At 44.9% G+C, this 144,179-nt stretch overlaps 2 protein-coding genes across 5 annotated transcripts; one reads left to right on the forward strand and one right to left on the reverse strand.

Moving 5' to 3' along the window:
• Nucleotides 1-34,990: 34,990 nt before the first annotated feature.
• On the forward strand, nucleotides 34,991-104,427 carry Uxs1 (UDP-glucuronate decarboxylase 1). 3 transcript variants are annotated; one of them, XM_041656253.1, is made up of 15 exons: nucleotides 34,991-35,178; nucleotides 53,140-53,167; nucleotides 54,895-54,958; nucleotides 55,238-55,281; nucleotides 61,142-61,202; nucleotides 65,935-66,115; nucleotides 76,174-76,278; nucleotides 78,104-78,163; nucleotides 80,935-81,056; nucleotides 88,799-88,918; nucleotides 93,770-93,813; nucleotides 97,197-97,257; nucleotides 98,482-98,539; nucleotides 100,173-100,276; nucleotides 103,612-104,427. In XM_041656253.1, exons 1-15 carry the CDS (start codon nucleotides 35,085-35,087, stop codon nucleotides 103,741-103,743), a joined length of 1,278 nt encoding a protein of 425 aa, XP_041512187.1. In that variant the 5' UTR covers nucleotides 34,991-35,084; the 3' UTR covers nucleotides 103,744-104,427. The 3 variants fall into 3 exon arrangements, with proteins under 3 accessions (XP_041512187.1, XP_041512188.1, XP_041512189.1); XM_041656254.1 differs by having other exon boundaries at nucleotides 54,910-54,958; XM_041656255.1 differs by lacking the exons at nucleotides 34,991-35,178; nucleotides 53,140-53,167; nucleotides 54,895-54,958; nucleotides 61,142-61,202.
• A 16,436-nt stretch (nucleotides 104,428-120,863) lies between these two features.
• Ecrg4 (ECRG4 augurin precursor) lies at nucleotides 120,864-133,908 on the reverse strand. Of its 2 annotated transcripts, XM_041656534.1 has the most exons (4): nucleotides 133,646-133,908; nucleotides 127,438-127,485; nucleotides 125,970-126,127; nucleotides 120,864-121,183 (listed from the first exon to the last, which is right to left on the reverse strand). In XM_041656534.1, exons 1-4 carry the CDS (start codon nucleotides 133,722-133,724, stop codon nucleotides 121,022-121,024), a joined length of 447 nt encoding a protein of 148 aa, XP_041512468.1. In that variant the 5' UTR covers nucleotides 133,725-133,908; the 3' UTR covers nucleotides 120,864-121,021. The 2 variants fall into 2 exon arrangements, with proteins under 2 accessions (XP_041512468.1, XP_041512469.1); XM_041656535.1 differs by lacking the exon at nucleotides 127,438-127,485.
• Between the last annotated feature and the right edge of the window lie 10,271 nt (nucleotides 133,909-144,179).

Consider the following 144,179-nt stretch of genomic DNA (forward strand, 5'->3'; position numbering starts at 1 on the left):
AAGAAGTTTAGTGTTCTTGAAGTAAGCAGAATAGTGACAAAGATCTACCAGCATGTTATTAACCTGTTTGTGGGATGGGTGAAAGTTCTATATGTAATGGCAAGTTACAAACAGCATTTCTTAAAAATGACGTTCAGAGTTGCTTCTCTAACATCCGCTGAGCTGGGTTTGCAAACCTCTTGCTTTCCCCTAAGGAGGTGCGTCGGCATGCCTACGTTCCCAACTAGAAAAGCGTGTACGCCTTTCAGCCTAATTTGAGTCACTATATTAAGAAAACAGGCATTCAGCCAGTGTTCCTGGAGTCTGTGCTAAGAATCTGGGGACAGCGACAAAGAACTGTTCACGTCCTTCATTAGCAATCTGACAGTAAGAGAAAATACAACAAACACTGAGGAAATGTCGGTGATGGAGTAAGGGAACCAGGGCCTGGAGAGTATTGCAAGTTAGTTCAGAAAAGAATACTTTTCTCTTTTCAGATGGGGCAGTCTTTCTCAGGACATGCCAGGCTTAGGGTCTGAATTCTCCTTCCCCAGGCGGGTCTCTCTCTGCTGCAAGAGACCTTTGCCAGCTCAGTTACTTCAGCAAACAGACCTCAAGCAAGCCCTAAGAATCAACTTCTCTTGAAACAAGCATTTCTTTTTCTTTTCCTTTTACTATAGCCAAAACCATCTTTTGAACCTGATTCCCACTTGGGATTTGTCAAATCAGGACCCCTTCGCTATCTTGACACATTTCACGCATTTATTTGCAATTTCACAAAAATAGTTATCCTAGGATTTTTATCAGCTGAGGTTAGAACACTGCCAAGGATGAGAGGGAGAGCAACAGATGGGCAGCCCTTCCCATGGTACCCCAGCTGCTCGGAGATTAGGGAGACTTGTGTAAAATAATAATAATAACTGGGGTTAGACAGGCTATCTTAGTTAGGGTTACTATTGCTGTGAAGAGACACCATGACCACCGCAACTCTTATAAAGAAAACATTTAATTGGGGTGGCTTGATTACAGTTTCAGAGGTTCAGTCCATTTTCATCAAGATGGGGAGTATGGCAGTGAGCAGGCAGACATGGTGATAGAGCTGAAGGTGTGACATCTTTCCCAGAAGGCAGCAGGAAAGTGACTGACAGTCACAAGGAGGTAATCTTCAGCAAAAGAGACCTCAAAGCCCACCCCCACGGTGACATACTTCCTCAACCAAGACAATACCTCCTAATAGTGTCACTCCCTTTGGGGATCGTTTTCTATCAAACCACCGCACAGGCCATTAGCAGGTGTCACTGCATGAGGCCAATTCAGGAAGTTTTGAACTGAAAAATTAATGAGTTCCTTTGTGAAGCCATCCACTGAGGAAGGGTAGGCTCCAGAAATGTTCAGAGATGATCTGATTGTGTTCCTACTTAGCCTCAGCCCTGAGAGAAAAATACTGCAAATATGCAGGCCTTGGGGACTTTGCTGAGAGATTGTTCCTCTGCCCTCCACCAGGAAATGGTCTGACTAGTCACTCCCTAAGGTTTTCACTCCTTGCAAAGGTTTGCAGGGCTAAGTACTGGGAAGTCACAAATATTTTATATTCAATTACATAAGAGAATTACATATCAAAAGGAGAAACAAGAAATGGTTTCTGTAGCATTTTTCATGCACGTCTTTCTTAAACGTTCTTGTTTTGAAACAGGAAAATTGGACTTAAAAAGAGGGAGGAGCTGTGTAATCTGACCATCATCTGATCATGCCATACCCCACATCAAAACTGACATGTGGGCAAACACAGTTTCCTGGGATGAATCTGTAAGCTTCATTGGTTACATCTAAGTGCAAAGTCTCATGGGTCTCAGCCTCTCTGTTTTCATGCTTTTCTTCTTAGTGTTCCCTTATTTCCCAGGGAATGCCAGTCAGCGTGAAGAGTAGTGCATGTTCAACTCGACTCAACTTGGAATTAAAACTTTCCAAGGCAAATTAGTAACTACAATCTCTTCAGGCATGTTCAACCTTGGGCCTGCAGGTTGCATTTACCCCAGGATAGCTGTGACTGTGGCCAAATACCAAACCTTCAACTTACTGAGATTGAGAACATTATGAGATTTCTGTAATTTAAAAAAAATGTATCTGGATTGAATGCTTTTGAGCAGAAATTTAGTAAATGACACATTACAATGTCAGAGGTCAGACTGGCTTGCAAGCCAACCTTTCAAAAACATAAGGACGAGGTCATGCCACAGGCCATCTCTGCATCCAGAGGACGTGGTTCATCTGCTGTCCAGCTGGACATAATGGAAGGTGGGGGTCGTGCTCAGGCTGATGCCCAGCTTTTTCCCAGAGCAGATGTAGGGTCATTAGTTCCACCTGCTTCTTGACTTCTGGAACACAGGGGTCCAAGGCAGCTTCCCTGAGCCAGAAACAGCCTCAATAGGGGCAGGTGGGGGAGCACAAACCCACGGGGCACTTTCATCTTTAGTCTATGTGATGCTATCTATAATCAGTAATTCACAGATGTCTTAACCTCAACCAGTTTCCTCCTTAAAACATGTTAAAAATGCCAAAGATCGTTGCATTTAAAATGCATCTGTGAGTATCTACCTTATTATAAATTAAAACTTACAGATTTCAAACCATGGGCTGTTAAGGTTTAGAGTAATAAGGCTGCTACATTGATTCACTGAAACACAATAGTACAGCCTCCAATTCCTTACGCCTCAGTGAGCTTCCATGCTAGTTTTCCTGAGAGTGGCTGCCTTGATCTGTGTGTTGTCGTTGTGAAATTGTGTGTCGCATTAAAAAAAATAAGAAAGAAAAACGTATAAACTGCATAAAACTGTAAAATCTGCATAAACTTTTTTAACTCAAAAAGTGAAATAAATATCTTACAAACGTAACTAATTTTTTCAAAAAAGAGTAATGTAGGGAGAATATAATAGTTTTACACTTTTTGAGTCTCTTCAATGGCTAGATTCCTATTTCTGTTTTGATATAAATGTTTACAATATTATCTTTTTTAGAACTCCATACGTGAGTATTTAAAATGCAGTTATAAATTACAGGATTTTAGGAAAATGGCAATAGTTTTCTTCTGGGGTCTCATGACCTCTCCAGCCATGGAGAATTGACTATATTTACAATTTTGGTTGAAGCTGATGAACTCAGCGCAAGCCTGTAGGCTTTACAAGATATGTTATTCAATATGGAGCAATAGTTTCATACTCTATTAAAGTATATGTGGCTATTCCATGATAGTGAGTAATGACTTTCATGTTCCATTACATGAAAACTCCTTGTCTCTTCTATATTGAGAGACTCTTCACCCACACAAGAAGCTGTAACCTTAGGCGTTGGTTGTGTGGAAAACGCTGCTTCACGGAGTTACTCAGGTCTCCCAAGTCACCAGTGATCTCACCAGAAAGATCTACAAGTACTGGGGAGCCATTCAAGTTTTCCAATTTTCCCAATTTTATTTAAGACTTTGGATATTGTTGTTGGCACCAATTGTAACTACTTGTTTTCCTTGAAGTGACACACTCTGCTTATTTTTGAAAAAAATCTCTGCCAGATAGTCATTTTTAAGTAGCCATGGTTTGTCCATTTCAAATAAAAATGGTGTTAAATACAGAAAATCAGAGTTTGACGGCTCAGTCATCCAGGGGCACTTCCCGAGGACATTGGCCATGGAGTGCTGATGTTGAGACTGTACTAATGTATCGGTAATTTCCCCTACCACTTCTGTTTAAATATGGTGTGTCCCTGGTGAAATTGATGTTGAAGCTTGGTTCCCAATGTAGCAACATCTAGAGGGGGTGGCATCTTTATGACCATGGGTCATGTGGGCTCTGCTATTGCAAAGAAGCGAGTGTAGTTCTCTTAAGATCAAACTGATGTGGCAACCAGAGGTTGTTGTAGAGAAAGTTTCTCTGACTTCTGCTGGCTTCCTCTATCGTCACGTGACCCTGTCCACACATCACCCTTCTTTCCTACTGTTCCCAGATCATGATGACTCTCACCAGAAGCAGAGCACACACTGGTTCTTTGCTTTGGCATTTCAAAACCCTCAGGCAAAAGAAATATTTTGACTTCATAAACTATGCTTTCTGGGGAACTCTTTTATAGCAACATAAAATAATCTAGAAGAGTCACTGGTACTTTTGCAAAAAAGACAAATAACGGCATTATTGTGAGAGTACGTTCTGTCCCTCAGACTTTCTGAAAGGTATGCATAGATTTCACCTATAAACAACTAGTCCATCAGGCTGGGGAGAGAGCCAGTGGCCAGAAAAGTAGAATTAGATTCTACAGTTCCTCCCACTTGGCTATTTGAGAGAGCATTTTTTTGCAAGCAAAGGTTATGAGAGTGAAATTCTATTTGCCAGGTAGAGCTAAGAGTATGTTCCTTTAAAACATGTTTGGTTTGTATTGAATAAAACTTCCTTTGATGTGCTTATGGTCAAAAGAAAGCTTATGCCCACCTCACCCAACTCACCAATATTGAATGTTCCTGGCACAGCACAAGAATAGGATCAAAATGTAAGATACATCCCAGGCCCATTCAGCACTCTCAATTTATCAGGATAAATAGACAAAAAAAAAAACACACACACACACAAGGCAGTTCTTGCTGTAAAAGCTACAACCACTTAAGGAAAAGAGCTATATGTTCACCTGAGTTTCTAGAATCTGCTGGGCAGCTAACACTTGTACTGGGTATGAGGGATTTGAGAAAAGGAGCTAAGAGCTTTACACCATGTATTGTGCCTTCCGGGGCAGGAAACCTATACCAAGTAAGCATGTAGATGTATCTTGGAATGACAGGTTTTGGTGATTTGAAAGAGGATGGCTCACATAGGCTCTTACGTTTGAAATCTTGGTTCCCAGTTGGTGGAATTGTTTGCTAAGGATTAGGAGGTGTGGCTTTGTTGGAGAAGGTGAGTCACTAGGTGTGGGCTTTGAGATTTCAAAAGAGTTTAGTATCAAAAGGAGTTTAGTATCAATCTACACCCCCAGGATAATTGCCTTGAATCATGCCTTAAAGAGATGGCAAGATAAGCCAGCTGGTGGTGGAGCGCACTTTTAATCGCAGCACTTGGGAGGCAGGGGCAGGTGGATCTTTGAGTTTGAGGCCAGCCTGGTCTACAGAGCGAGTTCCAGGATGGCCAGGACTACACAGAGAAACCCTGTCTCGAAAGCCAAAGAAGAGAGAGAGAGAGAGAGAGAGAGAGAGAGAGAGAGAGAGAGAGATTAGAATCCTTAGCTGCTGCTCTCGTCTGGGGAAAGCTAGGTGGGAAAATCGCATGAGTTGCACAGGATTTAATTTCCTTTCATTTCCCTACTAGACTCGGCTTCTAACTTACTCTAAGCATAGAGTGAGAAAGGAGAAGAAGAAAAGAGCCCTCAGCGGGAGTCAGGTGCAGGCTGTGAGTGAGTGTTACAGGGAGCAGTAGTTGAGTTCTTTCAGGGAAAAAAAATCAATAAGTAGCAAATAATAGCATGAAGATGACAGCTGGTGGCTCCCCCTCAGCAATTGAAGGAGGTCACTCACACTTGCCTAGCAGTCACTCTGCTCAGAACAGAATGCAGAGGCTTAACAGTCCTGACGAATTCCTGCTAACTCGTGCTGAGTCTCTCTGGAGGCTCAGGGCAGGGGGTGGGGGTGCGTGTCCCCTTCTCTCCATATCGAGAGCTTTACGCAGACTAGCATTTTAGAAGTATCAGAGAGATATAAGGCATTCAAACTAAACCTGGGGTCAGTAGAGTAACTCAAGGTATTTCACCATACATACACAGACACGTACACACATAAAGAGACTCATACATACATAGAGAGAACACACACATACACACATGTGCATATGCACACATCATACACACACAAAGAGAACACACACATATGCACACACACAATGGAATTTCCAACCTTTTACCATCTGCATGATTCATGCTCTAGTATCACACAATTGAGTGTTAAGAGAGCACAAAAATCTCACACTGTGTTAATGACATTTACGAATCTGTGTTGAGCCACATTTATTTGTGCTGCTACCATTGTATGCACATGGGCCAGAGGCTGTGCATGCTTAATTGAGAATAGATGTTATGTAAAGGAATAGGTGGATGAGAGAAATAGGTGGATAGACAGATGAACAAACTCCACCTATGTAGATGCTGTGATTCATGTAGATGTATCACCTGTCTTCAAAGTCCTCCATATAAGGATTTTCTTCATTTATTCTGTCTCTGATTATTGGATACTTTTCTCCCCTTTGTTGTATTGAATCTAAGTTTCACTCTAATAACTATTGAATGTTTAATCATACTCAACAACTAATAAAGAAGGTAAGACATTAAAGATTTCCATGATTAGTACCATTCCAAGCTTATGCCTAGCTGTATGCTCTAAGTTTTGTATGACATTGATGTCTGCATCAATATGTTACACAGACGAGGCCTTTTAAAAATGGGTGAGTTGCCTGAGCAATGGTGCACACCTTTAATCCCTGCACTTGGGAGGTAGAGGCAGGTGGATCCCTGTGAGTTCGAGGCCAGCCTGATCGACAGAGAAAGTTCCAGAACAGCCAGGGCTACACAGAGAAACCCTGTTTCAAAAAAAAAACAAAAAAACAAAAAGGTGAATTATTTTTAATAGATAACAATTTGCTAGGCTTTTATATCTGGGGCTCATTTTATACTTTAAAAAATAATCATATGTCTGCCTTTTCTGTTTCAGCTTAAAATAGAGAAATTGTGACAAATATACCAAGCTAGAAATATAATACAAGCCAGTGACAATCTCTCCATATGGTCCTCTGTGGGCTACTGATAGCTGTCAATGGGGAAGATGAAGTCATCTCAAAACTCTGCTCAACCTGTTCCTATCTATTTTACATCTGTGCCAAGTCCAGTGTAAATAACGGCACAGCCTCTGCTGCGAAAGCCCCTCCTTCAAGGAACCCAAAGTGCTTTGTGAATGTTCCGAGGGGTTTTGATGATTTTGCTGTGTGTTTTAAAGGCATCAGAAGCAAGTGGTGTAACCAAGGTCCAAGATGACCCAAGGTCTATGGAGACTCATTCGCCTCTCCTTGCTTAAGGGTGGGTCCTCCTTGTCTGTGATCTTGCTCTTGCTCTTGGAGACAAACAGTCTTAGCGAATGAGGACCTGAACCTCTACACAATGTAGGGTTTTTCATATCCCTCTGTCTGCTCATTTATAACACAAATTGTTAAACGGCTTCTGCTTCCTTTGATAAGTTCTTCTGATTAAACATTCTCTGCCTGGAAAGTCTCCACCATTCAGTCCTCATTCGTCATCTATATACAAATGTATATACAAATGTCAAACTCCATGAGCAAGTTTTGAAAAGGAAAATTAAGTAAGTTTTGTAGATAGCCTAAAGGAAATATTTCCTTTAGCTGTAGCAGGCTTCAAAAACACACACACACACACACACACACACACACACACACACCTTTAGAACAAGTCTAAAGGAGTTAAGTCTTACTGAAACTCAAACAGATTCTTGTGAGGCTTGCATGAGAGAGAGACAAAGACAGAGAGAGAGAGAGAGAGAGAGAGAGAGAAATCTTACAGCTCCCATATGTTCTGATAAGAAAATGACTATAATTCTTATTTTCATTTTCTATGTTAATGTGTCTATTATTCCTCTGGTTGCCTTCTCTTCTCAGAAATTTAAATATGGCACACCTATGTGTATAGACTTGTTACTTGGGTTACATATGTGGCTGGTTGGTTTCCTGACTTACGTGATTTTAGATTTTTTATTTGCAGATCTTTTTATCTTTTTAATATTCATGAATTTTTGAGTTGTGTATTTGGTATCAATCATTGGTTCTTAAGAAATTGAATGAGATAATAGGTAGATTAGTTTGAGCTTACTCACACTAATAATAATAATGAACAATAGAGTGAGTACTTGTGAGCTATTATTTATAGACAATTTACATTGGTATAGATTCTTGTATACTTATACAAATGCAAATTATATTTGTTATATTGAATATACTATTATTTCTGTGTACAATATTTGTACACCTATGCAAAATTATTTTGTCATAGTGTATGCATGCATATTTCTACCTCTGCTTAAGACATTTTGTATTTTGATACAATTTTAGGATATCTTTACTATATTGTACTATACATTTCAACCTCTGATCAAGATGCTTATACATTTTTTACATTTTGAGGTCATTATCCTCATTTGCTGCACAGTTGTTTAAAGATTTTCTAATATTCTAATATGAATACTTAATCTTTAAGATATATAGGTATTAAAAATTATAGGTCAATAGTCATCCAGGTTTGTCATACTTATAGTTAGACTAATCAGGTACTTTTAGATACATAGAAATTATATTCCACATAGAGAGGTAACCTTTAACCACTTCAAATAACTGTATAATGTGGCAATTAAATAACTTTAGGGTTCTGTTGATGTGAGGTGCTCTGATGTGTGGCAGCATCAATCTATTCCTGAGAGAATGTTGGGCACCAAAGATACTCTACTTGGAGCTTTTTTTCTTCTTGACAAAACTGGCCTTTGGACAAAGAACTGCCCATGCCTCAACCAATAACAAAATGCATGGTGTCCAGACTGGACAAGCAGAATACAAGAAAAAAGACTGTCAAACCTTGCCAAGACAGGGTAAGACAGTTTTGAAATTTTTCCTGCCTCTGAAAATGGTCTTTCAGTTACTCTAGGCCTTAGCCAAAGTTGGCTGCTCCAATGTTGCAGATGAGACTTTGGATAATTGCCCAGGTATCCAGTTGTCTCTGACATTTATTGCACATTTTGGAAGTTGCTTGATTGTACTTCCTGTTTACTCAAGCAATATTATTTCCCTTCTCAGGTCTTCAAAGGGGTTAAAGACTAGATAGTCATAGTTACTTTCCTCTCATGACTTAGCCAAGCCATTTCTAATACAAGACTTAGACTCCTTAGGATGGGATAATTGTTAAAACATTTAATATATGTTTCTTGCTTAATACTGTTTATGCTGGTTGTAATTTTAATTTTTATACTTGATATCTGTTCTTATGTATATAGTTTTGTATTGGGTTTGAAACTCCCTTGTTTAGACAAAAGGAGGTGGTGCTGGAAGAACTCCTTCAACCAATGGTCTTTGAGATGCTGGACCACTTTGGGCATGGTCTTGGGTACCATAAAAACAGATGTAGAAGTGTGTGTTCTCTCTCTTGGCTACTGGATTCAGTCCCTGTTCCCCGCTCATGCAGAGGACTATTGATCTGTGAGTCTACCCCTAAATAAAGAACTATTTATTATACTCCATTCTGAGCTGGTGTGGGACTACTTTATTGTCATCACCTACACTTGGGGAAACAAAAAAGGACAGACTGACCCTGGCCTTGGTGCTGCGGATCTGTGAGTATGGAAGCAGTTCAACTCCCAACAAGAGACCCAGGAAGCTAGTCATTTGCTCTCATTACCATGGATTCCTTATAGTTGATGATGTCTTTATAATATCCCAACATCAACGCTAATCCTACATGGAGCCTTGTGTGTACAATAACTATTCAATCAATGTAGACCAAGTCTCCGGTACTTTGGTATTAGCGTGAACCATACATTATTACATTATACATATTAAACCACTTTTAACACTCAAAAACGTTAATTGTATGTAGCTCAATATAACATTAAGTTACTAAAAATTATTTATAAATCCCTTCCTGAAAGCGTTCCAGGCTAAGAGCCAAGGATGATGAATTAGAAATGCTAAATTTAGTATTTAAGATTGGAAGTTAAGAAGTCAGATTTTCATTATCAATTTATTCTTCAGAAATGTTATCTGTCAAAATGTGTGTCAGGCTAGTTTTATGTTAACTTGACACAAGCTAGAGTCATCTCTGAGGAGGAAACCACAATTAAGAAAATGTTTCCATAAGATCCGGCTGTACACAAGCCTGTAAGGTATTTTCTTCATTAGTGATCATTGTGGGTGGGGCAGCTCCTGACCTAGTGGTGCTTGGTGCTAAAAGAAAGCAGGTTGAGCAATCCATGGTTAGCAGGTCAGTAAGCCACATCCCAATGTTACTGTTTAAGAGTCTTGTTGGCTTCCTTTTCTCTGCCAGTTAAAGAATCAAATAAATGGCAGGGAAAACGTCAAGCACAGCACGTGACAGTGGAAAAGTCTCCAACACCTCATGCAAGAGCAGACAGAACTAGCAGTTCAAGAAAGGCCTTTGCTGGGGTTAAGGAAACACAAGTACACAGCAGACGCACAGAGAAAAAGACCCTCTGCAGAGCAGAGCGGGGGATGATGATGACAACTAAGAAAGCCAAAACGCCCAGTCTCTTCTAGATGGCTGGGATTTTTTACATCCCTGAAGAGCTTGCTTCCCCTAATTCAGGGTTGCTCAGTTTGAAGAAAGATAAGAAGGTTGACCGGCCCACAACTGTTGGGTAAACACATCTTGATCCTGTCTTGAACTTGTTTGAGCCGTCCATCAGCAGCTGGCGTGCTGGTGGAAGGAAACAGTCTCCAAGACTTTGGTTTGGTTGCCAGGCTTTTGTCTCAGGTCAACAAATTAAAAGGGCAGAGGAAGTGGTTCAGCGGGTAAAGTGCTTTGTGTACAAGCATGAGGACCTGAGTTCAAATCCCAGAGCCCACCTAAAGACTAGGCGGGCTTGTGAAATGTCTGTAACCTCAGCATGGTGGAGAGAGAGTGAGTCATAGAGATCTTAGAGCTGACTGGACATTAGCCTCACAGAATCAGTTGTGTGAAGGTGTGAGTGTTTGTGTGTGTCTCTGTATGTGTGGGTGTGTGTGTGTGTGAAAGAGAGAATGTGTGTGTGTGATCTGTGTGTGTGTATATGTGTGTGTGAGAGAGAGTCTGTGTGTGTCTCTGTATGTGTTTGTGTGTGTGTGAGAGAGAGAGAATGTGTGTGTGTGAGTGTGTGTGTCTCTGTGTGTTTGTGTGTGAAAGAGAAAGAGTGTGTGTCTCTGTGTGTTTGTGTGTGAAAGATAAAGAGAGAGAGAGAGAGAGAGAGAGAGAGAGAGAGAGAGAGAGAGTGTGTGTGTGTGTGTGTGTGTGTGTGTGAAAGAGTTGGAAAGGAAAAATAATTGCATGTAGAAGACATCAAGAGCATGAGGGAGCCTCAAGTAACAGCAACCTGTTCGTGTGAGAACTAGCAGAGGTCTCACAAGAACTATAACCCCAATACTTTCCTAGGTCCCACTACCTCTCATAATTAGGGAGCAAAATTCCCTCATCTCAGACACTGCAGTTGGCTTTCGAACCTTTGTGACCAGAGTCGGGGGCTAGTTCTCTCAACAACAATACTTGATGACTTCCCAGATCTAGCAAAACAGCAAAACCTTGTAAACAACCATGACTTACAAAGCATCAAGAGCAAATGCAAACACAAGGCATTCCAGGTCCCTTTAGGAAGACATGGCAGAGGACAGAGCAGATGGAATTGGAGACTGACAAACGGGGACAGGCATGCCAGAACTCTGCTGAGAGAGCAGTAGACGCATGAGAGAGGGTGGGAGACTTCACAGGACATCGCAGGACCTGAAGGAGAGAGCAAGAGTCCAGATAAAGAAGAAAGAACAAGGGAGTGTGGGTGGCAGGGACCTGCAGGTTCCCTAACCTAGAGACAAGAGAGATGCCATTGCTACTACAGAAAAGCATTCGTTTAAATGAAAAGGTTGTCATACACGCATGTGGCGTGGCATGCTTCTATCCCTGGAGCTTAGGAAGCTTAAGCAGCAGAGTGGAGAGAGCATGGGGCCAGCCTGAGCTACCTATTGAGATCCTGTCTCAAAAAGAAAACAAGAAGAGCAGGAAAGAAAAAGAGGGAGTGGGGGCGGGGAGGGAAAGGAGAGAAAGGGACTGCTTTCAAGCAAGAGCAGCTCTCATAAATTAATGATTGCAAATCATTGTAAACAGTGCCAAAGCTTGCGGAAAGGCCAAGAACATGAAAGCGAAATGAAGGTTGGGTATTTGAAGGCAGAAAAGCGAAGAGGCTTGTGCCTGACCCCACTCACTTCTTGGAACAGGCTAGTTCTGCCCTATTTTACAAGTACCAGTAACTAGGGCTTGTAAAATACAGAATATGTTTGGGAAAGCCAAAGGCATTCCTTTAACACTTCAGACTCATGAAAGTAATTCTGGAGAACATATAATGTGACCGTTCTTTTAGCTGCTTGTGCATCGGATGGGGGGGGGCAGGGCTCTTTGTAATAAAAAGGCATTTGTCTCATGCTACTGTCTCATTTTTCTTTTTCTTTTTTTTTCTTTTTTGGGGGGTGGTGTTTTGAGACAGGGTTTCTCTGTTTAGCCTTTGGAGCCTGTCAGGAACAAGACCCGTAGACCAGGCTGGCCTTGAACTTGTAGAGACCCATCAGCCTCTGTCTTTCAAGTGCCGGGATTAAAGGCGTGAGCCACCACCACCTGGCTTTATTTTTCTTTTTGAGTTCAGAATATGTGGCTTGATTAGAACATTGAAGATAAAAGACATGGATGTGCTTTTGATTTAAAGAAAATAGTTGATGGAAGGTACTAGTCGCAGAAATGTAGTTACAGATAGAATTACAGAAAACTAGAGCCTTCCAATGTCAGAAGAGGGCTACTAGAATAAGTAGATCCAGAAAGAAGAAAGTGGGGACAAAGGACATTACACCTCTCCAGGACCATGTGGGCACTGGTCTTTGCTGGCTATCCAAAACGGGCTTTGTTCTCACGAAGCTGACATCCACATGTCCTTGCAGACTGCTCACAGATGACGCATGGTACATGTGCATTTCCACTTCAGGAATCCAACAGAGAGTGTCTGTCACTGTTACACAGTAATATAGATCGTGCAGCTCAGAAACCCTAAAATTCAGGAAGTCCAAAGTCAGGATGCCAGCTTAGGTGTCTGCTGAGGTCCACAGATGGTCACTTCCAGACTCACGGCAATCTTCTTGCGACGTCCCCACGGCACAGGGGATAACAGCGCTCTCTGGGTCTCTTCTCTGATGACAGAATCACACTTATGGGATCTCCGCAGGGGCTCTGTACTTGTGACTTGACAATCCTCCCAGGGCCACCCCTCGCCATCACATCACTCTGCGGCCCCAGTTTCCATGCACGATTTCAGAAGGACATAAACGTTCACTCTGCAGCACAAAATATCTAGGATTTCAGTGGCTCGATCTCAATGTAGAGAAAGAAATCTGAATGTTGAGGTCTTTGGAGAAGGCTGGCTCAGAGGTTCATGATGCCAATGTAGAAGCAACAGATGGGCCCTGCTCAAGGCACAGGCTGGGCAGATTGTTCTATGTTTATTACTAAAAATATAGATACTTCTAGGCTATGTGAGGGCAGGCAACACGGCTCACAGAGTAAAGGCACTTGCTGCATAAACCTATGGAATGCAGGTCAAACCCTAAAACTCATACAAAGGTGGAAGGAGAGAGCCAACTCCACAAAGTTGTCTTGACCTTCAAACATGTGCCATAATATGTATGTTCACTATACACACAATCAAAATTAGTAATTTTTGCCAAAAACTTAAAAAGAAAAGTTATATGAACACCACATCTTAGTACATTGGTTCTTATACAAAATGCACTACAGATAAGTAACATTTGTGCAGTGATCTCTTTGTGTGTTATTTAGATAAATGCACAGATCAGCCAACATGATGCTGTATACATGAGTAGAACAATCCTTTTTGTCTACAAGAGAAAAGTGACGCTCTCGGAAGATGGGTAGAGGACCGACATACCAGCATCAGAAAAGTCTACAGAGGAGACAGAATGCCTGCCTGTGGTCCAGAGAAGGAAGGGCTCTCAGCATGAGAAATGAGTAGCTGTGCTAGTTTGTAGCTACACACAATGGACAGAAAGCGGGGAGTGCAGGAGCCTAGAGAAGGGCAGAAGTGGGGCCAAGGTGAATGTGGACAGTAGCCCGAGCAGTATGGGTGGCCCTGGAAGGCTGTGTGAGATCTGAAATATGACTACCTGAAGAACAGAAAAGAACGTCGTGCTGTCTTTCTTGGCCTCACGTAAGATGGAAATCATCCCGTTGTCTTGTATCTAGACTGTATATGTTGTCCACGCATGGCTTGCTCCATTGCTATCTCTGTCTCAGGTCTACTGTCATAGTTAGCAGTTCTATGTTCAGACAAGCCTTTCATAGAAGCCTATTGCTAGCCCAGAGTTTGTCTGATCTAATCTACCTACTTTCAACACATTGTGGAGTGAGATTGCCGTCTCACATCACCACAGGAATAATAGTGCATGTAATACTTTAAGGGAGAAGCAGTCTGTGTGACGTTTACTGTAAGATATAAATATTGTTATTAACCTGTTACTGTGTCTAGTTTATAGGTAAAACTTTATTATCAACATTCATGTACAGAAAAATAGCACGCACAAGGTTTGATGCTGGCCCACTGGAGGAACTGATGCTCTTCAACTGGAGTCTCGTCATGCTTTTTCCATGGTCAAGGGACTACTAGTACCACTGTAGGATCCACCGGAGTACAAAAATACATACTGAACATACTAACCAAACTCTGTGTGTTTATGAAAAGGAGAACATGAAAGCCATCATTTAATCAAAGCCTCCTTAGTGAATGTTTTCCATATATGTACAATTTCTCAGCCAACTGAAGCTTAAGCACCAAAATATTTTTAGTTAAAGCCATTTTATATGGGAATATTTCTGCGATGAGATAATCCCTGTAAAGCATGAGGCACAAACCCTGGCACATAGAGTTTGGTAAGTGTTGGTGATTTTTAGTGTTAATTGAGTATATTATGTAAGCGCCTGCCTTAGATCAGAGTAAACAGAGTATAATTTGCTCCTCTTGATGGCTCAAGGTCATCGTAAACATTAATTGCTTTATGAAACTGTGAGTACAAGGACATCTTGGAAGTGACCGGAAACTTTGGGGTTGCTGGCCCCTGCATGAAACAACGCCACTAAGAGGGATGGCTAATGGTGGGGCTGACAGACAGCTCCCTGCTACTCACTCTGTCGAGCTGCCACTTCTGATGGCCCTCCATGTGCCTGCCCCGGCCATCTATCACCTCAGAATTTTCTACATTAGCCGTCTTTGAGTTGAGACATAGAGCCATTTGAATACTGAAAATACATTCTAACAAAGGCTGTTCTAGTTAGCCTTCCTCAGCCCATTTCCCATTTGCCCAGAAACCCTGAAGTTTCCAGAATGAAATCTGTGAGTCTAGCCTGGTGTGATGCTGCATACTTAAAAATACCAGCAATCAAAAGACTGAGGCTGGAGGATTGCAAGTTTGGGACCAGCCTGAGCTACATAGTCATACCCTATCTCAAAAAATAAATAAAATTATTAAATGGTTCACCAACACTGAAAATGAGAATCAGGCACCCCTAGTGATCTGGAGAGTGGCATTCTGATTTGTGGGATTGTTTTTGTATACTAGGGTACTGAAAATTGGCCCAAACTTTTGTCTATCAGAAACTTGACTTGGGCTGGAGAGATGGCTTAGGAGGTAAAGTTCTAGCTTCATAGGCATGAAAACCTGAGTCCATAGCTCTAGCACCACAACTGCATATAGTAGTAGACCTCTGCAACCCCAGAGCCCTGGAGTGAGGACAGATATATCTTGGGGCCTCCCTGGCCAGCCAAACCTACCCAAACTAGTGAGTTCAATATGTAAAATAAAGTTGAGAGTGATCAAAAAAGACCTCAGTGTTGACCTCTGGCCTCCACAAGTACAAGCAAACACACATGTACACCCACACCCACCCACTACCACCCCAACACACGCACGTTGTCCGTATTTGATCAGGCTTTCAAAGAAAAGAAAAGTGGAAGCAGAGGTGAGAGGTCGTGGGGCATGCCGTGGTAATGAGCACTGGTTTACAACCCACCTGGGGGGGGGGCACATAGAAAAAGACCAAGCACCCGCTGCAGAGCATGCGCAAAGGCCGAGGATTTGCAGCCACAGGGCCTAAGGTGGTCAGCTGGGTAATCTGAAGCTGGTCACATGACCACTCTACATGCAAATGCTTCTATGTGTACGTCTGAGAGCGCAGTGCTTGCCATGAATGACTGTGCTAAGGGCTAGCTCAAAGGGCATTTATCAGTAGTCTTCTGGGGCTGTCATAAGAAAGTTCTGAAGACTGGGGAGGGGGGCAAAATAACAGGCATCTCCTGCCTCACAGCTACAGAGAGGGAGGTTCAGGGTGATGGTGTAGGCATATATGGTCATTCCTGTGGCCTCTGTTTGACCTACAGATGGCCATCTTCTCACTGTGTCCTTGTTTGGCCTTTTTTTTTTTTTCTGTGTGAGCATCTCCTTGTGTGTTCCGACTTACTCTTTTTACAAGGACGTAGATTGGATTACATTCCAACCCTAATGTCAACATTTAGTTTAATCAAAAGCCCTATCTCCAAATACTGTCACCCTCCAAGTCCATGAAGATTAGGGCTCCAACATATTAATTCAAAGAGAACACAGCACAACCCATCCATAAAAGGAGGTATGCACAGAACTATCCCTAGTCCCAGGTAGGCAGCATGTGAAACAGATGTGTGCCCCCACACACACACTCCTCTCTCCCGTCCTATCCCTGGACCATCATTTCAGCCTTCCTGGGCCCTGACATTAATGCCCCAGTTTGAGCAAGAAGTAGTTATCGAAGATACTACTTCACACCTTACCATCAACAAAAAGCTGGGGAGTTAGATCTCAAACCCAGGACAGGCCTCACTCAGTACTCATGGCTCCTCCCAGGGTTTCTCATCCTGCCCCTGATCTATTGTGAATGGTATTCTATGCCATTTTATGTTGGAATTTGCTAGTTTACTTTATAGGTGTTTCCAATTGATAGTGTCTTGGGGTTTGAAACAGTGTGGAGACTAGGAAAGGCTATGAGGGCTTTTGTGTGATGATATGGCCACAGTCTAAGGGGCCCAGAGAGTGGAAAGTGGTGGTGGGAACAAGAATGGCTCTGATGGGGTCATATATCTGATGCTTGGTCGCTAGTGGGCGGAAAGAACTAGGAGGTATGTCTTTGGAGGTGTGTCAGTGGGGATGGACATTGAGGTTTCAGAAGCCAGTAAATCCTAGCCTTTCCTACCTGCTGCATGTATATAATATGTAAGTTCTCAGTTACTGCTCGCTCGGTGCCATTCCTGCTCACCTGCTGCCATGCTCCCTGCCTTAATACTCATAGACTCTCTCTCTGAAACTGTAAACAAGTCCCCAATGAAATGTCTTCTTTTATAAATCATCTTGACCATGGTGTCTCTTCACAGCAATAGAAAAGTAACTAACACACCCATATGTAACCTCATAATGAACTGATACCTTCATCCCACTCTGAACACACACACATGCATACACACACATTCCTCAATGCACAACCTCACCTCACACCGAACAAACTTTGAGCAACCGCACCTTGAACTGAACACATTCACCTGACCCCCGTGTTCAGCAAAGAACACCCTTGCTCCACACTGAACAAAACATCACTCAGCAATGAAAACCTGGAAGCAGGACTGAACACACGCACACAGAACTGATTGCCCTTCCTGAAGACTGAGCAACACACAATTGACCGAACACATTCTCCCCCAAAAGAACCCCCTAACCTGGCACACTCACCCAACACTGAGCACCTCACCAGAGACTGAACGACCTCACAATGGACCATACACTTTATCCTTATTGAACATGCCTCAGCCAGCACTAAACACTGCATCCAAGACTAACCGCTCACGTCCCTCACTGAACACCTTACTCAGCACTCAAACACTCAAACTACAGTGAACATGGTCAACCAAAAGTGACAAACCTTACCTCACCCTCCACTATACATGCTCACATGGCAATGAGCACTGTCGCCCTAGCTTAGAAGCCCTCCCCTCACTGAACACCCACAAATAAGATGAGGCAATGCTACAATGTAGTGTACACATTGCTCCCTCTGTGAACACCCTCACACCATGGTGAACATGTATAGCCAAGACTGAGCACCTTCGCGATACACACCTTCGCCAGGTACTGAATTCTCTCAGCCAGAAATCAACACTGTCACCCCCAAATAAACTGACTCTCCCATCATTGAAAACTATCACCCCAAACTGGATTCCACCACACCATAGTGAACTCACTCAGCCAAGCCTGAGAAAACTCACAATGGACTAAACATATTTACGCGAAGGTGAGCACCCCCAAGTCACAAAGAACATTCTCACTCAGTGCCAAACGCTATCATCTGAGACTGAGAAACTTCCCAAAGGACTGGCGACGCTTAGAGGGCAATGAACACTCACATTCCACAATGAAAGCAACTCTCAACGAAAAGAGAACCTCCTAGTTTGCTTTCCTTGGCTGTGATAACCACCACAGGCAAAAGCAAATAGAGAAAGAATTTCTTTTACTTTATTGCTTAGAGTCCATCATGAAGGAAAGCCAGGGCAGGAACAGAATGCAGATGCCGTAGACTGTTGGTGGGTGACGTGTGTGAGCATCCACTGCTTCCTGTCTCTGTCAGGATCCCTGTTTCTGTTTTACTTCCACAGTGCTCCTTATCCAAGATGGTTCCAGCTGAGCACCCTCAGGTTGACGAACACCTCATCCATACTGCTTCATTTCCTCCTTATTAAAGTTGATACTTTTTCCCGATGAACTTGTCTAAGAAGGTGCAGAAATCCTGGAGAAGTCACCTCCTGTCCAGGACACCTTAAGTAGAACACTACTGGGAGACAAGGCTGATTGTCTCCCCTGGGGTCTCCATTGAGCTGATTTAACATTATGAGATAACAATGAAAGACTAATCCTGAGAAAGGTATTACACTGTAACAGTAAATTCCTTTAAACAAATGTTCATCTGTGGTGTTTATTTTATTTGAAATTTTTATAATAAAGTTTTAAAAAAATCATTTGAAATTTTAATTTAATATTTATAATATACAAATAAAATACTTTAAAGTAAAAATTAGACTTTTCAATGACTTTGATTTTAAAAGGAAAATCGTTTCCAGGTGAGCGACTCTCCAGAGCACCATCTCTGTAGCCTGTTCCTGATGTGATCAATTCTTTAGCTGAAGGACTGGAGGTGTGAGCGTGCTCGCCCACATGGATTTTACACGACCGTCCTCCCACATGAAGGGGAATATTCCGATCTGCAGTCTGGGTGTTAATGAAAGCCTCTGGGTAGCATACCATCCTCTCCAACGAGCTGTAGAACCATGACCAGCTCAGATAACTTCCACCTGCCTTCCTAGGGAAGGTGATGAGAGCTCCCAAGATGGGATATTAGCACTTTTTTTTTGGTAAGGGTGATGAGGTTTCACTCTTAATACAATTGTCCAGTATCACCGCTGGGCCCGTGATTTAATTAATGTGCTTAAAATGAGTTGGGTTCTGGTCAATCAAGATGACTGGGAGAAAGAACTGCGCTTGACGACGGTTTTCAGAAGCAGACTGTGGAGAGTGAACATGTGCATCTAAAGCTGCTCTCCTAATTTGCTGATGCCAAATTAATCGCTGGGCACGCTCCAGAGAAATCACACTCTTTAATTTAACGTTTGCTAGTGCAAACTTCACGAAGTAACAAATTGAAAAGTTGCTGTCCCTGTATAAGGTGCTTCCTGGGAGTCAGATGGCCAATAATTAATACTGAGCATCTGCAGCAGCTGTGGGAATGAACCTTAACCGGAGTTCATTACCTACTCGTCAGACAACAGCCTACCCCTGAGAGACAGCGCGAGATCTCAGAGACAGATCACAGCTCGCGTTTGGCATGATGCAGAAGACCACGGGAGGAAAGCTCTCAGGAAAACACGAAGGAAGCTGACAAGGGTATGTTCAGAATCTAGGGGATGATTCATCAATATCCGGTAGTCTGGTCCATGTACGGTCAGACAGGGTCAGTGTGGGGAAGGTGGCACAGAGTCAAACAGTGGTCACCAAGAGCCTTCCCCATCTTGTCTTTGATCTGGCCTCTACTCTTACAAAAGTTGTCCAGAAAAAGAAAGAAGACAAAACCCAGAGACAATGACTTTCATTGCTGTCTGTTTTTTTACTTCTTCCTGAAGACATCTCCTGGAAGGGCCACCTGCAGCAGGTACACTAAACAGCATCTAATTTGACCATAAACCTGACCATTTCCTCACCTTCTGTGCACAGTAAGTAACCGCTACTCACAGGCACAATACTCCTTTTCAGGGGAGGAGCAGGAAAGAAGCTGGAATCCAGTTCTGCTTTTTCAAGTCCAGGTTATGTGTGGTCCTGAGGGAGCAAGGTTTCTTCCAGCCAAAGCAAGAAAACATATATTGCTGTATACTAGGAAGCAGAGCTTTTGCTCAGTGTGTCCAATAGGCGCCCAGTAACTGAGTTTAGATGTGCTCATGAGTAGAATCTCCATGATGGCACAAGTGGCTGTCCAAGTAGAGAAACCTTAGCTAGCACATTTGCTCTGTCTCACTGTGTGATGCCCTCTTCATGTTAGAATGTAGCAAGAGGGCTCTCATCAGATACTGTTGCTATGTTCTTGAACTTCCCAGCCTCCACTGCCATGAACCAATCAGATCTATCTTCTTTAAAATGTACCCGGTCTCTGGCATGTTGTTATCATTAGAAAAAAAAAATGAACCAAGCTATTCATTATCCTTGTTTTGTTTTTTAGGCAACTTGAGTATAGGAAGTTTGAGGAATATAAGTATAGATTTAAACAATTCATTTAGGGCCAGTGAGTTGGTTCAGGGGGTTGATGACCTGAGTTCTAGCTCTGGAATACATACTGTGGAAGAAGAAAACTGATTTCTGCATGTTGTCCGCTTACCTCTTCATGTGCACTCTGATCCACATACATGTGTGTCTAAGTAGACAAATCCACCCACACGAGCACATAAATATTTTAAAGTTATTTGATTTTTAATGTTTAAGTCAATAATATTAATAAGTGTATGTATTGACTCGCCACACGGCATCATAAAGTGCATTCAATATTATATTCATTCGATAATATTAATTTTCCACTTTTGTTTCCAGTTTTACATAACTCTTATGTGACTATTGGCCACAGGTATCTATTTTTATAAGGCCTACAGCGTTGAATCTCTTCTAAGCATTCTGAAGTGCATGACTTTGGGTTCTGGTCTACAGAACAGAGGGTGTGGCACTCTCCTCTGTGTGACATGCCAACTGGAAAAGAAACCACAAACTTCCACTTCATGATTGACAAAGAAAGATTATTTTTTTTTATTCATCTTGTCATGGTCTCAAAATCTGAATAGTTAACCCTTTCTTGATTGATATTTAAAGTCTGTGTCCAGTGATATCAACCTTTCCAAAGTGAGACCCTTATACTGGCCATTAGTTAGCCTTTCTCAGGTGGACTTCCGTTTTTTGTTTGTTAGTTTGTTTTGTTTTTAAATGGTTTCTTAGGTGGCCTCTGTTAGCACCCTAAACTGACATTATTGAAGGTTTTTTTCAGAGTTAGATGTCGTCTACACTAATTGAATTGGCATCACATTCCATGTTACAAATCTCTGCAGCGACTTGATGCTAGATGAGCCTTCCTAGTGAATGACTGTCAGGAGCAGGAAAGAAACTGTCTTCTGGTCGGGGACATAGGACGTGGTCATTGTTGTTCATCACAAGGACAAACTGTTGACCTTCCCAGTTTGGAAGCAGCGTGAAGGTCCCCTGGAAGATCAGCAACTGCTCTTAACTATTAGCTCTTTCTCCAGTCCCGAAATGTGGGTGTGTTTTTAAAAATAATAACAAAAATAAGAATGAACAAAACCTTGGCAAACAAGGTAAAAGGAAAATACTACTAAAAATATGACGGTGATTTTAAAAAAAAAAAGAAGAAGAAGAAGAAGAAAAAGAAGAATGGGGATACAGAAGGTAAAAGGGGGAGGGAAAGAAGCAAAACTTGCACACAATGAATGAATTTAGGTTTGTTGCTGCTTTTCCCTTAGGTGTCCCATTAGTGTCTACCTTTGTAATGGATATATTTACTTGGAGCCTAATTTTTATCTTTTCACCCTATTTGAAGCTTCTGGAATTTTCTCTTGGAATTTGATTTCTGTGATTTCTCTGAGAAAAGAAGCTCATTCTAGACTTATTCGTTTATTTATTTTGGTTTTTTGAGACAGGGTTTCTCTGTGTCCTGAAACTTGCTTTGTAGTTGAGCTGGCCTCAAACCCACAGAGATCTGTCTGCCTCTGCCTCCCAAATGCTGGGATTAAAGGCATGAGCAACCATCACCAAGCTGACATTTTTTAATTTTAGTTTTGTTTATAAAATGACTTTTCAGTTTGAAGTAGTAAGCCATCGCTTCTTCAAAACCACTTTTACTCCTTACTCTTCTCTTCTTCTGCAACTCTTTATTCATATGTTAGATCTCTTTTTATGTGTTTTGTGGTCCGTTTCATATTTCTATAGTTCTACGCTGCATTTTAATTCCATTTATTTGTGTGTGCATACATATATGAGTGTGTGTGTAAGCCTCAGAAGTGCTTCTGGAGACCAGAGACAATTTGAAGGAGTTGGTTCTCTCTTTCCACCAAGTGTGTCCCAGGAATTGAACTCGAGTCATCAGACATGGTGGCAAGTGGCTTTACCTGCTGAACCGTCTTGCCGCTTCTGGTTAGACACTCCTTATCACAACAGGCTTCTTAAGGAGAGTAGCAGAGTTCTTGTGCTTTCTTTAAAGCCAAACAAAGACTCAGTTGCAAATGCTTATCTGATAACAACACACACTTTATCACTAAAAAATACTTTTATGCCGACAGGCATTGCACAATGCTGACATAAATCCATGAGCACATGACGTCACTGGGATCGCCCATTGCTCAGGAGCCATGCCCCAAAGCCTATCAGATTCTTGTCTTGGAATATGCTACTTTGCATATCAAATTTCAGCTTAGCCGGTTCTAAACTAAAGCTCCTTGGCTGCATTATTAAAGAGTTTGAAATGGATGAGCCTCCGTTTCCCTTGCCTTGAGGTTTCATGCATACAGGAAACAACACCAGAAAAAAAAAAAAAAAAACGTTTCCACTCACTGTGACTTCTGTAGAAGTAGAGACATTGTTTCTTCTTTTAAATGTGGCAGCATGAGTCGAGCGTGAGCAGCTTTGCAAGCCATGAATGAAACATTAGCGGTTATTGAGCTGCTTCACAACCGGCTGGGTTTTGAATGCAAGTGTTGTTCTACCCTGTAATTTTAGGATGGATTCATTAAGAAACTATCAAGCCTGTGTAAAAGGTAATTCCCAGAGCAATTCAGTGTTTAATAATGGACATAATGGACTTGGTGCAGTTCTTTTCATTCATAAACACTGTACCCCTGAGCTAAAGCAAACAAAAAAGCCTGCAATAAAGCTGTGTGATTGGTAAGCCACTGAGCTGATGTGCAGTGGGGGCAGGGTAGAATATGATTGGGGTAAATGGAATTTCCCCTCTGCCCTCTGAAGGTTTGCTGGAATAAAATGACTGAGATAAAGGAAATGGGAGAAAAGTGTGTAAATACATTAGTGTGGATAAGCCAACGTGATTTAGAAGCTTTTGTGCTCCATTCTCTCCCAGGGAGGTGAAATACAGGAAATGTCAGGAAATCAGTGTGCTGGTTGGTTTTTGTTTTCTTTGTCAACTTGATGCAAGCTAGGTTCATCTTTGAAGAGGAACCCTCAATTGAGATAAGGCCTCCCTTAGACTGGCATGTGGATAAATCTGTTGGGCATTTTCTTGGTTGATCACTGATATAGGAAAGCCCAACGATTTGTAGGCAATGCCACCTCTGGGCAGGTAGTCCTTGACTGTTTGGAAAAAACAAGCTGAGCAGCCGTGGGTGACCAGGCAGTACGTAGCATTCCTCCGTGGTCTAGGCTTCAGTTCCTGCTTCTAGGTTCCTGCCCTGACTTCCCTTCATGGTAGACTGAAAACTGCGAGATGAAATAAATAAAACCCTCAAGTTGTTTTTGACCGTGATACTTATCATATCACAGCAATAGAAAGCAAATTAGAATGAACAGTACGAAGCTTTGAGGGGAAGTCAGGAAGCTTGAAGAAAAACTATAGTCGGGGACAGCAAGTGCTTATTCTGGAAACTGGAAATAATTCTCTACATACCCCCAAACCGAGGGCAAGCCGGGGGCAACGTGTGTGTCAGATCTTCGAGAACAGCACACCTGAGGGCTCCATTACCATGGCTGAGGAAATCTAACAAAAGGCTGAGGAGTTAGGGGACACCTTTGGCACTGTGAGTGACTTCTGGCACCTCATCACTAAATCATAACCTGTATTCTTTTTAACAGCATCTGCTGTTTGTGACAGTCCTCAGCAGGTAATGTGACACAATTTTAAAACAGGCATTTCTTCCTTTGCTAATAAATAATAAGTAAATAAAACGGTTGTGGGGCTGGAGAGAAGGCTCAGCAGTGAAGAGCACATACTGCTGTTGCAGAGGACCACAGCCCGGTTCCTGACACCCACACTGGGAAGCTTACAACTGTCTGTAGCTCCATTTCCAGGGGACCAGACACCTCTAGTCTCTGAGTGCACCACATGCATGCACGCATGCACACACACGCACACAAATAAATGAATAAATTATAAAAAAGAAGGACAGTTGTCAGCTTGCCTTACTATTGCCTTTTGTGTGAGATTTTTGTTTCTGAAAACAGATAAGGGGGATAGAATACTAACAAAGTTCGATATTAACAAGACCACGTGAGAAAGATATCATTGAAGTCAACCGACCATGCTAATTTGTTAGAGTTGTCTTTCTCTCAATCTCCTAATATCCCCCAATGATGTGAAAACAAACTGTTTACCTGTATACACTTACTGCTGTCAACTATTCTGCATGGACTAATAACATGAACACCAACGACAGGAACAGTACGTAACTAGTGTTTATTTAGTGTCCATTAGGTGACAGGGCCTGCACAGTTTTATTTATTTTTCCCCCCGATTTTGCAGTAATCCGGGAAGGTATGTGCTATCTGGTCAGTTTTACAGATGAAGGTTCCAGGAGGCTGTCATATGGCCAGTGCTCCATGGGTCTGGGCTCGGCGCTGGCACCTGAGTCAAGCAATGTTGAACGTTAAGTACTGTGCCATTTACTGCTTATTCTGCCTCAAGGTGGCTTGCCATGCTCTGGGTAATACACTGATGTTTGCTAGATGAAACTGTAGTCTAAACATCGAAAGAAGCACAGGGCATATTTTTCTTAAGCCAGCATGAATTTCAGCATCTCTCCACATCTGAAGATGGCACAAGTATCTATTTGGTGAAGAGAAAAATCCTGGCACCACCAGTGCACTCGGGGGCTTCAGTCTCGGCAATAGGTACTTATCAAAAGGACATTTGGGGACAAGGGAAGCATCTGATGCTGGACTTGTTGTGAGAGCGCCTGTGATTAATCAGCTCAATCAGAGCGCTGTACATTTTCATTCTGTAAAACTCCACAGAGGGAATTAAGCCGAATGAGATGGAGGTCTCAGTCTCAGTCCACCTGGGCTGGGCTTAGTGCTGCACAGAACACGCCGGCTTCACGATGATTCTGCCCTCTCCACAGCACAACACAACCAGTGACCGCCATGGAAAGTGACTAGAGGAGTTTCCTCCTGGATTTCAACAGACACTGTAGAAAAGATCTTAACAGAGATTTTTAACGTTGATTTATTTTTGAAATAGACGCATAAAGATGCAACGCAACAGTTAAGAAACTGGCCAAAGTAGATTAACATTGTTGTTACTGAGTTTCACTTCTACAGGGCCCAGGTCCCTCTCACTTTATGGTGAGGGAGGGCCTCTTATTTACTATTATTTTAAAATATCGGTAACATGGAAGGTATTATTTCTATCTTTCTAAGTTGACAGTTGAGTGGCATTAAAAACATCCACAGTATTGTGGGACTATGATTCACATCCATCACCAGAATCATGCAGTGGAGTGGAGCTGGAGGACATGAGGACACAGACTGTTATGGATGCTTTTCATGATACAGCAGCTTGCTTCCTTGGAGCTGCCTTGGTAATCATTGCCTGGCTGTGCTCCAGGAAACCTTATTAGAGCATACTCAGCTACCCAACTCCATGGTTCCCAGTGCCCAGGGAAGGCAGTTTCTTTCCCTTTTCTCTTTTTCCTTTACATGGCGTCACTCAACTCATTTCCTTTCCTGGACACACTTATGATTACACTTGTATGTCCACCCAGTGTCACAGACAATAGAGTATATATTTATTGTGACAACTTCATGACAGGTGATGTAAAGTGTCTTAAGGAAAAGGGGGCCTTTTCTGATTCTTTACTAATACCCCAAGGTCTAGCAGGACCTGCGCTTCTGAAGACCCTTTGCATGTGATATATATTTCCCTTTAGGTACAATGCAATACTGGCTGATACCGTCCAAAATCAATGATCATCTCCCATTTCCCATAACTGTTTATCAGAGAAAAGCCATGGATCAGTTTCAGGGACCTTTGGGCTCTATACTATTCCTATAGTTACTTTTGACTGGCTGTAGACCAGACAAGAAAGGGGTCGCCTATGTGATAGGATGTAGAACTTTGGCTCACGATTTACCCTTTTGACAATGATATTTTTTAGTTCTTAAAACTCACCAGGAAATTCCTGAACTTGAGAGGATTTATAGATGGAGACATGAAAACCCAGAGAGAGTCACAGTCTCCTGTCCATGCCCCTCCCTCCTTGTCTTAGTTAGGGTTTTTATTGCTGTGATAAGACACCAAAACCACAGTAACTCTTATAAAGGAAAATATTCAACTGGGGCAGTAGCTTACAGTTTCAGAAGTTTAATCCATTATCATCATGGCAGGGGGCTTGGCATGTGTAGGCAGTCATGGTGCTGGAGAGGGAGCTGCTGCATGTTGATATGCAGGCAATAGGAAGTAGACTGATGGTCACACTGAGTGAAGCTTGAGCAATAGAGACCTCAACACCCACCCCCACACCCACAGTGACAAATTTCCTTCAGCAAGGCCACATCTACTTCATCAAGGCCACTCTGCTTCATAGTGCCATTCAATTTGGGGAGCCATTTTCTTTCAAACCACCACACTCCTCAAGCATGCAGGCTCAGAGTATACTCATGCTATATGGACAATGGCAACCCTTCCCATGATGCCCAAAGTCCTCCAGTTTCCATCTTCTATCAGGGTTGTTATCCTGTGGATCTTTCTGCCATCACTAAGCCTCGTTAATATTCAAACATCCGAGAAGAAACGTACCTTTGGTTTCGTTGATCTATGCCCCAGAAGAAGCCATCGCCAGACTATGACACAAGAGTCTATTTGAGCAGTCTCTCTTCCTTCTGATAACTGTGATCAGGCAAAGCATCTATTGTTCTAAAATTATTCCTGCACAGCACACTTTGTACTCTGATTCTCGCTCATTCCTGCTGTCCCAGTGTCGCAGCTGCCTGCCTCCGATATCTGGCAGCAACTCTGCCAGACAGTCTTCCTGTCTGGGGGAGCAAGCTAGTGACTGGCAGTCTTATTCCACTGTCTTAGAAGAAACGCCAGACTCTTATCCTGATGATGTTATTTGAAGGATGAGAAGCAAGGGAGGTAATAAGATTTACATAGAAAGATGGTTTTATGGCTGAAAGACACTTAAGGAAATGTTCAACATCCTTAGTCATCAGAGAAATGCAAATCAAAACAACTCTGAGATTCCATCTTACACCTGTAAGAATGGACAATATCAAAAACACTGATGACAACTTATGCTAGAGAGGTTGTGGGGGAAAGGGAACACTTCTGCATTGCAGGTGGGAATATAAGCTGATACAACCCTTTTGGAAAATTAGGAAACAACCTTCCTCAAGACCCAGTAATACCACTTTTGGTATATACCCAAAGGATGCTCAATCGTGCCACAAAGACATGTGCTCAACTGTGTTTATAGCAGCATTATTTGTCATAGACAGAACCTGGAAACAACCTAAATGCCTCTCGACCAAAGAATGGATAAGGAAAATGTGGTACATTTACACAATGAAGTACTACACAGCAGAAAAAAATAATGACACTTTGAATTTTTCAGGAAAATGGTTGGAGCTAAAAAACATTATTTTGAGTGAGGTAATCCAGGCACAGAAAGACAATTATCACATGTACTCACTCATAGGTGGTTTTTAAACATAAAGCAAAGAAAACCAGCCTACAAACCACAATCCCAGAGAACTTAGACAACAATGAGGGCACTAAGAGAGACTTACATGGATCTAATCTACTTGGGAAGTAGAAAAAGTCAAGATCTCCTGTGTAAGCTGGGAGCATGGGGACCTTGGGGGAAGGTTGAAGGGGGAAGGGGGGGAAGCAGGGAGGGAACAGAGAAAAATGTAGAGCTCAATAAAAATCAATAAAAAAAAAGAAAAAAATGAAAGATGGTTTTATAGTAAGTATAGTAAAAGGAATTGCCATTGGGATTGCAGCAAACAAGGGGTTAACAAGAATTCCAGCATTGTTGTGAGGGGTCTATGGGGGTGAGAGAGAAAGAGAGAGGAGAAATGGGAGAAAGGCAAGAGCAATGATGAAACCAGAGCAGGAGAGGGGAGGTCTACAATGAACAGGGAACAGGAAGAGTGATGGAACCATAGTGAGCCAGCAAAGCATCTCAAGTGACATGGCTATACATGGGAATTGGTACTGAAAAATTTGACTCATGGAAGACAGATGGCAGGAATGGGTTCTTTTTACTTTTTAAACGAGAAACTACAGACAAGCAAGAGTGGGGCAGAATGATTGATCCCTGTGGCAAGAGATTAGCACTGGAGACCATGAGGAGAAAATCCCATTCATATAACTATTGAATATCTGCAGAAACATTTAGTGGTGTATAGATCAGTGCAGGATAGAACAGACATACATGTACACACAAATGCAAATGCCTGTGCACGTTCATACTCACACGCACATACCTTTGCACCGCTAACTAGGAAGGATCTAGAGACAATCCTTTCTCCAGTACTACCAGCACACGTTGCTGCAGATCATGGTTTCTAGGAGCGTTTCTCAGCAAAAGGAAAGAGGCATTCTCGGAGGAGTTACTGATTAACCTGACCTGCCTTTCATCTCTCAGTCAGCTGAGCTTCTACTGTGCCAATTCTCATATTATTTCCTCACTCTTCAAACATGGCTATGACCAGGGCAGAGAATTAAAGGAAGGCTTCTGAGGGGGTAAATACATAAGGATAGGAAGTTATTTAAAAGAGAACAGGAGCCAACTGAAGGTGTTCCTGTAACATAATCTAGTACAGTTTGAGCAATACAATAAACAAAGCCATATGCTTTAAGTCAGGGTATAAAAATAAACATATGAGCTGATACTAACATAAATAAATGGTAGAATAAAGTCTACAAAGAGAGAAAAGAGATAATTTTTGTGATTTCCAAATAATTTTTGTAGATTCCCTGACCTCAGGGGGAAAACGTCTCCTCTCACACAGGCTGTGCAAGTGGCTTCTTCCAAAAAGGGCAATCCCATGGGCAGAGTGTCTATTCAGTGGAGAAATCTGATAAACACCACCTTGTAAAAGTATGGTGATGGCCTGAATCCTTGATATGAACTAATGAAATCTTGTTAGAATGCAAGATGTTATTATAGGGTAAAGGGTATGGGTTATGTGGTGGTTTGAATGAATATGGCCCACATAGGCTCATATGATTGAATACTTGGCCCCTTTTGGTGGAACTGTTTGGGAAGGATTAGGAGGTGTGTCCTTGTTGGAGGAGGTGTGTCACTGGGGGCGGGCTTTGAAGCTGCCAGAGCCTCCTTCCAACCCCTGGTAAGTTACTCATGTTCTTAACAAGAAACCCCTCACTTAATTTCCCTTAAATAACTCCAGCCAACTCATTGGTTCCCTAAGCTAGACCTGTGTGGGATCACTTGTGTTGGTCTGCTGTAGACTGACATGGAATCCTTGTTTGATATGTTATTGGCACCCTATCTAGGGTGAACAGATGTTTTCTCCAGTGTGACCAGGAAAAGCAACACACGTGGTTTAGATCTAAAGGTGTTGGCCAGATGAAGAAAAGGAAGGTGGGGTTCTGTGAAGGAGCAAACATGAAGGAGTTGATCCTGAGATGAGAAGACACGAAGGCCTGTGGGTGGCCAGTTCTAGCCCTCCAGGACGACAGGTTTTGAGTATGGACGCAGCTCTCCTGGTCATTGCTGCTGGCTGGAATCCCTCCACTCCAAGTGCTGCTGGAGTATATGGAAGCAATTGCCTAAGCTTAGTAGCAACTGAAAAAGCCGGAGACAGAGGCACCTCTCTTCTACCCACTGGCCCTCAACCCAAGTATCTCCTTGGCAGAACCTCAGACAAAGCAGAAAGGTCCAGAATGCATGTGCCCAGTCCAATCAGAGTCCAAAGCACGATTCAGAAGCGAAATGGAAGCCTAGATTGCTGAATCTAGCCTTGCTAAGACATGATGGGTGCCTGGTTTGTACTGACCCATGGGCCTTTGGAATCTTTCTTTTCCAATATTAATGTTTGATTTAATTATCTCCTATCCAACTTTATCCCAACTTTCCTTCACTCTGTAAGGAAGATTCACAAGTGTACCACCTATAAGCCTTTCCCTCCTCAGCACTGTCTTTTTGCCATTCCCTCTGTATTCATTAGTTCTCTGTTGTTGTTGCAATAAAACACCATGACCAAAGCAACTTATGTAAGTTTATTTTTATTTATGGTTCCAGGAGGATAAGGGTTCGTCACAGTGGGTAGGCATGGAAGCAGGCAGGAATGGCAGCCAGAGCAAGAAGCTGAGAGCTCACATCCTCCACCATAAGCAAGGAGCAGAGAGGGAAAGCTACAAGTAGGTAGGGGTTTTAATCTCAACTCTGTTCTCGGTGATGTATTTCTTCCAGCAAGAAACCTCCAAAGCAGTGCCATGCCACCAGCTGGGGACCAAGTGTCTTAAATGCCTAAGAATATGTGGACATTTCTCATTCAAATCACCACATTCCACTCTATAGATGGAATTTTCTGTCCTACCTGGTCCCACAGCCATTCAGTATCAAGCAAACACACAGAGACTTATATTAATTATAAACTATTTGACCTATTGCTCAGGTTTAGTACTAAATAGCTCTTACAGCTTAAATTAACGTATAATTCTTATCTATATTTAGCCATGTGGTTTGGTACCTTTTCTCAGTAAGGCATTCTCATCTTGCTTCCTCTTGTTTGCAACTGCATCTCTGCCTTTCTTCTTCCCAGAATTTTCCTAATCTGGTCCCTCCACCTATATTTCCTACTTGGTTACTAGTCAATCAGTGTTTAAGTAAACCAATAACAGTGACAAATCTTTACAGTGTACAAGAGCATTATCCCACAGAACACTCCCTGGTGTCCATCGTCTCATTGGCCATATCACAATTCACAATGCTCTTAGTACAACTTCAAAAATCCCCATAGTCTTTCACAGTCACAACACTATTTAAAAGTCCAAAGTCTCTTCTGAGTCTCAAGGTAATATATTAATTGTAAGCCCCCCGCAAAATCAAAAATTAAATGACATACTTCCAACATATAAAAGCATAGAATAAACATTACCATTCCAAAAGGAAGGAATGGAAGTATAATGAAGAAATCACACACCAAAGTAAGATGGAAACTCAGCAGAGTAAGGTTCAAATCCTGTAACTCAATGTTAGATGGCAAGAGGCTTATTGGCTTCACCCCTGCAGCACTGTGCCTGCTACACATTTCTCTCTCTCTTGGCCTACTTTCACTTCCTGTATGCAGCTCTCCTTGGCAAATAGCCCCCAGCGCTGGCATCTCCAGCATCTTGGGGTCTCCACAGCAACCTAGGATTCATTTCCACACCTTAACGCCGTGAGCTCTCAGACCCTTCATGCAACGACTACCCTGACACACACTGCTTGACCCCAAGTGGCTCTCAAACTGTGGGCAAAGAATCCACAACCTCTTTGCTCTTGCACCATTCATGCCTCTGAAACCAGCACCACATGGATGACCTGCCAAATTTGTGGATAATACTGCCAAGTCTGGCTGTCAGCTTGGGATGGACTCCGGCCCCCTTCAAACGGCATTAGTAGCAGCTTTTGTTTGCAGTTGCTTTCTAGGACTGGAAGACTCTTTAGGTTTTTGCCTAGGGTAGCAGATGCTAACTTACCTTAGCTGTTCTAATATATATATATTATATATTATGTGATATATATATTATATATATTATGTGATATATATGTTCAAGTAATACACATACTATAACACCATCTTGTATACAATATATGCAATTTTACTAACTTAAAAATAATTTCAGAAAAATGTGTGTGTGGTTTTTTTTTAAAGATAGCAAAACTGTTCTCAATTCTACAGTGTTATTACAAAATGAAATGTGGTAACAGGTAAAGTCTTAGTGTTCTTAGGACACTGTTGAAGTTTAATAAAAAATATTTTTAAAGCCCCTCAGGTTATTCTCCCCTTAGGAAAGGAGTCACATTATAATTCATTTTTTTAAATTAGCCTAAGTGTCAAGAACACTGTTTTATAACTAATAATTGCTTAAAAATATTGTGGACACATACATCAGAAGAATGAAGGGGTTGACAGCAAGGTCAAGGTGGGGCCTGGACAGGAGACCTGGACCTGTTGGGGAAGTGGGATGTGGAGGGTGAGAAAAGGTAGGGAGTGTAGAAAGAGCTGCCAGGGTCAAGGCCTTGCAGAAAAGCTCCAGGTCGCCCTTGCATCTTCCTTTCCTCGGCCCTTCTTACCTCCACTGGGCACACACTGAGTGCCACCAAGGTCTTAGGACCCCAACACCTTCGGATTGGCGATAAGGATGACAGTGATGTTAACAGTATTTCCACACACTTTGCCCAAGCTGATACAAGTTGACAACAGGGCCCCGCAGTAGGAGAAACATTCAATGGGAAGAAATAGGCTTAATGAGGTCAGTATAAAAGTTTCTGGTCTATTCAAAGGGACATCTATCAATCAAGTAAACCCCACTTACAACTGAATAAACTTGAAATCTGCCTAGTGCACATATCAACTAACTCTTTTCTCCTTTCTCTGCTCACCTCTAATCTATACCTCAGGAGCCTAATAGAGTGGGAGGATCTCTGACCCCCACTGCTTTCTGAGAAAAAAAAAAACCTATGGATTTGGGGCTGGAGAAATGGTTTACTCAAATGAGTTTGCTGCTCTTGCATAGGGCTGGAGTTTGGTTTCCACGCCTGATGCCCGTGTATCTTCTACTGGCACATGCACACAATGGTGTTCAAGCACGCACGCACGCACACACACACACACATACACACACACCACAGATTTAATCCAAACCCTAAATATCAATGGAGAAAGCAATACTCAAAAACAACTGAGTGCTACAAACATATCTGTTCTGTGGAATGGTCTCCCTGGGAACCCAGGAGTAGGCTCCCATGTCAGGCATTTTGATGAGGGGCAAAATCCTTGGTTACCTCAAAGGCAAGTTATTAGACTTGCAAGAAGCAGATAAGGATAACAACAGATGACTGTCTTTAGGGGCACTGATCTCGTAAAGATTGTGAATGAGTTACAGGGAGGGACCATTAGGGGACGATATTTGAGTTGACTAATATACTATTATTTGATTTCTTGCCTCTTGGACCATTTCTTTGTCTTGGGGATTTATTTTTTAAAGACTGGGCTTCTCCGTGTAATAGCCCTGGCAGTCCTGGAGCCCACTTTGTAGACCAGGCTGGCCTTGAACTCACAGAAATCCACTTGCCTCTGCTTCCTGAGTACTGGGATTAAAGGGTGCTTCAGGATGCCCAGCTTTGTCTTGGGGGATTTTAATACAGCCAAAGAGGGTGTGCAATGACTGAGTTTAGCAGAAATGGTTGTAAGAGGTCAGAGCTACTGCTCCCTTCAGCCTGAGACTCGGGGAAGTCTAAAGATCAGCACCTCCCATACAGCCAAACTTCTCTTTGAATCCGGGGGCGAGTTTGATACTTGAGGACCCTATGACTTATTTGTTTGCGGTAGCCATTCAATAAATATCTGTCTAAGTAACTGATTCAGGCTAGAAGGCTGAGATGCACATCTATAATCCCTGCGCCTGGAAGTCTGAGGCAGGAGGATTCTGAATTCTGGATTACACGGAGACCTCACCTCACATAAACAATGCAAAGACACGAATTCAGGTATTTCACAGGCAGTCTACACAGCATCACTATCCACACAACAAAGATTGGTCTTTCTCTGGCAAGACTCAATTTTATTTACCATTTTCTTCCTTTAGCCTGGAAATTTTATTGGCACATAATAATTGCAATGACCTTTATTATGGCATATTCTTACATGCATACAGTACACTTTGATCAGAGCCACCGCTGTCTACTCCCTCCAAACCCATAGTTCGTCTTCTGCCTCCACGTCACCTTTGACCATGGTTGGTCACCAATTCCTATCATTAGCAACACCTTTATGATAATATGCGTTTTATCTTTAAAAGAAAGGAACTGCGGTCGATGCTAAATAAAGTATTGCGGATTCACTGGTAGTGTTTGGGATTTATCACTTTCCTGCCCTGTTGCAACTTAAGCAAAAACAACAGCTGGGAAGGCCGGGCAACTTCCTGGGCACCGCATTCACAGAAACGCAACTACTCATTTACAGACCCACCAACTACGTACAACAAGCCAGCTCTTCAGCTTGGACAGCCTTGCCGGCGGCACAGGACACGCAAATGTCCTGAGGGCGGCGGCGGTCGCACTTCCGCAACCGGTGTGTGCCAACGGTTTAACACTAGCCGGAGGACGAGTGCTGGCAAACACACCAGCCTGCGCATGCGCGCTCCGCACTACCCGCTGCGCCCGCCCTTCCCGTCTTGATTGACACTGTCTCAGAAGGCTCAGGCACCGCACTGCGCCTGCGGGAGAGGTGGAGGAGGAGGGCGGGGCGTGGTTGTGGGCGGGGCCGGAGGCCGGGACGGAGCCGCGCGAGCGCAGTGGCTGGGCCGGCAGGAAGCGGAGCGCGCGGGGGCGGGGCGGGCGCGCGGGGGCGGGGCTCGGGCCGCCGCGCATTGTGCAGCGGCTGGCCGGCGCGGCAGGCCCTGGACCCGTGCGGTTCCCGGGCATGGTGAGCAAGGGGCTGCTGCGCCTGGTCTCTTCAGTCAACCGCAGGAGGATGAAGCTGCTGCTGGCCATCGCTCTGCTCGCCTACGCCGCCTGTGAGTGCACGCGCTGTGGGCGGGAGCCCATTCATTCCCGCGCGGCGGCGGGGAGCGGGCTCTGCGGCCGAGTGGCGGGCTGTGTAGGGCCGGGAGTCTGGTCTCCCGCTTCCACGAGGCTGAACTTGTGCAGTGGAGCCGCTGCTGCTTTGCTTGCAGCCCGCCTCCGCGTAGGCCCGGCGTCCGACCTGGTGGCCGGTGGAGGGGCCCTTGCCCCGGACGCGGTGGTCTTGTTCCCTGAACCGTAGACACGATACGGCGGGCTCGACCGACCTCATTGCTCTCTGGCAGCTTGTACTGGCCACCGTGTCCATGGCGTCTGGGGAACCGAACCCGCTTGGTCCCTGCTAGTGATCCTGGAGAGTGCCGCTCGGGGACACCCTTGGGGACGGTGCTGGTTAAGAAGGATAAAAATACTGTAGCCATTGGCAGGATCCCTACTCTGTTTGCTCCGCAGGAAAATTACTCAGCATTTAACTCTGGGGGGAGCCGAGTGTTGCCATCCCCCGTGGATGTCCTGTGTTGCCATGCTCCGGTGTTCAGCTCCCCCGTCTCCCCCACTACCGTCTGCCCCGGTACTCCTCCGGCGGCGTGGCGGGACTAGGGCCAAGCCCGGGAAGGAGGCACACCATAGAGGACCGGGCGGGGCATGTGTCATTTGAGTCCTCACAGTCTGGCTATCTGGAGATGGGGTAAAGCCACTGCGCAGGCAGGTGAGGGACCCTCCGCTTCTCAGAGGAGGCAAAGTCCTATTTTATTTTATTTTGTTGTTGTTGAACTGTGCGGTGGGGATAGAATAGCTGCTATTAATACTTTACCGAGTGCCAAAATTGAGCTAAAAATAGCTCTCAGAGTGAGTGCCTTCTAAATCTTGGCCACCCTGGCAGACATACTCAAAGGGGAAAAAAAAGCCCTTCTAAGTGATTGAGTTTCGAGACTCTATTCCCAGGTGAGTAGACACTTGGGAAAGTGAGTTTAGCTGATGGCTTGAAGGGGCTAGTAGGATGCAGCCTGCCTGCTACTGCTCAGCTGAGCCAGGAGGAGGAGCCAGGACGCTCTGGAAAGGCTTCTGGTTGCTAGGAGAAGTTTTAGGTCTGGGTTGGTTTCTGCAGGGAAGAACTAGCCTCAAGTGTGAGGACCTGTGTCGAAAAGAACTCATATTCACGAGAAATACCCCTTACAGCTGAGTAATTATTACTGTGATAATAGCAATGCCTGAGTTAGCCGAGTGCTTAACTGTGTGTAGGTATGACTCATCAGCTGCCACACTTGGTTATTTCACGTACCTTAAGATGTGGGTAATACCATTATTATTACCATTTTATGGGTGAGAAAATTAAGAGCATGAAAGATGAGCACCTTTATTCATCTGAGTCAAGATTCATTCTAGTCCCTAAAAGGCCTTGATCTGGAACTAGATCTCAGTCCTTGGACAGCAGTTTCGGTGTTGATTTTCTTACAGAGGGCTTCTAAGGTAGGCATCGGTGTTTAGAATTAATAAGTAGAGAATTTTTAGAGACATAGCAAGAGCTTTTAACAGCCGTTCATTCCTCCAGCCCATCTCACTCAGTCTTGAACTTTGGCAGTTGTTGAAGGTGGCAGCCAGGCACAGCATGGTGTGCCCCAGCATCGAGCTTTTCCTTTGTGGGTACAGAACCTGGACCCAGTAGTTCAAGCACAGGATTCTCACACTTGAGTGCATCAGAGTCACCCAGCGGGGTTTTAAAACAATGTGTTTTATATTTGATGGGTCTGGGATGCGCCTGGAACTTTTCCATTTCTAATATCTTTTTTTTTTTCTAAGATGCTTTTGATGTGGTTTTAGAGAATCTTTTTTTGTTTGTTTGGTTTGGTTGGTTGGTTTGGTTTGACCCTGACGCCTTAGATTCTCAGCAATGCAGAAGTCCTTCCGAGGGAGATCCTGCCTGGAAAACCATTTGCCAGGAGAGGGAAGGGCATGGATCCAGTACTCCTGCAAATAAGGTAAAGTTTGCAAACTGATGTGACAGGAGAATGCTCGGTGTTTATGGCAGGGATGCCCAAGAGAGAGTAGTCAAGGACGTTGGTTTCCCTGAGAAGCCAGGATGTGAGCTGAGAATGAAGGATACCTAGGAGCTAACAGGACAGGGTGCTTTCCAGAAAAAGCAGCGCTTGCGGAGGTCCTGTGGCACGGAAGAGCAAACAGTAGTCTGGTAATACACGGGGAAGAGCAGTGTTCTGGGAGTGTGGAATGGCAGCACAATGAGGAAGCTACTCAGACAGGCTAGAGCTGGTGGCCAGCGAGGTCTTGGACCTGCTCAGAGAATGGGTGCCGAGTTTACCTATGAGGATTTAAAGGCTAGGTCGGAGACCGTATTAATAATGAGTGGTACTGGTAAATCAGAGTTGCTTTGCCGGGAATGTTACAGGGCTTCTGATTAGTCCTATTGGAGGATGCTGGAAATGTATTCCATGGCAGCACCTGTGAGTTCTGTTTAACTTGAATACCTTTTATCTGTTCTTTGGCAGTTTCACACATATGAACAATATATCCTGATCATATATACCCCCTCTCTCCTAGATACCCCAACCCTGTTATGTCTTCTTTTTTGTTGTTAGCAATGCACTAAGTCCAGTCAGTGCTGCCTGCTAGAATGTTGACCCATCCTTGTTGACTTGATCTTGTGTAGGTAACCATGGTAGCAATGAGTTCATGGGTACAGTGGTTGTGTCGCGAAAGATAGCATTTCACAACACTCCTTCCCATCTTCTAGGCCTTCGGTTTGCTCTTTCCTCCTGTTTTTTAAGAAGTTCCTTTAGTGTTGGTGGAAGAGTTCTATGATGCCTTGTTTAGGATAGACACTGATGTCAGTGCTTTGATCAGGTCTCTTCTTTAGCAGAACAGAACAGCAGTATTTGGTTGGGCCCTGGGGCATGCAACCTTCTGAGCCATGGGCTTTTAACCAGCTTTATAGCTCTTGGTCTGAAATGCTTGTGGGTCTGACTTCAGATCGATCCAAAGCAGTTGGTTGCTCTCTAACTTTCGTGACATCATTGCCACACAGGGCACATCTCCGCTGGAAGGTTGGTATTTTAGCATGAGAGTTACTGCGAGGATGCCATCTGTGACCTTTCACCCCCAGTGGCCTTTTGTCACCCCCAGTGGCCTTTTGTCAGAATGAAAGCTAGTCAGCAGGGAGCACATTTTCATATTGGTTTCAGCTTTATTTCCCTATGTCCTGCCGCCAAAGTGTGTTGTCTTCAGCAGTGAAGATTTATCATCTAGTTCTGGTGAGCCTGTGATTCCTAATCTCACTCCTCATTAATAATCCTGCCCCGTTACAATAGAACATCACAACCACCTATGTGGTCCCAATTATGGCACCTTCACCTTCAGTCTGCTTTCGAAAAATAGTCTTTCTCCCCCAGCCTTTGTGCCTGTTGTGGCTGACCTGCTGTCCTCCCTCTCCTGTACCTTCTGTGTCAGGGCTGTGGGTGTGTGTTACCTAGACAGACTCCAGTGTCACACTTCTTTTTCATGCAAATAGATGTTTTTATCTGCACAAAGTTTCCCTTGCCTTTGCCTCAGCCCCTGTGGTACTTAAGACTGTACATTGAAAGAGCCCAAGGGAATGAGTTGAATTTGACTACAACCTTCCATGTAGCTGGCAGAGGTTCATAATGCTTACCAGTGGTGCTTTTGGTTTTCAACCTGGATAGAATGGAAGAAGACTTGATGAGTCTTTGCAAGGTCTGTGGTCAAATAACCTCTGCACGGTGTGTTATTCAACAGTTTCCTCTGCCACCAGTCCCCAGCACTTACCACCAGGCTCATGATTATGATCATTTTGGCCTCGTTCTCCTTCTGAATCTAACAGTTCTTGACTTTTCAGATGGACTGTAACTCTGACTTCTTTGGAAATTGATCAGGTGTGTGCTTTCTTTTCCCCTTCGCCATGCTCTGGCTGACCGCATCCTCATGTCCACACGGTGTATTTGAGATCATTTGGTGTTTACATGCCCAACTAAATGCTGCTGGATGGGAGCCATGCCCTGTGTTTTTGTTCTTGGTTATCTCCCCTGCCCCTTTTAAATGTATTTTCTCTGTCTGTATTGCGATTGATCCAACGTGTTTTTTCTTTTCTTTTTTTCCCAGTTGTCTTTGCCTAGGCTGCTTGTAAGTATTATGATATTCTTGTGTTGGTACCTTCCAGAGATGTGGCTGGGGATGGGCTGCCAGCTTCAAAATCTGTGTGGCTCTGCCTACCTTCGGGCACTTTGACACTTTATCCACAGTGCCTTTTCTCCATTCATGTTTAGGGATTGAATGAAGGTAGAATCCCAGAAAAGCATCTTTTCAGGATTTTGGAAGCATTTTCCATTCCTTCCCAACTTGTAGTGTTTGAGAAGCGTAAAGCCAGTCCTACTGTTTCTGGAAAATGTCAGGCTCTGCCCTGTGCACCTAGTTACCACTGTGTCCAGTCTACTGTCCCTTCTTTGGTGTCACCTTCTCTCTGCTTGGTGACCTTGAATAATGGTTGTGTTCACAGCCTGCTGGGGACAGAACAGGCATGCCGATCCTCACCTTTGGGCTAGTGTTCTGTTGTGAAAGCAAGCTAAGTTGTTGCTGTGGGTTTCTCTTCCTCTGGCTTGGCAATTAGCCCTTGTATGGTGATGGAGCTATTCAGTTTCTCTCCATCTTGATTTTGAGACTCGTCTCTCACTGAACCTGAAGCTCACCGGATAGGGCTAAACTGGCTGGGCAGCAAGCCCACAGATCCTCCTGTCTCTCTCTCCCTAGTGTTGGGATTATGCAGACCTGCACTGCTGTGTAAGATATTTTCATTGGTGCTGGGGGGTTCAAACCCAGGCCTTCATTCTTGTGTGGCAAGTACTTTGCCCACTGAGCCATTTCCTCAGTCTGTTTTTATTTTTTTTTAAATATAGAATCCAGCAAAGATGTACATATTGTATTTCATTTGGGTGCCATATCTCATAAATTTCTTGATTGAATAGCCTTATTCACACACATGCATGTACATATACATACATATTTTTCATGATATTTTTTGAAATGTAAAGCTACCTTCACAACATTCCCATTTTGGGTTTATCTGATTGCTTCATTGTTATTAAATTTGGGCGTACGTTCTATTACAGACTTGGGATATAATTCAGTGGCATTGTGGTTGTCTAGCATCAAAACCAATTTTCATAATTAATGCTTGCTAACTGATATCACATCAGGAGACAAGTAATGTTGAGTTGGTTCTTCTGTTAGTGATGCCAAACCTGATGGACTGGAAGGACTAGCTGTCACATTGCTTCTCTTACAAGTGCATGTCCCAAGCATAATTCTAGAGTGATTCTTGAGACTTGATATATCTGCTTCTCCTGCCTGGTGCAGTATTTCTGTGTGTGTGTGGGGGGGGGGGGGGATTATAGGTGGTGATTTTTCTAATTTAGTTAATCCATCTGCTCTTCCTGTTATCGAAAAAGAACTCTGTTATCCATTCAGTTAATCCATCTGCTCTTACTGTTATCTGAAAAGAACTCTCCATTCTTCCCTTTTTTCTCATTCTCTGTATTAGTTTCTGGTGGGTACTGCTGTTGCCCAAGTGCGTGGGCTTTAGAATAAGACAAATGTATTCTGACATCAGAGTTGTCAAGCCTGAGCTTCCTCCTCCAGCTCTCAGAGCTCCAGGTGTCCTGGCTTGTGTCTGCATCACTCAACCAGTCTCTGCCTCTGTGATCACATGGCTTCCTCATCTTCCAGCTGTAGAATCTTCATGGTGTTTTCTAGGAGGACATTTATCGCTGGTTTTAGGACACACCTGGATAATCTGGAATGATCGTTTTGTCTTGAGATGCTTAATTACATCTGTGGGAAGTTTATGCAAGTTCTAGCAGTCAGAGCAAGATACATTTGTGAGCTTTCTTTTAGTCATCTTTATTATGGTCTCTTTCTAAGAGCACTGTGTACTCATGCATTGTCTTTGAACGCTTGTGGCTTCTCCATGCTCTGGGCTCCTCTTGTTCTTCCTGTGTTCTGAATCTAGGATGACCCATCTCTCCAAGGATCCCTGCTCCTCCCAGTGGAGCCGCAGCCCTGTGCTTCCCTGATGGCCATCGTTGTCCTCAGTCTGTCACTCTGCACAGCTGGGAAATAATTCCAATATAAATTTCAGCATGGCTGGCTTCCTCCCTCCAACCTCTCTCCCTCCCTCCCCTGTTTCACACTGTCATTTCCTTTTGCCCACAGTGAAAGTCTTGTGGCCAACATCAGCAGTTTAACTCATTTGATCTGTCTACAGGTAAAACACTAATGATGTTTCAGTGATAAATTCTCAGCTTTATAGTGTTGCTAAAACTGTTCAAATTCGCTAGCAACCAGACTTCAAATTTTTGAATTTGGGTCCTTTTCCAGGCTAGTAATATCCACTAGAATTCTCAAGTGTTGTTAGGCAGCGGCAAAGCAAAACAGAGCCCTGTGGCACCCACACTCTGGATCCTGAGGGGAAGCTGCTCATGCTCACAGTAGATAAGGCACTGTGCTGCTCGGCCAGCATGAGCTGGCGTTTTTGGTTTGGGACGAGTGTTAACCGTGTGTCAGCCTTGCACATGGGACAGAAAAGGACTACCAGAATTCTCTTTCTGCTGCCTCACCATCAAGTTCCCATCACTAGCTTGCTTTTCCATTCTCTGTGCAAATACAGACACTTGTGCGTCGGTATGCATGCCATCTTGTTGAGAAGTGTGAGGGTTTGTGGAAGCCACCCTTTTTTCTTGCGGTATAGTGATCCTCTGAGCAGTATCCCATGGGGAGGGGATGCTTTCCAGACACCCCTGCAGAGGATAGACTTCTATACAGGCTTCCATCAGCATCATGACATGTGCCCCCTCTAAAGAATGTATTTGCAAATGTTTATTTTGTACACATGTGAGAAAAGGGAAGTTGGGTCCCCTTTTGTGGGCTCTTAGTTTCATCGACAGAAGTACATAAAAACAGACACGCAAAGAAACTCGAGGACTAGGCCAGGCGGTGGTGGCACACACCTTTAATCTCAGCACTCGTGGGGCAGAGGCAGGTGGATCTCTGAGTTCGAGGCCAGCCTGGTCTACAAGAGCTAGCTCCAGGACAGGCTCCAAAGCTACAGAGAAACCCTGTCTCGATAAATAAAACAAGAAAAAAAGAAGAAGAAACTTCTTGGAGGAGGCTGTTTGTTGGTTCCCGGGCACTTAGACCTGAAATAATCATACAGAAACTGTATTAATTAAATCACTGCTTGGCCAATTAGCTCTAGCCTCTTATTGACTAACTCTTACATAATAATTTAACCCATTTCCATGAATTTGTGTATTGCCTATCTCTGGCAGTGGTTCCATGACGTTTCTCTGACTCTGCCTTTCTTTCTCCCAGCATTCAGTTCCATCTCTCTGCCTACCTAACTTCTGCCCTATCAACAGGCCAAGGCAGTTTCTTTATTCATTAACCAATAAAAGCAACAAGTACAGAAAGGACCTCCCACACCAGAAACCCAAGGACCATGTTATCAGAGAGAGGAAAACAACAGGGCAGGCGAGCTGTAAATCCCCACGGCTGCTGGGAAGAAGGGCTAGAGAAGAGGACTCATGCAGCAGAGGGCTGTGGAAGGAAAGAGAGTCACAGTTTATGAGTTAGAGTGTAGAAAACAGTGAAGCGGCTTGAGAGAGTGAGGAGGCAGGGGCAGGGTCTTCAGCAGCAATGCGAGTGCCCAGACTGTCCCTGCTGCAAGCTTAGGGTTCTGGCCAGTATTCAAAAATCAGAGAGGGGGGAAAACTACACTTGAGGTAGAACTCTGCCAAGCTTGTGGTGTAGAGGGCTCAGCAGTGAGTCTGAGTGAGCTCCTATGTGGAGGGGAGTGCTCTGGGGTGTATGTGTGCATATATCTCATTCAAGGGTTAGTTATCATTGTCAGCTTTCATGAACAAACGGGTGGCCGTCTGGCCAGGTGATTGACGGGCAAGCAACAGTGTCTTTGTAATATGTAATTTGGAGGCAGTTTGGAAGGCAGTGTCTTTTCCAAGAGCCAGAGATAGGGCTCAGACTTTCTTCGGTTGGTCTCTTGTTGGCCTGCAGGAATGCTGCGTCAATGGTGGGCTAGTCACCTAAGGTGTTTGAATGAGAATGGCCTCTGTAGGCTTATTTATTTGAATGCTTGGTCTCTAAGATGGTGGGACTGTTTGGGGAAGGATTAGAAGTTGTGGCAGTGTTGGAGGAGGAGGTGTTTTGCTGGGGGTAGACTTTGAGGTTTCAAAAGCCCAAGATTGCTCCCTGTGCCTCCTACTTGGGGATCAGGTGTAAGCTCTTAGCAGTTACTGCTTTCAGTGCCATGTCTGCCTGTCTGCCGCCCTGCTCCCCACCGTGATGATCATGGAGTCACCCTTTCAAACTGTTAAGCTTCCAGTTACATTATTCCTTTTATGAGTTGCTTTGGCCATGGTGTCTCTTCGCAGCAGTAGGTCTGTGATCAATCACAACCTAACACTATCCCTACAGTTTAATCTGTACTTCCCTACTTTCTTACTTCTCCTTTTGAGTGGCTGAGCATCCCTCCAATGTTTGAAACTGCTGGTATGTCTTTTTTTCTGTTGAGTTTTTCATATACCTTCCTCTCATTTATTGGGAGTACGTTGGAAATGACAGTGTCTCAAGCCTGGTTCAATAGAATACAAGGTTAAATTAGTTTTTGCTCTGGGTTCTTGATACAGTTGTCCTAAACCCTTGTAATATTCTGAGTGATGGGAATGTCTTCTGCCCCTTCTTAAAATACTCAAGTTTATGCCAGGGAGCTGGGTTAGTCTGGGCCCCAGGCTGTCACAAGGAGATGCCATCAAACTGGAAGTGTCAGCCCGACTCCCTGGACCTTGGGGTTCTGGCCACAGACCTTGGTACAGTGAGATTGGGTTGGTGAAGCTATTGGAAGGGCATGGCTGCTATCCTAATTCTGACCTTGGCCTATTCTGGTGCTTCATTTGACTGTTTCCGGTTACATCCTCTCTAAACAGACTAACTAGGAATTCTAAGCATTGTCCTCAAGTGCTGTATCTAGTCCAGCACTGAGTGGGCAGTGGGGAGTGGGCGAACCACAGGAATTCCAGCTGTGCAGTTGGTCTCTCAGGTGGAAACAGCTCCATGGTATAAAGCCGTTTGCCTGGGAGATCTTGCTGGCAGAGTGAGTGTATTTGTTGGGAACCCAGACTGGCGTGTAGAGATTTGGTGACTGGGTTCCTGGTGTGGGAAAAGTCCACATGTTCTCTATCAGAACCAGGGCTTAGGGTCTCTGTTGTCAGCACTTTCCTGTTTCTCGTGCCATTCCTTACAACTTGTTCAAGATAGAGTGGCAAGTACCTCAAGAAACAGGCCATCCGAATCTGAAGGAACAAGAACAACATTCAGCTGATAGACCACTGAAGAAAGACACTAAAAGAAAGAAGCCACACTAGCTCAGAGTTGAGTAGAATAAAAGGTTATTTATTAAGATCACAGTCCTCTGCTCGAATGGGGAACAGCAACTGAATCCAGCAGCCTGAAAAGAGGCCAGATAAGTGCTTTACATGGGCATATATAGTTTAAGAGGCCACATCCAAGTGGGCGGGTAACTTAAAGGCTACTGGGTAGGAATTCCTACAGCAGACAACCTTTGGGTATTGGAGTTGGAGGTGGAGGGGAGCCTGAGCCAGAGTGGCAGGAGACAGGGTACAGGGAGACTGAGTTCTGAAGTCAGAAAAAGCAGAATATGAAAGAAGATCAGTGGGCTTGGGCAGAACCTCACGTTGGCCTCTCTGCCCCAAATGCTACCTCTGTGCCTCTCGTGGGTGCAGCCTGTTGGTGGTAGACATATTGGCAGGTTTTAGCCCTGGCGTATGCTCTCCATGTCAGCGCTGTGGACTGACCATAGCCTGGAATTCAAATGTTGAGAAAATGGAGCCCTGATTGGGTCATGGTGTAGTCTCGTGAATATTAATGCCCCAGAGGGCTGGTCTGTAAGTCTACCAAGTAACCACTTGTTAAGAATGTGTCATCCACAAACCTGTGAGTTCTCACAAGACAAAAGCCTGTTTGTCCTCACAGCTAGCCTCCAAATTGGATGGAGCACAGTTAGGTTGTTTGTAAGTCTTGGAGTCTGGAACTTGGTCACAGCTGCCTGAGGTGACTCACACAAGTCCAGGAATGTTTATTGTCAAGTCTCGTGGCTCTCGTGGTAAGCGTCTAGTTGCTGAGACGAGTCACGGTTCTCTGTGTGCCCTGGGCCCACATCCACACCACCTTTGCTTTTTAAAAATGTCTTTCCATTCTGCAAATGTGACAGTTTTAAGAACACCGCAGAGAACAGACAAGCATCAAGGCAAGGAGCAGTCACTCAGGGCTGTGTCTTTTCGGAGAGAGTGGTTTCATCTGTCCCTCTTCAGGAAGCTGTAACTTGGGACAAGCCTTGCTCTTTCCCTTAGAAAATGAAGCATCTATGCTCTCTGCTTTCCAGGGATATAAATACTTAAAACTTACTGTGCAGAAAGGCCAGTGTGTGTAGAGCACATGGAAACAAACTGCTGGGGCAGGAGTTTCCTTGCAGGCTAGAAGGGCAATGGAACCTCTCTTCAGAGTGACTTTCAGATCTTTTGACCGCTTTTTTGTTGCTTGGATCTTTTTTTTTCTTCCTTCCTGGTTTAGCTCTTTTGAGTTTCTGTAACCAAAATAAATAAGTAAAGTAGAACAACAAGAGAAAACATTTGGCCTTCTTCAGACAGCCTGCTTTTCAGAGGGAGTCTGAATGTGCTAGGGGAGAAAAACCATGTTGTCAGGGTGCTGAGACCTCGCAGTGCTATTCTGAGTATCTTTGAGCATTTTATAGCATTTTCAAAAATGCAAACAGAACAGCCACTTCTCATTGATGTAAATACTCTAGGTGCCTGGCTTTCATTCGTGTTTTTCTTTAAAGAAGTGAGCAGGCAGCTGGTTTATGTCAGCAGCAGCAGCAGCAGCAGATCGGAGGTGTGGGGGCGGCTCAGCTCTAATCAAAAGAAAGAATTCAGTACCTGGGCTGCTCATGGGAGCTAGTGGTAGGCAGGCCTTCTGGGATGGCCGTGAACTCTGAGGGGTCCTGTGAAGGAGACTGCCAAGGTGGGGTCTTTGCTGTTTTCCTCTTAGTTCCTTTGCGATTGTGTAGTTTATTTCTGATTCCCCCCTTTCTTTATTCCAGTACACCTTAATTACTTACAGGTGGCGTCCCCAGGTTCTGAGTGTGGTGCAGGAGACCCCAGCACCATCACCACACACAGTGAGGCATTCAGTGTCCTCTTCAGGCCTCCACTTGCCTGTCTTCTCTACCCCATCCCCACTCACTAGTACAGCTGCAGCAGTGGGTACTGGAGCAGGAGTGGAGGCCTCCTGGGTCACCTCGCTGTCCTACGGTGTGGGGGGGGGGTTGAGCTGTGGTCTGTTTTATAGATGGGGAAACTGAGGTGTACGACAGTTACATATTTTGCCCTGGTTTAATCTTGCAGTGAGTCTGTGCTGTGTCATAGAAGGACTAAAAAATTCCTATGACATTTGCTAGCTTTTAGGTTTATTCTTTGTTTAAACATTATGATAAAATACACATAATATAAAATTTACCACTTTAGCGTTCCCTCTCTCTCTCTCTCTCTCTCTCTTTGTGTGTGTGTGAATCTGAGTATGCTAATGTGTACTGTATCACGTTTCTCTCCCAGCCAGTGTTTTAAACATTTCTAAGTATATGGTCCAGAAATGCCAAGTATATTTGTATATTTTATAACCTGTCCCCAGGATATTTTAATCTTCCCCATCTGATGCTGTGGACCAATTATATAGCTCCCCCAGCCTTCCCTCCAGCTCCTGATTATTGTGCTTTCTATCATATGAATATGACCACAGTGAAAACTTCTTCATATATTCATACATTGTGTGTACACATGTGTATGTGCCTGTGTGGGAGCGTGTACATGTGTATATGTGAATGCATATGTGTGCATAAATGTATGTGTGCATGTGTGTGTCTATGTGTGAGTGCTTAGTGTTTTTACTTAGGCTCATCCACATTGTGTAGCCTGTATTAGAATTTCCTTCTTAAGTCTAAGTGATATTCTACTGTGTTTATCACTCTGTCTGTTGTTCATCTGATCATAGGTACTCGGGTTGCTTTCACCTTCATACTGTTCAAAATGATGCTGCTGGGTATAATAATAGCTCAAGGCCTTGCTTTCAATTCTTTTTACTAATTCTTTGAGAATTTCATACACGTATGCCATATATTTGATCATATTCACCTCCTACTCCTTCCTCTAATTTGTTTATTTTGGTGGTTGTATACACGATCTGGCCCGAGTGTGGTGGTCAGAGGGTAACTTTCAGGAGTCTGTTCTCATTCTATGTTGTTTCAATGGCCTCTCTGGTAATTTCTGTTGCTGTGCGGTATACTTCAGGCTAGCTGGCCCTTGAGCTTTCTGGTCAAGTTTTCTGTACAAGTGCTGGGATTATAGCTCTATGCCACCCCATCTGGCTTTTTAAAGTGGATTCCGGGAGCTTTCATGGCAAGCAGTTTTACCTCCTGAGCCATCTCTCTTGGTCCCTGATCTTTGGTCTCTATATGCACCCCCCATTCCTTCCTTCTTTGCTCTGCCCTACACTTGCAGTCCCCTCTACTCAGAGTCCCCACCTGAAGCCCCCTCTCCCACTACTCACATCCCTCCCCTCCTCTCTCCATGCCTTTCTCCAGAGTCCTATTCCGCACATCCCTGACTCCCCCTGCCATACCCCGCCCCATGACTTAATGATTGCCGGGGCACATTGTTAGCCTGACCGCCAGGAACCACTGTGTCACATAGGGTCTGCTCACACTGATGGCTCCCCCTGTGGAAAATGAGCCCTGAGTGCTTCCTCAGGTAGGGTACACCGCACTGAGTGTCATATTTGTGGCGGGAGGGACAGCTGCGAATTGTGCCCCTGGACGTTTGGTTTAGACCCCTTCCCCATATGCTGGCCCTCTTTGACCCCACGAATTCTAAATGAAAAGACTGACTTAACCATTCAAAAATTTAAGGCAGCAACCCGACAAACAGGCTGGCGTGGCTTGCTCTGCACAGGGTCCCCAGTATTGCCTTCCGCTGCTGTCTCTGTAGTTCGCACCCTCGAATGATGGGGTCCAATGGTACCTGAGCTTTGTGGGTTCCAGAACAGTGAGGAGAGCAGTGCTTTAACAACTTTGCCTGGTCTGATGCTGGGGTACCGGGGAGAGTTTGCCTGGTCTGATGCTGGGGTACCGGGGACAGTTTGCCTGGTCTGATGCTGGGGTACCGGGGAGAGTTAACAACTTTGCCTGGTCTGATGCTGGGGTGCCGGGGAGAGTTTTCTGCCTTTCTTGCTCTCCTTTTAACAACTCCATTTTTATAGGAAAATCTAAAGAGATAATAATACTCCTTTAGTAGCATCAGGGAAGGTATATTTCCATTCTTTGAGAAAAAATACTGCCACATTGTCCTTAGGGTCATCCTACATCTGTTTAACAAGCAAACGCCAGAGAAATGGTGTAGTTGCATTTCCTGAAGTACCCAGGTCTCTGTTGGTAGCCGAGGTGCCCTGGAGAGAGTAACACTCCTTATCACTTCATGCTTGTTTCCTTGATAGTTGCTAAGTCAGCTGTCCGTTGTTTGCTTTAGAATGAGTCTCTCCCTATAGCCCAGAAACTTGCTCTACAGCCTGGCTGGCCACCAACTCACGGTCCTCCTGTCTCAGCTTCCTAAGTGCTGTGATTATATGCATGACTCACCATGCCTGGCTCGTCAGAGAAGTTTTGCTCTTTGGAGGTGAAAAGTTGTTAGGTGTTTTCTTTCCGTTTCTTCCTACTGTCTTCACCACGTTCATTGTTGTTCTGCAAACTCTGACTTGTAAAGATTGGGATATGTTTGTGTTAGGAGGAGTTCCTGAGGACTTTGAGTGTGACACAGGATCCATGTGCGTCTTGCTGCAGATGGCAGCAGTGACTCTGGCAGAGAATTTGCAGACAGTGAATTCCACCTCTGGGAACTAGCCACATCTGCTGTGAATGCCCATTCCCAGCAAGCTCTTCTGTTGGCCTTCTGGGAACCTTATGTGACGTTCTGGGATTTAGTTTTAGTTCACAATGTCAATATTCAAATAACCCAGGACACTTGGAGTGTCTCTTCGTCTTCTGGCTAACCGAGTTGCCCTCCCCAAAGGTGTCTGAGTCATCCAAATAGATTTGTTTGCACCCCGCATCTCTAAACAACATTGAGACACATTTAATGTGCTGGTGGCTTTAGACCATCAGCTTTTCTGTATTTGCCGTCTTTATATGTGGAGGAAAGCTTTCTCTACAGAGCATATCCCAGTCATCTGATGGTTCCACAGAACTCAGGTACATGTACATCCTGCTGTCCTCATTAAGACGGATAGCCTTTACATAGGAGTTCAGCATGAGAGTTCTGCTCCAAGATCAGCTGTTTTAAAGTTCTCCTTGCCATCCCTGCTAGTTAGAGTTCTCTAGAGGAGCAGCCCATGGAACACACACACACCATAGAATGCACTTACACATTACAAAGATTTCTGCAATCTGAAGAGAGACCGGAGCTTTATCAATACTCTGGAAATAGTACAACAGTTGCATTATACCAGAGAAAGCCAAGAGTCTGGTATTTGCTTACTTTGAAAGACTGGTGCCTCAGCAGTCCCTGTCTATGCCAAAGACCTGGAGGATTCCTGGAGAGCTGCTGGTCCTCAGCCCACATTCAAAGGCAGGAGATGTTGGTTAACACATCTGAGAAAGAATCAGCAGCAGCCACAAAGTAGATTAATTTGGTAGCAAGAGGCAAGGCCAACTGATCAAATGGCAGGTGATTTTCTTTCTTCCATGGCTTATTTATCTAGGCTGCTACCTGAAGGTGTTGCCTGCATTTGAGATGGGCCTTCCTACATCAGCCAAGGGCAATCAAGACAGTTCTTCAAGTAACACTCTGCTCAGATGACTCATACTTGTGGGAAATTGACATTTAAAAGCAGTCATCACACCGAGTTCATTCTTTGCTATTATAATCTACGTTGTATATGTGCAGGTAGTTAGGACAGGGACTGTCCTCCCTGTGCAGGAGAGGGCTCTGCAGTGGAAAAAAAGAACCCCAAAAGAGCATCTGAGGGGCCAGTTAGTCAGGATCTTCCACGGCGACTCAGAGCCACCAGGCTGGCTGTGCCCAGCTTCAGAAGTCACTTCTGATCTCCTTGTGATCAAAGGCTCAGAGAGGGACACAGAGCCACCCACCCTTTGGACAAGTATTTCAAATGCCATCTTGGAGCCCTTGTGGTGGTTTGAATGAGAATGGCCCCCATAGGCTCATTTATTTGAATACTTAGTGCCCAGTTGGTGGGGCTGTTTGGGAAGGACTGGGAGGTGTGGTCTTTATTGGAGGAGATTTGCCACTGAGAGTGGGCTTCGAGGTCTCAGAAGCCCACGTCAATACTGTCTTGCTCACTGTTGCTGCTTGTGGATCAGGATGTAACTCATCTACTGCTCTGGGGCCATACTCCCATGGCCATGCTCCCTGCCGTTATGATAATGGACTAAACCACTGAAACTAAGCCCCCAGTTAAATGCTTTCTCTTATCGGAGTTGTCTTGGCCGTGGTGTGTATTCACAGCCATGGAACAGTGACTAAGACAGCTGTGGTCTCAGTGCTGTGTCACACTTACAGAACAGTGACTAAGACACTTCCTTTGTGTAAAAACATGGTGACACCGTGGAGCTTTGCCAGGGGCACTTGTCTGATAGAGCTGTAGGTCAGGTGAAGCATTTCAGTTCACTAAACTTACCCAGAAGAGCTAGAGACAAGCACTTGTCTGTCCAGTAGCAGAATCAGTACAGCAATATTGTTCTGGAACTTTCTTTGCTGGTTATACTTGAAATATGCTCAGGGCACCTTCTGTTTGTACTTTTTATTTTGAATATTTTCTAAATTGAAGTGTTGTGGGCCAGACCAACAAGTGGTGACAATAGCTGCCCGTTTTCCTGAACTGCAGAGTGGCCTTCACGGGGGAGTAGGCTTCCTGTCCACCGAGGACTTCCTTCAAGTTAATATCACTCTGGAACATTGGCCGCATAGCATCAGGGTTGGGGGTTAGCTTAGGGGAGTTTTAGAAATGAGCACAGTGCCATTCTTTTCGTAAGAAAGTTGTTAAGCGAATATAATCTGGGTACTGGTGGCTTACACCAGTAATCTCAGCACTCAAGAGTTGAGGATTGCCGCAGGTTCATGTTGGCCTGGGCTGCAGAATAAGATGCCATTTAAAAAACAAACCAAGCAAAGCAGAGTGTGGTGGTGCACACCTTTAATCCCAGTACTTGGGAGGCAGAGGTGTGTGGATCTGTGAGTCTGGCACCAGCCTGGTCTACTTAGTAAGGCCAGTCAGGTCTGCATAATGAGACTGAGTGAAAAAACGGGCAATAACAGAAATTTTAGGAATAATCTAATTTGTCTCTATATTAATTTCTCCCGTTTCTTGCTTCCCACTAGTGAGCTAGTTCAGGTCCCCCTCTCACCCCTTCCACCCCATTCCCAGTACTTTCCTTGTCCCCTTAGAGAGAACTGTCTTTTCTGCATCAGCTATATTCCCTTTCTTAATGAGATTTCTTGTGAGGGATGCTCTGGATACTGATCCTACTCAGTATCTAATGGCAACAAGGTCTCCCCAAGTTCAGTGTCCAACCCTGTCAGCAAGGACATTTGCACACTGTGTGTGTGGATTCCCCGTGGCTGACAGGAAAGAGGCAGAGAGGACCGTGGGCAGAATGTCAGGACTCATAGCAAAGGGGTCTATGAAATAGTCCACTGCTCGGCAATTTAAAGGGATTTTGCATAGTAGGTTCATATCCCTTGTCCAGAATAACTGGGACCAGACATGTTTCAGATTCTAGAGGTTTTTATTATTTTATTTTTTAAAAATTACTTAATTTTATTTTATGTGTGTTGTGTCAGATCCCCTGGAACTGCAGTTACAGACATTTGTGAGCTGCCATGTAGGTTCTGGGAGTTGAACCTGGGTCCTCTGGAAGATCAACCAGTCCTCTTAACCACTGAGCCATCTCTTCAGGCCCTCCACTGGTTTTTTAAAAGAGTATTTGCATGTCTTTGAGCTGTCTTGAGAAGGGAACTGACTCTAAACACAAAGTTCATTTGTTTCTTATACTTGCAGTCTAAAGATAATTTTATATAATATTCCAAATAATTTTGAACATGAAACTGACTTTCATGGCATGGAATTTCCTGATTGTCGTAGTATCAGACCAAGGCTCAGAGTTTCAGATTTGGGCACATTTCAGATACCAGATTCTGAATTAGAAATTCTCAACATTTTGATGTGTTTAGATATCTATGATGTCACTGTTGGGTCAGGACCGATTCTCTGCAGTTCCTAGCAGTAACTGTGATCTGACACCTGGTAGATAGCCTGCTGCTGGTCAGGTGCCTGTGCCCAGAGAGGGAGAGGGCTGACAAGTGCCTGCTGTAGGAGGAGGCAGGGAAGTGCTGAAGGAATGGTTTCTTCAGCTTCTCTGGGCTCCGCTGTATCATCAGGCTCAGAGGAGAGCTGGGGTTGAACCCGACTTCTTTAAGCTGTGCAATTCTTTGACTTCTGCTTTTTGTTTTTTTAAGGAATGAATCTTTCTTAAACCAGAATGTTGAGGACAAAATGCCAGAACTGCAGATGTACATAGGAATCTTATTTTCCACGTCTTATAGTCTTGATTTTCCTGAAAACAATATATGTTTTATTGTCTTTGTGAATTCTTTTTTTCCAGTGAAAAAAAAGCATATAAAATTTTAAAAAGCATATAAAAATTGAAATTTGATCAGTTAGAATCCCTGAATATTATAGATTTAAATACTGATTTTTTTTTCTTCTCCTTTTTCTTGCAGCTGTTTGGGGCAACTTTGTTAACATGAGGTAATTATTTTTAATTGTTTGGGCATGGTGGTTGGGTTTTATAGAGTCGGTTGTAACTCAGTTTGATCATTAGTTAATTGAATATTTTTGATGAAGCTCTTAATGTTATTGCACATCCAGGTGCTTCATTTCTTCAATGGATCTTCTCAAAGGAGGCAAAGGATCTTAGAGTTTATTCCAGTGAAGTTCAGCTGGAAATGATGGCCACTGTGTTGCCTGCCTCCGTCTGTCCCCCCCGCCAGATGCGCACAGTTGATACTAGCCTTTATTACTCACATGCACAGTGCATTCTGGGTGTCTTGCGTGGGAACGTGGGGCCTTTTGCACAGCTCTTTCGTGGTTAATCTTTTGCCTCAGGAGCCAGCTACAGCTTGAGCCTTCCCTACCTCTAAACTGCTTGAGACCAGAGAGACATTCAGATTATACAGGGGTTTTTTTTCATGTTTTAGAATATTTATGCATGTGTAATGAAACATGGGGTAGGACCCATGTTTAAACACGGAGTTCACTTATGTTTCTTACACATACATACCTGAAAGTGACTTTACAGATACTCTTGGTCAGCCTGTGTTTTGACCCTGACTTGTCACCTGAGGTCAGCTGTGGAATTTTCTTGTTGGCGTCACTATGTTTCAGATTTCAGAGTATTTGGGATTTTAGATGCTTGGATTTTCAGTTTGGGATGTTTGTCTGTACTAGATGTGGCTGTCTAGACCTCCTTCCTGTCTTGTGGGACCCTCTAGCTTGAGTGTACATGTTCTGTTGTTGTTCCTATTTTGCTTTGTTTGTTTTGGGACAGAGTATTACAATGTTGTACAATGTACTTTGAATTTACAGTGTAGCTCTGATTGCCTCAAGTCCATGATTCCCCCACCTCAGGCTCCCGACTGCTAGGATTATAGCCATTTGTTATCAATCTGGTCTTCTAAAGTTTATTTTTTAATAGGCAGTAGGGGTTCTAGTAAGATTAAGGATCCTTGTGTAGCAGGTTAAAAAAAAACACCACCTAAAAACCAGCTCAAGAGTAAAAAGCTTTCATTTTACAAGCAGGTTTGCTACAGTAGTGCACTGGTCCGCTTACGGAGGCCTTTGCTCCACTTTGCTATCTGCTGCTATCAGGAGACGGAAGAGGAACTGCTCTTCCTGATGGGGATGCTGGCATTGGGATCTTCAAGCTGCACACAAGAAACAAGCTGGCTTCCCCACCCCCAGCAGCCTCTTCTTGTGGAGTTGGTTTTGCTTGCAAGGCTGCTGGGGCTGTGTTGATCTGATTCCCACTGCCAGTGTGTCCCCTAACAAAGGCGGCTGTGTGTGGATGGGTGGGGTGGTCAGTTCTCTTTTAAAGGTACTCTGTTTTTCCTTGGAATAACTACAATTTTGTGTTAAATCCCTGAGAAAACCCGGTAGACAAACACAGACTCCTATAGACATGCTACACCCTGCGTCTTAAAATTTCTTGTTGGGTGTAACATGGAAGTAAGATTATTTAGTTTAATTGAACCAATCTGTTGAGGGGAAAAATCCCAAGTGTTCTTAGACCTGAGGAGATTGCCTCACTCAGTCTCTCATTGTCCTCTTCTGTGCCCCCTGCTGGGGAGAGCTGGAAGTGTAGGTCAATACTTGAGCAAGATGGGCAGAGGGTCTGTAAGTAGGATTTGCCTTCGGGTAATTGGTTCACAAACAAATCTTGAAGGCACAGAGTCTTCCAACTGATCTCAGTTTTGCAGCTTTCTACTCAACAGGTCTCTCCAGGAAACCAGTGAACTAAAGCTTGAAAGCAAGATCGAAGAGGTTAGTCTCTCTTCCACTCTGCTTCTGGCCCATTCATATATCTGTCAACCCACCTTCCTTGGGGGGATGGGGGGGATTCATGCGCCTTGATGCTGTTCGGTGCCTCTGCAACTGAAGCATCATTCTGTTCCGTATGGGGACTTTCTGCTTGTTGTCTGTATACCATTTGCCCTATTAAAATCTGTTCCCTCCAGTGTTAAGCTAGGGCAAAAGTAATAGAAGGCCTGCTTGCTTTAAAACTGATTTCTGCTTTAAAACTGATTTCTGTTCTTGTTCCAGATTGTTGAACCATTAAGAGAGAAAATCAGAGATTTGGAAAAAAGGTATGCACCCTTTTTTTGTTTTGACTTTAAGAAAATGTCTTAGGTGAGTGACAGGAAATATCAGTATTTAAAATGTTCATCTCAGTTGAGTTCATTGTATAAGAAAGTTATGTGTGAACTTAGAGAATATAAAAAATTAAGGCATTCTCAAGAGAGACCTTTCCCTTCCCTATGCAGCTGAGTGTTTAAAGTGGGAACATAGCGGTGATGGTTGAGAGGCAGTCTGTCTGTGTTGCGCAGTCTCCTGGAGCTCAGTCTATCCTCACTGGTCTTGAGCTGAGCTCACAGTCCTCCTACCTAGTCCTCCAGATTCTGGAATTACAAATCGTGCACTTCCACACCAGGTCCTGGATGTGGTGCTTTAAAATATTTAAAAACCCTTTGTCATTAAGGACGATTTTTTTTAAAACAATAGAATTCCTTTAAGAAAACAAAAAGGGAGATTTTATTTGTTTGTGATTTGAAGTTAATTTTTACTGTGGTTTTGATAAAATCTTGACAAGAGATCATAAGTTTTAAAAATCAGAGCCAGTGGAGACTTTCCTTCCCAGCGCTGGCACAGTGCCTTTTGGCTCTATCAAGACTAGCCAGCAAGGACAAAGTTATCAGGCCAGTTCTAGACTGGTTTCTCAGTGTTCAGCAACCCAAGTGTCTTCTATCTTCAGTGGCAGTCTTGGCACCTGGTTATGGTGCAGTGGTGACAGCTTGTATTATTTGGGGTGCTGTGGGACCTTCCTCATCAGTAACACATAGGCAATGAGATTTTAATTAAGTTATCCGTGATTGCTAGGAGTATCATTGTCCCTCCATGCAGGACACCTGTATTAGTCAGCAGTGCCATGATGAAACACCATTACCATGACAACTTAGAAAAGGAAGGGTGTATTGGGCTTATGGTTCCAGAGGGATGAGTTCATGATGGCTGCAAGTGGTAGGCGTAGTGCAGAACAGAAGCCGTGCTTTCCATCTTAAACCTCAAGCAGGAGCAGAGAGAGAGTGAACTAGAAATGGTGAGTCTCTTAACTCTCAAAACGTTTCTCTAGTGATACACCTCCTCCAGCAAGGCCACACCTCCTAAGCCTCCATAACCAGCACCAACAACTGGGAAACCAGAATTCAAATGCCTGGAACATGTGGTTCAGTTTACATTCAAACTATTGCATTGTACTCTCTGGCCTCTGTAAAGCAAAATGCATTTTGTCCTAACTTCAAAGGTCCCTGCAGTCTTTTATAGTCACAACACCATGTAAAGGGCCAAAGTCTCCTCTGAGATTCCATTTAGTATCTTAATTGCTACCACCTGTAAAATCGAATTATATACTCCTGACATAAAATGGCACAGAAGATATGTTACCATTTTAAAATGGAGGAATGAGGGCATTGTGAGGAAATGGTGGAGTAAGCAAAACTGAAGCCCAGCAGGGCAGACTATAGCCTATAGTTCCAAAGGGCTTAGATGGTGCCATCCCTCCAACTTTGACACCTCCTTTGGACTGGTATCTTGGCAGATACCTCATGGCTCTGGCATTTCTAATGTCTCATGGTCTCCAACACAACCCAGACTGTACTTTTATAGCTTCACACAGTGACTTCCCAGGGCTATAACACTGGGACTCCCCTGACACATGTTGCCTGGCCGTGGATGTTCTCTGAAACTGCAGCAGATGCTGCTGTAACCCTTCACTCTTGCACCATACAGACAACACTGTCAGTTCAGCCGCCTGCAGCCACGTTAGCAACTTTTGATTGCAGTTGTCTTTAGGAGCAGAAAACACCTTATGCCCTTATACCTGCTTGTTTTTTGTTTTGGGGGTTTGTTTGTTTTTTGTTTTTGTTTTGTTTTTTAGAAGTTTGAAGCTTACCTGGGTGGGATCTCACCCTTCCCATTGTTCCAGTTCAGAGGAGGCCTCTCCCTTAACGTGTTTATCTCTTTAACAACTGCAGCCTCTATTCTACCAACCTCTGTACTATTTTAAGCTTGTCGGTATCCCTTTTCTCTGCAAACTATGCAGTTTGTATTCTTTTCTGCCCCAACAGCTCTTTTTATTGTAGACCCACATAAGAGTGATTGCTAATAACCATGCCTCAGGATCTATTTTGGGCTCTCTTGAAATCTCCTTTGCCAAAGAAATAAATCCATCACTTTAAAATTTACCGTGGGTAAGTTCTTTGGACACAAACAAAGCTTTCCCGTTCTTTGCCACAGTATCACAAAAGGCAGTTTTTATTGCATTTGCTAATATTGTCTTCTTTGAAGCCTTGTGGCCTGGGCTTCCACAGTCTGTGTGGCTCTTAGCACGGCTCTCCTCCAGGCATCCACTTTAATGGCCTTGGGTTGATTTTTGAATAGGGTGAGTTAAGGATCTCGTTTCATCCTTAAGATAGCCAGCTTCCCTAGGTCTATTTGTAGAAGATGCTCTTTTCTCTAGTGAGCATCTTTAGGCATCTTTGTTAAAAATCGGGTGGTCATACTTTTGTGGCCTTGTGTCAGGGTCCTCCATTCTATTTCACTGATCTCTGTGTCTGTTTTTGTGCTAGTACCATGCTGTTTTTATTGTAGTGTAACTTAAATTAGGGATGATATTACCCAGGAATACTCTTCTTATTTAGGATTTCTATGGCTATCTGGGTCTTTTCTTCCATATGAATTTTAAGCCCTCTCCCCCCAATTCTGTGAAGAACATCATTAAACTTTTGATATTGTATGGAATCTGTAGATTGCTTTGGTAGAATAGCTATGTTCACAGTATTAATTCTACCAATCCATATGCATAGGAGGCTTTTCATCTTCTACTCGCTTTCTCGATTTCTTCAGAGTTTTAAAGTTTTTCCATTGTGGTTTTCCTGCATCCATGGTTAAGTTTATTCGAAGGTTTTTTTGGCTGTTTTTTTTAAAGCTGTGGTGAATGCAGCTGTTTCCCCAGTTTTCTCAGTGTATTTGTCAATGATAGATAGGAACAATACTGAGTTTTTGATTGTCGATTTTGTATCCTGATTGCTTTAAAGTGTTTATCAGTTCTAAGTGTTTTCTGGTGGAGGGTTTAGGGTTTCATCTTTTACAGTCATATCATCTGCCAATAAAGATACTTCGACATATTTCTTTCCTATTTGTTTCCATCTTTTCTGTTTTGCTTGTCTTATTGCTCTGGTTAAGACTTCTAATACTATTTTGAGTAAGTGTGGAGAAAGTGGTCACCCCTGTTTTGATTGAGTGGAATGTTTTGCATTTTTCTGTTTACTAAGCCAGCTGTATGTTTGTATGTTTATCATGTTCAATGTTTATTATGTTGAGACATGTTCCTTTTAGTCTGTGTTTCTTGAGGACTTTTTAACATGAAGGGATGTTGGATATTGTCTAAAGTCTCCTTTTTTCATTTATGACCATGTGATTGTTGTTCTTGAGTTCTTTTGGTCAGTTGACATTATATATTACAGTTTACATTTACACTGATTTGTGTGTTGAGCCATCCCTGCATCTCTGGAAGAAGCCTGACTTGACCATGGTGAATCTCTGTGATGTGTTCTTGAATTCATTTTGTGTCATAAGGAGTTGTCTTACCTTTCTTCAAAGAGTAGAGTAAGGGATCAGCACATGGGGAATTTTATTTTGCAGGTGAGAGTACCAATTTAAAAGGAAAGTGGAGATTGAAGCTGTGGTTGGTAACAGGATCCCTTAGCGACCATACAGCTTTACCTGTTTGTGGGTCTGGGTCTGGAGACGCCAACCAGGAGGTTACTGGAGAGTGTTACACCTCTGTCCTTGCAGGTCCTCGGCCAGCTGAGAACAGTGTGCGAGAAACTAGTCTGCAGAGGGCGAGAATGACATAGGCAGTGACCTTAGAGGATGGAATAGTAGGTGTACTCAAAGACATGACCGATTCCCGTCTGCAGTAGTAGTGGTGAATCTTGCAGTGGTCTGCCTTAGGGAGTCTCAAAACCTGGAATGGTCTTCTCGGATGAGCAATCTAACACTGAAGTCTCAGTTGTATTTCAAAACCCCCAGGGTATCTGGCTAAAAGCCAGACACTGGAAAAGGTTGTTCTGGCCAGAGGTCTATATAGGTTCAAGCATGTATGTATGCAAATGAGGTATAGATTAAGGACCAATCAGGAGAGAGCTTATCAGCCTGGGAAAGGAAAACAAAGCAGACTGGAAGAAGGAATGTTTTCTGTCTGGGTCATCCAGTGCTGTTGTTGTGCAAGTGGGGAAAGAAGGGTATAGTATAGCCACATGGTACTTTGAGCCCTGGCTGCCAGCTGTAGCCAGGGCCTCTCCAGCATCACCAGCACTTGAGAGGCAAAAATGGGATACTGTCCAACATGCTGGCTAGCTATACTCAGTAGAGTCAGTGAGCTGTGGTTCAGTGAGAGATCCTGTCTCAGTAAACAAAGTGGAACGCTATTGGAGACACACAGATCAGCTCCGGGCCTTTCACCTATCACACATGTGCATGCATGTGCTCACGTGCACTCACACACAATCCTTCTCAAATCACCGCGACTTCTGTAAACTCTGATGATCTAAATACATGTTCATAAAAACATTTTCGTTCTTTTACAATTAAGTATAGTTTCTTCATTAAACATTGGAAGAAGAATGTAGTTGTGTTGAAGTTTTCCAAACTGAATTTCTGAATTCTCAGGGCACATGGATTGAGGCTACTCCTTCCCTGTCTGCACTTCTGCACGGAGGTCTGATAGAGAGTTTCAGAACAAGCCCGGGATTGCCACTCTTGTCTGCATTTGCCCCTCTGTCTGCCTGTGTTTATAGCGTGCAAGGGAGCCTGCCATTCTGAGAGTATGGAAGCTCTTCCTAGGGAAATTCCGTACTGTAAAAACAAGGCCTCTGCTCCATTTCAGCCCGACTGTCTGTTCCCAGGGAACAGCCCCCAGATAATAAGTGTGCTGCTCTGTTTGGTTCAGTGACCATTAACGCGCGCACTTTGTACCAGCTCTGTGCAGGACAGGGAGATTGCAGGCAGCCCCACCCCTCCCCTGTTACAACAGTAACTACAAAGCTGCACAGATTCATTAAAGCGCTGCCGGGGACTCTGCCTAGGAAGGAGCTGCAGAAACTTCTAGAGCAGGAGAGTTTTATTCTGTCTCTGCTGTCTTGAGAATCAGTCTTCCGCATGGACCTGTGACTTCACATGGTCTTATGCTTTATCTGATGCAGTACCCCCACAGTACTGCCAGTGTGTGTGTGTGTATGTGTGTGTGAGAGAGAGAGAGAGAGAGAGAGACAGAGAGTGACAGAGAGAGACAGAGTGACAGAGAGAGACAGAGAGAGAAAGGCTGGTCTGGAAATGCTGATCCTCTTTCCTCTGCCAGCCGCAGGCTGGGGATTGATGTGTGTGGCACTACCATGTCTAGTGCAGTCCATGACCTTACCTGGCCGAGTACAGCTAGTGCTTATCATCTGCCAGCCAGCAGCTTCTTTAACTTTCAGGCCATCTCCAGTTGGATGCAAACAGGGATAGGTAAGGAGCGTCTCACACTAAAACTAACCACTGTCCCCTCTGTTCCTCTCTGGAGGGGAAAGGAGTGGCAGCGATGCTCTGAGAACAGATAGAAAAAAATACTCAACTGAGATGTTTTAGCAAAAAGATATACATGTATATATACTTTTAAACAAGACATTCCTTTATCAGTAATGAAAAAGGATCAAAGCTGTTTGTCTCCAAACAGGCAGGGCTGGCACACACCTCGGTGGAGTAACGATGTTTCCTGCATGGATTGTCAAGCCAGGCTTAACCCGCAGGGTTCTGAGAAGTGTTCCCCTGTGCCGTCTGTACAGAGCCTGGGAGTGACCCGGGAACCACATTGGACTGACTTTCCCTTTTAATCTCTTCGTATTATAGTTTCACCCAGAAATACCCACCAGTAAAGTTTTTATCAGAAAAGGACCGGAAAAGGATTTTGGTAAGTTTGCACACCAGATTCCATCTATGTTATTAAGAAATTTGCTCTTCTACCTCCTCAAATGAAGCTTTATACTTTTTTATTTAGAAGTACAAATTTGGAGTGTGTGTGTGTGTGTGTGTATCCAGTGCAGTGTTTTGTATTTTGTTTGCACTGTTTTAGTGGCATCACATACTGACAAGGAACTTCGTACCATTAGCAGCTGCTTTCCCTTTCTCCATTGGCTCCCAGTATTCTCTGCGGCTGCTGTCTGTCCCCAGGGCTTTGCCCTATTCAGATGTTTCATGTGCTGCAGTGATACACTGTGGCTTCTTGGGTCTGGCTTCTTTGACTTAGAGTGATGTTTCCAGTGTTATCCACTACCTTTCTCTTCATGGGTGAAGCTATTGTGAACCGTGTTGCTGTGAATATAGGTGATGTTCTGTAGACATGTGGCTTTTTCTTGTGTACTCAGAAATGAAAGAAATCTACACTGAAAATGTCAAAATTAGACTGTCTTTAGTTAGAGAAGATACACGTTCATCTGTATAAAGCCCAAAGGATCTCCTTAAATAGAATTACTAGAACTAACCAGAGAGTTCAGAGTTGAAGAATGCAGTCTATATGGAAATCCTTGAAACTTCACCCTTGCAGCTTTTAACCTTCTCTGGTGCTTGGACCACAGCGGTGATCACCCTGGGAGCTTCCCTGGCTAAGAGTCTCCTTGATAAATATTAACTCAAGCTCTTCAGGAGAAAAACCGTATGTTATTTTGTAGGGCACTACACAGAGATTTTATTGTTGTATTTCTCTTGAAGTCACACCTTTATTGGGGCACCATACACATAACATGTAATTCACTGTTTAAAGTGTAATTTGTTGGTTTCTATTGTAATCCCAAAATAGCACAACCCTCACCAGATCCCACTTACCATAGTCATGATGCTCCAGAGATATCGTGCGGCAACCCTAGACAATGGCTCACCTCTCTGTCTTCGTAAGGCCACCAGTTGGCTTCATCATCCATATGGCAACCCTGGGAAGCTGCTTACATCCCTGTCTGCCTGTGTCTACCAGTTGGCTTCTTCATACGGATAGACTGATGCCATGTTGGCTTGGCTGTGATGGCTCCTTTCAGTTAGCATGTTTCCAAGGTTCATCCATGCTTCATTGGGACTGTTCTTAGCCTCACTGGCTGTCTTTGTACCTTTGGGTATTTTTTTTAAAAAAAGGTTTCCCTTCTTATTGCTGGATCATAATAGAGATTTTGTATATTTTTATAAGTCCTTTACCACAGATTTGTGAAAATTATAACCAGCAAATAATCAGCATGCACTTTGAGAGATGGAAGAGCTCCTCTTTTTGCATGGGCTGTGACTCATCTAATGCTTTGAAGAAGTCTAACACCCTCCACAATTTCTTAAAGCCTTCATAGGTCAGATGACAGTGTGGCCACCCAAGAGTAGTCTCTGGGTCCCCTGCCCACCAAAAGGAATTTTCCTCGCAGTGAAGCCTGTTTACAGGAGCAGATGTTTTGTTTTGTTGGCTGATGTTTTAAAGGTAGCAATAAATGCACACACAGAACGTTTGCCAGCAGCAGTGAAGGCACAGATGTAGCAGGTAGCAATAAAAGTGTGCCTTTCTTAGCCAGCGAACCACAATAGGACTTCTGTCCAGATAGCTGGACAGAGGAGGGCAGAGAGGGCACCTGTCCTCCAGGCAGTTTCTGGCAAGTGTTTCTCTTCCCCAGATAAGGAGTAGGGGCTTTAGTCAGCAGGTGGAAATCAACACAGCAATAAAACGTAATGCAAGATTTATACTAAACTGTCATAATGTAGACTAGTAATTTCGTTTTGTTAGACATGCGTAAAAGTGTGTGTGTGTCTGTCTCTGTGTCGGTCCTTATCAACTCTACTTCAAGTGCTTTATTTTAATTTTTTAATTTGTTGCTTGTGTTTTAATGGTATAGTTCAGAAGTTACTGTCCAACCTAAAGTCACAAAGATTTGTCATGTCTGTTTCTAAGAGTTTTCTAGGTTGAAACTTAAATCTAGATCTGTATTATTATAAAAAGTGAGAGAAGGTTTCTGTTGTAGATGAGGGAGAGCATAGCCAGAGGTGCCTGGAAGAGTCCAGAACAGGGAGAGAACCCAGCATAGTAGGCTGAACAAGGCCAGTAGACTGGAGCAGGCCACGAGAGGAAAGGTGGAGGGGAAGAGCAAAGAGGAGAGAGGGCGGGGGTGGAGCTTAAAGGACTAAGAAGGCACATGGCCAAATGACAGGGTTATATAGGAATGAGAAGCTGGGGGAAGGGAAACCCATGAGCTGGAGAAGTTTAGGGTAGAGAGGTGGAGCGAGAAGAACTGAGAGGAGTCCCGGATACTGAGTGAGCCTGGAGTCCAGCAAACACTTTGGTACGTTGCTAGGAACTGTAGTTAGCCATCTGTCCTGAGTTTCTTTTGGAACTGACAATTATATTATGAGTTAATTTCTGAATGTGATGTTAAGTGAGGGGCATTCTTTTGCTTCAGTTTCCTTCACAGTCCAGTACCTTTGCTGGGAAAATCATTTTAATATAAGTAGTTATATCTGGACTGTCGTATCCACTGACTTATAAATCAGTGTTGATCATTGTGGTTTCGTAGTACGTTTTGAAGTTAAGCGGCAATGTCTTCCTGCTTTGGTATCCCCCTCCATGTGTGTGAGTGTGTGAGCGTGCACATCTACACAGGCATGTGTGCGTGTGTCTGTGTGTGTGTGTGTGCACGTGCATGTGTTTGTGTGTGTGTATGTTTCTCCAAGATAGTTTGACTATTCTGAACTTTGCAATTCCTTAAAAGTTTTAGAATCAGCTTGTCAAATTTTCCCTGAAAGCCATCGGTGGTTCTGGTAGAAACTTAAATTTGAAGCTCACTTTGGACCATCTTGCTGTCTGAACCTTAGGCCGTATTACCCTTGATGGGATTGTGGATGTCTTTCTGTTGTTCTGGACTTTCTCAGGGTACCAGTACCAAAGGCTGTTCTAGTCTGTCTGTTGCCGTGTGGCAGACTGGCCACAGATCTGATGGTCTGCAGTTGTGTATTTTTATTGCTGTTATTTCCCTTGCACATATAATTTCCACCCCCAGAGTGATAGCTTCTGATGATGAGAAATGTCCTGGCTTGTGATTCTAGAGACCAGGGTCCTGCATCTGACCCAGATACCATGTCATACAGCGGCAGAGGTAGAGAGCAAGGGAGGACAGAGGCTGAGTCTCCGCTTTTATAAGGACCCCACTCTCGCAGTGCACCCAGGAGAGCAGATCCCTAAGGGCCTTTGGCTCCACCTCCCATCATAGTTGCCTCATGACGTGAATTTCTAACAAGGGGACTTTGGTGGACTTAAAGCGTAGGCACGCTGGTCAATACCACGTGGTCTTGCCAAGGTTTTCTTGCAGATTTTCTTTCTCTTTATACCTTCCTGCCACAAATGTACTTAGAATTTTTGGTTCATCTGCCAGCTCATAGGTTAAGGACATTTCAGCATCATTTGGTTTCCAGGTCTGACATATTATTAAAACCTAAAGCCTTTTGCATAATGGTCAAAGCCTTATATAAGGCTTGTCTGGAAAAGGTTTGTCTGGATATTTCTTTTTGTTGATTTTGCTGGGCAGCATAAGTTAAACGCTCACCTTGAACAAGGCTATTTGAGCGACCCATTAGTGCCCAGAAAAGCAAGAAGTCCACGGCGTTGAGATGAGCTGTAAGTTCAGAGCTGTGTCACATTTGGCTTCACCATTGGTCCTCTTGGGGAAGCTTTGTAAAGGCTGAACTTTTGCTGGTGTTTCCATTTGAAACTGTTGTCTGACGGGATAAAATTTACAATTAGAGCATTATAACGTACATATGTATATTATAAAAACCCTTCGTCATTTTCGCTAGAAGGAATTATTCCTGAAGAAGGAAACAAACGGAATCTAGTGCACGTTAGTCCTTGCTACACACAATGCCTCCAAGAGTTGCCTGCTGAGGGTGTGGGAATGTTAGAAGTGGGCATGTATCGTTGGCCAGTGCACTTCTGCCCCCATGGGTGTCTGCAGGTCTTCTTGCTGCAGAAACGCTACAGCACCACAGAGAAGCTCACTTCAGAAGCTTTCGCACAGTGATATGTGTAGTGTCAGTCAAAACAGTGAGAGTTTTTAAGTTTGTAATCATGGACCTCTTGAGAAAGTGCACTGGGTGAAACAGCTGAAAATTTGCTGGAGCTGATGGCCCCTCTAGCCAGCAGTCCTAGCTACTCAGAAGACCAAGACAGGAAAATCTCTAAATCAAGGCCTCCCTGGACTACAAAGTGAGGTCAGGCAATGTAGCAAGACCCTGTCTCATAAGTGAAAAGAAAACAGCAAGCAAAAGATGGTCATGGGTCTGGATGTGCACAGCTCTGGTGCAGACCATTTGCTTCGCATGTTTGAGGTCCCGGATTCAACCCCCAGAACTCCCGAAAGAAGAGATTAAATGAAATGAGCTCTCATCCTGAGTCAGGTACTAGAGTGTGTCGCATTTGAATCAGATATTTTCTCACTACTTGAAAACACTTTTAATTCTTCTGCCTCAGCCTATCCAGTACTAATATTGTAGGGGAATTAGAACATTAGTAAACTAGAGTCCCAGTGCAGGAAGAACACAACAGGGTAGTTGCTGCCAGAGATTTAGTTGTATGCCAAAGCATTGTCTCCATGCCATCACTGTTTGTTCTGGGGGGTGTCCCAATACAGATCACTGGAGGCGCGGGCTTCGTGGGCTCCCATCTGACTGACAAACTCATGATGGATGGCCATGAGGTGACCGTGGTGGACAACTTCTTCACAGGCAGGAAGAGAAATGTGGAACACTGGATTGGCCATGAGAACTTCGAGCTGATTAACCATGATGTGGTGGAGCCTCTCTACATCGAAGGTGACTGTTTTCACATTTCATTTTTGATGTTTTTATCGTACGTAAGGGGCAGTCCTAGTTTCCATATGAAGGGTGGGTATTGCCAGGTGAATGCCTGTCCACTGTCATGTGGCTTCCCATGATATTGGCATGTGGATATAGCCTATGTGGTGCACAACATTTATGGTCTAAATGTTGCATATTGAGGTTCTAATTCCCAGGGTAATAGTACTGGGAAGTGTGGCCTTTGGAGGATGGTCGGTTCATGGGATGATTCCCTCATATAGGGATTAGTGCCTTTAAAAATGTTAAAAGCACCACCACCCTTAGAACACAATGAGAAGATAGCATTTATAAACCAAGAAGTGTGTCCTCCCCAGACCCCGTATCGTCAAGCGCCACTCTCTTTGACTTCCCAGCCTTCAGTGTGGAAATAGATTTTTCTGTTTACATGCCAGCAGCAAAATGGCATTTCTTTTTTTTTTTTTTTTTTTTACTGGTCAGAATGCATTTATTATATGCTAATTTAATCAGGTCTATGTCACTTCCATAAACAATATATATATATATATATATATATATATATTCATACAAGTACACACATGCTCACTCATTCACATGCTTATTCATGTATGTTATAAATGTACTTACAAAACACAAAGATTGACACCTATAGCATGAAACCAAAATAAAATTTGTTATATCATACCTGATAATTATGTGTAATATCAAAAGATCAAGCAATATAAGTTAAGTACCTTATTTAATATGACACCCAAGCCTTATTTTCAAAGGCAGCTAATTGAGTCATCTTGGCAGCACAAGCCTGCAATCTTAGCTATCTGGAATAGGGAGTCACAAAGGTCACAAGGTCTGAATATTTCTGGGCCATAGAATGAGCTCAGAGTCATTATGCAATAGTGAGATCCTATCTCCAAATATGAAATGAAAAGGAGGCTGGAAATGTAGCTAACATAATAATGAGCTTGCCTCATGTGCTCAAGACCCTACATCTAATCCGCAGTACAGAATGTCTTTTAAAGTAGATGATCAGAGCATGGAGTATAGGTGTTGGTACATTTTCCCTTGGGTCATCTTCCTACTCCTCCCTCGGGAACCACAAAGGTAAAATGTCTCTAAATCACCCTTAAATGTAGACCTAAAAAACTCATTACCTGGCTTTAGATTGCTTACCTAGATTACGTTAAGGTTATAAAAAGCACTGTGGATCCATCTACCAAATTCACTGTTAGGGAAAAACAAAACAGACTAGGCTATTTTTAGATTAATTTACATCACTATTATATACAATGTGCAGTGGGAAAGGATACAACTCCAACTACAGCTACAGGAAAAAATTAGTTGGAGAAAACTTGGAAAATCATCAAAAAGCTTATTAGAAGCTTATTGGAACTTCAACTCAACTCCCTTTCCCTCATGACTGGGGAAATCCATGCTCAGGTTGTTTCCAGCGGCTACTTTGTATCTCCCTGTTTTAGCTAGCAATGGATAGTCCTCTGAAAAGAAAGTGTGTATCTTAACACCATGTTGAAAATGCAGAGGCAGGAAAGGTGAGTGTCTTTTGAACAACCCTGGGATGCGAGATAACACTTTCTCTTATAAAGCGGTGAGAGGAATATCTTCCACCTATTTTTCACAAGAAGCAAAATGAAATTTCAAGCTTAACTACCAGTGGACATCATATTGAAAACTCCCAGAAGCAGGTAGGAAAGAATAGCAGCCAGTTTCAGCTCCAGTGGAAACCGCAAAATGGCATTTCTTTATATTGCGCCGCGTGAACTAAGACAGCGTCTCTGCTGTCTGATAAGGCCAGTACTTAGTGCTTACGTGTTGTTACTTTTAGTATCTTAGAGGAAACTGGCTATTATAAAATGGACCAAGGATCCATCTATAAAACTTTGGCTTTATTGGCAAGTATGCGGGCCTTTGGGGTGGGTGGTATATAGAAGCCCTTAGGTTGTCAGGGTATACTCTTAAAGAGAATTGTGGGGCTGTGAAAGAATTCTCTTTCTCTACCTCAGGGTTTGTCAGAAAAATATTTTGTTCCACTCTACACTTGTGCCATATTGTGGCTCCTTCTCAAGGTCCTTAGACCACAAAAGCCATCTGATTTTGGGTGATAGCCTATAGAACTGTCAACTGAAAGAACCCTTTCCCTTGTAAATTAGTTATCTTTGGTATTTTGATACAGTGATAAAATGCTGTGGGGTTTTGTTGTTGTTTTAGAGGGTGTTTGTTTGTTTGTTTGTTGTTTGTGACAAGGTTTGGTTTCTCTGTATAGCCCTGGCTACCCTGGAACTCACTCTGTAGACCAGGCTGACCTCAAACTCAGGATTCACAGAGATTCACCTGCCTCTACCTCCCGGATTAAAGGCACCGCCACCGCCCAGCTAGAACGCGGTTATCCCAGCTTTTGAATAATAAAATCTCAGTTTTAAACGTATAAAGCCTTCAAGGAACCTGGCCACTTTATAAGATTGTGGTTGGGGCAGTAGTGGCAGGATGGTGGCTCAGCAAATGTCATAACCTGCAGAAGCTGTCAGTGAGCTCTTCTGCTGAAGTGTGTCTTTGCATAGGTGATTGAGAGTCACGGTGTGGCTCTCAGTTTCAGTGGGGGCTGTCCTTATAGTAGAAACCAGGGAGGACACAGACACTGGAGGAAAGGGGCCTGCGAAGGTCTAGGCCAGGTGGCATTGTGCAGTCCCAGCCCTAGAAAGGAAGTTTGCACTTGGAGCCTTTGTGCATGGACAGCCAGAACCTTGTGTTAGACATCTGGTTTCTAGAACTGCACGAAAGTAAACATCTGGTGTTTTACCTCTGAGTTACGGCATATTAGCCACATCTATCAAAGGAAATGGTCCAAGGACCTTAGATAACCTTGACAGCATCCTCTGAAGTCCTCCATGGTGTGCTGGTGAGAAGTGCCATCTGGGGACCTAGCATCATGCTCTTGTTAATCTAACAGTAGCATAGGAGCTAAATGGTGTCACACTCCGCCTCCCTTAACGATACAGCAACCCCAGGCCAGCTGGAGCCTGCCACAGTCAGTAGAGTTCTGCTTGGGTTGTTGGAGCCCAAGGCTTCTTTAGCCACACCCACTCCCACCACCACTGATTGTACAGTGCAAGCTTCTGCCTTCACATTGCTGCCTGTGAAAAAGTGTGTTGAGCCAGTACAGCATTATGTAATCTTGTGTAAGGGTCTCCTGTGTGTTTTATCATAAATACCCTTGTTGGAATTTCGTCTCCAGTACAGCAGTGTAGATATGAGTCATACAAGTGAGAGTGCCTCTCCTTAGTGCAGACAACATGACTGCTCCATGGTATGGCTAAGGGGAAGCTTTTTATTGTAAAAATGAGAGAGAGAATAGTCAGAGGCATCTAGAAGAGTCCAGAACAGAAAAGTAGTAGGCTAAACATGGCCAGCAGACTGGACCTAACCATGAGAGAGACAGGAGCAGAACATGGGATGGAAGAAGCAGAGAAACAGGGTAGGAGAAGTGGAGATGACCGGGGAAAAAGTGGGTGGGCAGAAGAGGGTGGCAGAGCTGCAATATCAGGGTTTTAAGAAGAATTTCTAGCTGGGAGGGTGGGAGGCATGTACCCTGTGTACTAGAGGAGTTGGAAAGAGGTGAGAAGAGCCAGGATGCTAGCATGGGCTTAGAATTGTGTATGGGTACTTGTGGTACTGAGGGAGCGTGTGACATCTCAAGATGGCGGGATTCTGTGATCGGCAGTGTTTTAAAACACTCCCATGGTGTTCTTTGTTGGGTCCGTCCATCCCAGTGTCATTTTAAAGCTCTTAGCTTGTTTAGCTGGCCTGGGGTGGCTCATTTGGGGACTGGACTCTAGTTTATTTGTGTCACAGTCCGGGAACTTACTTTATAGAGCAGTCTGGCTTCAGTCTCACTGAGATCAGCTGGCCTCTGCCTCCTGAGTGCTGGGATTAAAGGTGTGTGCCACCACTGCTCTGCTTGAACTGTAGTTCTTACAGAGTGGATCAGGTGACAGTGGGTTAACTGAGGAAAGCCTTGCTGTGTCTTAGCGGTAGGGGTTCTGAAGTTGTCTGCTAGAACTCAGCTCCAGGCATAGTAGGACACCCCTGGAAGGCTTTCTGCTGCTGCCTTAGGCTGTGAACCTACTGTCTGCATAATGCAGACCATGAGATATAGTCTAGGCTTGCCCTCCAGTCATCCGAGTACCTGAAGGGCAGCAAGAGAAAGTGGAATGGTCACACAGGGAGACTGGAAAAGAAGAACTGCCGGGAGGATATCTGCAGAAAGAAGCCCTGGAAGCCTGTGACAGTTACCAACTCACTGCTGCTAGCCTCGAGGGGAGTCACAGAAATGATCCTAGTCCTTTGCTGAGACTGTCATTAATAATGAGAAGCTGAAGCTGTTTCTCTACTTTGTAGTTTAAAACCTAGGTGCCAACCCAGAGCTCCTCCAGGTTATGGTAATTTTGTTCCCTTACCCATTTCCATTTCACTCTTCCAACAGCTACAGAAACACATTCTTCACAAGCTTGCATGCAACCTTCAGCAAGATCAGTCATTTCCCATTTCCCTTTCCATAACATACTGCACAACACAGCCCAGAAAACCCATGAAGTGTGCCGTGACATGACACTGAAAGTGAACCAGGAGTCCAGGGCAGAAAGATAACTTGGGAAGCCTGTATTCTTAAAGATGAACGGCCTTCATCTGTGTAACATATGGGCCATTTAACTGGGTCTGGGGAGGTGGCTTGCTTTGCAAACTTGAGGTCCTGGGTGTGCGTCATACACTTCTGCCCCTAGGATTGGGCATGGAGACAGGTGAATCCCAAAAGCTCACTGGCCAGGCAGCTTAGCCCAGACTGCATGCTCCTGGTTCAGTGAGAGACTGACTCAAGGCAGTAAGATGAAGCATGGTCTAGGAAGACATGCTAGGACCACTCTGGCCTCTGCATGCATTCACACAGCTGGCACACCTGAACACTCATGTTCGTATATCTACATGCGGCAAACATACACGTTTATTGGATTAAATGAAAGTTTAGTTTCTTGCTTATGTATAATTGATAAAGAATTAAATGAGAGATAAATGTTGTTTTTTTTTCCTTTTTTAAAAAAAAGATTATTCTTTCTTTCCTAGTGATGAAAATAAAATATGTTAAAGGAAATTTGGAAGCAAATCATAAGCTAAAGAAAACTATCCTGAATCTTCATTTCAGAAATGAATCTGTTGAATTTTGCATCCAACCATTCTAAAATTAGGTGTAGTGGGCAGTGAAGTTAAATAGGTCTCATTTGTACAAAATTAAGAATAAAGGCTGTAAGCAGTCTTCTAAGTTTCTAGTCCCAACTGGACCTTGGAAACTGCTACAGATATTTTTCCTTGGCAGTGTCTGTTAGTGACCACCTAGTACAAGTGGAAATTCGTGCTCTCCTTTCTCAGAAAGCAGCCTATGGCGTAGCCCTGCATCTCATTTTCTTCAGCAGGCTATTCTGGTTCATACATAGAAAGCTGCTTGTTTTAAGCAGGTATCTGGTGTTCTGTTATGTGGCTTCCCAGATCTCTCTGCAGAGACACTTCCCCCGCTTCAACATTACTACAAAGTCTCATCGTATGAACTTAGTATAGTCTCCCTCTCCTTGTTGGGTGTTAGAGTGCTGGTAATTGAAGCTGTCAGAAACCTACTTCAAAAGCCGTTCTCTGTGCTTCTGTAATGGTCTTCCTAGGACTCTGGTGCAGGCTCCTGAGGCAAAAAGCCTGCACCTTGCTGGGAACTCTTCTATTTTGGTTTTCCAGCATCTGCGTAAACACAGATGTGGAGACCAGCACTTCTGCAGCGCTCAGACAGCAGCAGCACCCATGAAAGAGCCTAGGGGAGAAGGGGCGAGAGTGCTTGGTAGCACTAATACCCACACCGTCCCCTTGGCAAGCTCAGCTTTTCCTGTGTTCATGTGGCAGCGGTGGGTACCCTCATTTACACCCAGCCACAGCAACCCCTTCCCAAATGCTTCAGTGCTGGGAGAGGCCTGGGAAAGGACACCAGGGAGGGGGAAGTAAGAGATCCTGGGCTGCCTCTCATGGGCTCCCAGGTGAAAAGCAGGCTTGGGAAAGTGTGTGCGGAGGGGCTTGGGTCCTTGGTGACATAATCATTAGGGACATGTTGTGCTCATGAGAACATTTTAGTTAACTATAATTATGAATTAATGTCTCAACTTTGCTTATTACGCACAAGTACAAATATATCCTGAAGGAGGTGGTAGGTCTCAGAGGTGTTGTCTGTTTAATTTGTAACAGAGGGCTTCATGCAAAGCATTGTGGGCACACGAGAAAGAGAGCCCTGAAACGTCCCAGCCCCAGGCTGAGCCAGGCCTCTGGCATGGGCAGCCTTCACCTGGAGTTCTGTTTGATAGGAACCAAGGCCCAGTCCCACTCTTCCATGGAGCTGAAAGGAGTGTGAAAGTTTGTCCATGTCCTGGCACCCTGCTTCTCCCTGTAAATACTGCAGACACGGATGAGGCTGGGGCCTACTTAGCCCTATGCTAGGCGCACATTCAGAACAGTCCTCCCTGAGTGCCTGTGCTAGCTGCTTCATTGTGTCAGCTTGACACAGCTAGAGTGGTTTGAGAAGAGAAAACCTCGCCTGAGAAGATGGCCCACTAGATTGCCCTTTGGGCAAGCCTGTGGGTGTATTCTCTTGATTGATATTGGAAGTCCCAACTCACTGTGGTCCGTTCCACCCTTGGGCCTAGGTGCTATAATAAAGCAAGCTGAGAAAGCCATGAAGACGAACAAGCCAGTTAAGCACGGTTCTACCATGCCCTCTGTATTAGTTCCTCTCTCCAGATTACTGTCATGAGTTCCTGCCCTGACTTCCTTCAATGATGAACTATGATATGAAAGTGTAAGATGAAATAAACCTTTCCCCTCATAGTGTTTTATCACAGCTGTATAAATCCTAGAGAAGACAGTGTCCATGGAGGACGGTCCCAGGTCGCCATGGCTACAGACAGCATCCATAGATGCTCAGGTCCCACACAGAAGCAAGCGCACCCATAGCCTCAAATGCACCATGGTCGCAATATGTAGAATCATGGCAGGGAAAGGCTGCATGTGTTCAATATAGATGCAGTCCTAGGGATAGTTTTGATCTATGGTTGGTCTCAACTGTGGATATAGATCCTATGAAAACAGGGCTAACTGCATTTCTGCGGTCTTTGACGTATAGAAAAGAGAATCTTACAGAAGCTTTCTTTATGCACATTTTCACAGAGCGACTCCTAGTGATGCCAGTGTCATGGTGCAGTTCTTAGCTGGTGTGTACCAGTGCTGTTCATAGCACAGGCACCATCCAGGGGAATCTTAGTGGACAGCAGGAGAGCATGTTATTCTGCAGCTGGCTGCATAAGGATCTGTGTCTGGAGGAAGGCAACTCCTGATTTCTCTGGTGGCTTTTGAAAATGGCTCTGGGTTCTCTCAGAAGTTCTTCACCTGCAGCAAACGTGGGAAACCCCTTTCTCATACCAGTTCCAACCCCCCCCCCCCCGCCCCAGCAAGCCTCAGTGCCCTCCCGCTCCACTTTTTCCAGCCTGCAGGCAAGTGCCTGCTTTGGGGAAGCGTGCCTGATGACTGAAAGTCTCATGGGATTTTTCTTTAGATTTCTTTTTCTAGCTAAGCTCACAGCCCATAGCCTTGTAAATGCAAAAGGGTCAGGGCAGCAGCACTGGCAACCTGCATCCAGAGACGCCATAGAGCAGCGGGTGCAGTGGATGAGCCACTCCCACTTCCAGCCTGAGTGTTAGACTCATTCTTACTGTGTTTTGAACTCACAGCTGACATGTTCTCAGGCTTTTTCTCTGGATGGTGAACGCTGTTAACTTTGTAGCTTTATTTACATTCCAGAGCCAGTTATTAATATCGCTCGAGGCTTCTCACCTTTGAACTTGTTTTTCCCTACTCTAAAGTTTCCTTTCCTCTTCGTAATTCCTCAGCAGATTAATTAAATCAACAGTCCATGCAATGTCCTTTTTAGGACAGGAACAGGGGTATTGCGGGCAGTGTTACAGGCAGAACACACGTACACAGGGAAACAGGCTCTGTAGAACCTGAATTTTCTTGCAGTGTCCAGGTTCTCCCTAAGTGGGCCATTGCACCTAAGTCCTGTTTCAGAAGAGGTCCTGATGTAACTGTGCAAGACAACCCTCATCTTTCCAGGGAAATCGGAGGGCCAACCTGTCAGATAGCAGTAAAGCAAACCAGATAGCCTAGCTCTAAGTGGGGAGGGAGTGGAAAAGACCTAGTTTATATCTTGTTCACCACTCTCTTCTCGGTGCTGCTCCCAAGGGCCGGGGCTAAAGCACTGTGGGCGGCTATTTGTTTCCCATTGACTGTTTCCAGAGTCAATTGCAGCTAATCACTGCAGTGGCCTTATGACTCTGCATTTGTGGTCTGTGGTCCTGTCTGATTGGAGGTGAGAAAACAGTACCCAAGTAACTTGTTGGTTTCTGGGCAGATAGATCTATGCTAGCAGCCCATAGATCAACTAACTCATGCTAGCAGCATGAGTGACCAGCCCAAGAGGAATTATTTCTGAGTAGGGCAGCAGGAAGTTTCCCATACATGATGGCATCAGAAGGCTGGACTAAAATGATGCACAGGAGTGGGTTAGAGCTTCATGGCTTTTGTTAGATGTCAGAGAGGTGCAGTGGGCTCACAAGAGGCACTCTTCCTCTTGGTTCCCCTGGCTCTGCCTCTTTGGGCAGGGTCTTATGTAGCCCAGACTGACTTAAGCTTGTTCTGTAGCTGAGGGACACACTGGGAATCCAGGCACTTGGGAATTAGAGGCAAGGCAGGGTCCTGACTATGTGAGACTCTGTCAAAAAAAAAAAAAAAAGGAAAACAAACAAATGGAACATCAAATTTGTAATGACTCAGGCATTTCTGGCAGTACTGGCCCATGTTTCATTGTGCATACTCACTATAGCCTTGAACTGAACACATAGCATGCACATTGCACTGTATGCACAATGCATTTATGCATTTCCTGCGGTGCAGTGCCACGCCGTGCTCAGATTTGAGACTGTTGTGTCTTAGGAACTGTGTTTATGTTATGGAGTTTGACTTTTAAAAATGCTATCTGGGTTGCTAGCTTGGAAATAGCCAGTTTCCAAAGTTTTCTAAACCATCCTAAGCACACTCTGCTGTTTGAACTGCACACTTATAGGAAGTGATGCTCTCAGCATGGATGATTCTGAAGTGGGAATCTTCATCAGCTCTGAAAAAGCATTAAGGTTCTTATGCCCCACGGTATCAATGTTCAACCAAGATTATATTCTTTATGTAAAAGTAAAAATCATTCATCTCCTTAGTGTAGATTTGCTTTCATCTTCAATAAATGCTGCAATTATGCATATACTAAAGAGTTATTCTAAGATAAATTTCTTTGTGATTATTATTAGTATCCGCTTTGTTTGAAGTTGTTAAGGATGTAATTGGTATCTGTCGGCAACAATATATTGGCAAGGAGAATTTCAGCACAAGAAAAACTGGTGCTATTGCTTTATACTATTGATGGAGGAAGGTCATTGGCTAATAAAGGAACTGCCCTGGCCCATTTTATTGGTTAGAGGATAGGTGGGAGGAGTAAACAGAACAGAACGCTGGGAGGAAGAGGAAGTGAGGTCAGAGTCTCCACAGCTCTCCTCTCGGGAGCAGACAGCTGAGAGAGATGCCATGCCCCGCTCCCGGGATGAAGCTCTGACCCAGGATGGACTAGGCTAGAATCTCCCCGGTAAGCGCACCTTGGGGTGCTACACACAGATGATTAGAAATGGGCTAAATTAATATGTGAGAATTAGCCTAGAAGAGAATGGGCCAAGCAGTGATTAAAAGAATACAGTGTCCGTGTAATTATTTTGGGGCATAAGCTAGCCGAGCAGGCAGCTGGGGTGCCAGGGACGCAGCCCCCCGCCACTCTTATTACTTCATACTATAGTGCCCAAGAGTTTCTGATTTAGAAACAAAGTCATTTTTCTTGTAAATAATGCACTTCTCTTTTGCCTCTTTAGTTGACCAGATTTACCATTTGGCATCTCCAGCCTCCCCTCCAAACTACATGTACAACCCCATCAAGACACTGAAGACTAATACAATTGGAACGCTAAACATGTTGGGTCAGTAAGCTGTCTTTTTCTCTTTCTTTCTGGAGCTATTATAAGCAATTCCATATTGCACAGTAGCAAGACTTCCATCTATAGCATATATTCCAAGACCCCTTTGATTGCTCAAACTTAGATTGTACCAAATCCTGTAACTTCGTCCCTTTTCCATGTGGAGTCAGTGCTTGAACCCTGTGTACTTTGATTTACCAGCAAAGCCAGTATATATTTCTTTTTCTCTACAGTATTCCGATAGAAGATTCATTCTTACTGTAGTTCTTTTCACCTCAGCCTGAGGGTAGGAAGCTGCAGGGTTAAGAAGGTGATGGCCTTTCCCACTCTATGTTGGGAGTCTGGAAAAGTTTGGAGGACTCTCCATGCTTGCTTGACCCCACACTTGGTGATTGTCTAGTTCTTGTCCGTGGGTGCTGAGTGTAGGTTTGGGGCAGGACTTGGGGTTGTGGTGGCTCCATTCTAAAAGATGTCTGTGTGTGGAGCCTGGAAGACAGCAGAAGGATACAGGTAGTTGCCCAGGTTGGGTATGCAGAAGAGGTAGTAGGTATGCCATCTGGGGAGTAGGATGAGAAGCATCCTGTCTTGCTGTGTGTAGCCTGCCAGGCTGGTTACTTAGTAAAATATAGGATAGCCACAAAAGATGATTCAGAAAACAGTCTTCCACACACCAGAGGACTGATGTACATGAGAACTCAGAGAGACTGTGGCAGCACCACATACAGGACCTGCACAGATAGACAGGTTCCCAGCACTGAGAGGACACAGTAGATACGCATGCGTTCCCCCTCCTAACAAAGAAGCTTTCTCTAGCTGGCATCTGCTTGCAGAGGAAAAATTGCTTTTCCCCAGTGGATCCTCACTGGGTATATTAACTACAGTCAGGTAGGCCCGAAGCCCAGCAGAGATGGTCAAGGCAAACCAAGTGCAGTGTTCTTCTTGTAGACTTTTGTGTCTCATAATGCAGTGTTTGGGCATTGTATGGCTTACAGGTCTGTTGCTTGTGTGTTATGGTTTCCAATTTTGTATTTGTAAGGCTTGTATATTATGGTTTCCAAAATTTTGTGTTTGCGTGGGTTTTGTTTTTGAGTGGATATGTGTGTGTGTGTGTGTATTTCTTGTTCTTTTTCTTTCAGAATTTTAAAGTTCCAGTTTGTTTGCTTTTCGCTTGCCTGCTTGTTTGAGAGAGAGAGAGTTGGGTGCATGGGTAGGTGGGGAGGAGCTAGGGGGAACTGGAAGGGGAAACCATGATCAGAATATATTCCATGATTAAAATTGTTTTTTAATAAAACCAAAAACGATGGTGTGAGTTAGTGTTTTTGGAGCATAGACTGTGTGAAGCTCCTGGAGCCACACTGTGCTCAGCAGTCTAGATCTGGCCCTGCTTGGAACTCCCACTTTCCACCTAAATGCTGTTTTTGTTGTTGTTATTGTTGTTTTTTGGTTTTTCAAGACAGGGTTTCTCTGTGGTTTTGGAGCCTGTCCTGGAACTAGCTCTTGTAGACCAGGCTGGTCTCGAACTCACAGAGATCCGCCTGCCTCTGCCTCCCGAGTGCTGGGATTAAAGGCGTGTGCCACCACCGCCCGGCTAAATGCTGTTTTTTAAGGTCTATTTACATTTTCCTTGTTACTGTTTTTTGTTTTGTGTTTCTTGTGCCTCCACAGCAGATGGACTAGGAGTAGGTAAGCTGGAGGAGACTCAGCACCTGCAGGACGAAACATTGTTTAAATTGCCCCCCCCCCCCCCTCAACACACACAGACACACACACAAATGTAAGTGCCCATGCAAGCTGACGGTTTCTCTGATGGTGTGTACACTTTCTGCAGGACTGGCCAAGCGCGTGGGTGCCCGTCTGCTCCTGGCCTCCACATCTGAGGTGTATGGAGGTGAGTGGTGGGGCCCCTGAAAGATGCCCACTGACCCTTGGGGCTGTTTGCGTCCTATCCTAGGTAAGATGTAATCAGAGTTCAAGATTCCATTTAGAAGGCTCAACCTGTCGACACAGCCTCTCTTTGGTGCCTCCTCTGTGAGGCCTGGGTCAGGTGAGTTGTCCAATGGTGAGGAGGTGGAGTTTCTCTATTCTGCTCTGAAAACATCTCAGAGATCACCAACTTGAAATCGCTCTTCACTGTTGCTAGCACATTATTCTGCAGTGAGAGCCATGAGTGCTGCCTGGCCAGCCACCAACCACCTGCGGGATAACCTGAGAGCTGGTGGTGGACACTTGCTCATTGTCTCACCTGTCACTGAAAGAACACTTAGTGCCAATAACTGCCAGGCCACATGTTACCTGCCCACTACCTTCACAGTCTCTCCAGTTTCAACACTCAGGAACTTGGATCGTGCCAGTAAGCGCCAGGCCACATGTTACCTCCCCACCACCTTCGTGGTCTCTCTGGAGCTTCAACACCCAGGAACTTAGGTCAGGAACTGGAAGGGGGCTGGATTTTCAATTCATGTTGGTTCCTACACAGTCCAAAACTAGGTGGCTACATGGTGTGGAAGACCCTCCACCTGGAACAATGAGGCCCCTGACCCTGTTCTGGTGTATTTTTTTCTCTTTTTACATCCTTCTGATCAAGGGAAATGAGGATGTTAAGGTGTAAAGTTGAAAGAGACCACTTTTGAAGTAACTTTGCCAGGTTGAGCAACCACATAGCCATAGGGAAATTCCACAGAGAGTAATTCTGGCTGCCGTGGAAGGGTAGCACATCCTCCTTTTCTTTGAGGTTCTGGGCAATTAAAGGACAAAGTAGGTGCCCTAGCCCCTGCCATCTCTGTCTGAAAGGTACAAGGGACACCCTGCCTTCCTCACCAGCATTTACTGCGTATTTGGTAAGAGCTGTGTTTTGGGAGTCTTAGGAAATGTGGTTCCTGTGGTTTGGCACGTTCTCCACTGGCGCTGTTAGTGGAGCATCTGCCTATGCTGGCAGCCTCACAAAATGGGGATGAGGAGGGCAAGAGTCAGAAAACTTTCCCTCGTTCTGTTTTGTCTTTTGAAACAGAATACAGCCCAGCTGGGCTCCAGTGTGCTATGTAGCCTAGGCTGGCTTCCACTTGTGCCAAGATGGTAGGCACTCACTACCACACATGGCAAAGAATCATTTTTATTAAACCTTTGTGTACATACATGCTCACATACACATGATAGGAGTGTGATCACATGTAGGTATTCCAGGTGCATGTAGGTGCACATGCATTTGTAAAGGGCAGAGAATACTCTGGAGTCTGGTTCCTGAGTGTTGTTCACCTAGTGTGGAGCTCACCAAGTAGGGTAGGGTGCCTGGCCAGCAGACCCCAGAAATCTACCCGGCTCTGCCTCCTTGATGCTGAGATTACAAGATGGCTTATGCTACGCCCAGCCTTTTTCTGTTTACTTTACTGAGTCACCTTCCAGGCCCTTTACCCCCACTGCCCCCACTCCCGTCCCCGCCCCCACAGTGTTTCTGAAGTGATTTTGTGAAGGAGCTTTTTGAGAAGCTTGATGCCCTGGGCATTCCAGCCCAGTGTGATGCCAAGACAGAATGGCTTTGCCTGCCTTCCTCCTGTGCTAGAAATGTCTGGGCACACCCTCTGGGATCTGGCCTGTCCGGAGCCAGGAGAAAGAGTGATCTTGGTCATATCTTTATGGATGTAAGTCATTAGTTTTCTTGTTCAGGGAGTCTTTGCCTTAGACCTCTCTTCTCATGTATAACTTGCCTCTTGCTGGGGGAATTATCCCTCAAGACTCAAGCCTCGCTCTACACCTTACAAAATTACACACTCAAAGCTGCCTTCTGAAGGCTTAGCTGACTCAGGTCCATGTGCCAAGGGTCCACCCGTACATTATTCTCCTCTCTCTTTTCCTGACAAGTCTAGGGTTAAACCATGTGCAAAATAAATCAGCTATGGATTTATAACACAGAGTTGCTTATGGCTTTGTCTATATTTCTTGGGAGAGATTTATAGCATTTTATAGTATGGTTGGATGCACATATATATGTGGGAAGGTCTTGGTGCACTAGTTAAAGTAGATATTAATTCATATTCTATAAATACAGGAGTTAAAGGGTTTGTTATTTGATTATTTTAAATAGTTTATTCCTTGGATACATCTTAAAGTATTGATTTATTTATGCAGTAGAGAAGCAAGGATTGGGAATTCTGTTTGCCTGTGGATCCGTTGCCCCAGTACCTGCCGTGCACAGGGCCCCAGGATTGTCTTTGTCACGGACCTCAGATTTGTTGGACAGGAACACATGAAAACCATCACGCTCCACAGAAAGGCTGTTTTAGACCCTTCCTGTGAGTGTCTGCTTTGTTCTCACTGCACACCTCAGAAGACCCTGCCCCGTGTCTTCCACAGTTTGTGTCACCATCCAAACGTCAAGCATAACTTAGGGAATAAACATAATTTAGGGAATAGAGGGACAACAAAATCAGAAACCCGGACCCTCTGCTTTTTCATGTGTGGGCTGCTGTCCTGACTACTGAGGCAGAGAGAATGCCAGAGGGCCTGAAACTGAGGACAGGGACACAGCACAGCTTCCCTCGAGCACGTCTCTCTCTTGTATATGGTTTCCTAGGCCCATCATAAATAGACATTGTTCCTAGTAACGAGCTGGGAGCTGTGTGGGGGAGGAAAAGTGAAGTCTCATTGTCTCATGCTTTCTCGTAGATCCTGAGGTCCACCCTCAGAGTGAGGACTACTGGGGCCACGTCAATCCCATAGGACCCCGGGCCTGCTACGACGAGGGCAAACGTGTTGCCGAGACCATGTGCTATGCCTACATGAAGCAGGTATTGGTCGAGACTCACACTGGTGCTCTAGACACGTGTGAGGCACTCTCTGTGCAGGGTCAACCACAGGGCCGACGACACCAGCCAGTGTTGGGCAGGCTTGGTGTCGACTGTTACAGATGAATAGCACTGCCAACCTTTCTGCATAGCTCCTCGTTTCCAGAATGAGATGAACTTGTTTCCTATACTCTGAGAGGGCTGGGAACAGCATGTGTCCCTGGTGTCATTTTGCCCCATCAGCAGCTAACATCTGCCTCTTTTTCGAAGGCCTCAGAGTTGGTGTGGTTTACTTATTTAATTTTTAATATTTAATATTATATGTGTATTTATGTTCATGTATGGGGGTGCATGTACATCTGCATGCAGGAGCACTTTTGTGGATGTCTCAGGAACTTGCAGATCACCTGGTCTTGCTAGCCAGCTTACTCCAGGGATCCTGTTTCCTCCCAGTGCCTTGCCCATCTGGTTTTGATGTTGGGTCTGGGGCGCTGACCTTCATCTTTGTACAGCATGCACTTCACCCTCTAAGCCTCCTCACTAGCCTTGGTAGAATTTTTAAATCATCGTTCTCGTCATCTCCTAAGTGTAGAATGGAATCACTGGGTACTTGAATGCCGCTGAGTGCTTTACTGTGGACCTCCAGGGGAGTTTCTATTTCACCGCCCTCTCCCACCTGCCTTATTATTCTTTGTTACACTGGGCTCTTCCATCATGGCTGTTTCATCTCACGCACAGACCAAGAAGCCGAGGTTCCCTTGCTGACTGTACTGTAACACAAGTTGGAGATGGCTGGGCACTAACTTCTTACCTCTGATCTCTGATGTGGGCTTGTGGCTTTGCCCTGTAGCATTGGGCTAAGCAGCAGAGGGCATGCTGTATGGTCAGGTGAGGTCCTGTGCTGGTCCATGAATTTTCTCACTGAATTTGTTCTGTGCTGGGCCAGCACTGTCTGGTCCTCAGGAACTTGTTTTTTATTGAAGCAGGGCATGATGGGAAGTAACCATGGGTATGGACTGCAGTTTCAGTACAGCCGTGTATAGATATGCTGTCTACCACATCTAGCCAGTGGGCAAGCAAGGAGTTCAGTATGTGAGTACCTGGTACTGGAATGTGGAAACAAGGCTCTGGGGCAGTCCTTGGCTTCTGGCTACTTTCTGGAGACTGAGTCATTCTGCTCCCTGGATGACCGTACAACATGAAGCTGAAGCTGCCTCTTTATGATGGGCCTGGAGCATTAGCTTCCTCCGGTTTTTAGTGCTAAAATAACTTGTGTGGATATCAGGCTTTAGACCTCTCTGCTTTCTTTCTCTGCCAGCGGTAGGCCTGAGTTCTAATAGATGTAATGTAAATCATGGGGTGAGCGTCCAGCTTTCTGTCCCAGTTCCCCCTGCTGTAAATAGTGGGTTCTCACATAGGAAGAGCCATGAGTCTAGACCGTGACTTCAGCCAGCTCAAAGATGCACCCTGGCACCTGTTCCTCTGGTCCGAGTAGATTCTCAGGAGGGAGAGAAATGCCACCTTTCCTCTTAACCTGGGTGAACAGGCCCCGTGCATGTGAGACTGGTCTGGACAGCAGGATGCTCTGTAGGAAAGTCAGAAGACACAGATAAACAGAAGCTCATAGTGCCGGAGGGAAAATAAACGAGACCACCACCACCACTGTGAAAGCCACAGGGCACCAAGACACAGTGAGCATCCTTTCGCTCTAGCTTTCACGTTAGGAACCAGCAGCTTGAGTCGGGTACCTGTGACCCTGTGTGGGTTTGCCCTCTGGGTAAGATGTCTTCAGAACAGGTACTGAACTCCTTCTGGGCCCAGACTGTATGGTGGCAGTTCCTGTCTGTGACTGAGAATTTGCTGGTCTTCATTTCTCACCTTAGAGAATATAACCCATAGATGAGCCCAGTACTCTGCTGGCTACCATGGTGTCCTGCCTGTCAGGCATGCTGCCATCTAGAGATGCCATAGCATGTGGGGTTCCCATGCATGCCTAAAGTGCATGCCCGAAGGATCAAGAGCTGGGGCTAGAGTGCCAGCAATTGCTTTGTCTTTGTCTAGGTCTGTTTAATCTTCCCTCTTTGCTCCAAGCATCCTTGTGTTGTGTGTAGGTTGCCTGCTGTTCAGATAAAAGAGTGGGCTCCAAACCTGCTCCTAGAACCCTGGCCCCTAAATGGAGGTTGAGCCTGTGACTGAATGTCTGTGCAGCATGCTCTGTCCTGCTGTCTTGACAGGTTGCTGTGGGTAAGAAAGTACCGATGAGTAAGAAGGTGACACAATTCGAATACAGGGCATCAACTCTAGGGCAGTAAGCACAGTCGCTGATGATGCCCAAAACAGCAGCCCACGTGGTGATACTCTAGATCCTAGTTGCTGCTCAACTGGAGCTTAATATTACTAGTCACTCCGTGGTGGCATCAGTTTTGAGTTCTAACTATGCAGCCTTTTCTGGTAGTTTTAGAGAAAAGCAATTAAGTTGTTAGGGTTTCTGCTGTTAGAAAATCTGAGTGGTGTATATTAGCATATTGTTGGTTTGGTTATTCTAATGACTAGTTTTTTACACACAAGAATGTATCCCTTTTTGTTAATAATTATCCTTTTTCAGGGCTCTGCATGGTGTGTAAAAAAAAATCCAGTGTAAAGAATGAAAATGTAAACAAGACAAATAGCAGTCTGAATAGCCTTTTTTTATTAAGTAAAACTGCATTTTCTTAAAGGTTGTTTTCCATGATTCTCATAGTTAGTGAACTACCTAATATATTCAGTGTAAAGTTCTATTTCACGGTACATGTTTTATGGAGATCCAAGGACAGAGCAGAGCGTCCTTCATGAATAGTTTGAACTTGTCAGGGAGGAACTAGTTAGCTATGTGCCTGTGGGATGGAGATTTTATAATGTGGGGGCTCGCCCTAGGGCTGTGGTCAGGGCTCAGGGTACATTTGCCCTCCTAGCCCTCTGTGAGTCTGCTTCTGAAGTCATGGCCCACCCCCTCTCTCAGCTGGGTCTGCATAACAGGCCGCCATTCATAGAACCACGGACCAACAGAGCGGAAGGAGAACTTGAAGTCAGAAGTCATCTGGGGCAGTAACCTTGAGGGCATGGCTTTCATTTATTTTTTGGCATCAGCATACTAGTTGCTATGTACATTACACTTAAATTGAAAGAAAATAAGCAGCCCAACAAGCCCAGTGTTCCATGGGTAAAACTCGCCCTAGAGGACTTGCTGCGTTTGCTGGCCTGGCCTTGTTCCCAGGGTGCCCACTGGCCACGTCCTGCCACCCCACATAGGCATTTGCAGTGTGGTATGCACTCCCTCCTGACTTTGCGGTGGTGTCAGTATAACCTGATGCATAGCAACTATAAGAGGGTCCACTTGTTAATGTAGTAGTCTGTTGGAGGGAGGCTGCTTGTTGGTTCCTGGCTGCTCAGCCCCGAAATAATCACACAGAAACTATATTATTTAAATCATGGCTTGGCCCATTAACTCTAGCTTCTTAATGGTTACATATTAATTTAACCTATCTCCATTATTTTATATTTTACCATGAGGCTTGTGGCCTACTGGGAAGGTTCCCCATGTCTGTTTCTGGCAGCGGCTCCATGGCTTCTCCTTTACTCCTTCTTTTTCCCAGCATCCAGTTTAGTTTTCCCCACCTACCTTTATTCCCTGCGCGGGCCCAAGACAGTTTCTTTATTAACCAATGGTATTCACAGCATACAGAGGGGAATCCCACGTCAGTTAATAACAGTTCCCTATTATTTTTGAAGGAGATAAACTTCAAGACCCCAGTGGGTATCTGAAACTGAAAGTGCAGGAATCTATATACATGTTATGCTTTTTCTGGGTGTATATAACTATGATAAAATTTAATATGAGTTAGGCATAGTAAGAGATTACTTGCAGTAACAAAATAGAGCAATGTAGCAGTACACTGTAGTAAAACTCCTAGGCATATACTGCTCCCATGATATCTCTCTGTACTATAGTCACCCTCCTTGCTGACCGCGGATGACTGGATAATGGATCCACTGCTAAGGTAGTCAGTTGAAGAGGGTTGTCGGGCAACTACAGACACATCTGCCATCTCCCACCCTGTGTGACCTGCCACTCTCCAGAGTGAATCTGAGAGTCATCAGCCTAGTGAACCACATTCCCCAGTGGCCAAGACTTCGTCCTTAGGTTCAAGTGTGAAAGGCAGCAGAGAATAAAATGATTCAGCCTCTTGCCCTCATTGCTTCACCCACGTGCAGGGTGTGGGAAGGAATAAGGAAGCATGGCAGAGTCTGTATACTCAATGCTTCTCCTGCAGGACAGGTCTTTGTATAGTGGGGGGTGGCCTTCTGGGTAGACCCAATCCCCAGCCTATGTAGTGCTCCTCTGTCCGTTAAGGACTTTTCATCATTGTAGAGTGATCGTGCTACAGCATTTATGACTTGATAGAACATAGCTTATATTTCAGAGCAGTCTTGAGGGAGAGCCGTTTGACTCCATACCTCAAGATTTAGCCACTGTAAGTGAACAGTGCCCTGTCTGATGCCAGCTTACCCTTGTGGGATGACATACTAGTCCCATATCCAGGCCTGTGATTAATCCCAGAGTGCTGTGGGATTCTACCATGTAGTCCTCTCATCCTTGTGGGGTACCTGAGAAACACTCTACATGATCCCTCTTTTTTAATTGAAAATAGTTTTTTAACAATATATTTTGATTATGGTTTCTCCTCCCCCAACTCTTCCCAGATCCTACCCTCCCACCCAAGCCTTCTTTTTCTCTTTAGAAAATACAAAGAAAACAAACAAACCAGAATTTAAAAAAGTAACAAGGCAAAAACACAAGAAACACATACAGACAGAAAATCTGAAACCATAATACACAAACAAAAGACCAGTAAGACAAAAACTGCCTAAACAAAGCAATGTGAGACAAACGTTTACAAAAATACCACCAAGGTCATTTTGTGTTAGCTGTCTACTAACCTTAAGTGTGGTTAATATCCCTAGTGAGACTCCATTGGAGAAAACTAGTTTTTCCTTTACAAGTAGATGTCATTTGTTGATAGCTTCTTGGTTTGGGACGGGAATGTGTGTCCCCTTTGTCCTCTGAGCCCCAGAACCCCATTAGGCTCGACCCTGTGCGGGCTCTTGCATGCTGCCAGTCTTTGAGTTCACATGGATATGTAAGTCCTATTGTCCTGTTTTGAAGGACACTGAGTCCTTAGTGTCATCCAGCCCCTCTGGTTCTTAGTCTTCCCGCCTCCTCTTCCATATTGCTCGCTGATCCCTGAGGGGAGGGGCTTGATGACCACATCGACATCCCAGCTAGGACTGAGTGTTCCAAAGTTTCTCACTCTGCACAGGGTCCACTTGTGAGTCTCTGTGTTAATCACCATCTACTGCAACAGCAGCTTCACTGATGAGGGTTGAGCAAGGTGCTGGTCTCTGGGTAAAACAGTATGTCATTAGGAGTCATTTGTTGCTCTGCCCTTTTAGCAGAGCAATGGTGTTTGATTTGATCCTAGGCCCTCTAGCCTATCCAGGACAGGTTCTTGGCCACCCAAGTGTTGCCCATTTTGGGTTTCATCTCCAAGTGGGGATATAAATCCAGTGTTGGTTCCTCCCGCATCATTTGTGTCGCTGTCGTACCAAGACCTCATGCTAGCAGGTCACCATTGTAGATCTCAGGTTTGTAGCTGGGTTGATAGTTACCACAATCAGGAGACAAGTGCAGGCATCTCTCCTTCATGAATAATGAGGGTGCAGTGCCAGCCATGAAGGGAAAGCATAGGGAATGGTGCAGGTGCTGAATTTGTATCCACTCTCCCCTGAGTGATGAAGCATACAGCTTTGTGCAGGGCACTCACATTAAACTAGGTATCGAGGTCATCTAGAGCTGACATGTATGATTGTGAAGGCTTTGTGCAAACCCTGTTCAGGGCTTGAGCATCATCAGATTTTTCTTTCCAAGGGATACTGGATACCAGAAAACATCTGTCTGTCTTGTGCTCAGAATTGTGACATGGTCAGTTTTCAAAACAGCATCACTTTTCTAACCCTTGAAACAGAATGGACATTGTTGTTCCCACTTCAAACATTGGGATCATAAGTCTTAGTTAAACAGAGCTGGAGAGTGCTGGACGAACCTGGAGTGTTCCCGCTCTGCCCATGCTTGTGCTCAGTGGCCATGTGCTCAGGCCTGTCCTCTCTGCCTGGGGCTTTATGGTTTTCTGCTGACCTAATGCATACTTGCTGAGATGTTCCTGTCCGCAGTGTCCAGAGTCTTGGGTCATGACTCATGGCTCCCTATAAAGGACAGAGCACACAGCGGCATGAAGCTGTTGCTAAGAATGAGTCAGTAGTTAATTCTGTGAATGTTGGCCATGGCTATGCTGAGTCTCTGCACCGCAGCATGATGGAAACTCGCAAGTGTGGTAGGCGACAGGCTCAGCTGTGTAGATTGATGTCATGAGGTCTAGAACACAGGAATGTGCTTGCCCATTGATCCTTCAGAAACGGGCTCTGCCCACAATGACATACTTCCCTGATGGGCACTTCCCCAGTTTTCAGCCTGCTGACACCTATTGGTTATACCTCCAGTATCCCACTGCAAGGGTAGAGGATGAGTGTGTCAGAACTGTACACTTGCCACTTTATATCAAGGCAGAGGTTTGCTGACACTATGAAGAAAGAGCTGGGCATACTAATTCCAGAAGATGCTGGTGTCCGGGAAGAGAACAGGGCTCAACTGAAAGCAGCTTCGGGTTTATCTCCTTCGGTGTAGCTAATCTTGCTGTGATCACTGGACTTGAGTGTGTTCATTTGGAAAGCCATGAGGCTGCTGTGCAGAGGGAGTAGCATACAGCTGCTTCAGTGGTTCGTGTGAGCTCTTAAGAATCTTTAGCTGATTCCAGTTAGCTTGCCTAATGGCTTCAGGTTCAGACAGAAAAATCAGCAGGGCTGCCTGTAACTGTAGAGGTCAGTTCATAAGGCCATGCTCTGGATGCTCTGGATGCTCGTTCCCGAGAAGGGAGACAAGAGGGCAAGAGCATCTGACTTGAGCTCCCCTCTGCTGGGCATGCCTGTTTGAGTATTGTAATATCGCTGAGGTTTTCCAGTCTCTTCAGAGAATAATGCCATATTCTGATCATCCTCTTTCTCATCAGTTAAATGCAAGTGGACACTTTTGAGTTATCCTCTGACAAGAGAAGCATCCCTGCTTTTCCTTTTCTTCCCCTTGTTAGTCCATTATTCCTGCCATCCCCAGGGGATAGGCGCTAAGATCTGTGGCAGATTCCTGAAACCACAGAGTAGCCTGCAGTGTAATTTATTGCCATTTCCATCTTAACCAGACATTTGGCATGCACCATGGCTGTAACTTGAAGTGCATAACAAACATATGTCTGCTTACTGTCATCGGCTTCATAGACAGAAATTCCCTAATAAATTTTAGGTCATGAACCCCCCTCCACGGAAAATAGGCACCTGTTGGAGAACAGTTTATATAAACAGTTTACCCTTAACACGCCGTCTCGTAGCTTCCCCACCAGAGGCCCATCCTCCTGGCCTTCCCGCAGTGAATCTGAGGCGTTTTTGGCTCTGTGGCTCCCAGTTGCTTTGTGATGATTACATTAGAGAATCAGAACGGAAGAGGTCTAGTCCTTTGTTCTCCATCCGTGCAGGGCACTGGATATGTATGAGCTCTGCACACTGCGGATGCGCGTGCCTCACGTCCTTTCTCTCTGTTCCAGGAAGGTGTGGAAGTGCGGGTGGCGAGGATCTTCAACACCTTCGGGCCACGAATGCACATGAATGATGGGCGGGTGGTTAGCAACTTCATCCTGCAAGCGCTGCAGGGGGAGCCGCTCACGGTAGGTCTGCCTGGAGGCTGTATACAGCGAAGAAAGGGTGACTTGATTCAGGGACTTGGGTTTCCAGAGTTGATTCTTCATATTCATGTGTATCTGTGCTACCTGAAGGAAAGGAATAGAAGTAAATGGATAGAACACAGGCCAGGAATGCCTTCCAGTGAGCCTGGGTGCCTGTTGCGTTCTCCCTGTACTGCTGAACTCCACCTGTGCCCACTGGCCTGCTTAAACTGTGCCCACTGGCCTGCTTAAACTGCCCCCGCTGTTTTCTTAGCCTCTTAGTGAAGGCCAGGGAGTGAACAAATGTGGTTCTAGGAAGGCGTAGGTTCGTGTTGGTGAGTTTTGATAAGTACATCACAGAAAAGATGTCATTCTAGACCTCAGCTCTGCGTTCTAATGGGCCAAGCCCATTCTGCTCCTCTCCCTCAGTGGCCCCTTGCTGCCCCTTGATGAAAGTATGAAGTCACATCTGCTTCTCTTTCCATACCATTTATTGACTCCGGCAGTTCATCCTGGCGGCCTGGCTCTGGATCCACACTGCCATCATAGTGTCCTGTCTTTGCAGTACTTCCATCCTTGTTCTCTGTCTTCTCTTGGCCTGGCCTAGAGTCAGCCTTCTGAAGAGGACAAACCCTAAGATCCCTCATCTCAGGAACAGCATATGCCATGGACCTTTCCAATGGCTCCTACCCTCCCCACTTCCCACTCCTCAAACTGACTCCTTCAACTCCTGTCTTGCCTGTTCTGAGAGGGTTTCCTGGGCCATTCTCTGTAGCCTGTGCAAGCTGGAGCACTGTCTATACGAATGCACCATTTGGCTTTCAGTCACCATGGGTTTCTTTCCTTTGCACTCACTACCAACTAAAACACTACAGTTCCAGGCCACTAGCACATTAGCTCTGGAAACCAGGCCCTTTGTTCCTTCCATGGCCAGTTGTGTCCCTGGCCCCAGCACAGAGGCAGTGTGAGATAAATGTTGATTGAATTAATGACCAGGTAAGTGGTGACTGCTCACCACTTCTCAGCGAGTGAAAAGTGGCTCAGTGGTTAGCCACAGAAGCCAGCAGTTGCAGCTGTAACTGCCAGGTGAACCTGCCTTTCAGATCCCCTCTTGCTGCATCTGGCTTCTCTCCACAGGTTTCCCAGCTTCAGTAGAAAATGTTAGAAAGTATGGTGTCTGTGACAACGTGGACAGATGTTGTTTTCCTGTATTGAGAATGTGCATAGCTTATATGCAAATACTAAACCATTTCTTGACCGTTCTGGATTTTGATACATGTGGGGTGTTCTGGAGCCAATCTGCATGGAAACTGGGGGACAGTTATATTAGGGGTTCATGTGATCTCTATTGGGAAGGGAGACACCCCTGAAGCTCTGACTGTTTGCAGAGAAAACTGTTAGCAGCCTTCGAAGAAACAGCTTTTCAATTTATTGGCTCCTTGGCGTCTTCAAGGGCCCCATGTTAAGGAGAAAAGTAAGTCCTCTGGCAGCCTCAAGAATGCACACATTGTTGGCAGAGGTCATGTCTCATGTTGTCTTCAGGCCCGGCATGACTCTGTGCCAGAGATCCAGGGGGAGATCACTGGCGCCACCCGAATGCCATTAATCCGGAGCCTGCCAGACTTCCTTCTTTCCTAGCCACCCAGGCAGAAGGCCTGAGGAGCCATTTAGAGTGTTTTGTGGTTTTCCGTTGTTGTTGTTGTTGTTTCACAGAATATGCGCCCATCAAGAACCTGATGAACTGCCAGTGCTTTTCTCTTGGATTGAGAAAGCATCTCCTCCCTTGACAGGTGGTTCTGGTAGAGGGCAGCGAGGTAGAGTGGGGAGAGATGCTGGAGGCCAAGCGCAGCCATAGCAGAGAGAGCAAGCAGGAATGCCAGCCTAGGAGCAGAGTGAGTCTGTGGAGAGAAAAAAGAAAGAGGAGGAAGCATTTCGGGAGGGGGATTCATCAGAGGATTCTTGCTGAGGGAGGCCAGGTGGCCTCATGGCTTGGGAAATTGGAGAGAGATGAGAAACCCAGGCAGCTATGAGGGCTGGATTCACTAAGCAGAGCTTTGGTTAACACAGCTCTACGAAAAGTGCCCGCTGGCCCTAGATGTTCTGGAGACTCTGAAGCTTGTTCAGCAGAGGCTGTCGTAGCTAAAGTACCTAGTGCACATGGCAGAGGACAGTGCTGTGACAGCTCCCTTTGCGCTTCTTGTCACCCCTACTCACTGAACATCTCGGTGACTCCTGGGTCACAATAATGCTGTGACCTGAACACAGACAGCACTTAGTCCCCAGAAAGCAGCTTTGTGTCTCCTTGACTCTCTTTCATCCTGTGAAGTGATGTACAGACTCATGAGTGTGGCTGAGCATCCTCTCTACTTGGCCTGTGGACATGGAGTAGCCTCCAGTCCCCAGGCAGGTGTGGCAGTGAGCCAGAAGGGCGCGCTCACCCTGAACCAATAAGACATTGGTGCTTCTTGAGGCCCTGTCCTCGGTGCTCCTTTGCTGAGATTTGATCCCACGGCTTTTGTATCCTGTCAGCAGACGACTCCATACACAGTGCTGTTCTCCCTTTTCTCACCTGCCCTCCATTCCTGAGCAGAAGCTGAAAGCCCAGATCTCTGAATGTGGCATGTTACAGCTTGACAGTCTAGACAGATCAACTATGCTTTTCTTTACTTTCCAGAAAAATCTACAGTGGTTGTTAGAACTTTTGAATTTTTTAAGAACAATTTTCATTTTTTTTCTGAGAGATTTCTACCAGGCCCCTCACTTAAGCAGAAAAAAAAAGCTCCATAGTTGTTCCAGCTGAGACAGAATGGAGGGCTGCCCAGATCTATGTAGCCCATGTCCTTATAGCTACCACCTCACCCTGCAGTGCCCCTGGATGGCCCTCAGATGCTTGGGATAGCATGTTTTTGTATCCATTATTCAATATGTAAAAATCCAGACAGACATCACCGCAGGGGTGGTGTAGCTGCATTTCTGTCATTACAGAACGTTTGTAAATATTCATGTCCTTTAGTGCAAAGGCTCTCAGATTGTGAACCCAGGAACATCAGCACCACACATCAGAAGTCTCAGAAAGGTGAATTTTCAGGCTTGGCTCCCAAGATCTTACAGATCATTAGTGAAACAGACGTTTTAGTAAACCTGGGATTTGGGGAGCCCGGATGTTTACTAAGTAGTTCTGAGCCTGGCTGCACCTCAGAGTCTCTGCAGGAGCTTGAGGATTATAAAACTTGGTCTCCTCCACAGAAACTCAATTCAGCTGTGGCTGGTGCTCAGGCATTACTTTTGGGGCAATAGGAATACAACTGTCCAGACCCAGTCAGATAGGAAAGGTTGGTAGCCACACAAGAAATAGTTTATCCCACCAGCTAGGACCCACCTGGTTCCCATTGTTAATTGATTTTAACTGCTGAGATCTGTCATCTTGGACTTTTTATGAACATTGAGAACCCTTAACTCAGTTCTTAGCTCAGTGGGACTACGGGTATTCCAAACCTGTACCTCTGAATCCTATTACTCTCCTGGGAGGTCTCAGTTTGGCCGTAGCCATATGTTGGAATTCCCGAGGAGCCAGATATACAGCTATGATCATAGTTTACTGGTCTATTAGGCAGAAGTCTATCATTTGTAATGCATCCAGGGTGGAGAGCCCCCACTGAATGTTGTTCGTGTGTGTGTGTGTGTGTGTGTGTGTGTGTGTGTGTGTGTAGAGCTCCTCCACTGAATATTGTTCACATTAATGTGTATGTGTGTATATAGAAACCCTCCACATGATATTGTTCACATTAGTGTATGTATGTGTGTGTCCATACGTGCATGGGGGGTATAGAGCCCCCACTGAATATTGTTCACATTAGTGTGTGCTACACAACTGGACTTGAGGATCACAGCCCCCCGAGTTTTACATAGATCCTACAAACCCTAATTCAAGAAGCCAGTTCTTGAATTCTGTCTTTTGAGGAAAAACTTTATATAGCTGTATATGCTCATGTTAAGTATCAGTGCTGAAGTACAGAGTGTGAGATGTGGTTCAAGATGTTTTCGTTTTCCTTAATTTGTTTTGATTAAAATATAATTGCCTCGTTTCCTCCCCTCCCCTTCCCTCAGCCCCTCCTGTGTCCTTTACCTCCAACACTGCCCATTTTCCTCCCTTTCAGATTGATGGCCTCATTTCCTTTGATTATTATTGTTGCAACAGAAACACAGAAGCATAATATATAAATACACCTCCTGAGTTTATTCAGTGTGGCTTATATGCATATGATTTCACCACTTGGTATTGGATAACAAGCTAAGGGATCCATCCCTGGGGAAGACTGATTTTCCCTCTCTCAGTAATTGTTAGTTGCCTATAGTTTTTTTTTCTAGGATTGAGGTCTCATTAATGTGTTTATAAGTGTGTGATTGTTTGAGTCTTGTTTCTCAGCCATATCGTTGCAGTATTGTGGGTGTATCTTCCTAGTCATCTCCAGGAGACACCATTCAATACCATAGCAGGTTTCCTGTTCCCCTGGCTCTCAAAATCTTTCCAGCCTCTTTTTCATATGTTTCCTGAGCCTAGGTGCAGGAGTTGTGTTGTAAACGCGTCTGTTGAGGCTGAGGATCTCTTCAGTTCTCTGTATTTTGACCAGTCGTGGTTTTCTGTGATGGGTTCTGTGGCTGCAACGAGAAGCTTCTTTGCTAAGGATCATAGTCACATGTATCAGGCAAAGAGGGTTCGTGAACCTCAAGACATAAGCCTGTGTCAGTGCCTTGTCAAGGATTGATTCTGAAGTCAGACCCACAGAATTCCAAGGAGCCCCACTAATAGTGTCAGGGTGTTTCTCTCAGGTCTAACTCTTGGTTTCCTTCTAGGTGTATGGTTCCGGGTCTCAGACAAGGGCGTTCCAGTATGTCAGGTAAGGCTCTGGTCCTTAGCCTGGGTTCTGAGTAGAGGAATGTAGTAAGAATTCAGTGTATATTGTACATGCTGAGTATTTCTGCTGCTCAACTATGTAGTAAGTTCATTTCAATATTTGACTAGGAACCTCTTGCTTCTCTCTGTTAAAGTTGGTTTTCATCCACCGTTTCTGTGACTCCTGACTAATCTTTCACTGCCACCTAGTGTTGCATAGATGACATTGTCTAGCACTGAGGGTAGCTTGGATAATTAATGCTGCAGGCCAATTAATCACCCATCAAACCTCAGATTCAGTTGCCCAACCAATGTTTTAAATCATAGTTCTCTAGCATGGAGAGAGTCTGTAAGAATATGAGATCAGAGTTTCTTAACGGCGACCTCAAGTTGCAGCTGAGGCGGGCTCATGTACTTGGGGATTTGTGTTTTTGTCTTTGGAAGCTTACCTAGGGTTTTGTTGGTCATTGTGGTTAGAAATAATAAGCAGTTACAACGCTGAAGTATCGTCTGCCTAGGGGTAACAATTACAAATTCCGTGGCCGTTTCCAACACCCTTGATCACTGTAAAGCCCACATCTAGATTTTGACACCATGTACTTTTGCTTTTAAATGCAAATACCCCAAATGCCTCTTGCCCAGAAAATGCTGTCCCAGGTGTCTTAGAGCCATCCAAGGGTACTGTAGGGTAAGATGTTAGCTATGGGGTGTGGGTCTGAGTAGCAGCTGTATCTTAGTAGCTGAGGAGCTCAGTAGAAGTCACTTAGTAAAATAGGAATGCTGCTTTAATTTTTCCCCCAAAGTCAAAACAACCAGTATAGATTTTTTCCTGAAAGTATATACATTCTTACATGTGATCCAGGAGCTGTGAATAAGTGCATATCACAGTCAGTGTTTGCTTCTCCTTACCCATGCGTATCTTGTTAAACGGGGCCAAAAGCCTGAAAAGGAGACCTAGCTGCTCATGTGTCGTCCAGATAGGTTAACTTCACAGTTTCAAGAGATGGTTTCAGAGAGCACAAGTGGCCATCCCTCCCCCGGGACAGTTTCTGTTTTAGCGTATAGAGCTGAAGCTGTGTGCTTGGAGAAATGTATTGGGGTGAATTTCTGTCTCTTTACTGGACTAGTCAGACCACCTTGTATTGAACCACCTCTTCATAATAACAGTAGCACTGCGTTTTCATCCCATCCCCTCTCACCCCCTCCCCAGTCATGCACTTCCAAGGAGGTCTAATGTCTTCAAGTACACAGATTCATCTTGAACTATATAATCGGAGCCCACTTCTTATATTCCACCATTATAAGATCTGATTTTTAAAGAAGGGCCCTGGTTAGAAGCCTGCCTTCTCTCTGGTCACACTGCTTCGGTGGCAGTTCCTGTGAAATTAAGAGGAGTAGCTTCAGATACATTTGGTGGGGAGAAAGGGGGTAGGTAGTTAGAATACTTTAAGAATTCAGTAATGCCTATGCTGTGTGCTAACCCAGCCTAGCACAAAACACACTCATGGCATTAGGCCTGTTATGTCCACAGCTCACACACCTAGTTGCTATGACCTGCACAGGGTCACCTCCCAGACTATCTTGACACCATAAGTCGTTTCCCTGTTCATAGGAGCGGACCCTTTCAGCAGATTTCCTTTCTGTAATGCTGCCATTGTGGTGGCATCTGAGATCACAGGACTTAGAGACATTGTGGGTCAGTTTCCTGATGTACACTATGTCTCCACAGAGAACTGACCAGGGGCTTGCTGTTTTAAACATACCCCCTACCCCTTTAAGAAACTGAAAGTCCCTTACTTTGTAAGAGGGTTTGGATCTGTAGTTACAGACCTGGGTTAACTGTCCCCAGAGCCACAGTCGCCTCGGCAGTGCTGCAGGGACCCAAGGCCTACATGGTCATCCGCATTGACATCTGGCATGACGTGTCTGAGACTTTCATGGTTGGATTCTGTCCTCATTCACATAACAAAGGCATGTTATATATTCCTTAAAAGTCACTTTGTCAAAATGACACTTTGAAAGAGCTTTAGGCTGAATGAGTATGACTTACACAATTTTGACTTTAAAAGTTGCCTACCTGTTACATATAAGGTGCACGGCCCTCCCTCCTTCCCTCCTCTCCCAAAGAGGATGACTGCTTAAGAACCAGCCGTCTTCCAACTCCACATGACCCTGCCCTTACTTCCAATGTTAGGAGCCATTGTGGATGCTACTGAATGGCAGCTTTTAATGTCTCCTTACAGACACACAGATGGATGGCATAAGAATGCGTGGTAGATGTAGCGACTACTGCCATGGTGATGAAGTGACTTTTTTGCCAGTTTCTCCCAGAAAAGAAATCATTCAAGGTCAATGGTGGTTTGCATTTGTACTTGATCTGTGAGAACAGAACATTAAGCATACTTATATAAAATCCTCATTGTTGAAACTAGAAAAGCAGAAACAACCTTATTAAATGACACACCAAAAAAAATTTTTATTCCAATTTAAAAAAAAAAAAAAGAAAAACGATCTTGGGTTTTGTTTTGGAAGCCAATCATGGCCCCTAGTGGCTTGTGCCTTGTGGGAAAGCTGGAGGAAGAGGGAGAGGTTCCCACGTGGAATTCATTCAGAACCATAGCTGCTGGACATGGGCGTAGAACAAGCGCTTAAGATTCCCAGTGAGGTGTCATTTTTACGAAGTAACTTTTCTTTAACAGAGCCACACTTTAACGCTTCTGAAACTAAGAACCAAACCTTGGTAAGCCGAAGTTTGCTTACTTCTCTCTTCACCTTCATGGCTCAGCCAGTCACAATCCATCGGAAACATCCAGCTGCCCCCGACAGCGAGCTCATAGGATGTGCTAAGGGTGGGCTGGAGACTGGGGGAGGGGGCAGCCGCGCGCATTGATTTCAGTGCTCAGTTTGTTTGGCTTTCGCTGTGATTTGCCAGTATGGAGTTTGCATACTGAAGTCCATTCATTTCTTTGGAGCTTACTTTATGAAGCAGTCGTAGCTCTTGTTTTGGTTGACTAACGTGGGTTCACATTAAACGTGGGGCTTTGTCAGACACTCTGCAGTTGCCATCTTGGGGGGGTTTCTACCTACTTTAACTTACTTTTGGTCCTTGATTGTTTTCAGAGATGCACAGAAAGGGTAGATTTAACCCGTTCTTTCCGCCCTGTTCACCACCCTACCACATCCACCGAAAGCAAATCCCAGCGTTCCAGGGCTCATCTCATCCATGAACATGCTAGCATTACAGACGCCATCTTAATTCACAGGGTTTCCTTTCCACATTCAGTTTCCATTTGGGCTTTCATTTTTGTCTGGGGAGGTTTGGCGCGTGCCCTCAGCATTCCTGCTCTATGGCGAGCATTGCCTGACCCAGCTCTCCCTCTTTTCCAGTGATCTGGTGAATGGCCTGGTAGCACTTATGAACAGCAATGTCAGCAGCCCTGTCAACTTGGTGAGTTCCGTTCTGCCTCTCCTTTGCACCAGCTGCAGGGTCTTTGGTGAAGGCTTTCCCTGCTCACAACTGTGTAGGGCATCTGCTAAGTACGGAAGTAAAACAAAGCAGAGAAAGGGATTGAAAAACCACACTTGCAAGGCATGCGTGTGCAGTGTGTGAACTCCCTCTGCCTGAAGGGCTTTGTGTAAAGATCACACTTGTAAGGCGAATCAAAGCTCCGAATGGATAAATGGATAAAAGGCCCTGCTTTATTGTTTATGTCTGCATATTCTCTGTGCATCTTATTGCTTTACTCTTTTTAGGAAACTTCTGCACAGGAGCATTTAGGCACTGTATCTACTTAAAAATATGTCTTCCATCAAATCAGAAAAGTGTCTGCCAGGCGTTTCCAACAGCCCCTTTCTCCTGTGTTCCTTCTATCACCCTCCTCTGCTTCCTGGGACCTTTCTTTGTGCCTACAGTTAGGCCTGGGCCTTCCTGACACTGATCTCTGTGTCCAGGATAGCCTGGAAAGTGGGAGCTGGATGTTTTTAAATTTTACAGCTGCCGGGCTTTTCTGTGGTCTCTGCTGGGCGGTCCTCGTGGGATAAGAGTAATAGGTTGGAGCAGAGGTGAAGTGGCTCCCGGTGTGGGCGGGGCCCTGAGCTCCATCTCCAGCATTGCAAAAGTGAAGGCAGCAATTGTCAGGAAATGTGATAGAAGGGTTTGCTTAGCAGCTCCTCTGCCCCACCCCAGTAAGCTGGTCTGTGACAGCATCCATTGCTGCTGCAGCTTTCTCTATCCGATCTCTGATCCTGCACCGTAAAAGGTGTTGGCTCCGTTCTCATAGAGGAGGTTTGTTGTCCTAGCAGAGCCAGTAATGTGAAACCAAACGTGCAGAGTGGCACCAAAGTGACAGAAAAAGGAGTAGATTAAAACGTTACTTGTCCTGGAAGTTCACCCAGTGTATGGGACCCACTTTAATGACCTTGTCCTACCTGAAGACTATTCTTCAGAACAGATAAAGGTCTAAGGGAGTATAGGTTTGCACATGACTAGAATGAAACCTATCCAAAGTGCTCCAGTGGCACAAGAAGCTGGGGTGAAGTTACTTGGAGGCAGGCTAGTCTGGGGGCTGATGATGATTCGTACAGAACATGTCTCTGAAGTCAAATGTGTAGCCCAAGCAGGAGAGTACTGCCCTTGTCAATACGCTTATAGGAGAATCTATTTCTTCCTTAGGGGAACCCAGAAGAACACACAATCCTGGAATTTGCTCAGTTAATTAAAAACCTTGTTGGTAAGTATGCTCAACCACTCTAAATGAACTGGTCTGCCTTTACTGTGTCTATTGGTAGTACCTTCCCTAGAAAGTAGGGAATTGGTACAAGCTGCCGACTGATTGGCCCAGAGCCGTTGTTTATGAGGAACAAGTCCAGCTCCTCTGAGCAGGGGATTAGAGAGAGGACGGTGTGAGATGAGCTTGGCTCCCAGGTCTAGTTGCAGATCTGGTGGAGTGTGGGACAGAGATTTGTCCTCCAGGTGTGATTTGGTTAGGTTAGCACATCCTGCACAGGTGACCGTTACTGATATCCTGGCACCACCCCCACTGAGACCAAATTCCAGGAGCAAGGAAAAAGTGACGTTAGTTCTGTCCATGCTGGGTTTGCCCGTGTGGCATTGGAACAGTGTCCCATGAAGCAGCAGGAAATTCCTGGGTCTGTCCCGGCCCCTGGGTTACAAGTGCCAAGGAGGTAGCCAGGGCCTCATCCTCAGGCTTGCTGGAGCTCTGAGAAGTCTGGTCTCCAGGCCAGAATCTGAGTTCAGGACATGTTAGTCTGGCCTGGACCATCATAAGCGTGTGCTGCAGGCTGCTCTCATTTGACCCTGCTGCCCCCTTGGCTGAATGGACTCCTCCATGTTGACATTCCTGGATCAGGGTTGTGGTGAGCAGCTGTGGACAGCTGGGATCCTGTTCTGTGGGACAGACAGTGGAGACAGTCTTTCTGCCACTTAAGTCCCAGATTCACTTTCCAGCTGTGAAGTACGACTGGTGAGGCAGGGCCTGCCTCGGTCACCATGCCTTTGAAACCTTTGCTGTGCAGGTGAAACCGTGGGTCAGAGGCTTTGCTATAATGGCACTGTAGATGCTAGCCTGGCCTCCCAGATGAGAGTGCACACAGTGACCCATGTGCCCTGCAGAGTTTAGGAAACCCCTGCCTGCCCACTGAGGACTTAGGATCCCCACGTTGCTGCTGTGGGACTGCATGTCACACTTCCCCAGGTCTGCATCACTGTCATAGCTTTCTCTTGTGGTCACTAGGGTCCAGCCCCTCACCTCAAGGAGGTAGACCAGGCTTTTCTGTCATCTGTGTGCTTCATCCAGCAGCAGAGCAGACATCTTCCATGTTGGTTCTGGGTTTGTTCTGGCTAGAGCATTGATGGTCAGGTCATCATGGGCTCTAAGTTACGTTCTGCATGCTATAGGTTAAGTGGGGTATAGACTATCTGATTTCCAGGGGAGGGGATTCCTAGATTCTGGATACCCCAGGTGTGGCCCGTTGGGAGCATCCACCTTCAGGGTGGTCCCACCCACATTTATATGTTGTGTTTAAGGAATTGTGCCCCATAGGCACATCTGCATTTGTTACCTGACATGGAGCTTTGTTCTTGACACAAGCCCTTTTATTCTTGTGGGGGGATCTTGTGGGACCAAAACCATTCTGCACGTGACTGTCTGGTAATGGCCATGCAGGCACACACCTACATTTGTGGGGACTGTCCTATGGCTTTGTCAGAGCGGCTTGTGTTGGGTCCTTGCTCTTCTTCTACCATAGGTATGATTTTCTTCTGGCCTAGATGGGAAAACAGTGCCCCCTAGTGATAAAGAATTTACATGTCCTTACCCTTTTTTTTCTTTTTAAAAAACTCAGGTAGTGGAAGTGAAATTCAGTTTCTCTCGGAAGCCCAGGATGACCCACAAAAAAGAAAACCAGACATCAAAAAAGCAAAGCTGATGCTGGGGTGGGAGCCTGTGGTGAGTATGAGGAGGTCACTGCCTCAGGAGAGAGACACTGACATCTCGTGGCCTTCTCCTCCCAAGCCGTGGCCTTGCTGGCAGGTTTCTAGCAAAGTAGGGTGGGCTTGATTGTCCAGGAAGCTACGAGATTTTCTCTATTTAATGGTGCCTCATCCTCTGTTGTGGAAAATGGCGTAGGCCTCCCATGAGGTGGTTTCAGGAGAATATATAAACATGTCCCCTTTTCATTCTGTTTCTGTGATGAAGCACTGACCAAAAGCTTGAGGAAACGAGGTTATGTGGTACACTACCAGGTCATAGTCTCTCACTGAGGGAAGTCAGGGCAGGGACCTGGAGGCAGGAGCCCAGAATCAGGTGCCATGGGGGAGTGCCGCTCCCTGGTTCATGCTTAGCTAGCTTTCCTATACATCCCATAATAACCTGCCTAGGCAACAGCCCCATCCTCGGTAGGCTGGACTGTTCCATATCAGTAAAGACAACCATATCAATGTCTCCCAGACATGTCCATAGGTCAACCTGATAAAGACAGTTGCTTCATTGAGACTGTTTTCCAGAGGTTTCTAGTCTGTCAGGTTGACAGTTGCTGTTAACTTCAACAAACAGCAGTCTCTAAAGGCAGGATTAAGGGGGTACGCTAGTTGTTCTCACTGCTTACAAAAGCAACTTAAAAGGGAGCAAAGGTTTGTTTTGGTTCCCAGTGGGTGGGGAAAGGTGTGGCAGCCAGAGCTGCAGTCCATGGCCTCATGTAATGCAGGGACAGAAGCAAGTAGAACCAGGGGTAGGTATAGCCATCAAAGGCCCGCCATCGCACTCACATCCTGTCAGGGTCACACCTTCTAAAGACTCCACTGCCTTGACCTAGTGCCATGAGCTGGGGGACATTTCAGATTCAGAGCATCAGAAAATGGCAGCAGCTTCGATGCAGGGTCCTGGTGTCCAGGGCTGAACTGAGTGAGGTTTCGTCTGGTCTTATCAGTCGCCATGTTGGTGAAACCACAGCTGGAAAGCATGAAGACTGAAAGACAAGGACAAAGGTGGACTTCCGTACCTTCCTGGAGCTCCTAGATGGTCAGGCTCTCCACAGGCTGACCCGTTAGACCAGACCTGTGGGGTCCAACCCCCTTGGTGTTGCATGTCAGATAGTCACATTACAATGCACAACGGTAGCAAATTATAGTTAAGAAGTAGCAATGAACTAATTTAAGGGTTGCACCATTCAGAAGGTGAGAACCACTGGACTACACACTAAATCTTCCCTGCTCCCTCTCCGTCACTGCTAGACTGCATGTGCACTCTGAACCCTCAGTCCCTGCCCCTTCGTCTCTTGGTGGAGAGCTCTTCCCCTTTCTGTGAACACCAGTGTCCCAGGGTTGTGTGTAGCCTCTCAAGTGTCTGACCTTTATAGAAAATTCTCACCTCCTGCTGGAACAAGATGCCTCTGTCCAACAGTGTCTAGCCGTTTGCTCTTTGCTCTGCTCCTCCAGAGAGTGACTTTCCCTTATATCATGACAGCCATCCCAACCACTGTTGCCGAAGCAAAACCATATCAGTCGGAAAATAAACATGGGGTGGGGGCACCTCAGTACAAGAGCATTTGAGGACCCCCCAGGAGCAGCATGCTGCCCAGAACTCAGCTTACCTGTTACAAAGGCATGGCACAGTAAGCTGAGGAGGGAGACTAACTGAAGGGAAGTTAGAACTTTAGTCCAACTCTTTGGCTGTACAGAAAATTAGTATGTGAAACAGAAATGAATATGGTCAGACGTAAAATCCACTCATCCCATCCAAACAGAGCGAATTTCAGAAGCAGAGGTAGGGATTCTCCATGGTTTGTGTTTTTATTCATGTATTTTATGTTTGTGTTTTGCCTGCTTGTATACATGTGTGCTGTGTTCATGTAGTGCCCACAGAGGGCATCAGAACCTTTGCAACTGGAGTTACATGTGGTTGAGAGCTACTCCGTAGGTTTTGGGAGCTGAACTCAGGTCTTCTGCAAGAGCAACAAGTGGTGTCAAGAGCTAAACCATCTCTGTCGCTCCTCGGGTTCTCAAACTTTTTGAAAGTTTGTCATTTGTGCTTTTGTCACCAAAGCATGTGTTTTAAACAGAATGTGTTAGGAAAATATTCAATGTATATTTACTAAATATACACTCTTGGTTTTAAAGGTGTATGTAGAGCCAGGATATTTGTTTAGAAGTTGTATCTTACATAGAGATACAGAATATGAGACATTTGCCATTGGCTTCTATGTAATATGAGTCTTAATTGATAGGAAAAGTCTCATCCAAAGATACCAGGATTATTGTGTGTGCATGTGAACGGGGACAACTTTTGAGGACAAGCATCTGAACTTGGGGAAGAGGTGTTTTTATGTGTGTTCCTCTGATATTTGGTGATCCTGAGCATTTTCATAAACATATCAGCCATTTCTGTGTCTTCTTTTGGCAAAAAAAAAAAAAGCCTATTTAAATCTATTTTTTTAATTGTGGTCCTTATATGCTTTTACTGACAACTCCTTATCAGATACATAGTTGACAAATATTTTCTTACATTCTGTAGGTTATCTCTGCATGCCTCTTTATTTTACTGAGAGGTTTTTCGTTTAATTAATTTGTCTAATTATGTTTCCTCTGTTTTTTAGTGTCTTGTGTAATGCATAAATAGCTAAATTTCCATATTTAAAACATATAATACAATGTGTTGTAGTTTTGACACCTATAAAACTAGCACCATAATCAAGAGAGACAAACGCCAACAAATTTACTGGAGTTCTCAGCAATGCCTCCCTCCTCAGCTTTCTCTTTAGCCTGTATGACTCAGCAGCCAGTTGACTGTTTCCTGTTTCCAGCTCAGGTTAAGATTTCCTCAAATGTCACCTTTCGTGGGTCCTTCCCTGCCTATGCTGTCAGTGCGAGTGTGTGATGGGGGAGGCCCAGTGAGGCAGGTGGAGAAGCATCCTCAGGGCATCTCCCCTTGGTCCTTGGAGGATTCCCTCTCTTGAAAGAGTGGGCCCATGTACTTTTCAGAAACGGTCTCTGCAGCTGACTGAGTAGGCATGCTGGCAAGAGGGGACTCGGGGGCTTTGGGAACTTGAGGTGACTGATAATGTCACCTGCTAAGTTGCAGAGTGCATTCTGAAAGTAGCTCTAAAGACCGTCAAGCCTCTCCAAAGTGGCCTTGATGTACTCCTGGCCGGTGTGAGTCCTTGAGTGTCCTCGTGCAGTGGGCAGCTGGCTGCACACTCTCATCTCCAGGGCACTCTGCTTCAGTTTGCTTCAAGGAAGCCTTCCTGTTGATGGGACCTTGTTCCTTGTTCTCACTCTCTCCAACAGGTTCCATTGGAGGAAGGGTTGAACAAAGCCATTCACTACTTCCGGAAGGAGCTGGAGTACCAGGCCAATAACCAGTACATCCCCAAACCTAAGCCTGCCAGAGTGAAGAAGGGCCGGACGCGCCACAGCTGAGTTAGCCGTAGGGCCTGAGACTCCGTTCTACACTCAATGAAATGGACTTTTGTGGGATTTTTTTTAAAGACTTAAACAGGTGTCATGAAGAACAAACTGGAATTTCATTCTGAAGCTTGCTTTAAAGACATGGATGTGCCTAAAGCTCCCTTGAAACCTGCAGACTTTGCCTTGCACTTTTTAAATCTGTCTTTTTCTGTACAACAGCCTAGATGCATCTCTGCTATTTTCAGGTTTTTTTTATCTTGCTGTTAGAGTGTATGCTGTAACTGTCGTTGACAGTTTTATTTACTGGTTTCTTTGTGAAGCTGAGAAGAAACATTAAATGGGGAAAATGCCGATTTTATTTATAAAAGTGGGTACTTATAAATGAGACGTTACACTATGCATAAAGAATAAAAATCCTAGCGGTATTGTCAGGTGGGCGGTGCACCAGCGTTTATTTGGGGACACGTGAAAACTCCATTGGAAAGCATTGTTTCTTTGTTAATTGAGAGTTATCTGAAGATTTGGTTTTTAGTTACAAACTTGACTTTGAAACATCTCCGCTGATTCTTGATCAAGGATATTTGAAATCACTACTGTGTTGTGCTGCATATTGGGGTGGGGAAACAATGTTAGCGTATTCTTGGTTAACCTTGGTTAAATATGCTATTTTAATAAAATATTGAAACTCGCTGGTCATGGACTTTGAGCTACAAAGCTTGGCTTTCTGCTTTGTGTCAGATGTTGGGTTGCCGAGAATAACTCTGGAGATGTTAGTTGGAGGAAATTCTGCAAATGTCTGGTTTCCACCATTCTTAACTTCATGTGGTGTTTAGAATCATCTGTGTGCTACTTGGGCCGAGTCTGTGCTATGACATATGATACACACTCTGTGTGTCTTCCTGAAATGCTTGAGATGAAATGTTTCAAATTTTAACTGGGGATTATTTTCATAGACTATAGCTTGAGCATCCTAAATCCCAAACCTGAACTTCCTGAAGTCTGAAGTCTGAGTGTTCTTTCAGCCCCAGGAATGTGGAGCTTAGGGGCACTCAGGCTCTGTTAACTATGGTGTGAAGTTCTCAGAACTCAGCCTGGGTTAGGATAGGTTTTGCATCTTGTAGCCACACAAACCAGATGAAACAAAACCTTTTATTTTTCTGGTGTAGGAGTCAAGCAAGTTTTGCTAAGTGAAATGAAAGCCTTAGGAGGTATCATTTCCATTTAGAACTCTCTCAGGGGTCGTGCTAGCTAGGATTTAATTTTGCCTTTTGAATGGAAGAACAGCGCAATGCACAAAAGCAGCCTATCTCCAAACTGGTTTGGCCCTGCATTGTGGCAGCAGAAACCCAAACAGATGCCCAAGAGGTAAAGATAAGTATCTCAGCTTTGTCTGTCCTTCAAAACCATGTTGGGCTTTAAAAAAAAAAATAGGATATTTTTTTTATTAGAATCCATGTGACTCTGTCATACTAAATTTACCCTAAGATTCTGGACTAAGATTGAACATGGTGTAAGAAAGAAGAATCAAGAATAACCTATATGCCTGCATGCCTGCATGCACGCGCACACACACACACATGCACAATTACTCAATCACTAACTACACCCCAGTCTCTTATTTTTAGTTCCCATTCTTTTGGACTGAACTAAGTGATAGAGTGAACAAGTGGAAGCTTGCTTGAAAATTAGTAATGGTGCATTTGGACCAGAGAAGAATGTAGACAGAAACAGCTCAGAGTTTTGTGTTGCTAAGCTAGCCAGTATAATCTGGGAATATCCAGTAGCCCAAGGACCCAGAATTCTTAGCTTATTCCTCACTAATATCTGAAATCTTTCTTAAGACTCATTCTTGTATCCATAGAATGTTTTCCAAGTAGTAGAAGAGAAACAGATGTGTATAATTTCCTCTAAGAAAGGGGGCCAAGTAAAACACGAGCTTTGAAGTAAGCATGATAGTATCTTAGGCAGAGAGGAAAATGAAATTGAGAAATGAATTGGAGGTGTCTACTGTGGTCCAGATGTTCAACCCCTCTGGATCTACATATATAGATACCTACTCTTCAGTGCAGTAGTGTTGAAAGATGAGGCCAGAAGGGGACCTTTCCTGTAGGAGAGCCAGTGGCTCCTGCTTGCCTTCTGTTACTTTGAGAAGGTACTGTCTGTGGACTAGAAAATGGTCCTCATCAGACACCAACACTTGTCAGTGCCTTTGGACTTTGTAAACCTCAGACTATGAGTGTTGTTTTCTTACTGTTTATTAACTACTGATTCTATAGCATCTTGTTAGAGCAACCTGAACCTGCATTTTGGAAGTGGTCCCCAGTTGGGATGTCACTGCTATGGCTCTTGGGGAGAGATTGCTACAGTTCTCTTGTTAATTTAGTGATAGTCGACGTGGGCTTGAGCAAGGTAACCATAGTCTGAACTGGATTGCAACTGTGGAATTGAATAGCAAGCCCAGCCTACCAGCCAGGTGGAACCTCATGGCGTTATTTTTTATTATGATCCTGGTCCTGGATAGTGGTTCTCCGTCATGTGACCTTGGCAGAAGCTGGGCTGAATGGAGCATTGCTCCTGTAATTGCTATTAGTTTTGTCTAGTAAGATTGTGGGGGATTTGGAGGTTCTTCAGTGATTATTCTAAAACAATACTTGTGAGTTAACTTTTCCATGTTTAGTTGACCTACCCTTTCTTGGTGGTTAGTTGGTATCTTTGTTGGGGTGTTAGAGAATTCCGCTCTTCTAAGAATTTGGTACCACAGTATCCGGAGGCAACACAGCTTTGCTGTTCTCATCACCAAAGTTAGCCCACACGTTTTCTTGATTGTGTCCTGTTTGCATTTTCACCGACAGCTGGGTTGCAAGAAGGAAAATACAGATTTTTATCAGGAAACATGAGCTGTGAACTGGGTGGGGCTGGAATGTAGCTCACTGGTTCATGTGATAAAATTCAGCTCCCTCTCGTGAGGTACTAAGCCTAATGGTGCTCCAAAATGTCGTCATCCGGGATTCATCAGGGTGAGGTCAGTCATCAGAACACAGCCCCGTGCATGAGTTCCAGTTCCAAGGAGACAGCAGTAGAAGCGTATATTCCCTGTCTTCATTTGAAGCCATGGACCATTGCATTGGGACGCTGTAGCCACACATGACTGCTGGGATGGGTCCAAATAAAACTTCTTTTCCTTAAAAGACACCCAAGTCTATAGCATTGTAACAGCATAAAACACCAATAAAGAAAATTTATACCTGCTTCAGGTGTTTTGACGTAGTAACAAAAGACTCATACAAACCAGCCATTTTAAAAGTCTGTTTGGGTACTTGCTGGGTTCTGAGTTTTTTGATTTCTGGACATATGTTTGAAGTTAAGCTAATGTGATATAAAAACCCAGTTTAAAACTCCAAATACCTGACTCTACACCATTTGAAATGTTCAAAATGAAAGGAAGAAACATTTGCAAGAGATCAAGGTAGATACACCATCATACACTTCCAGCTAAGTACAGTAAAACATTTTGGACGTTGGCTATGTAACAGGCATCAAACTGAACATAAATAAAACGGTAGGCTGCCCAGGGCCCTGAGGACTCGGTAAAGGGCGTACTGGTGGTAGGGGCTGTACTGCCTTCTCCCAAACTGATGTGATCTAAGCTTTCCCTTCTACTGCAGGAACCCAGAAAATACAGAAATAGGTTCTGTAAAGTTGGTTAAGTTGTAATGAGGCCTTCAGGGTGGGCCTATTCCAGTCTGACTGGTGCCCTTACAAAGGGAAAGTTAAGCACCGTACTTTTGCACACACAAAGGCCCTGTGAAAACACAGCAAGACAGCCACATGTAAGCCCAGGCAAGGGCGGGGGGGGGGGGGGTGCATGTCAAGAAAATTCCTGCTGGCAATTTTGTTTTGATTTTAAAGATGGAGTCTCACTCACACTCATGACCCTTTTCCCTTAGCCTCTTAAATGTTGACTCATAGTCATTACCATGCCTGGTACCTGCCTATACCTATCTTGGGTTTCCATTCTCTAGCACTGCACGAAAATTGCCATTATTTTAGCCTCCTACAACATCTATAGCCACTCTAACAAGCTAGTGTTTATGGTAAGTTCCTTGGGTTTTCCCTTTTGTCTCAGGAATTCAAGACTTGGAACTGGAGAAACCCACAAGCCAGGATTGTAACAAGACAGTTTAGAGGGGGATGGGGGGACGACAAAAAATTGCTCTCTGTGTCACTGTACCTGGGAGAACACCAGTTTTTTACTGTAATGGCTCTGCTAGAAGCAAATAATGTTTCAGATGCTCTTCACCCTCCCATACCGCATTGGCACCAAGGAAGTAGTGGTAAAAATACTGGGGTGCAGTTTTCAACACCTCCAACTCTCGACCATGTAGCATTTCTTGAAGCGGGGATTAGACGTAAGATTGGACTTGCGTCTCTGCTGGCTGTAATGACTACTATGCTATCAGAAAGATCATTTGGGGATCCTAGACTTCCATTGGGGTGCCCCTCTCTTCCCATAGAGTGGTGTCTAAAGGTGGCTGCGTGGGGTGCTTTTGACTGATACCACAACAGGTAACCCACAGAAGTGAGGGGAGCAGTGCAGAGGCAGCCATCCCTCCCAGTTGAATGTCACCATCCATGCCTGGGGGAGTTGGGACTTCTACCCCAGCCCCAGAGCCCTGTCTGAGGAAGCTGCTGAAACCAGTATTCAGAGCACAGCCAGGACCTTATAACACTGGCTTCAGTCAGAGGTTGCTCTGCCCAAGACACGAGAAGATCCCAAACTACATAGCAGGGGAGCAGATGTACCCAGCGCTCCATGGCCAGACTACTGTCTAAAAGCAACTGGGATGGGGCTGGAGAGATGGCTCAGAGGTTAAGAGCATTGCCTGCTCTTCCAAAGGTTCTGAGTTCAATTCCCAGCAACCACATGGTGGCTCACAACCATCTGTAATGGGGTCTGGTGCCCTCTTCTGGCCTGCAGGCATACACACAGACAGAATATTGTATACATAATAAATAAATAAATATATTTAAAAAATCAGAGAAGCCAAGGGGCAACCAGCTGACCTTGCGTTTTGAACAGAGAGAGACACCATAAAAGATGCATCTTTTCTCTCTTCCCAGAACCAAAAGCTAGCTACATGGTGTCCCTTTGACTCTGCCTACTCTCTCTCTATATCTCTTCAAGCCTGGCTATATTCTGCCCTGATATAGGCTGAAGCAACATCTTTATTAACCAATGGTAATAAAACATATTCACAGTAATCATCAAAAGCAGTGCGGGCAGGAGCTGATGCAGAGGCTATGGAGGGGTGCTGTTTATTAGCTTGCTCCCTCTGGCTTGCTCAGCCTGTTTTCTTATAGAACCCAGCCCAGGGATGACACCACCCACAATGTGCTAGGCCCTCCCCTATCAATCACTAATTAAGAAAATGCCCTGTGTGCTTCGGTGCAGCCAGGTCTTGTGGAGGCATTTTCTTAATTGACATTTCCTCCTCTCCGATGTCTTTAGCTTGTGTCTAGTTGACACAAAACTATCCAGCACAAAGACTCGGACTGAAAATGATGAGCGGTGACTGACACCTAGCTTTGCCGTGTCACAAGATGGCAGAGGAGAGAAATGAGAGTGTCTCTTCATTACTTCCCAGAGCAGAACTGCGCCCACCAGAAGTTCATGACTTGACAGTTCATCAAATTTCTTTTCCAGTTTCTCAGTCAGATGGCCTGAGCTAAATAAAGCTCATCTGTTGACAGTGTGGTCCAGCTACGTTCGGAGAGTATTCCTCTCCGCATTTTGGCATTCTTTGCTTGCAATCTTTTTTTCCCCTTCATCGTTATTCATATGATTATTAATGGGTTGTTCAGACTGGGTTCAAACCCATGGGCTCACGTCACTCTCCTGCCTGGGCCACTTTCCGCAAAGGTATTTAGAATATCCTGTTTTCTACTTTATAAAATTTGCTTCTCAGCAAGAAGAAAGGGGCCAAAACTCACAATGGTAGGACAGGCCATCTCAATTCAGAAACAGCAGCAGCCTGGCTCTGAGTCCCACTCGATGGGCATGTCCTTTGTAGCAGGGGAGCTTCCACGTGTTCTTCAGAGCTGACACATCTGCTCCTTTGTAGTAGCTGCGAGAAGCTTCAGAAGAGGGCAGCACTACACTGCTCTCTTCCCATGCCATTGGCGAGACAAAAGAGGGCTTCCCTGGCCTGAGGATTCCAGAGAGATGTAAGTCCAGCACCATCGTGGTGAGAAAGCATGACCACAGGGAGGATGGAGACAGGAGCTGGAAGCTGAGAGCTGAGGACTCCCAAACAGAAAGGTAATTAATACACTTTAGGAGGAGGCTTAGGGCTCAACAATGAGAGGAATAGATGGATTGACATGGACCACGTGGCCTGATGGAAGGGGAGGAAATGAGACTGTACGGGAAAGAGGCTGTTTTGTTTCTAACGCACTTGATAGCCTGGAAGTTTTCTTCTGTTAGATATCTCTGGCTGAGATTTTCGTGTGTAACAACGAGACTAACAATTCTTCCTCCTATATGTAGTTACAAGCCCTCTGCACATATTAAAGAGAAGCGGACTCTGAGGGTTCAGCAGTGAGCAGATGCGCATGAACCCTATCAGGACGGTCTCCATGTAGCAAAATGAGAGACACTGGTGACATCGGTGACACATGGTTTTCTCGAGGGAGGAGAGAAACCCGGCCGACATAAATAGGGGAGACAAGTTGACAACAGCGAGTGCTAAACAAGTTTGGAAGCTGGCAAGGCACACAGGAACCTTCCAGAAGCTAGCAGTAGCTTGGCACATTGAGAGACTGAACAGCTGAGATGGCTGTAATACAAATTAAGGAATGGGAAAATGAGGGCGCTGAAGAGACAGGCACACAGCATCTTTATCCTGAGAATGACTAGTACTGACTCTAGATGTATTACAGGAATTAGAGCAGATGTCCCTTGTTCTCAATGCAGAGATGGGTAAATTAGAAAGGATGGGTGTATTTGTTACAGTACTGGGAAATAGGGAGGCCCAAACACAAAGAGCTGGCTTCTACCAAGGGCCTTCTTGCTTCAGCATCCTGTGGCAGAAGACGGAGGAGCGGGAGAGTTTAAGAACAAAGAAAGGGACACAGCCACTCTTCCAACAAACTCACTCCTAGGACGGCGCCAACAGCCTCATAAGAACAGGAGTGACTCGCCTGTCTCCTCCAAATGCTGTTGCCTAGAGTGTGCAGCATAGGAGCTTGCGAGGATACATTAGACTACAAGGTCTTTCAAATAAAGGATTTCACTAATGGGGATGGGGATCAAACATACATATTTCTACAAATTCCTGGCTCAAGCTTAGTAGTCCTTTCAACGGTAAATATAGGCAACAAGGTACACTAACACTCAAGGGACCAAAGCTGGAGGGTCCTCAGTTTCAGGTGAGCCTGGCTACATAGGATATGTCCTCCCAACAAGCAACAAGTTTTAGATGCTGTAACATCTTGTTGGCACATTCCTCTGATGATGAAGAGAAGTAAGGAATCTGCAGCACCAAAATCAACCAACCATTGCCTTCAGGACTCTAACAAATCCTACAGAGCCACGCCTTCTTTGAAGGCTGCAGAGGGCTTGGGGCACAGACCCAGACTCTTGTGGAGCAAATCAGAAAAGCAAGCTGAGAGGCTGTGTCTTGATGCAGCAGTGAAAGCAGTGAATCCCAAAGAAGAGGGCAGTGTGGACGCTGCTTTTCAAACTTGCAGAACAGGTCAGTGGAGACTCAAGCACAGGTGCCTGACTTGTCTTCCCATTCACAAGGACACAATCTGAAGTGGCTGCAGTATGGTGGACCCAATGGCACCTGAGCCACTAGCGAAAAGAAATGCAGGTACCGTCTGGGGGGATTAACTCCGGCTTCAAAGAAAATAAATGGATTGGGGCTATTAGCTGTGTACAATGTGGGCTGGACAGAGGGCTCAGCAGTTAAGAATAGCTGTTCTTGTGGAGGACCTGGGTTCAATTCAAAGCTCCCACACAGAGGCTCACAGCCATCTGTCACTCCATTTCCCAGGGGATCCAAGCCCTCTGGAATTCACTATATAGTGACCTGGAACTCACAGAGATCCCATCTCTGCCCCCACCTCTGGAGTGCTGGGATTAAATGCTTGTGCCAGCACACGCAGCTACAGTACTTCTGAGCTCCACAGGTACCAGACACCCGTGTGGCATACACTCACACAATGATGCAAAACACCCATGTGTATAAAATAACAAAAAAAAAATTTTAAATGTCATCTCAATACTGTTAAAAATATATAAAATCAAATTGATGTCACATGAACTCAGAAAGAGCCACAACAATGAAGAAATAAGAAACGACAAAAATAGAGAATTATAATATGCTTTTAAGGAAATAAAAGAGTAGCTCGGAAACTCGGTCGGGGAACAGAAAACATAGCCAAGCACATTTGGAAAAGAAAGAAAATGCTGAAATGTGCTCTTGAAGATGATAACTCCAGAAATAAATGACATTTCAAGAAATAATGGGTGAGAATTTTCTAAACCTTTGGAGACACAGATCTTCAAATTGGGAAGCTCAGTCAAGCAATATTAGCAGACTCGGGCAAACCCGCTGGTATAGCGAGAAAGAAGAGCCAATGGATTCTGTAATGGCAACTGGGCGAAGGGTGGAAATTATAATTAACATCGGGAGTAGACACCATAGGCAGTGAAGTAATGTTTTGAAAGCACCAACTGAATAATTCTATGAGAATTTTATGCTACACACACAGAAAAGTGTCAAGCGAGACTTTATCCAATGGGACCCTCACTAGACAGTCTCTGAGGGATGTGATTCCAAGAGAGTGGAGATGACCTAGCAAGCAATCCACGGGGGAACTAAGGCAGACTACACTTGAACGACCAAGTTACACTAGCACATAGGTAAAGAGTAGGTAGGCTCCAAGCCTAAGCATGGTCCAGGAACAGGCAGCAACCATACACTACCTGTATCTGTCCATCTCTATTAGATGGAGGAAATGATGGTAGACTAGACCCAGTGTGGACCTTCAAAGAATTAAATAAAATCAGTCAGGAAAGAAAACAAAACTGTCAAGTGAAGTAAAAAAGTGGGAAATAAATAAAGTGGAACAGAAATCCCAAGTGTGGTATTGGGAATAAGAGCTGGAATTGTAGATCAGGGTAGGATTCATTCACAGCACTCAGGAGGACCTGGGTTCCATTTCAGAACAAACCATTGATAACGACAGCAAGGATAAATGAATTAAATTCTCTGGTTAAGGACTTGTTATATTTTAGAAATGAAACAAAATCCAGCCATGGACCTATTCCAACAGGCATTCTTAAAGCACACAGAAAGAGCAGAAATCAGCTAATAGGCCTGACAGGCTAATAAAATAGTGACAAATATTTTACTGAAGAATAAAAATATTCACACCAAAGGAGAGTTTGGGCAGAAACATTACTCACACTAAGGAAAAGATCATTCCAAAGACTGGGAAATGTTTGCATTTAAACATGTATGTAGTACCTGAATGTATGTTATACCACCTAATATATACAAAGTCAAGCCAACAAGTTAGAGGGACATGTTACTCAAGCCACAATAACAGTAGACTTTAACATAATTCTTAGTCATTGCTAGGTAAGACTGACAAAAAAAAAACCTCAAACAAACAAAACCCAAACCAACTAAACAAACAAAAGGCAGAAACCAAAAACCCCAGTAAGAAAATAAATTTAACTGTCAATTCATGGAATTTGAACTATGACTGCCTCTGTGTCTAACATGTGGGAAAGAACTTTCCTTCCAAGCACAGGTGGAGTTGCTGGCAGTTCCCCCACCACACACACACACACACACACACACACACCACAGTTGACTGCAGTGCACATCAAAGGATCTGCCCTACTACACTGCTTACCGGGAGGCAATGAGGCCTGAACACAAAGACAAGATGATAATCAGAAAAATTTATTCCCTTAGAGACTTAACAATACTCTTAGCCGAGGTCCAAACAAATCGTAATTGAAATTAGAAGATTCCATCATTTGATTTTTTTTTTTTCATTCAAACTGTTGGAAAACAATGCCTGGAACATTGAGCATTTGCCTTTACACAACAAAGCTCAGAATGGAGTAGACATCTAATTAAGCTGGAGGTTCACACTGGTAAAGAAAGAAAGAAAGAAAGAAAGAAAGAAAGAAAGAAAGAAAGAAAATAGACCCACACAAGAAGAGGGCAGCATAATAAAGCTTCCTATCTCAAAGGGTGTGATTCATCTATAAAGGCATGGATGAAATACAGTGGACCAGAACATAACCACAGATTCAGAGAAAAACTGATCAAGTGGATATTGAGAAGTTGTGACACACTTCAGAATGCTGAGATCATAGACGGCTTCCTGGAAAGACAGGAGTTAGGCAAACAGACTAAAAAAGAAACACACAATTAGAACAGTCCTCTTGGCTGTAAAGTTAAGAGTCAAATCAGTAGTCAAAAACAATTACCAGAACTTTCCCATGAAGAAATCATTGCACATAAACAACTTTATTCTGAGTGCTACCAAACACTAGGGAAACAGGCTGTTCTGTTATTTTTTTATTGTTAAAAATCTGCTTTTAATTAGCTTACAAAATAACGGGCTTCATCGTGGTATTTTTATACATGTGTATCATTGCAGCTTGTCATATTCATCTCTTCTTAAAATGTTTTTAATTGAAATAAAATCACACCACTTTTCTCTTCCGTTCTTCTCTCTAAACTTTTCCAGCTGCTCCTTCAAACCTCTCTCATTCCCCTGACTCTCAAGTTGATAGCTTCATTTTCTTGACTATGTCTGTTACATGTATGCGTATATGAACATATATATGCATATATATACACACAATGATTGAGACCATTTCTATGAATGGTATGTACATAGTTTCATGGCTGACCACTCTTCATTGGATAACCAGTAAGGGGGATCATCCCTGGGAGAAGCTAATTTTTTATCTTCTGGCAGTCAATAAATAGTTGCTGGCAGTTTTTTGTCTAGGGGTGGGATCCTGTGAAATTCCCTCCTTCTGTGTTAGCATGCCTATTGATACTGCCATGGTTCCGGTCTTGTTTATGCAGCTTTCCAGGAGAGACTGTTACACCGCAGTCTTCCTGTTGTTCTTCTGTGATGTTCCCTGAGACATAGGTCAGGAGCTATGATGCAGATACATCCACTGCGGCCTGGCTTTCCAGTCAGTCCATCGATTTCTGCTTTGTGTTCAGTTGTGGCTTTGTGTGATGCTCTCCATATTCGTTAGCAAGAAGCTTCTTTCATATTATTCAGACACGGAGAGTCTCAGGGAAACCACCTTGATTCATTTGAGTCCACTGCAGTCTTGACATTGGAACTGAATTCAGCAGAACCAAGAGTGAGACAGGATGCAGAGATTCCAAACAGATATCACAAAACAGTTCCACCAATGGGCAAAAACTCTATCATAGCCGAGTTAGATTTATCCCAGAAATTAAACTGATGAATTCATTTACTTGATTAGTATTAGAATTCTTATTAATGAAATTCTCCCTATTAACCAATTTTAAAGAAAAGGTTATATTATTTCACTTTAAAAACTCAAGCCTTTTAGTATATTTTGAGGATAAATTTTCTTGGCTGGAACAAGCACACAATGATGTAACATTGCTGGCCTGGGGGACAATGACAGAACCGACAGACTGTCCTTCCTACAGCGTCTCTAAACACTGGCACAGGCATCAGTGATGTAAGTGGGCAGGACGGGCCTTGAACGCATGCAGCAGCACCATTTGATAGGGGAGAGTCAGGCAGGGGGACAGGGAGAAGAAATGAGAAAATAACTCTTTCCTACCCATAGGCTTTCTGAGCATGGACAGCAGAACCCAGGTTTCTTGACCATTTGGACTCAGGTGCTTGTATCAGTGTCTCTCCAGCGGCCTGCAGACCCTCTGTCTAGAACTGGGTTCATCTCGCTGGCCTCCTTGGTTGTAACATGTCAGGCTTCTTGGACTCAGTTGTGTCCTTGCCTACCTGTTTCTTCAGCTTACAGCTAGTCATCCTCACAACATCCCCGGAATGTGTCAGCAAACCTACACAGATCCATATTTCATATTGGTTCTGCTCTCTAGAGAATTCTGACTAATATGGACATCTGCCAAAACCAGAAAATATAATTAATAAAGAAACATAACACCCTCTTTGAGATCAGGAGCAAAGAGAAAGGTGTCCTCCTGTGCAGTGGTCCAGCGTCCCTCCTCTTTAACATTGCACTTGTTTTTGAGTCACCCAGCATGAGTGAAGAAAAAAGAAAAAAAAAACTGATGATGTAAAATAGGGGAAAGTGCACAGCAGCATTATTTGTAATAGCCAAAACCTGGAAACAACCCAGAATCCCATCACCTGAAGAATGGGTAAAGAAAATTACACAAAGGTCAGTGGTTTAAAAAAAATTATATCCTGAAGATTGCAGGCAAATGGATGGAACTAGAAGAAAAAAAAAAAACTCCTGGGTGAGATAACCCAGACCCCAGTTGACAAACATGGTATAAGTTCACTCATAAGAGGATATTAGATGTACAGCAAAGGATAACCAAGCCACAACCCACAATCCCAAAGAAGCTAGGTAAAAAAGGGGGAACCCCAAGAGGAACACACATGGAGGGTCCCAGAAAGTAATATAGTTAAGATCTCAGGTAAAAGGGGGGGGGATGGGGGATGGAAACATGAGGGATCAGGAAGATCGAGTCGGGGGAGAGGCCGAGGGGAAGAGCAATGAAAGAGATATCTTGATAGAAGAAGCCATTATAGGGTTAGGGAGAAACCTGGTGGAGAGAAATTCTCAGGAATCCACAGGATGACCCCAGCTAAGACTCCTAGCAATAGTGGAGAGGGTGCCTGAACGGGCCTTCCCCTTTAATCAGATTAGTGAATACCCTAATTGTCATCATAGAACCTACATCCAGGAACTGACCAGATGCAGTGACCCACAGTCAAGCTCTGGGCTGAGTTCCTGGAGCTCAGTTGAAGAGAGGGAGGAGGGATTATGTGAGTTAAAGGGAGTCAGGAGCATGGTGGAAAAACCCACAGAAAAAACTGACTTGAGCTAGTTGAGAGTTCACAGATTGTGGCTTGACAGCTGGAGAAACTGCATGAGACAGAACTAGACCCTCTGAATGTGAGTGACAGTTATGTGGCTTAATATGTTGGGGGAACTGACAGTCATGCCAGGACCTATCCCAGGTACATGAACTGGCTTTTTGGAGCCAATTCCCTATGTTGGGATAACTTGCTCAGCCTTGATACCGGTGTAGGGGGACTTGGTCCTGCCTCAAACTGGCATCCCAGACATTGTTGACTCCCCAAAGAAGGTCTCACCTCCTCTGAGAAGTGGATAGGGGATCGAAAGGGGGAGAGGCAGGCGTGGGAGAAGGAGAGGGAGGGGGAACTGGGTTGGTATGTAAAAGAACAAAGAAGGGACTGGGAACCAGATAAAACCTTCAAAGGCGTGTCCCACTGAGGACCCATTTCTCCAGGTGGACCCCACCTCCTAAAATTACCACAACCTCCCAAATACCACCACAACCTAGGCACCACGTATTTGTCAAGCCATCCTGTGGGAAACAGTTTATATTTAAACCATAACACTGTAAGACTATGTAGGTGAGGTAGCTAGAGCAATCAAATTCACACACACGGAAAGTAGAGCTGTGCACACCCACAAATGCCGGCGAGGGCGTGTGATGAGGGGTCCTTTACACTGAATTCTTCTATACAAGTGTCATCTGGATATATAAACAAGCGCAGCCAGTGGAGAGTCCTCAAAACCAAAACAAAATTAAAGCAAAGCAAAACAAACAAACAAGAACTTTCACAAGACCCAGATGTACCACGCCTAGATTGACATCAACATATCCCAGGAACACTTGCGCATCCATGTTAACTGTGGCACTAAACACAAGGACCCAGTGTACAGCCAGCTGGAATGACCATCAACAGATGAATTGATTAAAAAATGCTATATAAATATGCAGTGGCGTCTTTTTCTGAAAATGCCCCTTGCTTTCAGAAACTGAACTTTGGCAGACCTTGCCGACTGCCTGGAGATCATTTAAAACTACCCTCAGTCTGTTTCCCTATGTTGTAATCAGCCTGCTTTAAGTTTAACTTGCCTTTAAGAAAACAGTGTAACCAGCCTTGCATGCCTGGGTTTCCTGTATATAGCTTTTACAACCTAAGCTAAATACATAGTTTTAAAAACCACGTGCTCTTCTATACCCCTGACCCAGAACAATGAATGTGTGTGCTGTGGTAACCATTTGCTGAAAACAGACAGCATGTTGACAGACTCCTTAAACAAAAGCAAACATCCACCATACATGTTGGAAGCAACGTGTGGATGTATGCTGATAACATCTGTGTGTGGTTTTGAGAGCTGCTCTGAGTCCGTCAAGTAACTTTTTCCCTTGTAAAATTCTGTTAAAGATTTCTGTAGAAAAGAACGCCACATCCCTTTCCTATACTATACTTTCTATGGTGTTCAATAAATAGAGAGGAGAGCCATTTGTTAGGGAGAGACAATGGAGAAAGATATCAGACATATGAGACAGACAACCGGCAGGCCATAGACCACAAACTAGAGTGAGAGAGAAGACATGGAGAGAGCAGTGGAGAATCCAAATTTGGGTTTTACTCTTGGTCCAAGGGAAGACTCTTCTGATTCTTGTTTGGTACTTAGGCAGAATTGCATATGCTATAACAGGAGTGTGGGTAGATGGTTTAGTGAATAAAGTGCCCGTTTCACAACTGTAAGGGCCTGACATCCTGATCCCTAACACCTGTGTAAAAGCCTGGTTCGGCAGTGCAAGTCTGTAACTCTTGTGCTGAAGGGAGGGGGGGGGGCGGGGGGGGGCGGAGGGGGGAGTAGTGAAGGCAAGGACAGGCAGATCTCTGGAGCTCAATGCTCAGTCTAACTACTGGGTGAGCTTCCGGTTCAGTGAGAGATCCTGCACGGTAGGTTTAATGAGAACAGCCTCTCCCATATATATTTGCTTGAATACTTAGCCCAAAGTTGGTGGAACTATTTGGGAAGGTTTAGGAGATGTGGCCTTGTTAGAGAAGGTGTCTCACTGGGGGTGGGCTTTGATATTTCAAAAGCTCTTATCTTTCCCAGTGAGCTCTCTCTGCCTTGCACTTTCTCAAGACGCAAGCTCTCAGCTACTGCTTCAGCATCATGCTTGCCTGCCTATTGCCATGCTTCCCACCATGATGGTCATGGCCTCTAACCCTCTGAAACTGTAAGCTCCAAATAAGCTCTTCTATAAGTTGCCTTGATTGTGGTATATTATCACAGCAATAGAAAAGTAACTAAGACACTTTATGTCTTTATGGGAAAAACAGCAACAACAAAAGCAAGGTGGAAATGGGCCAAGTAAGACACCCAACATTGATCACTAACCTCCACATCCTCATGGGTGTATGTGCACACACATACTATACACACATGCAGGCATGTATATAAATAAACAAAATTATGTCTTTTGCAGGGAAAGGAAAAGAACTGGTGATAATCATGACAAATGAACTAAGGCAGCACAAAGAAGATACTGTATGTTTTCTCTCATAGTGGAATCTAGATTCAAAATACATATGACATGAAAGTAGAAGGGGGCTGTTTATGCGGAGATAGCAGACTAGAGGGTGAGGGAGATGGAAGGGAATGGGACATATGTTTGTCTTTCTTACAGGAACTCAGTTTATCAATGTAATATATGAGACACAAAAACAGAGAAAGGCAATTTGGGGGGTGAAGGGATTGAGGTTGGTGAGAGGGTGAGCATAAGGGATTGCATTTGAAAAAGTCATGAAGAAAACCATCATAGTTTCTTAATGAGAAAAGATGGGGTTTGTCAGGATCTGGGGAAGTGGCATGGGGAGTTGCTGTCTAACCGGGGGCTGACTTTGTGGTGATGAAAATGTTCTGGAGGTGATGGTGGTGGTGGTTATGCAACAATGAAGATGTGCTTCAGCCCACGGAAATGGACACCTAGAAACTGCTAAGTGTTATTTGTGTGTGTGCACATTTAAGACAGCTTCTCACACTGTTTGAACTCAAGCCTCATCTTTGTTACTCTGTTACTTTTGTTACTTTCCCAATGCTAGGATTACTGACATGAGCCACCCCACTAAATGGTGAGAAATGTGATGTCGTGCATATTTATCACACTTTTGATATGCAGAAGTCATGTTTCCCAAGAAGAGCTTTTCATGGAAAATAGCCCAGAAACATTTCATCCTGAAGGCGAGACTCTCTGCTAAGTAGAGCTAACTTACTACCTAGATCTTGAGAGTCAGAGTCTTCCACAGATGATATGTGAAAATGGCATATCATTTTTAGGAAAAGAGTCACCCATTTTCATTAGGATGTCAGAGAGTGTGATAAACCAAAATATGACTGGCAAGCCTCTTCCCATGCTGTCCTTGCCCGCTCATCTCCTATTGGCCTTTGGGTGTGGCCCAGGCTGGACTACTTGGCTCCCGTCACCAGCCTCCACCTCCATCCCTCTCTTTCCACCTTCTTCTGTCCTCATCCCAACGCCACTTCTTTCTTCGCTCGGGCTGTTTACATTCAGTGGGAAAATCTTTCCTTGTTGATTGAGGTACATTTTTTAAAAAAGTAGGTGATCATGATTCTGAGATCTGCAAAACTTCAGGTCGGTTCACTTCCCTGCACGGTTTGTTTAAAAAAAAAAAAAAAAAAAAAAAAAAAAAAAAAAAAAAAGCCTGCTCTGGCCTGCAGCCCAGAACAGAGAAAACCCCCACTGCCCATCCAGTGACAGGGTTCTCCAAATTGTATCCAAAACTAAAAGTCATAGCCAACTAGATTTTCCTGTTGAATCAATATTTCGCATTTAGCTCAGACTGCATTTTAACAAACAGAGATCTCCTGGCTTTCACTCCTGCTCTGCCTGAATACTGACAGGATTCCTGGAGCGAATAGAGAGGCCCTCAGTTGGCATGCCAACTTCAAACACAGAGGCGATTTGAATTGTCAGAGCTCACTTTTCTCCCAAGCGAATTCTGATACTTATCTTTTCGAAAAAAAAGAATGCTTTTATTTCTATTTTTAAATGATACACATTGTTATGAGCATGCACGAAATGCAAAAGGCACGTCTATTCCTCCTTCCTTTAGCCCTTGGTGTTCGCACAGTGTGGGTGGAGAAGGCCTCCTGAAGCAAGGCGCAGGCTCTGCGGCACCTCAGCAAGGGACGCTAATAGTCGTCATAGTTGACGCTGGCCCCGTGTCTGAAGCTTTCTGGGCTGCGGGGACCGATGGCTGCATCTTCATCATAGTGACGCTGATAGTAATCACCATAGTAGTCATGTCCATTTCGATTTCTGTTCATCCAATAGTTGACATCATCTTCAAATTTCTGGAAGAAAGGAGAGTGATGAAGAAGGGATTTAAAGACACACGCTCCCCTAAAAACACATGAAAAACACGGCTTTTCTCTAAGTGGCTTTTCTTCAGTGATTGACAACCAGTGTTATGACAGGTGCATGTATAACATTTTGTTCATGGGTTAATCCAGCCTTAGGATGCCAGGTGCATGATTAATAAAAACTCAGAGAGAGAAATTGGGGTTCAACCAGAGAATTCAAAAAGCAAAACAGCCAGCCACTGGCTCTTACCTTTATCTCAGTCTGAAATGGCGACCCTGCCACCAGGAATCTCTAAATAAGTCTGAGACTGAGAGCTGTTTCCGCCTGTTTTATATTCCTCTCTAGTTCTGAGATTAAAGGCGTGCACCACTTGGATTAAAGGCATGCACTACTCGGTTTCTCTGGCAACTAGTGTGGCTACTGGGATTAAAGGTGTGTGTCACCACTGCCTGGTCTGTAAGGCCGACCAGTGGGGCTGTTTTACTCTCTGATCTTTAGGCAAGCTTTATTTATTAAACTACAAATGAAATGCCACTATAGATACCAGCATGAGCACCCCCCACAAAGGAATCTGTGCCCATCCTTTTGATAATCTCCTCCACGCCAATCTTATCACACCCTACCTTGGAACATTTCTCTCTATATAAGGTAAATAAAATGTGTGTCTGTCATACACAGTAACCGCTTGGCTGGCCCTGAGGCACCATCCACATTACCGTGGCAGGTGCCTTCCTATCCTCCTGGCCTGTTCCTATGCTTGCCATCATAGGAATTCAATCAACTGTTGGCATCTTCCAGCTCTGGGGGAGGGCATCTGGGACGCCCCAGGTGGTGTGCACACCTGTGTTCTTGGTTTGTGTGTGCACCAGCCCGAGTGTGCACTGTGTAAGGTTGTGAAGTGGATTGTGGGTGTCAGGCCTTGTTGTAGGCACTGAAGAAGGCCCAAAGCAAGATTAAAGAGTCCCGGCTCACAAGAAACCTGCATTCTATTGGAGAGAGTTATGAAAGGTCATAGAGCCTGTTGATAAAAATGGAAAGGCAAAGGGAAGGGACCAGCAATTAATAAGGCCTCCTCCAGCGGCTGCTCGTTGCTGTGAACCGCCTTTTCACAGGGGAGAAGAATGTTTCTCAAGTGTTGGTGAAAGTGCAAGATGAATTGTGACGACAAGGTGCACATGTTGATTTCGTGTGAGGATGAGGCCCTGGGGATGTAACCTAGGCAGATTAGAAATGGGAGCAGCCTGAGCAGCCTGGGCCGCAGGCCGTGACTGGGAGACGCTGCACCAGAACACCTCTGAGGCTGGGGGAAAAAAATGCAAATTTTCTGGTGCCTTGTCAGCCTCCAGAACTGAATTTTCTAGTGGCTGGGTCTCAGGAATCTGTTTTCATTTTCCTGGAATGGCCAGAGAACCCTAAATAAGGAGCAACTCCGGCTTGCACTGTTTTTCGTCTTTGTATTAGGATAATGTGAAGGAGGGGTGTGTGCATTCGGTAGGAACCACTGTGGATTCTGGGTTTGGATCCTTTCCCAGGCCAGTGTTGTGTAGGATGAGACTCTGGGGGATGCTGCCGTGAATCGGGGCTGCCAGGTGGCCCCTGACGATGTGTCTAATCTAGGAGGGTGGTAAAGTAGATGTGCTGGAGATATTTCAGTTTGTAGTGACTCCAGTTTACCCTAAGCTGAGGGTCGTCTCTCCTAAGACCCCTGTGAGGCTGGGAACACTAAGTTGGGGCCATGTACAGGGGCTCTGGGACCAAATGGCCACCCACTTTGGATAACTGGTAGACCCATCCTGTGTACCCCTCACTCTGGGCCACTGATTCTGATTCCTCATCTGTTTGATGCCCAAGACCCTCATCTTCAGAGCCACCCCAAAACCTCCACCTCAGAGAGGAGGAGGCAGGCATTTTTGACTCTCTGTATATTTAGCCTAGTTTTTTTTTTTCACAATGCTACATAATTTGGGTCAGAATAAAATAATCTTACTGCCTGAGTTTTCTCATTTAATAAGGTTTGAGATTCTGGCTTCAAATATGTATTTTAAATCTGCTTTAAGGATTTTTATGAGTATAAAAAATAAGACAGGTTCAAATTTGACCATTCAAGTTTGAATATGAGCCAGGGCCGTGATAAAGCAGGATGGTGCCTTCCAATGCCAAAGACCACCGCTTATGGCATCTGAGCATAGTTTCTTGTGGTCTTTTTCTGCAAATTTAATTACTATAGCCTTCCTCAATCCTCATCTTTTATTGGTTTTGTTGTCAAACTTTATGTTTTAGTCATTTATACCCATATTAAGAATGTTTTAATGGTGGTAATAAAAGAGATAAAACCACTTAAAGGTATGATATTTTTATCTACCAAATAAAAAAATATATATGCACTTAAATATTCCAAACACAAGATGCTGCCGATGAATCTAGAGCATGGGTACTCCCCCCTCAGGACTTTGGGGGATGTGCGACTTGACTATCGTAAGAACCTTTCACTGTGAGTTTACCTGTTTCCCAGTAACTCCACCAGGCAGAACATGGACCTTAAAAAGGAGCAACTGACACATAGCAATGTCCCTTGAGTTGGGGAAATTGCTAAACAAAGATATATTTGTTTAAGTACTTTGTGTCACACCTGACACAGAGTTTGGCTTAAGTAGGTAGCTACTTGCACACAGCAAAAGAAGCCTTGTTTTTGAGTAGCAAAAGTACGTTTAGGGACTGACAGCTGTGTGCAGAACTGGGAACGGAAGGGAAGGGATGAGGCAGCTCATGCTTCGCCCTGTACTGCATTGGAAAGGAAGCATTTCTACCCAGAGCGGGATGTGGAAGACCCTCTGTGAGCCACATGTCGATTTAGAAAAAAACATGTTTAGCTACCCGACTGTTAATGCTCCCTGGGAGGCAGGCTAAGCGGTCCACCCTGGATTCCTCAACCACTCTGTGGACAGTCTCCAGTGAGTAGAATCTAGAATATCTCTCCTGCTGCCTCTTATCTGTGCCTGTAGCCCAGATGACAATATGTGACTTTCAACAGTCCCCTCTGTTCACTTACCAACGCTGCCCACTGGTACTGCCCCACCCACCAGGGCTGCAAACTCCCTTGGCCTTTACTCACAAATGTGTTGATGAAATTTCCCCTGAACATGTGCAAGAACCACCTCTCTTTAAAGGTCATTTTAAGTCTATTTTCATGACCTTCCCGAGTCCATAGACCCATCTTGTGTCAGCCATTTCTGCGCAAACATGACCATGTTTAAGTGAGCTGTCTTGGTGATGCCCAGGCGAAACTGGACAGGAGGGCTGGAGGAATTTCTAGGAAAATGAGATTCAGCAGGAATCTGGGATGCAGTTCTTTGGCCCACAGAGTCCCTGGATTCCTCCTTCTCCATAACTGGCTTAGCATGCAGCACAGAATGGGCTCAGACTGTCGGGATAAAAGCACTGTGGTTGGCTATGTTTTGTGCATTCCTAGGTCCCCAATGTGGCAGTGTTGGAGAGCTGGGATCTTTAAGAGATGAGGCCCTGATGCAAAGAAATTAGGTCATGAGATTTTTACCTTTTGAAAGGACTAACCCTGTGGCTTCTCAGAGTGGGTGAGTTCTCCCCAAAACTGGCAATTGTAAAATCAAGTCAGTGGGTATCTTGGTTCTCACCTAGAACATCAGTATTTGGGAGTTCAAGGTCGGCCTTGGCTACATAGTAAGGTTGAGGCTAGAGTAGGCTATATGAGACTCTGTCTCGATAGAGAGAGAGAGAGAGAGAGAGAGAGAGAGAGAGAGATAGACAAACAGATAGGTAGAGAGAGAGAGGTAGATAGATAGATAGATGATAGATAGATAGATGATAGATAGATAGATAGATAGATAGATAGATAGATAGACAGATAGGTAGAGAGAGAGGTAGATAGATAGATAGATAATAGATAGATAGATGATAGATAGATAGATAGATAGATAGACAAACAGATAGGTAGAGAGAGAGAGGTAGATAGATAGATAGATAGATGATAGATAGATAAATAGAGAGATAGATAGATAGATAGATGATAGATAGATAGATAGATAGATAGGTAGAGATATAGATAGATAGATAGATAGATAGATAGATAGATAGATAGATGATAGATAGATAGACAGACAGGTAGAGAGAGAGAGGTAGATAGATAGATAGATAGATAGATAGATAGATAGATAGATAGACAGACAAACAGATAGGTAGAGAGAGAGAGGTAGATAGATAGATAGATAGATAGATAGATAGATAGATGATAGATAGATAGACAGACAGGTAGAGAGAGAGAGGTAGATAGATAGATAGATAGATAGATAGATAGATAGACAGACAAACAGATAGGTAGAGAGAGAGAGGTAGATAGATAGATAGATAGATAGATAGATAGACAAACAGATAGGTAGAGAGAGAGATAGATAGATAGATAGATTGACAGATAGACAGACAGATGCAGACAAATGAGGAAAGAAAATGTATACTTCCTTCTTGCTTTATCTTAACACATACTCCTGCTATCGTGACACTATTTGCCATGTTGTTCTCACTAAAGTCTCTACTGTGACTTTCTATTCTTAGTCCTTCAGAGCCAAAAGCTGAAAATGAACTCTTGAAAGTTCCCCACCTCGGGTGTTTTGATAGCACAACAGTCAACAGAGGGAAATAAGACTCACAGTTTAACCTCCTAGGCCCTCTTTCCCAGGTCAGGCCTCTGTCCCCAACAGCCTGCCCTGTGGTGTCCAAGGTCCCCCAGCAGGAAAGTCTACCTACCGCCTCATCAAAGCCCATGTACAGGAACTGCTGGTACCATTGCTGCACCTCCGGCCGGGTGCGGTCCCACAGCTGTCGCTTGGCACGCTTCAGGCCACCCAGGAATTCCTTCGCCGTGTGCTCAGCCACAGCCACGTTAGTCTTGGCTGGAGTAGGTTCTGAAAAGATCAGTTCCCGAACACAGATGATGATTTATTTCTTTTTGAGAACAATATTCACTTTACTATTAAATTTTTTCCTGCTGTGTTTTTAAAGATTTTTTTAAAGAAATTTATGTGTATGGGTGTTTTGTCTGCATGTGTGCCTGTGCCCCACGTACATGCAGTGCCAGCAAAGGCCATAAGAGGGTGTCAGACCCCCTGGACTAGAGTCAGAGACAGTCATGAACCATCGTGTGGGTGGTGGGAATTAAACCCTGACCCTCTAAACTGGCAATCAGTGTTCTTAACTACTGAGCGTTTCTCCAGCCCCAGGCTATTATTAGATTTCTGATGCGGTGTAACAATCCCTGTGTTTTGAATTGATGCAAAGTATTGTACATATTTATGCTATCCATATGCAAGGATCAAACGGGATTAATTGGCATTCCCTCCCCCTTAAATGTTTATCATTTCTTCCTGCTGTGCAGCTTTAAACTCTTTTCTAGTTCATAAAATGTGCACTGGGTTGCTCTGAGCGGCAGCCACCCTGCTGTGAGGCGGCTCATTGTAAAACTTACTCCCCTGTGCCTGCTTGTTAGCCAACATCCCCACTCCACTCCCTCCTCGGGCTCCACTGGAAGCTACGAGGGAGAAGCAGAAGTGATTAACGATCACACGGAAAACCTGGCTCATATTTCCGGATCTCTGTGACACCCAGTTTTAGAGAAGGAGATGAAGACGGGGGAGATGGTGTTCACTAGACAGCACCATGAATCTGTTTGATATAACTGGAAACAGAGGACTGAAAGCCCACATTGCGTGACTTCCAGAATGTTCTACTTCTATGTCTCTTTGTTGCTGTCTATATAAGTTGGGAACTGTTTTTTTTTTTTTTTTTCCAGCAGAAGTTAGTAATAGAAAAGATTCCTCGTTGGGAATGCCTTTTCCTACAGCTGAATAGGCAGAGTACCAGCAATGCATTCTGAAACTACTCCACCAGGTAGGGCTAGTGTCTGCACCTCAGATGTGTTTCACTAGTCTAAAAGGACTGACATTTGATTAACACTGTCCCACTCTTTCTGAGTCCCCACTGGCAGCTCTCAGAAACACAATTGCCAAACATCTATAGGTAGTAATATTTATCAAGCAGAATGCCACGCCACATACCCACAGAATAAGTCTCCCAGATCTGCAAGCCTTAAAAAGAGCAAACACTTTCTGATCTTCCAAGCAGGAGCCCTCCAGCCCCAGGCTACTGTCCACTGCTAGTCCACTCCTTGCAGTTAGGTGGGGTGAACACACCCCTTACCTTCCTGAGGCCGACTTACCTTCCCGCTTCTGCAGCATCTGCTTGAGTTTGTTTCCATGTACGCCACCTACGTAAACAAACCAGAAAGCAGTTTCACAGCCCAACATCCCTAGAATTTGGACTTTGTTGAGCGCAAAACTCAGAGCTGGATATAACAACCGTGGACCCCTGGGCTGGTTTAGTCGATCTGTATAAAAGTATCTAATCGGTTTTTGGATACTTGCCACACGAGAAAAGCAACGCATGGTGTCTGGGCTTCATACTGATGACAGTGACCACAGATGGCAAGCGCATTACTGCATGAGCTGCTACTTTGGAAGACAACTTTGTAATCTTAGTCCTGATGCCTTACTGCAAGGGGAGGTACTTATCACATGCATCTCCCAGCAAACATTATCTTCATGGTGCAATAGGTCCTACGGTGCCCTTGAATTTATAATACCCTGGGAATAATCACTTGAGAATTTTGGAGGTAAACTTATTTGAATGCAAGGTCTTTGTGGCGGTTTGAAGAAAAATAGCCCCCATAGGCCTATATTAGGAGGTGTGACTGTGTTAGAGTAGGTGTGGCCTTTTTGGAGGAAGTGCTATTGGGAGCCTTAAAGGTCCAGCCTCTAAGGCTTCCTCTCAGCATTCCAAAGGAAGATGCGACGATAAGTGAAAGGAACTTGCTGGAGCCTATGCAGTGCATATACAGCTGACAGATTCATAAAGGCAAACCTACAAACAGACAAGAGGTACCCCATTTTGAAGAGCTGAGGGAACACTTGTCCTTTGGAAAAGCCGCTGCTGTATCTGTGGAAACCTTGTGAAGCCATGATGCTCCCTTCAAAATGGGATTCATTCCCAAAACACCTCAGCAGGGTGACTCCTCCTGCAGAGGCCATGGAATGACCTTGCTTCATTCCCCCACACCACGAGGTCTTAGAACGGCAATATTCACTCTTTGTTCTAACAGTCAAGTTTACACAGAGTCAATCCCACAAAATTATCTGCTAAGAAACCACATAGAAATGTCTAAAGAAGACAGGCCCTGAGTAGGAAGATAGCATGCCCCACCTTGGCTAACAAACAAATCTGGGTATCCCCAAGGGTGGTTATGACTAAAGAGACTGGATGAGGAGAATGGGTGAATCCAGGATTCAGGGACATTTAGTCACCTTATCTAATGGTGTGGAATGTCAGGGATTTCCCTTTGGATGCTGGCTCTTTCCTGGATAGTGTCACCTGTTCCTGTTCCAGAGTGCCGCTTTGTCAGGTCCTACCTGCCCTTTTTTGTGATTTTGATATGCATATTATCATTGTCTTCACCTATGGAATTTCCCAACTATGTCTGTAAAAACCAGAAACCTCATGGAGATCACCCCTTATTCTTCTTCTCCACGTCCCTTCACTTCACCCTTGCATGAGAAATAAAGAAAGCAGAAGTTGCAGGGGTAATGTAGTTGAGTTAATTTTCACCCTCAGATCCTCGCTTGCCATAGACATCCAATTGGATATCTGGGAATATCTGAAATGGAATGCTTTTGCCTGGACCCTAAATACTGACCAAATGCCTGTCAATAAATATAACTGCCCGAAGGCAGATCCCTGCATTTGCATAGGAGAGAGGAACAATTGCCTGGCAGGGGAAACTGTTTTCACGAGTAACTAGGGGAATGTAATCAGTAAACCCCCAAAGCACAGGAAAAATAGTAACCAGTAAATGATCTAATAGGTCTGAACTGTGGGAATTAATTCCCAAATTTGTAGCAAAAGGGGAGTCAGCTACAGTGAAAATCTATAGCAAAAAAAAAAAAAAAAAACAGTCACTTTATTCACAAGGCAATAATTCCAATATGCCTTGCATCTTGGTTTAAATATCCAACCAAGTCTTCTGCTCTGATGGGTCTCTTCATGAAAAGATGGTTGAGTAACTGCTGTAAAATGTTGTGACTTGTAGCTTAGTGTGTCGCTGAGGGTGGGCTTTGAGGTCTCAGATGCTCAAGCCAGGCCCAGTGTGTCCCTCTCTCACTGCTGTCTGCCCATCCAGATGTAAAAAAATCTCAGCTCCTTCTCCAGCACCATGTCTGCCTGCATGCTGCCATGTTTCCCACCATGATGATCATGGACTAAACCTCTGAACTGTAAGCTAACCCCAGTTAAATATTTTCCTTTCTAAGAGTCGCTCTGGCCATGCTGTCTCTTCACAGCTCGAAACCCTAATTAAGACAGTCTTCGCAGGTGCGGTTTGTTAAGGATCTTAAGATGGTTCCCCACCGGACTCAGGTTGGGCTCTACATACCATGATGCAGATGCAGACAGCTGGGAAGCCCCACGAGACAAACTCGGGCAGAGATGAGGCTTATACGGCAAGCTGAGGAACATGCCATGCTTGGGTCTTAGAAATAGCTGCGCGGCTTTGCAACTTTCTCTGATTTTCCTCCATTCAGGCTTTATCGGAGGATAGGGGAGAGGTAGGGGAAAAGCAGGGGAAGAGGACCAAAGTATGGAAGAAATGGACAGAATGAAACCCATTACTCTATATAATTTTAATACTAAGAAAGAAAAAGAAAACGAAGAATGCCAATTTGGGGTTCTGAGTGCAGCTCAGCGAACGCTCATTCAGCACGATGAGGCCTAGGATCAATTCTCAGCGTGGCAAAACAACTAGAAATCTGTTCTGTGTTTGTCAATAACACATTACTAAGGCTGGAAAAAAAACCTTTTTAGTAAGAACTCTTGCATAAATGATTTACTGTGTTATCAAGGAGATAAAAAAGTCAGTATTCAAAGCCAAGAGTCAGCATCTTGGAGTTCTACCAGGGTGTGCATATGATTGTGTATGTGTGTGTGATTGTGTGCTTGTGTGTGTGGTTTTGTGTGTCTGTATGGTTGTGTGTGTGCATGAGTGGTTGTGCGATAGGTTGTGTGTGTTAGTGCACCTAATACTCACCACCTTTCTGGGTCTGCGTCACTCACACTATGCACAATCCGTAGAGAGCCTCCCCTCCTAGCCTACTATAGCATGGATATGAGTGTTGCCAGCTGACCGCCAGGATAGCAGTACCAGAGTTCTCAACCTTCCTAATGCTGCAACCCTTTAACACGGTTCCTTACGTTGTGGTGACTCCAACCATAAACTTATTTTGTTGCTACTTTGCAACTGTAATTTTGCTTCTTTTATGAATAGTAAAGCAAATACCTGATATGCAGGATAGCTGATATGAGACCCCCCAATGGGGTCATGAGCCACGGGTTGAGAATCACTGATCTAGAGAACCTGGGATGGAGTAGGGAAAATGCTAGAACTTACTTAGTACCTCCCTTAGGATCTTACGGCTGTACTGACAGCACTTCCTGGGCTCTGCTAGGACAGTCTCCGTTTACAACAGCTCTTCCTTCTCAGAAGTGCCCCAGCCTGGAGGATAATATACAGCCATTCTAATTTTAGAGAATGATAGCAGAGAAACACCTTGGGAAGAATCTGTAGGGGCCACACTAAGGGACGAGGGACAGATGTTAGGATGGCATTATTTGTCCTTGTATCTTGCTCCAGGGACTTGGTATATGCCGGGCAGGGAGCTAAGGAGTTGGTGAAGCAGACATCAGAGCAGAGCGGCGTCTGTGGTCTGCGGGCAGGTTGCCTGTGTTGATGCGGCTGTTTCTAAGCAACAGCAGGGTTCAGTGCCCTCTTCATGGGCAGCATATATCAAGAAATAACGGTCCCATACCTGCTTTGTCACTGTTCTGACCAGGCCTCGTCTCTGCCATTGGAGAAGGTCCTTGGGAGCCCAGAGAGAGGAACCCCTCGACTTCCTGCCTGTGGCTTGAGAAGTTCATTCTCAGCCATGTTTTCAGTGTACCACCACAGGCTCTAACCCTCTGCCACTGTAAGCTCTGGAGGCTTTGTTTTCTAAGCTGTCTTGCCCATGTAGCACATCAATAGAAAAGCACCTAGGATAGCAAGCAGCAGTACTTCCAATGCCTGGGCTACCGGAGTGCCTGGACCCCAGAGATTCCCCATTAAGAATCACTTGAGGACTCTGAACATAACACAGCACAGCTGAGAACTGGCTGGGCTGCTGGAGAGATGCTGATGCGAACACAAAAGGCGGGACCAATGTTCAATGCTGCACTTCTCTCCCAACCTGAAAAGTCAATGAAGAAATCTATGTCGTTATTTGTCAAGGCGGATAGGTGCGTTCTTGGCTCTGCTATTGGCATTCATGAATAGCTCAACATTCATCAGTCTCTAACAAGTCACAGGGCAGCACACCGAGAATTAAGCGCCACCCTCCATCTGTTTGCCTTCTGTAGAAGGGCTTCACAATTAATGAATGAAATGTGGCCGAATGCTGGAAGAGACACGGGGTTTGGGCTGATACAGCAAGCCTGCAATTTCTCGCGAGCATGAGTCATCCCTGCTTCAGGAACGAAAGCTCCACCACGGCGGATCCCAGCTGTGCTAACTAAAAGGCTTGGAGAGGTCCCATGCCATGAATTATGAATGCTGTGGTTCTTCCAAGCCCTGTACCCTCAGCTATATATTAGTACATATAATTGGACAGCACACGGACTCAGCTTGAGGGAAGGAGTAAGGAATAAAAGGAGAGCAGCGGATCCTTTACTACAACATCCCCAGCTGTCGTTTCCAGGCTCTGACAAAAAGCAGCGACACGTATCAAATCTGGCTCCCCGGAATTAGAACGGACAAGGAACTGGGCGCACTCAGAGCCTCGCAATGTCCCACTCTAAAGGTGAAAGTCTTAACAAGAATACTAAGAGGGGGCGGTGATGGTTCTCTTCATGAAAAGTGCTCGGATACCGTAAAGAGTCCTGTTTGGAGGCTGGAGAGATGGCTCCTCAGTTAAGAGCACTGACTGCTCTTCCACAGGACCCGTTTGATTTGCACATTTTCATGGCAGCTTACAACCTTCCGGCACTCCAGTTCCAGGGGTTACAGCACCTCCTTCTGGCCTCTGCTGGCACTGCAAGCGTGAGGTGCACAGACATACAGGCAGTGCAGGCAAAACACCCCTACATATAAAATAAAGGGTGTGTGTGTGTGTCATCTTTGAGATTCAATGTATTTTCATCTTTCGTTGTAAAAAGTTCACATTTCAGCTCAACGATTCTGATGCCGTAACGGATTCCATCACTCACGTCTTGGTATTAACTCTGTCTAAAACGAGAGGCCCGCGTGCACAAGGCTAGCTCATATGAGCGTAGTGCGGACGTGTGCAACAGTAATCCTTTACCTAGAACAAGCTTCCCTTTATTTTCGTGGTCCCTCCCGCCGTGTCCTACCTCCCCTCGCTCTGGAGTTTGGTTTACCATACCTGCTCTGAGAAAGGAAATATGAAGCGACAGAGAAATCAAGGGTGTCTTCTTTTACAGTTGGCAATGCCCAACGATGTTCCTTCGTACTGGGACAAACACCAATCTGAGGCTCTGTGCAAATGATTTAGAGTCTTCCAGCTCCTGATCTCCTGGCAGTAAATCTAGGGTCACGCTGCTGCCTCCCAGAGTAGTAAGCCCCAAAGGCGCTCCTATGCAGGGGGCTTGGGGGTGGGGGTGGGGGGAGAAGCTCACTTGTGACCTCCGATGGGTCACACAAAAAGATACCTTTCCAGGTTCAGAAAGTGGAGTCTGGAGTTCTGGGTAGAGAAGCCTGAACATCCATCAAAGCGATTCCTTTTGGGTGTGCTGCGAATGCGTTTTTAAAGGAAACAAAACTGGGAGGAGGTTTCAGACGGTTCAGCTAATTCAGCTAAATGTAGTGGAAGAGGTTAGCATTACTCAACTTTAAAGGCTGGCGCCTGCCCTGGCTAAATCATCAGGCCCCAGCTGCTTTGCAGAGTGGAATACCATCAGCTCTGCTGCCTGGAAGGGAATTGGGGAGAGAGAGCAGCTTGTTCTGCCTGCCTACACCTACCCCTTCAAGCCTCCACCAAACCCGAGTTAGCATTTCTTGTAGGTCCTTTGGATCCCGATTCCATCTACCCAGGGTTGCCCCTTAGTCTACAATTGCTCCCTTCGAATTTGATACCCTCACTGCCTGCCCGAGGGCACCTCTTGGGTCTCATGCCGAGTGCAAAATCCTAGACCCGTTTCCTCTGTCTTCTCGGTCCAGTCCAGGCTAAGAGAGGGCTCAAACGCAGACAAGCAGCACCCCATCTCCTTTCCCACTTCCAGTCTCCTTCCCCAGCCCCCGCAGCACTCTCCGCCAAACATCTGCCACTCACCTGGACCCAGGCACAGCAGAAGGAGCAGCCCTAGCCCGGCCAGGACCAGGACCGAAGGCCGCACAGACGAGATGGCCATGGCGCCAGGACGCGGCAGAGTGGCTGGGGGACGATTGGAGCGGGAGACTTGAGCTCAGCGAAGCAGGCGCTGAGGGGAGAGCTCCGGGTGTCCTTGCCGGGGGCGGGACCCACCGGGTGGGCAACAAGCCAGCAGGCTGCCAGCCAACCTGCAGTTCAATGCCACCGAGGCACACTGTCCTGCAGGTCTGTGGCAAAACGCTGGGAGCAGGGAGCCGCGTGACCAAAGGGTGAGGGCAAGCCAGATGCCACGCACAGACCAACAAGGAATGAATGCTGGCTCCCCAGCCCCGCCGCCGGGGCTGTCTCGGGCAGCATAACCCTCCCTTAGCATCCCAGGCCCTTGGCTCCAGGCTCAAGCCTTGCCGTATAAAGTAGTCTTTGGAATGTCCTTAATTCCTGAGCTGCAGTTAAAGTTGGCTTCTGCAAAGCCTCGTTTTATGTTATTTTGAAAAACTCTGGGTTCTGAGCTCCAGACCAGGAAAACCTCTCAACTAAAGCCGCTCCAGTGTAGAAGCCTTCGGGAGTCTAGTGTTTTTGCAAAGCTGTTAGCAAAGGTAGCGTGTCCCTTGTGCATGCTCTCATCCTGGGACATTTGAGCTATTGGAAAAGGAGGCAGAGGACACTCATGGTCTCAGCAGCAGGCTTGGTCATCAAAAGAGGCCACAAAACAGCCAGTGTGCTCAACAAAAGTGAAGACCAGCTGGAGGTGGTGCAGTCCCGACCATCTTGCAAGGGTTCTACCCCTAGCAGCAGATTCAGGGAGCAAGGACAAACCGTTTTAGCAGATGAATGGGAACTTGCCTTTACCTGCTGTCCCCAGTAAGATTGGCCCGAGCTCCTCAGACTGCTGCTTCTTCACAGAGATGCTCAGTTTTAAATCAAGGAGAGGTGCTTAGTCTCTGGAGAACTCAGGAGCCCCCAGTAAAGCAGAGGGGTTTCTCCAGCAGGCAGGAGAAAAATCAAAGTTTAGCCAGCAGAAAAAAAGAAGAGACAGGTGAACCCGGAAGTTATGTAAATGTAGGTAGGCGTGGCACAGGCATAAGGGAATGAGGGACTTGCAAGTGCATACTGCCAGTGGCCTGATCTAGCAGATGCTGAGTGAGGCCTAGCAATCTGAATGTTGCTTAAGGCTCTCAGGGATGCTGAGAGTATTCATCAGAGGGCACAGAGAGAAATTCCACTACTGAAGCTCACCTGTCCTCTTGGCCTTCCCGTGGCCTCAGGGAGGACAATCTGGAGATTGAGCACAGTGGGGAAGGCTAGGGCTTAGATTCCAGTGTGCTTCTGCATTCCGCACAAGCGTTTAGATGACTCACCTGCCTTTCTTTGATGTGTATCTGTAAAGGGGAGGACCCAGCATCTGCCTTATTGAGGTAAGAAGTCAATGTGGAGAGCCTGGTACGCTGTGAACACTCAAAAATGTTGGTACCATTGTTATCACCTAGACGCTGCCTGGCCTCTTTGTCCTGTGTTCAGTGCCTTGTCGCCTATGGTCTTCCTCCCCTTCTAGCCCAGGCCAGACTCTCGGGAGCCGTCATTCTGGAATGAGGCCAATCCACCCCCAGTGCCACTGTCTGTGGGGCTATCCAGATGCTTCCCGGCAAGATGTCCTTCAGAGCAACACTGGGGTGACCTCTACTGCAACTTCTGGTTCTCAGATGATGTGGTGACAGAGGAGCAGGGGAAGTGCCCTTACCCTGTGGGGTGCCATCAGCCCAGCACTCCACAAGGAAGCTCTGTGGGACACAAAACATGTGACAGAGATGCAATCTAACGCAGCTGTGACCCAATACCGCATCACAAAAGATGGCAAGACAGATGCAATGGTAGAATAAGCCCCGGTCCAGGATTGCCAGTTTTATAAGTTGTTGAAAATGGTATTGAGGGAACCTTTCAAAGCCCTTAGCTCTTACAACAGCAGCCTGTGAGATTTGTGGGCAAAATGGTACAATGTAGGAGGATTACCTTAAAATATTTAAAGGACGAAAGAGATTACTCTGAGGTTAAGGGTATTTTTTCTTTTGCAGGGAACCCTAGTTCAGTTCTAGCACCCACACAGCAGCTCATAACCACCTGTGACTTCAGTTCTAGGGTATCCAACGCCCTCTTTTGGCTGTCTGGGCACCAGACATACATGGAATGCATGTGCATACATGTATATAAAAATACACACACACACACACACACACATCAAATAGATCTTTAAAAGCATTTAATAAAAAGTAATGACAATTACAATTCTTTTGTCAGGAACCCGTGTGCACCATGAGGCTTCAGCTGGGATGTGTATGGAGGACCTAGGTCTGCATGTGTGTGTACTCCTAAAAGCCATACATTGAAATCCTAGTCCCCAGGGTGATAGAGGTGGGTCTCTAAGAGATGCTGTGGTTATGTCCTTAAAAAAGAGCCTCCAGTAAGATCCAGACCACCAAGGGACAGCTTGAGAAACTAGAAATTGAGTTATCAATAAGCATCTATCCTCCTGCTGCCTTGCCCTGAGGTGTGCCAGCATTGAGAACTGCGGGCTGTCAACTTCTGTTGCTCAGAAGGTACCCAGTTTAAGGTATGCTCGTATGCCAGACCTATGAAAGCAAGTTCATCACTTTAGTCTTCTCTGGGATGGGTTTACAAATATTCATTAAACTATAGGACCTCAAATGTGACACCATAGCCATAGAATATACAACTACATGTGACCGCCCCGCCATGCCGTTCAATCACTGAATCTCCTTTCTGCTTCTCCACAGTTTCCTAGGTCGACCTGTACCATTACCGCACTTTGGCCTGGCATTCTTTCCTCATCTCTGCGAGTCAGAACCCTACTCCACAGCCATCTATCACTGCTTCAACAATGGCCCCAGACACGCTGATTTAGAGCCACCGTATTCTTTACTCTTCATGGTCCTGTGGGTCAGGAGTCTGAGTTGGGCTCAACAAGGTGGTTCTGTTTTGTGAAGTGCTGGTGAAGGTCTCACGCATTGCTTGGACGGCAGAGGGACTGAGGTGGACGGCTCCACTCACCTGGTCAGTGACACGGAGCTGGACTCCACTGAGGTGCCCTATTGTGGCACCTCAATTGTGGTGGCTTTAAGCTCCCAGAAGGAACATTGCAAGAGCGGGCCCTCCAGGGACAAGAAAAGCAAGCTGCCATGATTGTCTTAACCTGGAAAGTGGCACCAATCAATTCCACTGTGCTCTGTTGGCTAAGAACCACAGGCCTGGTGGTGAGTGAAAGGTCAGGAAGCTCTTTACCAAAGGAGAATTATCAAAGCAGCCACCTGTCTTTTAATCTGCCATACTCACCAAGCTTCCAGGCTGAGCTCAGGTGCTGCTTACTCAAGAGGCTCTCTCTCTCCTCCCCCTCAGGCTGGATCATCCTTCCCTTTCTCTTCCTGCAAGCCTTCTGCACCCCTGATCCTTTCCCTGCTCTCCCGTAGATTCCTTTATGTGTCTTATTCTCTTTTGCCCCTTGAAAACCGAGCTCCCCGACTGTTCCTCTTTTCAGTCACTGTGCAGAGCCACACTACGAATTCCTAAAGAGTAAATGCATGCCGCCGGGCGGTGGTGGCGCACACCTTTAATCCCAGCACTCGGGAGGCAGAGGCAGGCGGATCTCTGTGAGTTCGAGACCAGCCTGGTCTACAAGAGCTAGTTCCAGGACAGGCTCCAAAGCCACAGAGAAACCCTGTCTCGAAAAACCAAAAAAAAAAAAAAAAAAGAGTGCATCAGTTCAAGACTATGCTGGTATTGTACAAGCGAGGTCATTTGGAATGACTGCAGTTTTGGTTTTATCCATTGGATACCAGAAAAGGATATGGGATATGCAATCATATCTCACTGTATTCAGGACTTGGGGAAGGCAGTAAGTGCTGGGGTAAGAGCCCTGCCACAGACCTGCCCTAGCTACTGGCTAAGCCAGTCCTCCAGCCACATCAGTGTTAAACTTCCTTCTTAGTGATGGGACCTCAAAACCCCTTTCCACTGGTTAAGCCAGTTTCCACGCTGGAATTTTTAATAACTTTTGCCATTTCAAATAATGAACTGAAGCCAAAGGTGGCGAGAAAAAGTTCACTTTAGTCTAAAAAAATATAGAGGCACACAAAGTCCTTATTGTAGAAGGCTCACAAAAGGGTTCTGTGAATGGTGATCATGAAGAGGTGCCCAGGACCCCACAAGCAGGCCTGGTCTTTTAATGTCAGTGCCCAGGATCTCACAGGCAGGTCTAGTCTTTTAAACATCAGTATCCAGGACCCCACAGGCCGATGTCCACCCTGAGTGTCTGTACCTGGGATCCAAGGGCAGATATGATCTCTTAGTGTCCAAACCAAAGGATTCACCAGCCAATGTGGTCTCTTAGTGTTTGAGCGCAGGATCTACCAGCAGATCGACCTACTGGTGTCTGTACCCAGGATCTCACTAGTGGACCAGGCCCCTTAGTGAATGTCAGGGAGAATCCAGAGTCAGGAGACCTGGAGGCAGCCTACAAGCAGCAGAGAAGTAGCCCTTTCTATGCAAGAGTCTTTGGTGACATACGAAAGCTTGATTGGAGCTTGCTTCACACTTTAATTTTCAACATCTGAACCAGGTTCTGAAAACAGATGGACATGGTTTCCAGATGAGATGCAGAGTTCTGTCCACCAGGAAGCCTCATCTCATTTTCCCTGGATGCCTCTCTCCAAGAAGTGGAGGACCACGGTGGAAAAACCACATGGTTCTCCCAACTCCAGAGAGCACAGAACTTTGTATGTACTGTGCATACCTGTAGCTAACTCCATCCCTTACAGGACATACTTTAGGGCTTCTTCAGCTTCTCTGATTTGCCAGCATTTGCTACTCTTATACTCTGAGGGCTTGTATTCAGTAAAATGAAGGCTTAAAAAAAGGAATAAGCTCTGAGATGTCACAATAGTAAGGGTATCACCCAGACAGCTACCAAATGGCTGACAAGATCCACTACACAGAGATGACTCAGATCCTAGTCTGGATGGGATAGGATGTCTCGAGATTTCATCAGATCGGCGTCCAACTAATATGCATCGTTTCTTTCTGAAAGTTTTCAAGGTAATCTTTTTGAGTCTCGGTTGATGGTGAGTGACCAAGATGAGGAAGGAGAGGCAATACATAAGAGGATACTTCCATGAATTTGCTAATGCAACAATAGAATCCTAGAGCGGGGGGCAATGACAGCATTGCTTACATCAAGCACATCCATAATCACCCACAGATCCACAAGAGGCCACGGCTGTCCGTGAAATCTAATGCTAATAATTTAATCAACACTTTATGATTTCCACTTTATCGCCCAGGTAAGATAGAGCCCCGTTTATAGATAGGAACTCCCAAGGTCCAGGCTTGACTGTCGCTCAAGTTTTGCCAGCATCTGAAGGGTCTGACTTCTAGGCAAACCTTTATCAATCCAGTCTGTATTTTTGTGTTAACCTCAGACGCAGGCTCAATGATGCCAGCGCCTGGTTTGGCTCTGTCCTCTGGGGGCTGACCTTCTACTGAGGATTAGCACATAAACCAAATATGTAATTACCTTTCGCAAACTGTTTGAAAACCTCCCAAGAATGTGTATGCTAAGGACTCCAAAAAGCAGGATTAGCACCATTTTAAATAAGAGTGACAAAGACTTATAAAACCATTCGATAGTCTATGTGGTGTCTTGGAGAGACTTCATTAATTCAAACATGGTTCTGAACTGAAACTGAAACGTGCCTGTCCATTTCAGACTCTGCCAAGCATCTCACCCAGGATACTAACTCGGGAATTCTCTCTCCTGTTGGCTGTTACAGTGCCATTCAGTCCAGAATGACAAAAGACTTCGAAATCATTCTAAATGGCTCAACCCCTGCCTTCAGTAGATTTAGTCCTGTTCTGTTTCTCTACCCTGGGTACGCCGAGGGGGACAGCCATTTTTCATGTTGTATTCGCGGGAGTTGCCGGCTGTGGATATGCACACAGAATTACTTGAGCCACTCCTTACTACCTAGCTGGTGTTTCTCATCCTCAGACAGTTGCCTGGTGATGAAGGAAGGGACGGGTATCCCCAGTAGCTGGAGTTAACGTGTCACAGGGGCAACTGCGGAGGTTCTTCCTATCATCTCTATTTGAAGGAGCAGAGGATCCCCTGCAACAAGGCAAGAATGACAGCTGCCTTAAGACACAGCCACTTGAGGAGCGTGTGCAATCCCACAGCTCTCTCTCTCCCTTCTTGCAGGATGGAGCCTGAGCACCAGTCACTAACCCGTCGCCAGGGAAACATAAGCCCTTAGAGGAGGTCTAGAGAAATCCCCTGCTCACGCAAGAGATACTTACATACAGCTTTACCTTCTCCACTGTCCCAAGCTTGAAGACTCTACCTAATCGCATCCACATGTTCCAGTTCCATTACTGAGGTGGACCTGAGGTGTGACCAACTGTGTTCTCTTAAGCTATGTGACTCAACAGATGTCGGCAGCTGCAATCACAACTGCAGACAGATGCCTCTGTCACCCCTGAAGATACCTGGTTCCTTTTGTAGCGTCCCTCAACTCTTGCTTCCTACCAGTATAGCTTGTGTCTTCTGGAACTCCAGCAAACAGAAGCACACAGTGTGTCCTCTTTTATATTTCATATCTTTGTATATAATGTCCTCAAATTTTTCCATGCTGTGTCAGTCACGTCTTCTTTATTAATGGGTGTCACTGGTGACAGTATCGTATGGACAAGCACAACTTTGTCTAGTCACCAGTTACTGCGTATATTTTAATTTTAATGAATAAAGCAGGGGTAAATATGTATATCTGAGTCCTCGTGTGGAGACATTTCTTCTGTGGATCCCTAAGAGGGTGGCAGCAGAATCATGTAGTAGTTTTTGTTTATCTGCATTTTAAAACTCTTCAATGATAATGAAGACGTGTGTGTGTGGGGGGGGTATCTACCCATTCATAAATGTGTGCTAATAGTTCCCAGGAGAGCCACAGGAGGCAGGCAAATCAGTGAACCCCTGCCTTCCTGCGCCTGGTGGCTTAGCAACAAGAATGTCCACACATAGAAGGAGAGAAGCTGCACAGAGGCTCCCATAAACCACGTCTGTATGGCCCCTCAGTGCAGGAGCAATGCATGTGTTCTCAGGGTTGTTGGAGGGATCTGCAGCTGGGGACACAGTTGCCTCAGAGGCAGGCAAGGCTTCTTTTGGTCATGGCATCTCTCCTTCACCCTTATTGGTGGAGCTACAATACCAAAGATGCACGAAAGTCAGCTCTCCCTCCTCTCCAGCCCCATCTCCAGCAACACAGTGCATCTACAAGACCACAAAACCCCAGCGCTGTGGTGGATTTTGGCTCATCCTCTGCCTTTTGCTGGTCCAAAGTCCCCATACCTTGTGCTGCATACAGTCACAATCAGGTCCTTTCCTTAGGACACACTGGCACCATTCCTCCCCTCAACTACGGGCTGCCCTCTGGGCAACTTTGACCCAAGGGAGGACCAGTGCACTAACCCAGCCCACTGCCTGTTTCAAGCGGACTTATTGGAGTATCTAGGATCATGAACTCAATTACTCTCATCTGTGTACCTGTGAGTGTTTTTACTTCTCTTTGGTTCTGATGCGTATCGGGACAGAGACTATATAGCTCTCAATGCTAAAATATTGTCTGATCATTACAGAAAAAAGTCTGCTACTGTGAGAACAGGATGTAGTAGAAACAACACCCCGAGAGCTCCCAGTCCAGGTCCTGAGCACCAACAGCTCACCCCCTCCTTGGGCAGCTAACATGTGAGACGTTCCACTGGCCTCCCAGAGGAAGCAACACAGAAAAAGAGGCCTCGCGGGTGCCACCGCTCCAGCGAAGCCTCTGCTAAGGACACCACTGGACTGAGTCCAACAAGAAAATCTTCCAGCAGAGCTGCCCAGTGCGGGAAGTTACAGAGTCATTGTTTACGCCTCTGTTTGGGGTGGTTTGTTATGTAGTCGGAGGTGGCCTCAACTGCGTCCTTTTCTGGGCTGAGTCCACCAGGGACTAGGCTGTGCTCTAGGTTGGGGCATCCATGGATCATCTGTGAGACAGAATCCTATGAAGAAGACACAGAATGAGTGGGGGTGGGGAGAGATAATTAAACAGGAGGAAGAAAAAGCACCTGGGACTATAACAGTCTGATTCTCTTTACTATAATAAAATACCTGAAGCAGACTAACTTTGTCAAGAAAAGAAGATTTATGAGCTTACAGTTCTGGAGTCTGAAAGTCCAAACATTGCAGACCAGGCTGAGGTTAGCTCTCATCACCTGGCAGCTGGCAATGGTGAGAGCGTGTGTGCAGGAGAGAGGGGTGATCTGGCCAAATGAGAAGCCAAGGAAGCACCCCTTCCAATGGCACGCTCCAATTACCTTGAAGCCCACCCCCAGGCCTTATATCTTAAGGGCTCCAGACCACCTCCCACCAGCACTGGAATATGGAGGCTCAACGAATGAAAGACCTGAGCCTGCTTGAGCAGTGTGCAGGGAATGGACCAAGCAGGAGTCCGTCCAGGCAAACCTCTATGGCAACTTGTAGCAGAATGAAGGGGTCTATGAGTATTGTTGGTAGAATTTTCTTCACATTTATTTTTGAGGGGAAGCAGGGAAGGTGGTATGATACCTGTGAAGGTCAGAGGACAATTTTCAGGAGCTGGTTCTCTCCTTCCTCCACAGGGTCCTGGGGACTCACTCTTGGATCATCCAGTTTGGCAGCAGATACCTTTAGCTAATGAACGTTGTTGGAAACTCCTTCTACCCCCCCCCCCCGCCCCACCCTTTTGAGGTAGAGTTTCATATAACTCAGGTTAGCTTCAAACTCACAAAGTACCCAAGGATAACCTTGAACTTCTGAACCTCCTGCTTCTGATTTGCAGGATTATAGGCTGTAGTGCCGCTGTTCTTTTGTGTAGTGCTGGGCATGACATGCTAGACAAACACTCTTAACAACTGGTCTACCTCTCACTCTCATGGGAGCAGGAATTTTCATGTGTGAAGCTATATAACTCATGGCAATGGACACTAGTTTCTTGGATATGGTGAATTTTATGTATATTTGCATTTACATTTGTGAGCATGTACATGTGTGTGTGTGCGTGTGTGTGTGTCTGTGTACATTCATATATGTAATTGTGGACACATGTGAGGAGGTCAGAGCACAACCGTGGGTATCAGACTTGCTTTTCATAGAGTTATCACTTAGCGTTCAAAGATAGCTTGGTATGGTTTTATTTTTGTGATAATGAGACATTTAATGTAATGTTATGAGAACTTCAAAGAAATCCAATAAAATTCCCAGAACCTCAGAGCATTCAAACCACAAACACATTCCCTACGCCTACAGATGTTTGGTCCATGTTCACAGCTCCAGATTTGCTTGGAAAGTCTTGTACTCATGGCCCCATATAAGAGCTTTGGTCTGGCTGAGCACTGTGGTCTCTTGGCACAGTGACTCCAGACCAGTATCCTTTTGTGGCAATGAATCCTTATCCTGGGTTTAACCATCTCCCTTTTCTACCCCAAGTGTTGTGTCTGCATTGCCTTCATGCTTTCAATAGCCCGAGAGCATTTTTTCCCACATCATTCTGTAAAAGTTTGTAAGGTATCTAAATGCTCAGGACATTATTGGGGAGCCCAAGATAAATGAGTCATCTGTCCTGTGATGAGCAAACATGCATTCTAGATTTTAGATGCATTTTGCCACGTCTCTACTTTGGGAGACTATGGGAAAACATGCTACAAAGCCATAAAAAAATTTCTATTTGTTCCAGAGTAGAGGAAGCTCAGGTGAGTGAAAGTTGACTCTGAACATCGTCAGCAGGCCCGTGTACATGAGCTCTTGGTTCTTAGTGGTGGGGTTGATCTTGGATATCAGGCATAGCTGGTGGATGCAGGCTAAGGGGCAAGAGTTTAGGTGATAGCTGAACCTTGTTTCTGGTTGCTTCCTTTTGATTCATGATTTTCCAAGAAGTAAGAAGCCATGCCACAAGCTGAGCTCATGCTGCCAACCATGCCTTCCCTACCAGGGTGGGCTGATGAACCCCCAAATTAGGAGCCCAAACAAGTCTTTCTTCCATTCCCTTTCCTGCCACAGTGATGAGAAGAGTAAATACTACAGTGGGGTAGGATATGGTTTGCTGTCTTCTATGTTTTAACAATTGTTATGATTTGAATGTGTCCCCCTTCCCCCTGCCACAAAGTCACCACAGTAAAGCGTTGACCACTAGCCATGGTCCTACTGGAAGAAGTCAAAACCTGGTGGAGACAGGGCTTTGTGGGGAAGTCATATCATGAGAGACATGCCCATGAAAAGGATAATGGAATACAGCCCCTCCTCTTTCCCTTTGATTCTTGATCTTTATGGGAAGAATAGTTTCCTCTGTCACGTGTTCCCCATGATGTTGCACCTTGTCCCATGCATAAAAGATCTGCGGCGAAGCAATCAGGATAATAAACC

Source organism: Microtus oregoni, unplaced genomic scaffold, assembly GCF_018167655.1.
Source record: "Microtus oregoni isolate MIOR12 unplaced genomic scaffold, Mior012 000007F_ref0000211, whole genome shotgun sequence".
Lineage (NCBI taxonomy): Eukaryota > Metazoa > Chordata > Mammalia > Rodentia > Cricetidae > Microtus > Microtus oregoni.

Bases quoted from the DNA above. Each gene is read 5' to 3' on its own strand.
- Ecrg4 (XM_041656534.1), bottom strand. From the start codon at position 133,724: ATGGCCATCTCGTCTGTGCGGCCTTCGGTCCTGGTCCTGGCCGGGCTA. The intron at 126,128-127,437 runs GTAAGTCGGCCT...TGATCTTTTCAG, and splicing joins GATGCTGCAGAAGCGGGAAG to AACCTACTCCAGCCAAGACT. The intron at 121,184-125,969 runs GTAGGTAGACTT...CCTTTCTTCCAG, and splicing joins ACATGGGCTTTGATGAGGCG to AAATTTGAAGATGATGTCAA.
- Uxs1 (XM_041656253.1), top strand. From the start codon at position 35,085: ATGGTGAGCAAGGGGCTGCTGCGCCTGGTCTCTTCAGTCAACCGCAGG. The intron at 81,057-88,798 runs GTATTGGTCGAG...TCTCTGTTCCAG, and splicing joins GCTATGCCTACATGAAGCAG to GAAGGTGTGGAAGTGCGGGT. The intron at 93,814-97,196 runs GTAAGGCTCTGG...CCTCTTTTCCAG, and splicing joins AGGGCGTTCCAGTATGTCAG to TGATCTGGTGAATGGCCTGG.